The following is a 144,179-nucleotide window of genomic DNA, read 5'->3' as shown; positions in this document are numbered from 1 at the left end:
TCTGTTCACCATCAACATTGCGTGCAGCAGCAACCACAGCCTCCCAGACACTGTTCAGAGAGGTGTACTGTTTTCCCTCCTTGTAAATCTCACATTTGATGATGGACCACAGGTACTCAATGGGGTTCAGATCAGGTGAACAAGGAGGCCATGTCATTAGATTTTCTTCTTTTATACCCTTTCTTGCCAGCCACGCTGTGGAGTACTTGGACGCGTGTGATGGAGCATTGTCCTGCATGAAAATCATGTTTTTCTTGAAGGATGCAGACTTCTTCCTGTACCACTGCTTGAAGAAGGTGTCTTCCAGAAACTCGCAGTAGGACTGGGAGTTGAGCTTGACTCCATCCTCAACCCGAAAAGGCCCCACAAGCTCATCTTTGATGATACCAGCCCAAACCAGTACTCCACCTCCACCTTGCTGGCGTCTGAGTCGGACTGGAGCTCTCTGCCCTTTACCAATCCAGCCACAGGCCCATCCATCTGGCCCATCAAGACTCACTCTCATTTCATCAGTCCATAAAACCTTAGAAAAATCAGTCTTGAGATATTTCTTGGCCCAGTCTTGACGTTTCAGCTTGTGTGTCTTGTTCAGTGGTGGTCGTCTTTCAGCCTTTCTTACCTTGGCCATGTCTCTGAGTATTGCACACCTTGTGCTTTTGGGCACTCCAGTGATCTTGCAGCTCTGAAATATGGCCAAACTGGTGGCAAGTGGCATCTTGGCAGCTGCACGCTTGACTTTTCTCAGTTCATGGGCAGTTATTTTGCGCCTTGGTTTTTCCACACGCTTCTTGCGACCCTGTTGACTATTTTGAATGAAACGCTTGATTGTTCGATGATCACGCTTCAGAAGCTTTGCAATTTTAAGAGTGCTGCATCCCTCTGCAAGATATCTCACTATTTTTGACTTTTCTGAGCCTGTCAAGTCCTTCTTTTGACCCATTTTGCCAAAGGAAAGGAAGTTGCCTAATAATTATGCACACCTAATATAGGGTGTTGATGTCATTAGACCACACCCCTTCTCATTACAGAGATGCACATCACCTAATATGCTTAATTGGTAGTAGGCTTTCGAGCCTATACAGCTTGGAGTAAGACAACATGCATAAAGAGGATGATGTGGTCAAAATACTCATTTGTCTAATAATTCTGCACTCCCTGTATAAAGAGAGAAAAAACAACCAAACAACAAAAAACCTTTTTTGTTGTTTTCTCTCTTTTTTTCTGTACAATTAGTGAGGACTATCTTTTTTAAAAGTATCTAAATAAAGATGTAATTTTAGGGTCTATGCCCAGAATGTAATTAAGTACAGCAGCCGCACAATGTACGGCGCTGTGCTTGGTAAACTGTGAGGAGGCAGCGGCACTCCTCAAACAGCCGATCATCGGTGGGGATCCCCGGTGTCAGACCCCTGCCAGATACTGAGAAAAACCCCTTCAACTTTTAAAACAACTGGAAATATGTTTGTCAGTATTTCATCACATAAAGCAGATGTTACTTTATTACACATGTATGTGGTAGGACTGAGTGCAAAGCATTTTTTACAGGAGTCCTCTCCCAGAAAACATTCCACTTCATTTGTGGTCGGATCGGCTATCAGAAAGGTGAACCTAACCTATCTACAACAAGCAGTGGAGTTATGCCATTACTGCCGTGGTAGGGCAGCCTAAAGGGGGCCACCCTAATGTGAAGTGACTGTAAGAAGGTGTGGGTGGGTGGGTGGGTGAAATCAGCTGAATCATCGTCAGCCTGGGCCCACAGGTGCCTATAAATAGCCTAGTAATCAGCCAGCCTGGGCCCACAGGTGCGTATAATCAGCTTAGTAATCAGCCAGCCTGGGCCCACAGGTGCGTGTAATTAGCCTTGTAATCAGCCTCCCCTCCCACAAATGCAGCAATATATTTGCTTAATACTTGTGGTCGGATCGGCTATCAGAAAGGTGAACCTAACCTATCTACAACAAGCAGTGAAGTTATGCCATTACTGACGTGGTAGGGCAGCCTAAAGAGGCCAAAAAGAGCAGACCTTGTTTAGAGTAGATATATATACATACTGTTACGACACCCGATTTTGAACGGAAAAGACCCTTCACGATGGAGGTGCGGAATATACCGTATATATCACAGTGACTTCCATCTATCTTACCTCTTTGTCATGTGTACCGCCACATCGTTCTTGGAGATGGTTAATGCTGATGCAATTGAAAGAGTGTCTGGTAACCAGGAACGATTTACTCCTATGTTGACTAACATATGACCATATTACGAGAAGGTCTGAATCCTGAGAGCTGCAGACTGAAACAAACAATGGTGAATCTGTTGGAAGTGCCTAGATTAGGCATCCCAAACCGCGGCCCCCCAGCTGCCGCAAAACCACAACCCCCACAACGCCCTGCTGTAGGCTGTCCGGGCACCGCGGGAGCTGCAGCCCCGCAACAGCCGGAGGGCCGCAGCCCGAGACCCCCGGCCCAGATGAACCCCAACCATCCGCCAAGGGCCCTGATCGGGCACCAACTGTTCCTGGTGGCACAATACTTTACCTCTACTTATTCCCCAGGCCACACTTCCTATTAAGGGCCCAAAAGTCAGAACATGATGTCTGCCGTCTTACTGTAGTAGTAAATTAAGTGAAATGTGTAAACCCACCAGGCCCGGGGAACCATCCACAGGAATACATGGCTATTTCGATTAACGAGCTAATATGGCCTGTAATAAGGACAGAACGTACACAATACCTGCAGTTGTGACAGAAAATGCTTAAGGTCGTGATAAACTATGTATGCTGCGCCTGTAGTCGTGATAGGACTTGTCGTGTCAGAAGACATGACAGACTTCGTAAACTGCGCCTTATTACTGTACCTCCTACTGGAAGATGGACCGATACCCAGGACTTAGGCCGGACACCAACACCCTCAGCCCGAGTTTGTAGATGAAGTAAGCATGCCTGGGAGAAGATGATGTTCGCAAAGGCAGGCTTGGGATGACTGCTTATAAAGAAAACAATGAAAACCCAACAACCTAGAAAATAAAAGTCAGGGAAAACAATAACGTGAGTGAGACTCTAATGGCACAAGTCACACGTGCGAGCCACCACAAGAAAATTGTATTGCGAGCCACAGATGACCGAGCCATGCGAGCGGGTCTGAAGGCAGAAAAAGACATGGAACTTACTTGTTGTGGGACCACGCAGCCGGCCTCCACTGGCGTTGTTGTGTGTAAAATTTAAACGGAGAAGCCATACGTGAGAGACTCTAATGGCGGAGCCATGTGTAACACTAAAAGGGAGAAGCCATGCGTGAGAGACTAATGGCAGAGACATATGTGTAACACTAAAACGGAGAAGCCATGCGTGAGAGACTCTAATGGCGGAGCCATGCGTGAGAGACTCTAATGGCGGAGACATGTGTAACACTAAAAGGGAGAAGCCATGCATGAGAGACTCTAATGACGGATTCATATGTGTAACACTAAAAGGGGAGAAGCCGTGCGTAAGAGACTAATGGCGGAGTCATATGTGCAACACTAAAACGGAGAAGCCATGCATGAGAGACTAATGGCGGAGTCATACGTGTAAGACTAAATGGTGAAGCCATGCGTGAGAGACTCTAATGGCGGAGACATGTGTAACACTAAAAGGGAGAAGCCATGCGTGAGAGACTCTAATGACGGATTCATATGTGTAACACTAAAAGGGGAGAAGCCGTGCGTAAGAGACTAATGGCGGAGTCATATGTGCAACACTAAAACGGAGAAGCTATGCATGAGAGACTAATGGCGGAGTCATACGTGTAAGACTAAATGGTGAAGCCATGCGTGAGAGACTCTAATGGCGGAGTCATATGTAACACTAAAAGGGAGAAGCCATGCGTAAGAGACTCTAATGGCGGAGTCATATGTAACACTAAAAGGGAGAAGCCATGCGTGAGAGACTCTAATGGCTAAGCCATGCGTGAGAGACTCTAATGGCGGAGTCATATGTGACACTAAAAGGGAGAAGCCATGCGTAAGAGACTCTAATGGCAAAGCCATGCGTGAGAGACTCTAATGGCGGAGTCATATGTAACACTAAAAGGGAGAAGCCATACGTGAGAGACTCTAATGGCGGAGCCATGTGTGAGAGACTCTAATGGTGGAGTCATATGTGACACTAAAAGGGAGAAGCCATACGTGAGAGACTCTAATGGCGAAGCCATGCGTGAGAGACTCTAATGGCGGAGTCATATGTGACACTAAAAGGGAGAAGCCATGCGTGAGAGACTCTAATGGCGGAGCCATGCGTGAGAGACTGTAATGGCGGAGTCATATGTGTAACACTAAAACAGAGAAGCCGTGCGTAAGAGACTAATGGCGGAGTCATATGTGTAAACCTAAAAACGGAGAAGCCATGCGTGAGAGGCTCTAATGGCGGAGTCATATATGTAAACCTAAAAACGGAGAAGCCATGTGTGAGAGGCTCTAATGGCGGAGTCATGTGTGTAAAACTAAAACGGAGAAGCCATACGTGAGAGACTAATGCCGGAGTCATGTGTGTAAAACTAAAACGGAGAAGCCATACGTGAGAGACTAATGCCGGAGTCATGTGTGTAAAACTAAAACGGAGAAGCCATGCATGAGAGACTCTAATGGCGGATTTTTTTTATTTTTATTTTTTATTTATTTATAAACCACTTATGCAGCACCAGTATGACTTGGGGACTGGCATAACCATGACCCTCTCCGACAATAAACCTAGGACGCTAACCAGCCTACAACCATATTGTACCCCTAACGAACAACATGAAGAACGGTCATCGGGCCCCTGAAGCCATGAGGCCCCCTGAAGCCAAGAGATTGACCTGGATGACCTTACAGTGACGATAAGTAATTAAAACGTGAGCCAGACCTAATGGCAAATGCATAGACATTAGTGATCCGAACCACTTGCATGAATGAAACATTAACCAACCGCGAAATTGAAACAGATGGGAGAAAAACAAGAGCCAGAGGCATTGCAGTTCGCTAAGAAAAGACCCTTGTCGTGACGAATGAACAACTGTGAAAACATAGTAGGAACTTACTCCTATTGGCCCACTGTCCGCTAGGGAGCTATTTGGTTAACTGGGGCGGGAGATCAATCTGCGTGAATGCGGACCAGAAGTAAAAGGAGACCAGTCTGAGTGAATGCAAACCAGGATTAAAGAACACCACCCATTTTTATTTATTTTTTTCCCGCTCTCTCTTCCCCCCCCAAGTAAACAGAAAAAGGTAGGCCTAAGGAATGTAACAAACCACCGAGGAAAGAAACGTAAGCCTGAAAAGAAAGCAGCTATGTTTATCGGAAGAGCAGTATCAGAGCGGTGTGCTGATAGCCCTAGTGAGAATACTGAGTAACCATTATGTAGCAATGAAAAGAAATGCAGCTTTAAGTGGAAGCAGAGTATAACACATGATGTAAGAACAAGTGGGTAAATGCAGCTCTGGATGTGAGTGGTGCCTAAAACATGGTATGGGCACAGCTCTGAGTATGAGTATGAGGAGCACGGTATAAAGCAGCCGTATGAATGCAATCTGAAAGTGAGCAGAGTATTAATGTAATGCAACAGCGAACGCTGCTCTAGTAGTGAATAGCGTATAGGACAAAATGTAAATGCAGACACACGGATGTAGCTTTGAAGGTAACAATCCTAACCACGATCATTTGACCATGGAGCCCAACCCCCTTCGCCCCAGAGCGCTACAAGTCACGGACCGTGTAACCAAGTCCAATCCTACCGTGAATGCAAGCACTCGCCTGGCACCTTCTGCCATTGCCCAGGCGCAACCGAACCTCCACATGATGCAGCAGGAGTTTTTTTTTTTGGTTTTTTTTGGTTTTTTTTTTTAATCTACCATTGATCCACATTTACCATCACTTAAACCCAGCACGCGTAGCTTGAGCCAACTGCAGACACGAGCCCCGCATGTAAACCAGGTATCAGAAAACATACAACCATGCCCACTCTAAGCACATGCTACCCCAATAACTGTATGCAATGGCCCCACCAGGCCTCTGAATAGCCGGACAAACAATACTAACAACCATCGTTCGACCATTAGCGCCCAAACTTTTCTTCATCCCAGAGCGCTACATGTCGTGGACCGCAGCGTGGGTCCCGTACAACCAACTCCGATCCTACCATGAATACCAGCGCCCTCCTGAGACATTCTGCCATCGCCCAGCCGTAAGGAGCCTCCACACCATGCTGCTGGACCCTAGAGCTGACTCAGAGGTAGTGAAATCAGCTGAATCATAGTCAGCCTGGGCCCACAGGTGCCTATAAATAGCTTAGTAATCAGGCAGCCTGGGCCCACAGGTGTGTATAATCAGCTTAGTAATCAGCCAGCCTGGGCCCACAGGTGCGTATAATCAGCTTAGTAATCAGCCAGCCTGGGCCCACAGGTGCGTGTAATTAGCCTTGTAATCAGCCAGCCTGGGCCCACAGGTGCGTGTAATCAGCTTAGTAATCAGGCAGCCTGGGCCCACAGGTGTGTATAATCAGCTTAGTAATCAGCCAGCCTGGGCCCACAGGTGCGTGTAATCAGCCTCCCCTCCCACAAATGCAGCAATATATTTGCTTAATACTTGTGTGTTTACACAGACACTGTATAAAATGGTGATAACCTTTGAATAGATATTTTACTGTATGTTCCTTGCAGAACATTCTGCACTTGATGAGGTGGATGCTTATTTACTGCTGTTTTTTAAGGTAAACTATTTTTGAGTGGTACAAGAAATTGAAGATCCAGACGTAAAGTTCATATGTGTGCATTATACAGTTGTGTTCAAAATAATAGCAGTGAGTTTAAAAAAGTGAATGAATCGCAAAATCCTTCTAATAGCTTCTATTTCCATACACACAAATGCATTGGGAACACTACACATTCTATTCCATATCAAACCATGAAGAAAAATATATCAAATTTGTGTTGTTCCTCCAAAAAATTGAAGAAAAGTGAATATTAGACTGTTCAAAAAAATAGCAGTGTTTGTATTCTTCTTTACAAACTCAAACATTCACTATATAAACTGAAAAATGTTTGAAGATTTTGCTTTCCTTTGAATCACTTAACTAATATTTAGGCCTCATGCACACGACAGTATTTTTTCGCGGTCCGCAAAACGGGGTTCCGTTGTTCCGTGATCCGTTTCCGTTTTTGTTTCCGTGTGTCTTCCTTGATTTTTGGAGGATCACCAGACATGAAAAATGAAAAAAAAATCTAAGTCAAGTTTGCCTTGCAAATGATAGGAAAAAAACGGACGCGGATGACAATCTTGTGTGCCTCCGTGTTTTTTCACGGACCCATTGACTTGAATGGGTCCGCGAACCGTTGTCCGTGAAAAAAATAGGACAGGTCATATTTTTTTGACGGACTGGAAACACGGATCACGGACGACAAACGGTGCATTATCCGAGTTTTCAACGGACCCATTGAAAGTCAATAGGTCCGTAGAAAATCACGGAAAACGGAACAACGGACACGGAACACAACAACGGTCGTGTGCATGAGGCCTTAGTTGTATAACCGCTGTTTCTGAGAACTGCTGTACATCTGTGTTGCATGGAGTCAACCAACTTCTGGCCCCTGTGAACAGGTATTCCAGCCCAGGATGATTGGACGACATTCCACAGTTCTTCTCTATTTCTTGGTTTTGCCTCAGAAACTGCATTTTTGATGTCACCCCACAAGTTTTGGATTAGGATCCGGTGATTGGGCCGGCCACTCCATAACGTCAATCTTGTTGGTCTGGAATCAAGATGTTGCACGTTTACTGGTGTGTTTGGGGTCGTTGTCTTGTTGGAACACCCATTTCAAGGGCATTTCCTCTTCAGCATAAGGCAGCATGACACCCAGAAGCTGAATGAGATATTATCATAAGCTGTAACTCATCGCTGGTACAATGCAGAGATTAAAGGGGTTATCCCATCTTAGACAATGGGGGCATATCGCTGGGATATGCCCCATTGTCTGATAGGTGCGGGTCCTACCTCTGGGACCCGCACCTACAAGCAGAACGGAGCGGAGAAACTTGAGGAGGGCGCACTGCGCAGCCGCCCTCCATTCATTTCTTTGGAGCCGCCGAAAATAGCCGAGCGCTGGCTCAGCTATTTCCGTCGGCCCCATAGAAATGAATGGGAGCTGTGGCTGCGCATGCGCACTTCAATGGGAGAGGCGGGGAGCTGCACCTCCATTCTTGTAGGTGCGGGTCCCAGCGGTGGGACCCGCACCTATCAGACAATGGGGGCATATCCTAGCGATATGCCCCCATTGTCTAAGATGGGATAACCCCTTTAATACCGGTCATTATCGGGTACAGCCTAATGTGGGCGTCACAGGGAGTCCAAGCACACTATACCTGATGTAATGAGGGTCAGGCATTCTGGGAGACATAACCAGGTCATATTTGGTGTCTACATGGATGGTATGGTGGGACTGAGCTTATGAAAACATATTTGTGCCCGCAGTCCTTTTTATACGGGCAGGAGATGTATTGGTTCATATTTTCATATCGGCCAGCTGGATGAGGAGGTGGAGTGACCATAAATAATAAGGGGCCTTCTCAGAAGGCTGACCCAGAATGGAAAGAGGTCCCTTCACAGCCCTTGGCTGAGGGGGGATAAAAACATAGGATTGGGGGACAGTTATGTGACACAATTTGGGGATTGTGTTCCACGTTCTCCTGTTCCCGGAAGCAGAACTGACTCATCACACAATTCGCTAAGTATTGAGACCCTTTCTGTTTTTATCCTTTTTTTTTATTTTTGTAACTTAAGTACTGTACATTTTCAGTACATTAAGCTCCTCTTTAATGGTTTTTCCCTGTTCCCTGAACGAGCCCATTAACCTCCATTTTTAAGTGTGTGAGTGTGGTTTGTATTACCGTGTATTTGGCAGCAATACCAGGTACGATCCAAGGATGGGTGTAGGGATGTTTGAGGGAGAAAGATTTCTCATTCTCTGACCTTTACTTACCTCTGTTGGGTTTTAAATTTGGTACCTTTTGCATGGAAGTCAGAATCACTGCCTGTGTAGAGTATACTAGGTAAGCGAAATGGGCGTACTTTGTCTACACGCTTCTATGAGCACTCCCGTTTTCTTCTCCACTCGAAAAACATACCCGGGGGAATTTATCAAACCCTACACTACATAAGAGAGATGAGAGAATGGATTTGTAAGACCAAGCAGGTCTCATCAAGCATTATTCTGTCCCTGATGGGGTGTCCCTGAAGCTGAGGACGATCCCCTTCGTACTTTATTGACAGAGCTGGACAGCTCCCCCTTGCACAGCTGGTCCGAGTAGCGGCCCAGGCACAGAGGTTCTGCCGCAGTGACTGTTTATATGCTGCTATTCAGAAGTTTAGAGGTGCGCATGCATTCGCTGCTCCAGAAGCAGAGCCTCTGCGCTTGTGCCGCTAATCACAGCAACAATGCAGACGAGATGTCTTGCCCGGTCAATCAAGCGGCAGAGGCGGCATCCACAGGTTTGAGGACACTATCGTGGGTGCAGAACTCTACTTGAAGAGACAAATTCTTACAAATGGCTCATCTCTGCTACAGAATCTTCGCTTGAAAAAGTCACAAATTGGGCTTTGTGACTTTTAAGGCTTAATTTCTCAAAAAGTTTGCATTTTTACACCACTTACTCCAATTTTGAAAATGTGACAAAAGTCACAATAAATATCTCTATTTTATTCCAGTCAAGACAGAAGTGCTAAGGCTGTATTACACAGCTATTACATGCAGCGATCGCCTCTTCCTCCAGACGAATGGAGAAAAAAGTGGCCGAAGGAGGAAAAAGGCGCTCATAGGGTGATTAGGTTCAGAACAAGCCTCCAAATACAGGAAGAGTGGTACTGCTCACCTGTTATTGTTGCACCTAATGTTCGGTGCAACTGTACTGGAGGCGAGTAGGAGTGGTTTAAGTGGTGCTGCCAATTCACGGCGGTGTTCACCTTTGGCGGGGGCCAGGCCGCCGTCTGGGTCAGTGTATGAGGTATGTATCCACTGGACTCTGGGGTCGAGTGGAGGGTGGACCATAGGCGCAAAACACAACCAGAGTTTGTTTCAAACCAATAGGTTTTTTTAATATTGTTATTGTGACAACGCGTTTCGGGGTTCTGTGGACCCCTTTTTCAAGTCGGTGAAAATGCTGCTGATGGAAAGTGCGCTGCTCCCAGCTTCTGGCACTTGTGGCGCCTATGGTTTTCCCTCCACTCGACCCCAGAGTCCAGTGGATACATACCTCATCCTCCAGACAAATGTCAGGAGAGAAGCGTCCCCTCCTGGAAATCGCCTGCTTGCTAGCGAAGGAGACCACTGCTATTACATGCAGCGATCACTTCCACAGCATGGGGAGGGCGATCACTATGCCATCGCTCGTCCCCATGTTTTATAAAGGTTTGCCAGCAGCAGAACATTGTTCGCCTGCAAATGATAATTTTTTACGTGTCAAAAGATTTGGAATGATCAAGTGTTTGCTCGTTCATCGGGCAATCTGCAGCAGTATTATACTTACTGACAGATGATCATGTGAACACTCGTTAGGGATTATCTGCCAAAAAATCAGGCAATAAAATAATCCATGTGTGAATGACCCTTAAAGTCTTTTTACACGGGGCAATTACAGCCCGTTACATACAGGAATGGGAGATAAGTGATCACAGTCGTCCCCCATTCAGTTTGCATATTATTGGCAGCACATCCCGTTTACACAGGGCAATGTACTGCTAACAAATGAGGATTTTTTTGGTGCCACATCAAAGAGGAAATCAGACGCTAAGGGAGCGTCTTTAGGTTGGTCGCAGGATAGATGGCATTCTTACAAGGGCTAATTATTGGGAACGGGTGTTCGCATAAACGGTCATTCCTAATAACTGTCCTGATCCTCTTAAAATATTTGGTCTCTTTGGTTATAATGAAATCTGTAGTCGATTATAATGCAAATTCAAAGACTAGAAAAATATTAGAAATGAGGTGAAATGAATAGTGATAAGATTTAATACAAGGGAAAAGGTTTTGATTTTGACTATAACGGCAGCTGAAATTTTGAAAAAGTATACTTACGCCTGCAATTTACTTTGTGAATTATGTCAGACTTGCACTTGAACAAGACAATCTTGTCTTAAAAATAGTTTAGCGCTCTCTTTTTGACAGTTTCCACTGAAGCTGACTGTGCCAATGTGGGTCCTAGGGAGGCTGCCCATTACCACAGCTTGTCCCCTTCAGGCATTCTCCGAACCGGTTGAAACAGCCTCTTTTTTTGACCCCATTACCCCTGAGGGTCATCACAACTGTAGACTGCTACCTTTCTCAAGGAATTCTTCATGACCAACCAATGGCTGTGGACATGCAACCATGCACATCACTTACTTGTGTTTTCATTCAGGTAGTGGTCTCTGACCACATTATGTCCAGTTCACATTCAAGTCTGCCTCTTGAAGTAACAGCTTACTTAAAGGCTGACAGCCTGTCTGTGAGACCTAGTCTAAGGGCTGGATCTCACAGGCTTCCGTAGCAGGCAAGCCCCGATGCCTATGGAAGGCATCTGGCTTGCTTTTTCTGCAGTGGCGGGGACCCGATGGAGATGCGGAGGGCACCCAAACCCTCTGCATGCCGCGACATACAATGGGTTAATACGTTGTCATCGGTGTATTCACCAATGCCGGCGTATGTAGAGGGCCCGGCTGTCAGTGACTGCCGGGTCCATGCCACTGACTGTGCAGGAGCAGCTCCTGCACCCACCTGATCAGCCCACCATACATGTACGGCGCTGGTCCTTAAGTGACGTCCACCAGTGCCGTACATGTACGGCGGGGGTCCTTAACCACTTCCCATCTGGGCCCTTTGCCCCCTTCCTGACCAGGCCAAATTTTGCAAAACGGACATATCTCACTTTATGTGGTAATAACTTTGGAACGCCTTTATTTATCCAAGTCATTCAGAGATTGTTTTCTCGTGACACATTGTACTTCATGATAGTCATAAATTTGAGTCAAAATATTTCACCTTTATTTATGAAAAAATCCCAAATTTACCCAAAAATTTAAAAAAATCGCAATTTTCTAAATTTCAATTTCTCTGCTTTTAAAACAGAAAGTGATACCTCATAAAATATTTATTATTTAACATTCCCCATATGTCTACTTTATGTTAGCATCATTTTGGAAATGTCATTTTATTTTTTTAGGACGTTAGAAGGCTTAGAAGTTTAGAAGCAATTCTTCAAATTTTTAAGAAAATTGCCAAAACCCACTTTATAAGGACCAGTTCAGGTCTGAAGTCACTTTGTGGGCCCTACATAGTGGATACCCCCATAAATGACCCCATTGTAGAAACTACACCCCTCAAGGTATTCAAAACCGATTTTACAAACTTTGTTAACCCTTTAGGCGTTCCACAAGAATTAAAGGAAAATGGAGATCAAATTTTTACATTTCACTTTTTTGGCAGATTTTCCATTTTAATCAATTTTTTTCTCTAACACATCGATGGTTAACAGCCAAACAAAACTCAATATTTATTACCCAGATTCTGCGGTTTACAGAAACACCCCACATGTGGTCGTAAACTGCTGTATGGGCACACGGCAGGGCGCAGAAGGAAAGGAACTCCACATGGTTTTTAGATGCCATGTCCCATTTGAAGCCCCCTGATGCACCCTTACAGTAGAAACTCCCAAGAAGTGACCCCATTTTGGAAACTAGGGGATAAGGTGCCAGTTTTATTAGTACTATTTTTGGGTACATATGATTTTTTGATCATTCAATATAACACTTTATGGGGCAAGGTGACCAAAAAATTGGTTGTTTTAGCACAGTTTCTATTTATTTATTTTTACAGCGTTCACCTTAGGGGTTCAGTCAAGTGACATTTTTATAGAGCAGATTGTTACGGACGTGGCGATACCTAATATGTATACTTTTTCTCATTTATTAAAGTTTTACACAATAATAGCATTTTTGAAACCAAAAAATTATGTTTTAATGTGTCCATGTTCTGAGAGCTATAGTTTTTTTATTTTTTGAGAGATTTTCTTATGTAGGGGCTCATTTTTTGCGGGATGAGGCGACGGTTTTATTGGTACCATTTTGTGGGACATACGCGTTTTTGATCACTTGGTGTTGCACCTTTTGTGATGCAAGGTGACAAAAATTGCTTGTTTTGACACAGTTTTTTTTTTTTTTTTTTTACGGTGTTCACCCGAGGGGTTAGCTCATGTGATATTTTTATAGAGCTGGTTTTTACGGACGCGGCAATACCTAATATGTATACTTTTTTTTATTTGTTTCACTTTAACACAATAATAGCATTTTTGAAACCAAAAAAATGATGTTTTAGTGTCTCCATGTTCTAAGAGCTATAGTTTTTTTATTTTTTGAGAGATTTTCTTATGTAGGGGCTCATTTTTTGCGGGATGAGGTGACGGTTTTATTGGTACCATTTTGTGGGACATACGCGTTTTTGATCACTTGGTGTTGCACCTTTTGTGATGCAAGGTGACAAAAATTGCTTGTTTTGACACAGTTTTTTTTATTTATTTTTTACGGTGTTCATCCGAGGGGTTAGGTCATGTGATATTTTTATAGAGCTGGTTTTTACGGACGCGGCAATACTAAATATGTCTATTTTACTTTATTTTTTCTATTTTTAATTTTTTTTTTTTATTCCTAACTTGGGAACTTTTTTTTTTTTTACATGTGAAACTTTATTTTATTTGATTTTTTCAACCCTTTATTTTTTTTATTTTTTTTTACACTTTTCGTCCCCCATAAGGTCATACAAGACCTCTGGGGGACATTTGCTTCACTTTTTCTTTTTTTTTTCACAGTTGATTTCTCCTGTAACTGGGGCTGACATAGTAGCCCCAGTTACAGGACAAATGCACCCCTATAGAGGCTGTACAGCAGCAATCCAGCGCTGTACAGCCTCACAGCAGGGCTGATCGAGGTCTCTGAGAGACCTCACACAGCCCCTGCACTCTCCGGTCCCGGCGGTCACATGACCGCCGGGCCGGAACAGGAAGCGCACAGCGCTTCCTGCTCTGCAGACACAGCGCTCGGTGAGCGCTGTGTCTGCAGCGATCGTGAAGGCAGGGACACCTGGGCACTGTCCCTGCCTTGTCTTAGGGTTGCCCTGCTGTCACTGACAGCAGGCAACCCGATCAGCAGCTGCACGATTAGCGTGCAGCTGCTATTTCTGACAGGACGTTTTAAAACGTGCTGTCAGAAATAGACGTCCACCCATAGGACGTTTATATCCTATGGGCGGACGTGAGGCGGTTAAGGGGTTAATATGGTTTTCAATACGAGGGGAAAAAATAACAGAAAGAAAAACAATATCTCTTCTGGGATTTGAACCTTAGACCTCTACATACAGGGCAGACCACTATACTACTAAGGCTGATTTAACACTAGCGGTGTCACGGCGCAGTGTGGTAAATAAACTCCGCACTGAAGGGAAGGGAAAAGGTATTAGCCCTGGAACCTAAGGAAAGAGAAATGGTCACACAGACATTGATGGTAGGAATGTTCATACGCAGGAACCTAAGCCCAATCTCATCCTAATAGGGCCCTGCAGATAGTTTCAGGACACGGATGGCCTTTTCCTTCCCAGATGAATGAATAGTAGACCCCTCAGGTCTAATATCAACAGGTAGGGGAAAGCAACAAAGAAGAAAAACTTAACTTCCAGAAGTATGCGGATGAGTAGGAACTCAGAGAGAACCAACACCAGGACTTCCACAAACAAGGAGCTATCAACTGCATACCATGATGGGTGAGGCCAGACTAAATAGAGGAGAAGTAATGACCACTTAAGCTACACCAGAGACAGGAGGATTGGTCATCCCCAGCAACAACACAGAAAAGTGAAACCAAAGAGGCTGTCAATCACGTGCAGCCAGTCTCCTCGATCTTCTAGTCCCTGTCATAGGCGGGACAGTGACAGTACCCCCTCTTCTACGGGTGGCCTCCGGACACCCAGGGCTGTCTTTATCCGGATGAGCCCTGTGAAAAGCTTTCACAAGACAATTAGCATTAGCTTCGACTGCTGGAACCCACATTCTCTCCTCTGGTCCGTAACCCTTCCAGTGGACGAGATACTGGAGGGATCTACGGAGAATTCGGGAGTCCACTATCCTGGCTACTTGAAATTCTATATTACCGTCCACCATGACATGCGGGAGGCAAGGAGGACGGTTCAACAAATCTCTTCAACAACAACCTATGGAACACATTATGAATCTTCAAAGCCTGAGGAGTTCAAGCCTAAAGGCAACCGAGTTAACAACGGCAATGATTTTATATGGACCAATAAACCTTGGACCAACTTCCAAGAGGGTACTTTCAACTTAATGTTTCTTGTGGACAGCCACACAGAATCACCCATTCTCAGGTCCGGACCATTCATACGTCTCTTGTCAGCCATACGTTTATACTTATTGCCCATTTTTTTTAGATTGTTTTGAATCTTCCGCCAAATAGATGACAAAGAAGAGGAAAATCGTTCCTCTTCCGGTATACCAGAAGTTTCCATACCAGAAAATGTGCAAAATTGCAGGTGGAACCCATATGCCCCAAAAAACGGCGACTTTTCAGTGGACTCCTGTCTACGGTTATGGCAAATTCGGCTAAAGACAAAAATGAAGACCACTCCTCCTGGTTCTCCGAGACAAAACATCTCAAATAAGTCTCTAGATTCTGATTAATCCGTTCCGTCCATCCGTTCGATTGAGAATGAAAGGCCGAAGAGAAGGACAATTGTACCCCCAGACGAGGACAGAACGCCTTCCTGAATTTGGAAACAAACTGAGTCCCCCTATCAGACACCACATCAGAAGGAATACTATGTAATTTCACGATGTTATCGACTAACACTTGGCAATGCTATAAAGTGCACCATCTTACTAAAGCGATCAACAACCACCAGAATCACAGTTTTTCCCAAATAATTAGGCAAATCTGTGATAAAATCCATGGACAAATGAGTCCAAGGTCTGGACGGGATAGGCAACGGAAGTAAAGATCCGGAAGGCCGAATATGTGTCACCTTAGCACGTGGACAAGTACTACGAGCGGGCACATAGTCCTCAACACTCTTACGCAACTCGGGCCACCAGAATCAACGAGAGATGAGATTGATAGTGGATCTGCTCCAAGGGTGTCCTGTGAGAACCGTACAGTGATGTCCACAAAAAGTGCAACACCAAGCAATCAAAAAGGCGTATGCGCCCCAAAAACTATTGCTCTCAGAATATGGAGAATATAAAACATGATTTTTTTTGTTTCAAAAATGCTTTTATTGTGTTAAAATCAGATGACCTAACCCCTCAGGTGAACACCGTAAAAAATATAAAATAAAAACTGTGTCAAAAAAGCCATTTTATGTCACCTTACATTACAAAAAGTGTAATACTAAGCGATCAAAAAGTCAATTACCCAAAAAGACAATCGCCCAAAAAAAAAAAAGTATACATATTAGGTATCGCTGCATCCGTAACAACTTGTTGTATAAAAAATATCACATGACCTAACCCCTCAGATGACCACCATAAAAAATAAATAAACTGTCAAAAAAGGCATTTTTTGTCACCTTACATCACAAAATGCTTTTATTGTGTAAAACTTAAATAAATAAATAAATAAAAGTTGACATATTAGGTATTGCCATGTCTGTAACGACCTGCTGTATATAAATATCTCATGACCTAACCCCTCAGATGAACACCGTATAAAAAATAAATAAACTGTCAAAAAAGCCATTTTTTTGTCACCTTACATCACAAAAAGTGTAATACCAAGCAATCAAAAAGTCATTTGCACCCCAAAATAGTGCCAATCAAACTGTCATCTCATCCCGCAAAAAAGGAAACTCTACCTAAGACAATCATCCAAAAAAAATATATAATATGGCTCTCAGAGTATGGAGACACTAAAACATGTTTTTTTTTTGTTTCAAAAATGAATTTATTGTGTAAAATTTAACCACTACAGGACCGACGTACGCAGGATTGCATCTTTGCGGCGGCCCTGTTATTCTGGGTGGACGCACCGGCGCGTCCTCTCGCGAGACGCGAGATTTCCTGTGAACGCGTGCACACAGGCGCGCGCGTTCACAGGAACCGGAGGTCAACTAGCTGATCTACAGCCTGCCAGCGGCGATCGTTCGCTGGCAGGCTGTAGATGCAATTTTTTTAACCCCTAAAAGGTATATTAGACGCTGTTTTGATAACAGCGTCTAATATACCTGCTACCTGGTCCTCTGGTGGTCCCTTTTGCTTGGATCGACCACCAGAGGACACAGGCAGCTCTGTAATAAGTAGCACCAAACACCACTACACCCCCCCTGTCACTTATTAACCCCTTATTAACCCCTGATCACCCCATATTAGACTCCCTGATCACCCCCCTGTCATTGATCACCCCTCTGTGAGGCTCCATTCAGACTCCGTATGTGTTTTGCGGATCCGATCCATGGATCCGCGGATCCGCAAAACACATACGGACGTCTGAATGGAGCCTTACAGGGGGGTGATCAATGACATATAGCCCATATAGACTCCCTGATCACCCCCCTGTCATTGATCACCCCCCTGTAAGGCTCCATTCAGAGGTCCGTATGTGTTTTGCGGATCCGATCCGTGGATCCGCAAAACACATACGGACCTTTGAATGGAGCCTTACAGGGGGGTAATCACCCCATATAGACTCCCTGATCACCCCCCTGTCATTGATCACCCCCCTGTAAGGCTCCATTCAGACATTTTTTGGGCACAAGTTAGCGGAAATTGATATATATATTATTTTTTTCTTACAAAGTCTCATATTCCACTAACTTGTGACAAAAAATTAAATCTCACATGAACTCACCATACCCCTCACGGAATCCAAATGCATAAAATTTTTTAGACATTTATATTCCAGACTTCTTCTCACGCTTTAGGGCCCCTAAAATGCCAGGGCAGTATAAATACCCAGATGACCCCATTTTGGAAAGAAGACACCTCAAGGTATTTTGTGAGGGGCATGGCGAGTTCATGTAAAATTTAATTTTTTGTCACAAGTTAGCAGAAAGGGAGACTTTGTGAGAAAAAAAATATATATATCAATTTCCGCTAACTTGTGCCAAAAAAAAAAAACTTCTATGAACTCGCCATGCCCCTCACGGAATACCTTGGGGTGTCTTATTTCCAAAATGGGGTCACATGTGGGGTATTTATACTGCCCTGGCATTTTAAGGGCCCTAAAGCGCGAGAAGAAGTCTGGAATCCAAATGCCCTCCTAAAAGATACTCATTGGAATTTGGGCCCCTATGCGCACCTAGGCTGCAAAAAAGTGTCACACATGTGGTATCGCTGTACTCAGGAGAAGTTGGGCAATGTGTTTTGGGGTGTCTTTTTACATATACCCATGCTGGGTGAGAGAAATATCTCTCTATAATGACAACTTTGTATAAAAAAATGGGAAAAGTTGACTTTTAGAGAGATATTTCTCTCACCCAGCATGGGTATATGTAAAAATACACCCCAAAACACATTTCCCTACTTCTCCTGAGTACAGTGATACCACATGTGTGACACTTTTTTGCAGCCTAGTTGGGCAAAGGGGCCCAAATTCCAATGAGTACTTTTAGGATTTTACAGGGCATTTTTTACACATTTGGATTCCAGACTTCTTCTCACGCATTAGGGCCCATAAAATGCCAGGGCAGTATAACTACCCCACAAGTGACCCCATTTTGGAAAGAAGACACCCCAAGGTATTTCGTGATGGGCATAGTGAGTTCATGGAAGTTTTTATTTTTTGTCACAAGTTAGTGGAATATAAAAATATAAAATAAAAAAATCATCATTTTCTGCTAACTTGTGACAAAAAATTTAAGTTCTATGAACTCACTATGCCCATCAGTGAATACCTTAGGGTGTCTACTTTACGAAATGGGGTCATTTGTGGGGTGTTTGTACTGTCTGGCCATTGTAGAACCTCAGGAAACATGACAGGTGCTCAGAAAGTCAGAGTTGCTTCAAAATGCGGAAATTCACATTTTTGTACCATAGTTTGTAAACGCTATAACTTTTACCCAAACCATTTTTTTTTTTTACCCAAACATTTTTTTTTTATCAAAGACATGTAGAACAATAAATTTTGAGAAAAATTTATATAGAAATTTATTTATTTTTGAAAAATTTTACAACTGAAAGTGAAAAATGTCATTTTTTTGCAAAAATTTCGTTAAACTTCGATTAATAACAAAACAAGTAAAAATGTCAGCAGCAATGAAATGCCACCTAATGAAAGCTCTATTAGTGAGAAGAAAAGGAGGTAAAATTCATTTGGGTGGTAAGTTGCATGACCGAGCAATAAACCGTGAAAGTAGTGTAGTGCAGAATTGTAAAAAGTGGTCTGGTCATTAAGGGTGTTTAAGCTAGGGGGGCTGAGGTGGTTAAATAAATTTAAAAAAGTATACATATTAGGTATTGCCACATCGGTAACGACCTGCTATGTAAAAATATCACATTATCTAACCCCTCAAGTGAACACCGTAATTTTTTTAAATAAAAATGGTTTAAAAAAGCCATTTTTTTGTCACCCTACATCACAAAAAGTTTGATACCAAGCGATCAAAAAGTCATATGCACCCTACAATAGTACCCATCAAACCGTCATCTCATACAGAAAAATTAGCCTCTACATAAGACAGTCGCCCAAAAAATAAAAATAAACTATGGCTTTCAGAATATGGAGACACTAAAGAATCATTTTTTTCAAAAATGCTTTATTATGTAAAATAATATTTGGTATTGTCGCATCCGTAACAACTTGCTCTATAAAAGTAGCACATGATCTAACCTGTCAGATGAACACTGTAAAAAACAAAAAATAAAAACGGTTATTTTTTGTTTCTTTACCTCACAAAATTTTTTATATAAAGCAACCAAAAATCATATGTACGCTAAAATAGTACCAACAAAACTGCCACCTTATCCCGTAATTTCCAAAATGGGGTCCCTTTTTTGGAGTTTCTACTCTAGGGGTGCATCAGGGGGACTCCAAATGTGACATGGCAACTTAACATTATCCCAGTGAAATCTGCCCTTCAAAAACCACATGGGCTCCTTTCCTTCTGCGCCCTGCTGTGTGCATGTACAGCAGTTTACGATCACAAATGGGGTGTTTCTGTAAACTACAGAATCAGGGTAATAAATGTTGAGTTTTGTTTGGCTGTTAACCCTTGCTTTGTTAGCGGGAAAAAAATTGATTAAAATGGAAATCTGCCAAAAAAGTGAAATTCTGAAATTTCATCTACATTTTCTTTTAATTCTTGTGGAACACCTAAAGGGTTAACAAAGTTTGTAAAATCTGTTTTTAATCCCTTGAGACTCAAGTTTTATATGGGGAATACCCTTTCCCCAGATAAGGTCCCGATAGATAGCGTTAACCTTATGGAAGAATCGAAGAGGGATCCACCCTGGAGCATTGAGAAGCACATATAACAGCTGGGGCATGAGAATCATTTTGATAAGATTTGTTGGCCCAATCAATGTGAGAGGAAGCTTAGACAATATCTATATCTTACGTTGGAAGGAACCCAACAGCGACTGCAGGTTTAACCTGTCATAGTCCTGAGAATTGGGGGACACTACTATTCCTAAATACTTGAATTCTTTGACTATCTGCAGTCCCATAGCCTGAGTACTAGACACATCCGTCCCCTGCCTAATGGGGAGTAGCATCGATTTGGTCCAGTTAATACGCAAACCGGAGAGCATACCAAATAAGTCAATAGCCATAGCTTGTGATAACGAATGAGGCCAATCTTTTAAGCAGAGGAGTAAATCATAAGCATATAATGCTACTTTTTCCTGTATTATTCCATATTGGAAACCTTTCACTGCCTTTGCCCCCAAAGAGCTGTTGCCAGGGGTTCCATCGCCACGGCAAATAGTAGCGGCAAAAGCGGACACTTCTGCCTAGTTCCCCTAAACAAAGGAAAAGTATCTGAGAGCATCCCATTTGCCCAAATTCTAGGGTTGGGGATGCATACAGCAATTTCACCCATGACACAAAACCCTTCCCGAACCCCATTCTGTATAGTACTGCCCAAAGGTAGCGCCATTCCACGCTGTCAAATGCTTTGGCCGCATCAAGAGATGCGACCGCCGCATTCGAGGCGTGGACCTGGCTAGCTTGAATATTCAAGAACAGCCGCCTCACATTCACCCCAGTAGACATGTTGAGCATAAAGTCTGCTTGGTCTGGATGAACGAACGAGGCTATCACAATAGAAAGGCGGTTAGCAAGCAGTTTGGCTAGCAGTTTACTGTCCACCGTGAGCAGGGATATAGGTCTATAGGATTTTGCCAGTAGCGGATCTTTTCCCGGTTTCGGTAACACCACTATTTTGGCTTCATTCCTAGAAGTCAGAAGTTGTCCCCTATTCCACGCCTCTTTGTATACGTCTAATAAATGTGGTAAGAGCTCCGACTTTAATGTCCTAAATACTTCTGCAGGGAGGCCATCCTGCTCCTGGAGCTTTACTGTTAGACATAGATTTCAGCGCTTCCTCTGATTCTTGTAGGGTAAAGGGGGCATCTAGCAATGCTCTCTGCTCCGCAGTTAGTGTCTACAGGGGTAAGGGATTCAAAAAGGAGTGTAATTCCCTATCGGTAGTGTGACAGACTGAACCGTCACTGGGGCTGCTGGAGAAGCCTGAGGGCCAGCCTCCTTCCTACTGACTATGGACCCAGAACTATAGAGACCCCCTCTGACCTTTTGGGGTTACAATGAACTATGAACCCTGATTTATGTGTGGAATTTATATGACACATATTTCCTATTGCCCATTAAAAAGGCATGGTGTGGATTCAGCAACACAAAAAGGGTTAACTCTGCACTGAGACTCCCACTGATTGTGTTAGTGATGGGATTAAGATAGCTGACTCTAGGAGCAGCCGATGATACACTCAGGAGATAATCCCATTACATGTGTCTCCTCTCTCCCTATTCATTCATTATGGAGGGGGTGAAGAGGGATGTTTGCATGTTGTTCATGGTTGATTGCGTTATGTTGTTAGATTTCTTGAACTGTACAGTCGTGGCCAAAAGTTTTGAGAATTACATAAATATTGGAAATTGGAAAAGTTGCTGCTTAAGTTTTTATAATAGCAATTTGCATATACTCCAGAATGTTATGAAGAGTGATCAGATGAATTGCATAGTCTTTCTTTGCCATGAAAATTAACTTAATCCCAAAAAAACCTTTCCACTGCATTTCATTGCTGTCATTAAAGGACCTGCTGAGATCATTTCAGTAATCGTCTTCTTAACTCAGGTGAGAATGTTGACGAGCACAAGGCTGGAGATCATTATGTCAGGCTGATTGGGTTAAAATGGCAGACTTGACATGTTAAAAGGAGGGTGATGCTTGAAATCATTGTTCTTCCATTGTTAACCATGGTGACCTGCAGAAAAAGTGTGCTGCCATCATTGCGTTGCATAAAAATGGCTTCACAGGCAAGGATATTGTGGCTACTAAGATTGCACCTCAATCAACAATTTATAGGATCATCAAGAACTTCAAGGAAAGAGGTTCAATTCTTGTTAAGAAGGCTTCAGGGCATCCAAGAAAGTCCAGCAAGCGCCAGGATCGTCTCCTAAAGAGGATTCAGCTGCGGGATCGGAGTGCCACCAGTGCAGAGCTTGCTCAGGAATGGCAGCAGGCAGGTGTGAGCGCATCTGCACGCACAGTGAGGCGAAGACTTTTGGAAGATGGCCTGGTGTCAAGAAGGGCAGCAAAGAAGCCACTTCTCTCCAAAAAAAACATCAGGGACAGATTGATCTTCTGCAGAAAGTATGGTGAATGGACTGCTGAGGACTGGGGCAAAGTCATATTCTCCGATGAAGCCTCTTTCCGATTGTTTGGGGCATCTGGAAAAAGGCTTGTCCGGAGAAGAAAAGGTGAGCGCTACCATCAGTCCTGTGCCATGCCAACAGTAAAGCATCCCGAGACCATTCATGTGTGGGGTTGCTTCTCATCCAAGGGAGTGGGCTCACTCACAATTTTGCCCAAAAACACAGCCATGAATAAAGAATGGTACCAAAACACCCTCCAACAGCAACTTCTTCCAACAATCCAACAACAGTTTGGTGAAGAACAATGCATTTTCCAGCATGATGGAGCACCGTGCCATAAGGCAAAAGTGATAACTAAGTGGCTCGGGGACCAAAACGTTGACATTTTGGGTCCATGGCCTGGAAACTCCCCAGATCTTAATCCCATTGAGAACTTGTGGTCAATCCTCAAGAGGCGGGTGGACAAACAAAAACCCACAAATTCTGACAAACTCCAAGAAGTGATTGGGTTGCTATCAGTCAGGAATTGGCCCAGAAGTTGATTGAGAGCATGCCCAGTCGAATTGCAGAGGTCCTGAAAAAGAAGGGCCAACACTGCAAATACTGACTCTTTGCATAAATGTCATGTATTTGTCGATAAAAGCTTTTGAAGCATATGAAGTGCGTGTAATTATATGTCACTACATCACAGAAACAACTGAAACAAAGATCTAAAAGCAGTTTAGCAGCAAACTTTGTGAAAACTAATATTTGTGTCATTCTCAAAACTTTTGGCCACGACTGTATATATACTGAGTTGATCTTCAATAAACAGAGTTCCTGTTTTACCCTCAACATAGAATGTCATCTCATGTGTGGGGGAACAGCTATATTTACTCTGGGGATTGCTATCGGTATTAAACTCCCCTGGGATTACAACACAGTTCTACCCACTGGAAGTTGGATCCTGGTCTTGGGCCCAGGGTGGGTGGAAGACGGCGAGACCTCAACCAAGCTGCAGCGGTTCGTGGGGTCGGCAGTGATTACGGTGTTAAGTGGAGTGCTTAGAGCCCTCAGGAAGCACTAGGAGCATCCATCAACGGAGGTACCCAGTCGGGGTGCCAGGAGATCCGTTACAGGTAGGGCTTATCCTAGCCTTATACAAAGAGGAATAAAAGGATTTCAAGATGTCTAAGACATATCTCGGTGCAGCGCATAGCTCCCACGACTCAGAGCGTAAGGCCGCTATATATGCTGTGTCATGCTGGGCCTTAGACATCGAAGCTAGTAGGCGTACCACTCTCTCCCCATCCTCATAATATTTCTGTTTCTGAAAGAAATGCTTATTGTTTGCATTATCCAAGAGCTGTTTATTGTAGCGCTGCTGTGCTTGCTGCCACTGCTGCGCATTATCTTCCAAAGGGTCATTTAAATATATACTTTGTCATAAATTCTTGAAATCATGAGCTGGTTTATAGGCCTGAAAACTCTCAGCTCCCTGGGACTGCAGTGCCAAATCTCTAGTTAGGGCCCTATTCTTATTTTTCGTCCTGTTGACCTCCGCAATCAAAATTCCCCTCAGGAGGGCCTTCATACTGTCCCATATCACTGATTTAAAGGCTGAGCCTTCATTAGATTCAAAGAACTCCTGCAGTTTATACTTTAAGCCCATTATGTCCTCTATTACCTGAAGCTAGAATGTATTAAATCTCCAAATTGTGATGCCTCTTTGCCTAGGAGGAAGGTAATTAGCTGATAACAATACCGGGGAATGGTCAGAAATATGTCTTGGCAAGTATTAAACATCATTCACCAGGTTCCCCATTGGAGTATTAAACATCATTCACCAGGTACCCCATTGGAGACATGTTGTCACGGGGTTCCGAAGGTCCCCTATTGCCCGCAGACCTGTTGCTTAGCTTTTGGAATGAGGTTCTGTGTTTGACCTCATTCCCAGGGCGGCTTTACTAGCTGGGTGGCTCCCTGCTCCTAGTCTGCCTTGAGCGCCGAGCTAAACACTCGGTGCTCGACTGGTTGGTCTGTCGGTCATGTGACGCTGGCCACGTCACATGACCCTCACTCCCCACTATAAATACAGGCAGCCTGCTGGCTACAGGTTGCCTGTTAATTTCTAGGTTCCTGGCTATTTGTTGGACTGCTGAATACTTACCTGATCCTGTTCCCTGACCATCCTTTTGCCTGCTCCTCCTGTACTGATCATCTGTCCTGGTATTGTGACCTCGGCTCCCACCTGACTACTCTCTTAGGACTCCTCTTGTACTTCTCTGCTCTCCTGGTATTTATGACCCCGGCTTCTCCTGACAATTCTCTGCTTGCTCTATTTGTACTTTGCAGCTTTCCTGGTATAGACTCGGTCCGTTCACGTCCTGTTGTTTGTCTGTCTGTCATCCCTGCACTTATTCCAAGTTAGGGATTGCCGTCCAGTTGTCCCCTGTCATTAGGACTCGCGAGGCAAGTAGGCAGGGCCAGGGGTAAGGGTGAAGCGCAGTGGTCACTTCCCTCCCCCCTGTGTGTGTGTGTGTACGTGACCGTTACAGATTAACAGGCCCAATAACCACTGTATTATGAATCCTCTGGTGACCCTGACTGACCATGTCTCTAATCTGACGCAGAGGGTGCAGGAGTTAGGGGAAAAACTCAGTTCTTTTGAGTTAGGGCAAGGTTCTTCCACTCCTCAGGTCTCCAGTCCGCATTTTGAGCCCCAGATTAAGCTCCCAGAACCCTTTTCTGGAGACCGGAAGAAGTTTCTCTCTTTTAAGGAGAGTTGCAAACTTTACTTCCATTTACGCCCCGTGTCCTCTGGCCCCGAGAGTCAACGCGTGGGCATTATCATTTCCCGATTACAGGGTGATCCCCAGGACTGGGCGTTCTCTTTACCTGCTGGCACCAGTTGTTTATATTCTGTGGAGGGGTTCTTTCAGGCCTTGGGTACCCTCTATGATGAACCAGACAGGGCTCTAGTAGCCGAGACGGCTCTAAAGGCACTGGTTCAGGGCAATTTACCAGCGGAGGATTATTGCACCCAATTCAGAAGGTGGTGTGTCCCCTCAGGATGGAATGAACCAGCCCTGAAGAGTCAGGTCAGGTCAGGTCTGTCTGATAAATTAAAGGATCTTCTGGTCAGTTATCAACTTCCAGAGACCTTAGAGGAGATGATGACCCTTGTTGTCCGACTTGACCGACGGGTTAGAGAGAGACGACAGGAACAACAGTTCTCTTCCCAGATGGTGGTCCAGCCAGAGGCCTATCCCAGAGACAATGCTGAGGTCTCCACCGAGGAACCCATGCAGTTGGCATGACCCGAGGGAATCTTCGCCGCAGACGTGGAGAATGCTTTTACTGTGGAGATCCTGACCATTGGATCAACCAGTGTCCTAAGAAGGTCCTCTCTGTCAAGTCTCCTAAGACAAGGCAACCTAAAGACCAGGTACACCCTGAATTTTCTAAATGTAAGCTTTCGGTACCCATTACGATTTCTCTGGGAGTAGATAAATGGCCGGGTAAGGCCTTTATTGATTCTGGCTCAGCGGCTAGCTTTATTGACTCTGAGTATGCCGTAAGATTGGGTATTCCTATGTTTGCCTTACCAACTCCTATCCATGTCATGGCTATTGATGCTACTCCTCTTATTGGTGGTACGGTGAGCTTATGTACCTCGGAGATTTCTCTAACCGTGGGTGTGTGCCACTCAGAGAGATGTTCGCTTCTAGTCCTGGAGAATCTACCTGCTGAGGTGGTACTAGGGTTGCCTTGGCTCCGACTACATAACCCCACTATAGATTGGTCCAATGGGGAGTTGGTGAGATGGGGGCCTAAGTGTGACTCGTGCTTGTCCGTGGTACAGGCTGGGGTCTCAGTAAAGTCTGATACTTTACCCTCTGTTGTTAGAGAATATTCTGATGTATTCTCATCCCCAACCCCGGAGGTTCTACCCCCCCATAGACCTTATGATTGTACCATAGAGCTAGTAGAGGGGGCCAAGTTTCCTAAAGGACGAATTTATAATCTTTCTATGCCCGAACGCAAGGCCATGGAAGATTATATTAAGGAGAGCCTTGGTAAAGGGCATATTAGACCTTCTGTCTCTCCTATGGGGGCGGGGGTTTTCTTCGTTAAGAAAAAAGATGGTGGTCTTAGGCCATGTATCGATTACCGGAGATTAAATAAAATCACTGTCCAGAATAGATACTCCCTCCCATTGATTCCAGATTTATTTAACCAGGTTCTGGGGGCAACCTGGTTTTCCAAAATTGACCTGAAAGGGGCATACAATCTAATCCGAATCAAGGAGGGAGACGAATGGAATACGGCGTTCAATACTCCGGTAGGACACTTTGAATATCAAGTAATGCGTTTTGGACTCAGCAATGCCCCAGCTGTGTTCCAAAACTTCATGAATGACATTCTTAGGGAGTACTTAGGTAAATTTGTTATTGTCTATCTTGACGACATTTTGATATTCTCTCCTGACTTCGAATCCCATGTGTCTCATGTTAAACAAGTATTAGAGGTGTTGAGGGAGAATCAGCTATCCGCTAAACAAGAGAAATGTGTCTTTGGTGTACAGGAGATTCTGTTTCTAGGGCATGTTCTGACTCCTCATGCCTTCAAGATGGATCCTGGTAAGGTACTAGCAATTAAGGAATGGGTAAGACCTTCATCCTTAAAGGCCTTACAACGGTTCTTAGGTTTCGCCAATTACTATCGTAAATTTATTATGAATTTTTCCGTAATTGCTAAACCGTTGACCAACCTTACTAAGAAAGGGGCGGATTTGGAGAATTGGTCTACTGAGGCCATTTCTTCATTTGAAAAATTAAAAAAGGCATTCAGTAGCGCTCCCATTCTGATCCAGCCTGATCAGGAGAAACCTTTTATTGTGGAGGTGGATGCGTCCGAGGACGGCGTAGGAGCAGTCCTTTCACAAGGTCCTGCTAGCCTCACTAATTTGAGACCATGTACCTTCTTCTCCAGGAAATTCTCTCCCACGGAGAGAAACTACGACATAGGGAATAGGGAGCTGCTGGCCATTAAATGGGCATTTGAGGAGTGGAGGCATTTCCTGGAGGGGGCAAGACATTGTGTAACTGTTGTCACTGACCATAAAAACCTTATGTTTCTCGAGTCTGCTAAGAGGTTGAATCCCCGTCAAGCCAGATGGGCTCTGTTTTTTACTCGTTTTGATTTTTCCATCACATTCAGGCCGGGAAGTAAAAATATGAAGGCGGACGCATTATCTCGGAGCTTCCAGGCTTTTCAACCTACTGAGGTACCACCTGAATCCATCCTACCAGCAAAAATCTTCTTAGCAGCTCTTACCCAGGATATCTCGGCTCGCATTAGGTCTGAACAACATCTGGCACCGGTATCCACCCCAACAGATAAGTTGTTTGTTCCCGTACAATTTCGTCTCCAGCTGTTGGGTGAGTGTCACGATTCTGCCTTTTGTGGACATCCGGGTGTTGAGGGCACTAAGGATCTGGTTTCTAGATCTTATTGGTGGCCCACTCTAACTAGGGATGTCAAGTCCTACGTGTCAGCCTGTGAGGTTTGTGCCAGGTCCAAGACACCTAGGACTCGCCCTGCTGGTAACCTACGACCCCTACCCATTCCCAGTAGACCCTGGTCCCATATCTCGATGGACTTTATAACTGACCTACCGCTGGCGGAGGGTAAGACTGTGGTTTGGGTAGTGGTCGATAGGTTTAGCAAGATGGTTCATTTCATTCCCCTGTCTAAACTTCCGAATGCTAAAACCCTAGCGTCTATTTTTGTGAGAGAGATTGTTCGTTTACATGGCATCCCGGAAAATATTGTTTCTGACAGGGGTGTGCAGTTTGTGTCCAAATTCTGGAGGGCCTTCTGTCAAAGATGTAAAATTTCATTGTCTTTTTCTTCCGCCTACCATCCTGAGAGTAATGGGCAGACTGAACGCCTTAATCAGTCTGTGGAACAATTCTTGAGGTTGTATGTTGCTGATGACCAGCAATTATGGGTCAAATTCCTTCCGTTGGCTGAATTTGCTTTGAATAACCGTGTCAATTCTTCTGCTGGGGTCTCCCCTTTCTTTTGTAACCATGGTTTTCATCCCCGTTTTCATTCTGGGTCGTCCGTCTTCTCCTCTAACCCTGAAGCGGATAAACTCTCCTCCGAACTGTGCACAGTTTGGGCCCGGGTTCAATCGAACCTAGAAAAGGCTCAATGTTCTCAAAAACTCAAGGCCGATAGGAGACGTTCAAGGGGGGTAAACTTTCAGGTTGGGGATAAAGTATGGTTGTCCTCCAAGAATCTATCTCTCAAGGTAACTTCTAAAAAATTTGCTCCTCGTTTTATTGGACCATATAAGATCACGGAAGTGATTAACCCGGTATCTTTTAGGTTGGAGCTGCCTGAGTCATTCCACATTCATAATGTGTTCCATAAATCTCTGCTTAAAAAATATTTTGAACCAGTAGTACCATCAAAAGCCTCGCCTCCGCCGGTTCTTGTTAATGATGCTGTCGAGTATGTGGTGTCTAAAATAGTGGATGTCAGGAAGGTGCGTAATTCCTTGCAGTACCTGATTCACTGGAAGGGGTATGGACCTGAAGAGAGATCTTGGGTACCTGCCAGGGAGGTTCATGCTCCTAGACTTGTTCGTAAATTTCATTTAGAACACCCTGAAAAGCCATCGCCTGAAGTCTTGGGTCCGGTGGCCCCTCGTAAAAGGGGGGGTACTGTCACGGGGTTCCGAAGGTGCACTCGGTCCCCCATTGCCCGCAGACCTGTTGCTTAGCTTTTGGAATGAGGTTCTGTGTTTGACCTCATTCCCAGGGCGGCTTTACTAGCTGGGTGGCTCCCTGCTCCTAGTCTGCCTTGAGCGCCGAGCTGATCACTCGGTGCTCGACTGGTTGGTCTGTCGGTCATGTGACGCTGGCCACATCACATGACCCTCACTCCCCACTATAAATACAGGTAGCCTGCTGGCTACAGGTTGCCTGTTAATTTCTAGGTTCCTGGCTATTTGTTGGACTGCTGAATACTTACCTGATCCTGTTTCCTGACCATCCTTTTGCCTGCTCCTCATGTACTGATCATCCGTCCTGGTATTGTGACCTCGGCTCCCACCTGACTACTCTCTTAGGACTCCTCTTGCACTTCTCTGCTCTCCTGGTATTTATGACCCCGGCTTCTCCTGACAATTCTCTGCTTGCTCCATTTGTACTTTGCAGCTTTCCTGGTATAGACTCGGTCCGTTCACGTCCTGTTGTTTGTCTGTCTGTCATCCCTGCACTTATTCCAAGTTAGGGATTGCCGTCCAGTTGTCCCCTGTCATTAGGACTCGCGAGGCAAGTAGGCAGGGCCAGGGGTAAGGGTGGAGCGCAGTGGTCACTTCCCTCCCCCCTGTGTGTGTGTGCGTACGCGACCGTTACACATGTATGTCCTAGAGCAACAGGAGAAATGCTTTGCATCCGGATTTCTTAATCTCCAAAAATCCATTAAAGATACTTCTGCCAGTAATCTCCCAAAAGCAGAAGGCTCACAGGATTGCAGTTGTGACATAGAGGGCCGCACAGCCAATTAGGCGATGTGAGGCGATCTCGTCAGGCGGCGCGGCCCTGGTGACAAGTGGGGGGCGGCAGGGCACAGGGAGATGAGCTTTTCCATTGAGGAAGCGCTCATCTCCATAGTCATTTGTATCGCCGTCCTCAGGACAGCGATAAAGATGGATGTGCTGTGGGGCAGGGGAGAAGCGTCTCCCTTTCCCGTTCCTATCAGAGGCTGATGCAGGCGGAGCAATGACGTTATCACGCCGCCGTACAGAGTGAGACACAGGCCTGCATCGCATTGCTGCCAGCCTGATGGAGGTAAGTATGTGAGTTTTTTTTTTTTATATGGTACAATACAGGATAGGAGCACTGTGGGGGCACTTGTTACTGGCACATGATTGGGGGGGGCACTTGTTACTGGCACATTATTGGGGCATCTATGGGGGGAACTTCTTACTGGCACATGATTGGGGGGCACTTGTTACTGGCAAATGATTTGGGGGCATCTATGGGGGCACTTGTTACTGGCACATTATTGAGGGGCATCTATAGGGGCACTTCTTACTGGCACATTATTGGGGGGCTCTATGGGGGCACTTCTTACTGGCACATTATTGGGGGGCACTATGGGGACATATACTGAGGCCACAAAGAAGGGGTATTTTATATTGGGGGCACTATGGGGGAAGGGGGAGAGGAACACTATGGGGGCATCTAGTGAGGCCACAAAGGGGGTGTGGCGAAACCAACCTCGCCGCTGGGTGGTGGAGAAGCCTGGTTGCCAGCCTCTTGCCCCAGGATTATGGGCCCTCTCATTAGCCCATGCTAAACTTAAACCCCATGGCGATTTGACTGTGTTTGTGGCACTGTTTGGATATTGAGCGCTCAGATCCAAGCCATCTGGGGATATGTTAAATGTCTATGTTTACTGTAATGGTTAGGACATTGTATATTTGAATAGTGATGTCTGTCCTATTGTCCCCACGTGTGTATTGGCGATTTCCCTTTGTCCTGAGAGATAATTGAATTACTCCTCGGTTGTCTCCAGGACAGAAGACATTGTTTAAAACTATGTATTCTCCTGCTTGTGATAATTACATCAACCCATTGTGTAAGGTAATTGTATCACAGGCAGAGGGGAGGATTTTGTATGGGAGTGTTTAAACTGTAAAGCTGTAAAGGATTGGCTACTAGGTCATGTCCTCAGTTCCCAAACAGGTCCACGGGGGTGGTAACCTTGTTGGAAAATGTGTATAAGTCAATGCTTGTGTGTTCAATAAAGAGTTCCTGTTTTACATTCAACATAGAGCCTCGTCTCATGTGTATGGGGATTGCTATACGCTGTATACTCCCCTGACTATAACTCCTAGCTCTTGTAAGAGCTGTTCCTGCTCTCTGGATTTAGGAGAGGTTCACCCACTGGAGCCTTGTCGTAGGTCCAGGGTGGGTAGGAGACGGTGAGACCTCAACCAAGCTTCGGCGGTTTGTGGGGTCTCCATCGCTTACGGTGTCAAGTGGTGTGCTTGGAGTCCTCGGGAAGCACTAGGAGCATTCAACGACGGAGGTACCCGGTCGGGGTGCCAGGAGATCCGTTACATTGGTGGCAGCAGTGGAATCGTTCTCACAGCCCAGAAGGACAGCTACAAAGTAATATAATTCCCTGGAATTACAATTTGAGGGCAACGCATGTCCCAGTACAGCGACCCTGACAGCAGCAGGATGGAGCCAGCAGTGGCATACGATGAGGAAGACCTGGATGGCCGGGATGCATTAAGGAAAGGCATCTGGTACCAGGCCCTGGATAATGTACAATACCAGCGAGGCGAGAGTCTCCCCAGTGAAGAGCAGTAATTGCAGAAGCAAGTGGCCCTGCGGATGCCCTTCCTGGGAGAGCAGCCCCTGGAGGAATGGGTGAAGGAACTAGAGCACCGGGTATGGCAGGAGCTATGGCTGGAGGATGCCTACCAGGCGCTCTGGTGGTATATGGCACAGTATATACCCTGGACATCTGAGCATGACAAGCCAGAGGGAGAGGAGTTTGATGGTCCTGGCTTGTTATGGGAGTCCTTTGCAGAGCCTGACTTCAGGAGCCCTGCACAGTCCAGACTTCAGGACATTTTCTATGAGAGGGAGGCTAGGCAGGATTGGGATGACCCCCATGAGGTAGAGAAAGACCTGGCTCACCTAGCAACCCTGGAGTGGGAACTGGAGCAGGACTACCGAGATCTCTTCCACTCCATTGGGAAGGCTCAGCAGGACAGCAAGATGACAGACCCAGATCCAGACCCATTCAGCTGGGCAGATATTGTGGAGATTTACTGGGAAGAACCCCGGGGGCCGGTGGAGGGGGGACCGAGATCTCTCCACCAGTCCTGCAGGGAATTGGGAGCCCAGTCTCCATTCCCCAGCGGCAGGCTGAGTTACAGGGGGCAGAGACAGTTGGTCCTGTCCCCCAGCGGCAGAGTGTCCTACAGGGAATAGAGAGCCCAGTCTCCTTTCCCCAGCAAGGAGTGTAGTAACCATTTATTGTGGGTGGGCTGTACTGCTGTTTCTATTTTGGTAAACATCCGAAGTCGATTCGCATAAATACTGTACGGAACAAGAGCTCCGTACAGTATTAGAATGTATTGGCTCAGATGAGCCAAAGTTATTACTTCGCGAAGTCTCGCGTGACTTCGCGTAATAACTTCATAGATAAATTTTTACAGTAAAAAAAAACATTTCCTGAACTTGGGTTTGGTTCCAAGTGGTACCTTGGAAACAAACCAGAGTTCGAGAAATGTTTTTTTACAGTAAAAATTCATTTATGAAGTAATTACGCGAAGTCACGCGAGACTTCACAAAGTAATAACTTCAGCTCATCTGAGCCAATACATTCTAATACTGTACTGAGTGCTCGCTCCGTACAGTATTGGACCGAAGTTTTATGCAAATCGACTATGGATGTTTCATCCGAAGTCGATTCACTCATCCCTAGTAGCCATCAATAGCTGCCATGTTCAGTCCTCCTCCTCTAGTTGCCTCTAATTAAGATATGGAGCAAGGGGCTTAGGAGGTGAGACCTATTGTCAGCTTGTTGCCTAGTCTTCCCCTAGATATGACTCCCATAGTTCTCCCAGTAGTATGTTCTCCAACTGGCCAAGGAAAATAGAAAAAAATACCTGAGTGTTATTCTAAGTTGCCATCTACGGTGCAGGCCAAAGGCCGTTTCCAGGCTGCGACCTAAGATGCCTTTGTCTCTGTCCAAAATGTACACTGCCTCATATAGTGGTCTGTGGACTATGAGCAGCAGAGCAGGGAGCCAAGGGGCTCCCATGCCCTGCCACAGTATTGAACTTCACCGTCCTGAGGACATAAGTACCTGATACTCCCACCCTTAAATACAGCTGAGACCATTAGATCATTATGTACCCAGCCAGAAGCAGTGAAGTGGGTTTGGGCGACCCCCAGGGCATCGGTACACTAGGAAATTTCACTGTGGGTCCTATAGCCAACCCACCCCTGCTCTTATGGCATGCAGGAAGAGGGTTGACTGCAGACGATGGTTTATGTTTCAGTCCCTAACTGGTTCTGGCAAGTGTAGATACATCCCATTGCTCCTCCAACTGTAGCACAAGCTTAATCACACACTGTTAAGGCCTATGACTACAATACACATATTAATTTCACGTAAGCAGGCTGATATGGTCCTCAGCCACCAATAACTTAGCTTTCTAGCCCACACACCACAGGAGAGGTCAGTAATTCATTGATTGCTTAAGAGTCCCAAGTAGATTACTGCCAGAGCACCACCTTCAAGGTTATCCTCCTCGGAAATGTGAATGAAGTTGAATTGCGACAGAGCTCAGAAGCTGTTGGCTCAGTGCCCTGCTATGTCGTCATCCTCCTCTCACCTCATCACTGTGGTGGTAGTGTGAGCACCTTACACTGCATAGCATATATTCCTGTATTCCTACACCCTGCGACCACTTTCAAATGTGATTTGGTAACACTCTGTGGCTCAACAGAACAAATCTGCTGCAGCACATTATGTGCACCGCTTAGTAAGTTCCTTTTTTTGGAAATTATTACTTGAGGACAATATCTACAGAGTCATGATTGGAAGAAATGTTCAAGGTGATCTGCGCCCATATGGAGAAGAAGAAAGACAATTTCTACAATTACAGAAGACTTCATAAGTGAATCTTTGGATATAATTGTTGTAAATTCTGCTTCTGATACACGCCCCTGTTAACTTCAGCACTTTTCCGTTATTGTCCTGTCAAAACTCAGTACCGTGTAGATCTCAAGATCCTTCTAAAGGCTCATGTGCAGCGTCCCACTACGTGTGTGGGCACTGCTTAAAAGCATTTTTTTAAAATATTATTACAAGCATTTGGTTGTTATGTGTAACTTCGCATTTGTGTGACTGCAAAATCCCTGTTAACAGGCCTATTAGGTGCAATTTATACATCCCACCACTAGATGGGGATAAAGTGCAGGTCCTATATATATTCAGGTCAGGCCTAGTGAGACAGATTAGTCAAGGCAGATCAGATTAACTAGGATGTAGTCAGCAGAGAGCAGATCTGAGGTAGTCAGATCAACTTAGTGGGAGGAAAGATAGAGTGAAGACTTCGCTACACAGATTAGTGAGTGGAGCCAACTTCGCTAGAAGGTGTTTACTCAGATGTTTAGGCGCAGAAGAGCGTTTTCCTTCTGTAGCTGGACTATAGACTTGCATCCCCGACCAGTAGGAGAAGAGTTTGCCTCCCTTGAAACAAGCATTCCTAGGAATTCATCGGTGATAAGAGCCATTATTTAGGGCCACAGACACCTTTGCATGGTGGAGGTTTATAGCTTCAGGCAGCCACACCAACCTTCTGAGGGACAGTTGAGTTTTCCTGTCTACACATACTTAGCTTGTAGGGGAAATCAAGGAATAGGATCCAAGGCATCTGTCACGGCCATGCCCATGACCGTGACTCCTTTACCACATGCGGTTGCCTGCGGTTTTGTATGGGCGTTCAACCACGGGTGAGGGCCGCTTGTCTGTGGCCTCACTTGTGGTTGCCGCGGGCAACCAGTGTTGCATTTTGCAGCAGAGCAGCCTGAGCATTCCTAGGCAGCTTGCTGCCCTGGCATGCGGTCACACCTAGCAACCTTTTTGTTAGGTGTGTGTGTTGCGTGCACCGTGTGGTATGTTATTGTGTGCACTTTCCCTTTATGTATGTGTGTTTTCCCTTCTGTGGCATTGGAAGGGTTATCTTCCTTCCCAGTGTGTGTGTGATGTCACTGGGTGTGTCCAACCTTTGGGTGTGGCCACTTTGGCCTATATATACCCTCTCTCTTGCAGGGCTCAGGAGGTTGCTTCAGTCTTGCTAGCTGAGGCAGCCTCCTGTGCTTTCCATTCCTCTGTGAGAGCCACCACTGTGGTCATAGGTTTAAGTTCAGGTTTTATGTCTTTTTAAGTTTATGCTTACCTGTATGTGTCATGTCTGGGTGATGGTCTGTTGGGATTTTCCTATGTTGGTTTGTGCAGCTAATGGTTCTGGATTCTCTGTGTCAGGGATCCAGTCAGCAAGGCTGTGGCAGGTTGGTTGAGCTACTGAGTTCACCTGCCATTTCCATTAGTCTGTTTATGTTTCCCCTTTTTCCTAACAGCTTGGCATACTGTCACGGCTGAGGATGGGGGAAATCCTCAGCCGTGTAGAGCCAGGTGATGTTATGGCCTACTCGGCCAGGAGAACAGGATAGGGAGCAGGTCACCTCCTAACAGCGTCCCTACCCTGACCCTAACTCCATGGGCCGACCTTAAAGGTAGGAGGACCCATGCGCAGGAACCTCGGATCCCTAACTCACCCTCCGTCCGGTCCCTGCGCTAGGAGTCAGGGTAAGACGACCTACTCCTCCTAGGCACGGAGGAGCAGGAGTCTCAACGGCCAAGCTGTTGGGAAAAAGGGGAAACATAAACAGACTAATGGAAATGGCAGGTGAACTCAGTAGCTCAACCAACCTGCCACAGCCTTGCTGACTGGATCCCTGACACAGAGAATCCAGAACCATTAGCTGCACAAACCAACATAGGAAAATCCCAACAGACCATCACCCAGACATGACACATACAGGTAAGCATAAACTTAAAAAGACATAAAACCTGAACTTAAACCTATGACTACAGTGGTGGCTCTCACAGAGGAATGGAAAGCACAGGAGGCTGCCTCAGCTAGCAAGACTGAAGCAACCTCCTGAGCCCTGCAAGAGAGAGGGTATATATAGGCCAAAGTGGCCACACCCAAAGGTTGGACACACCCAGTGACATCACACACTGGGAAGGAAGATAACCCTTCCAATGCCACAGAAGGGAAAACACACATACATAAAGGGAAAGTGCACACAATAACATACCACACGGTGCACACAACACACACACCTAACAAAAAGGTTGCTAGGTGTGACCGCATGCCAGGGCAGCAAGCTGCCTAGGAACGCTCAGGCTGCTCTGCTGCAAAATGCAACACTGGTTGCCCGCGGCAACCACAAGTGAGGCCACAGACAAGCGGCCCTCACCCGTGGTTGAACGCCCATACAAAACCGCAGGCAACCGCATGCGGTAAAGGAGTCATGGGCATGGCCGTGACAGCATCTAAAGGAACCAGGTACACCTAACCCACTGCTCCAAAACCAACCAAGCACCTGACAAGCCCTAAACAGTGGATTTGCAGTATCGTCTCTGTACCATCTAAAGACTGCATAAGTGTACCATAGCAACTGAAAATCCACTAAAGTAAAAGTTGTGAGTTGTATCTTACCACTGTCTACCCCATTATTACTACCTATGGTTGTACCACCATTAACTGTACTGGCGTCACAGCAAATTTCATCAAAGGACTCAGCCGCCACAAGCACCCTAAGCACCCTTAACATCAAGGGCACCTCAACCACCATCTTGACTGATGCTTCCTACCACAGAGCGTGCCCCGGAGGATTTCGTGCTGTCCACCTCAACACTGTGCTGCCAGCCCAGGGAGGCTATCTGCTAACCGTAAGTAAACTGATGAACTGTGTGTTATACCATTTGACCCCTCATCGGTCTACCGTGAACCTCACGTGTACCCCCTGCGACTGGCTGGCTGCACATGAACGTATTTTTTGTCTGTGTCTGTTCCTTTTTTTTTGCTGCCCGTATGCGGAACCATTCACTTCAATGGTGCCGAAAAGAAACGGGAATGACTCTGTGTGCGTTCAGTGTCCGTATGTCTGCATGTCCGTTCCACAAAAAAAATAAAACATGTTCTTTTATTGTCCACATTACGGAAAAGGATAGGACTGTTCTATTATAGGCCAGCCGTTCCGCAAAATGAGGAATGCACACGGCCGGTATCTGTGTCTTGCGGATGCGCAAAACAACAACAGTTATGTGCAAAAGGAGAGAAGAGCCCCAGACCCCTGAATGGGGTCCCCTGCCTATTGCCAGGTGTGATAGTGTTACAAAAACTTGTTATACACAGTTCCAAAGGTGTTCAGGCTGTGACGCAGCTCCAAGGCTCTCTGAGATGTCTATTATATCACTTCACACAGAAAACTCCTATCACCTCACTGTGACGGGTGCATCCCAAATCCAATACTCTCCTTCCATGTCCTTCAGCAGCGCAGACTCTCTCCAGCAGCAGGGATATAAACATCAGCCGAAACCTTTGAATCTGGACAAGTGCTGCAAAATATGTATGACCACCAAGAGCGGTGACCTTTACAATATGTCTGGCCAAATGCTATGGGGTCGGTAACAGTTGTGTTGTTGCATGACCTTCCCACGTACCTGTCATATCAACTAGTGGACTGGCGTAAAAGAATACTGCAATCTACACCAGCCAGATATCAGTATAAGTGCCCAGACTACGGGAGGCTGCACCACCAGTCTATGATACCTCTGCCCCGATCTATTGTACCATATCATCTATTGAAAAATGGGGCAAAAAAGCTTTGTGGAGTGAAACAGATTTTTCTTTATTTCTTTTCTTTTTACGGCATTCCCTGTGCGCAAAAAATTTAGATAACCCTATTCTGCTGATCGTCAAAATTATGATGATACAAAATGTATGCAGTTTTTATTATGCTGTACTATTTTAAAAAAAAAACTCTGAAAAAAACTAAATTTTCTTTACATCGTCGTATTTTGATACCCAAAACTTTTTTATATTTATCTTTACACTGAGCTCTCCCTAGTGGCCACTGCCAGAAAATGCAGTGAATCCAAGTCGGGAAAGAAGTAGTGCAGTGCTAGGCCCTATAGGAGTGGGTTCCAGGGGTGGGACCTGCAGCAATCTGACATTGACCAATCTCTGAGATGAGATAACCCTTTTAAATGGAATATGCTAGGACATGCCATTACCTTATGATTGGTGAGCGTCCAATCTGAGAATTAAAAGGCTGTAGCAGTGAAGGGGAACTGCAGACCAGCTCCATCAAAGTGAATGTGGCCAGCTGCGGGCCAGGAGCACAGCTGTTTAGGAAAAAAACTGTAAAGATTAGTCCCCCACTGATTATAAAGTGTGTCTTTTTCAGTGATAATTGGGCTTGATTTTTTATGTCATTTTAGGTGTTATTTTTTTGTTTTTCCTCATGATTAATTTATGTTACTGTACACAAGACCTTTGGGGCATTTTGCAGTACCACAGACCCGGAGTATCTTCAATTTGTGTTATTGTATTGTTATATTGTGTTATTTTCATGTTTTGGTCGTATGTTCCAGCAGAGAAGGCATGGTTGGCAATGGTTGTCAGGAACAGGACTAAACACCCTGTTCCTCCTCTTTTGATGGGAGTAGGCTGGTGCTGCTTCATACCATGAGGGGGAGGTCCAGTTCAACCAATGAAGGGAGAGGAAGCACATGTCAGAGCTCTTACTCCTAGAAACTCTATGCGATTCTTGTGCGAGACCAACACTACAGAGAGATCATCAGCATCAAGAACACTGCTTCCAGAAAGCATCAGTGTGAAAAGACAGCAGAGTAATCAGCGAAATCACTGCTGCAGGTGAGGGGATATGGCTCAGACAGCCATCACCCAAACCACCTCCAGACCCCAGGGAGCAATGGCCTGAGGGAGTACACCATGACACAACATTTCATCAGGGCCACTACCACTCCCATCCTCTGCACTGGCTTCTCAGGGTCTCGCTGCACATTTTACATTATATTTTGTATTATAGCTGATTTCTCATGTGACTGGATATATTAGCACTAGTTACATGGGCAATACAGTCTCTGAAGCCTCACTACAAAGCTGATCTGGGTCTGCTATGGCCCAGCAGCTCCTGCAGTTACCTGGCACCCCTCAATCACTTAATTAATGGCAGGAAAGGAAAAAGCATTATGGCGCATTGATAGGGAAGGCAGGGGCAGTAATAAGCCATGTCTGCCTTCTTTTTGGGGAGTCCGGATGTCACTGACAACTGGCTTCCCACTCCTACAGCTTCAAATGTTTCTTGTGGACCTGCCGGATGTCACCTAGGCTAATGTTAAGCCTCATGCACATCAGTGAGTTTCACGCACGCGTGCCAACCGTGTTTAATTTTGCGCGCAAGTAATGTTAAACTAAAGGAAGTTCTGTCAGCAAGCAACTGATGCAGTTTGCTTCAGTGTTTTCTGTGATTCTGTTAAGTTCTTCTGTTTCTTCTGGACAAATACTGTATCATCATGCATGTAGTCATGCGTTCTTCACGCACATGAAAAAAACTGAAGAATAACACCCAGCATCTCCTAGAAACCATCAGCGAAAAACCTGTCAGTGTGTTTTAATTCTTTTTTATCACTGACCCATTGACTTGAATGGGCAAGTTCTGGGTGAACAACGCAACAGTTACCATGCTGTGGCAGCTATGTGTGAAACTTGCTTGTGTGCAGGAGTCCTTAGGCTAATTATACATCAACGAGTTTTCCATCCAGGTGGGATCCATTTTAGAAATGGACAGCATACGGACTAAATCCTGACCCATTCATTTCAGTGGGTATATGTGTGTACATTTTCATGCATCATCCTTAGGGCTTGTTCACACGACCGTGTTGTTTTTTGCGGTCCGCAAATTGCGGATCCACAAAAAGCGGATGCCGCCCGTGTGCCTTCCGCAATTTGCGGAACTGAACAGGAGGCACATTATAGAAATACCTATTCTTGTCCGCAAAACGGACAAGAATAGGACAGGACTCATCATTTTTGCTGGCCACGGGACAGAGCAACGGATGCGGACAGCACACAGAGTGCTGTCCGCATCTTTTGCGGACCCATTGAAATGAATGGTTCCGTATACGGACCGTATGCGGAACGCAGAAAACGGCCCATATACGGAACGCAAAATACGTTCGTGTGAACAAGCCCTTATGTTCAGGAAAGAATGCAGCATGTTCTATATTGTGCAGTTTTCACGCAGCCCAGTCCCATAGAAGTGAATGTGACTTGTGTGAAAAGCATGCGGATGCAATGTGTTATTTTTCACTGATGGTTGATAGTAGATGCTGAGTGTTATTCTTCAGTATTTTTTCACACCCATGAAAAACGGATGCAATCTGGATGGAAAAAACTTAAACACTGAACTCAGTCGAAGACAAAACTGATTCAACCTGCATGCAGAACTATAATTTTTCACTGAACATGCAACGGGCGGCCGCACCCCAGGGCCCTCTACAACAGAGGTGTAGGAATGCTGAGTGGTATGTTGCGGCCTAAAATGTCTCTTTATGTGGGTCATGGTGCTCCTACCTGGATACGGCTGGACCCCAGGCTTTGGCTCTGAAGCAATTAATAGGGGGAATAGTTGAGGGATTTGAAGAAATAACTTGAGTCCAGACCTTGAGATGACATTCAATAGCAGCTTTAACTTGAATAAACGTTTCTCCAAACAGTTTCAGGCTTTGTGTTGGTTCCAGCAGGCTTTAGCATTAAACTGGCAGGCAAACTCAACTCTACTATAGCTCTGTTTCTCTCTGACACTGCTGTACTGACAGGCTGGCTGTATAACTCATCTCCTTCTGTATGCCACACTTCCTCTCTGTAGTCTGATTCTAGGTTATGCCAGGGAATTTTCCTCCTGGCTCCTGAGGCTTTAAGCTTTGGCCTCCATGGCCAGCTGAGCTTAAGGTGCTCTGGCTACCGTGGGCACGTCTAGCAGAGACGTGCCGCTGCACACCATTACCCTTGCAGGGGGTGAACTGCATCTCGAACCAACTGCCTCCCCCCTTCCTGCAGGAAGTAGGGCTGGCCCAGCTCTCTCCAGAGGGGGGTTAGGATGGAATCAAAGGTTCCACTCTATCTAAGATAGCTCTGCCATGTTTGCTGACACCTGCTGGTGAACCAGGTGCATTACATATGAACAGTTACATAACATTAGAAATGCACAGTGTGGAGGACCTGGAATAAATACATAAGATGACATTCAGGTTAGCCCTTTAGAGATAGTAGCAGGGTGCAGGAGTGGTAACACCTCTCTGGGGTGCTACAAACAGACCCTGACATATTCTGTATTGCTCATGTGAAAACTGAATTAATGAGCTTTTGACACAGGGCTTGCTGGATCTAATCAAATGGTCAGTGATACATACTGAAACACACTAAAGGACTGTCCACTTTTCACAGAGGATTGCTGGGAGATGCTCAGTGTTATTCTTCAGGATTTTTTCATGCCTGTGAAAAACACATGAAATCAGATGACATCCATGAAGAAAAAAAGGAAGAACTTAAAGAGGTTATCCCATGACTAATGTAAAAAATGAAAATCAGACATCACATAGTACATGACAACCTCTTTCTAACAAAGCTGGAACCAGCCCTGTACCTCAATGGATCCAGAGATCTCCACATCCACTACTCTAATTGCTCTGCTAGACTTATTTAAGCTGACAGCTTGGGGCAGGGAGGGTGGGCTGTCCTTTCTGCTACAGCTCTCTCCCTGTCACAGCTCAGGTGGGTGTGTCTTTTCTCAGGGAGCATGTCCTTTCTGCTGCAGTTCTTTCCCTGTCACAGTTCAGGGGGCATGTCCTTTCTCAGGGTGTGTGTGTTCTTTCTCAGGGGGCATTGGGCCTCTACTTTCTGCTTCAGCTCTCTCTCTTTCACAGCTCAGGAGGTGTGTCCTTTCTGTTGCAGCTCTCGCCCTGTCACAGCTCAGGGGGTGTGTCATTTCTCAGGGGTGTGTCCTTTCTGTTGCAGCTCTCGCCCTGTCACAGCTCAGAAGGTGTGTCCTTTCTCAGGGGTGTGTCCTTTCTGTTGCAGCTCTCGCCCTGTCACAGCTCAGAAGGTGTGTCCTTTCTCAGGGGTGTGTCCTTTCTGTTGCAGCTCTCGCCCTGTCACAGCTCAGAAGGTGTGTCCTTTCTCAGGGGTGTGTCCTTTCTGTTACAGCTCTCGCCCTGTCACAGCTCAGAAGGTGTGTCCTTTCTGTTGCAGCTCTCGCCCTGTCACAGCTCAGAAGGTGTGTCATTTCTCAGGGGAGTGTCCTTTCTCTAGGGCCTGTCCTTTCTGCTGCAGCTCTCTCCCTGTCACTGCTCACAGGGGGTGTCCTTTCACAGGGGACATGTGCTTTCTGATTCAGATCTCTCCCTGTAATTGTCACAGCTTTTAACAGTAGATACGGGTGGCGGCAGTTGAAGGATGAAACTGAGCGTGTGCGACCACTTTAGCTTATATTACTGAGGTGGACAGAGAAATAAAAAAAACAGCAGGTGGTGCTATACTGATAGTTTTTATCGAATAACTCAGTGAGTATGCAATTTTTTTTATTAGATATAGCTACAAAAGTGTTCAGACCCAGGTGCGGGTTTTAAAGATGCTGAATATTTTTCGTGGGACAACTTCTTTAAAATAATTGCAGAAAACAGTGAAGCAAACGGAGGGGAAAAAGTCAGTTTTTCCGTGACAGAACTTTCCCGAGTTTACTACTGCAGGTGCACGAGCCCTTACTCTCACCTGTCCTGTCTCTCTGCTCTAATCCTCTCTCCTGCCACCAGACGCCCGGCTCCCCGCCAGTCCGGCAGTAGTTAAATCTCCCTCGCCCTGCAGGTAAAGAGTTACTCAGTGTAGGTCTAGGAAGTATGCAAGAATTTATTTCCATGTCTTGTCACGTGATCCCTTAATTCTCAGTGTCACCAGCTCCCGTCCCTCATTAGGAGAGGTCATGCAAACTGCAGGCTGCTCCAGCAAGTCAGACTCATTTCACATTCAAATCCAGATGACAGGCTGAAAACTATGGAGCCTACACAGAAGAGGACCTCACCACCCCATGCACCAGGAGAGGACAAGTAAGAACCCCCTCTACTTTCTGTAGTACCTGGGCTATGAGTGCTGACACACCTGTTACTGCATGCAAGACCTTACTGGAAGATGTAGCAGAGCTGAACTGGTCATTTAGCTAGTCTGTAACTCGTGTGTACATTTAAGTAGCTGAGTTAGACGGAAAACAGAGGTAGGTACTGGATTTTGCGACAAGTTTTTTAGCAGTGTTTCTTGCACCTGCGGTGGTTGCAGATTTTCCGGTAATAGAGCCGGCTCCAGATTTTAGCTGAAGGTCTATGGAAAATATAAAATTCAGGATTGATAAGTGTTTTTTTTGTCTACTGGTGTTTTTCTCTAACTGGTGATGTTTTTTGACTCGTAGCACGTTGAAGTTTTCAGGCATTTTTTGCAATAATTCCTGCTCGAAAAATGCCACCCACACATCGGTTTTGTAAAAAAAAAACTGCGCTAGAAAAAAATCTAAACACATATGATATTGACAACAAAAAACAAAACGCAAGGGGTGTCTACGGTGTTTTTTAGTGGTGGAAAAACGTCCGATTAAATTCATGTACAGGAGTATTCCGGTTGAAGTGAGTTGTCCCGTGGATAGGAGATAACTACTAGATCGAGCGGAAGAACCTCCACTGATCTGAGGACTGCGACCTCATAACCCAATGGGCACCCCTGAAATGCATGGCGGTGTACAGGGTACCCCTTCTCGTGATCGGTAGGTAGGGGATAACATGCTACAACCGGAATACCCTCTTAAGATAAACCTATTGCATTACCTGCAGTCCTATGTAAAAGCACAGCTCAACCCTGCTGCACTTGAAGAACTCAACACTACAACATCTAGGACCTCTGATAAAATATACCATTTTATAACTTTTTATGCTATTGCATAGTTATTGTAAATAATAGAAAGGTATAAAATAGTGTCCGTTTTGCGGACCACAAGCCGCGCATCCGCAAAAACCCCGCATCACGACGCAGACCCATTGACTTCAATTGGTCCGCAATCCAAAGAGATCGCGGACCAGCACTGACCCGGAAGGTCAAAAAAGACACCGCTGTGTGAATGGACCTTCAGCAGAAATATTATGCGAGGAGTAGAAACTAATAAGAAATGGCGAGATATTTGGCGTCTGCGGTGGACCTGTATCACCCCAGAGACGATATATACAGTCATATTAAATGCAGCCACCAGTTGGGGTTCGCTCTGCCGGACACTCTGCTTTACTGTGACAAATCTGTTCTAAATATTCTGGGTGATACGGTTGTAAATGTCCGTTTTATATTTACCTGCCTGTTACAGCCAGAAACGGGAACATAAATCATTGTACAATGTGACTGAAGGCAAACAACAGCAGGTTTTGTAGATAAAAGCCAGTAAAAGTTGGCATGGTAACAATATGGACATTGTGAGTAGAGAGACGTAGTAGAGCTGAGTTTGCCATTTGTCAGATTTGTGAATTGATGTTTACCTAGTACTGCACATTAAGACTCAATACAGTGCCACAACTGTTCTATGACAAATTCTACTCTGCTACATTTGCGGAGAGGAATTTATACGTCTCTTTCACACGGGCGTCACGGATTTTGTCCGGGTGCATTGCGGCAAACCCGCGCGAGTAGGCACGCAATTTCAGTCAGTTTTGTCTGTGATTGCATTCCGTTGTTCAGTTTTTTCCGCGTGAGTGCAATGCGTTTTGCACGCGTGTGATAAAAACCTGAATGTGGTATTCAGACCCGAACCCGGACTTCTTCACTGAAGTTCGGGTTTGTGTTCGCTTTATTATTTTCCCTTATAACATGGTTTATAAGGGAAAATAATAGCGTTCTTAATACAGAATGCTAACTAAAATGTCCATTGAGGGGTTAAAAAAAAAAAAAACTCACCTAATCCACTTGACCTGCAAAAGGACCTTCGATGACGTCACGTGGTGAGCGCAGTGATGTCAGAGCAGGTCCTGCTGAACGAAGATAGAAGGACCTGTATTCAGAACGCTATTATTTTCCCTTATAACCATGTTAGAAGGGAAAATAATACAGTGAATTGACTTTAATGGGATCCGGGGTTGCTCATCCCTATCATCTCTTAGCAACCTTGCGTGAAAATCGCACCGCATCCGCACTTGCTTGCGATTTTCACGCAGCCCCATTCACTTCTATGGGGCCTGCGTTGCGTGAAAAACGATGAATATAGAATATGCTGCGATTTTCACGCAATGCACAAGTGATGCGTGAAAAACAACGCTCATGTAAACAGCCCCATTGGGTGCATTGCGTTCACGTCAATACTGCGGAATACTCGCCCGTGTGAAAGGGGCCTTAGAAATTAACTTTTTCCCCCTTAGGCCAGGATTCAACTGAGGGTTTTTTGATGCAGTTTGTGAAGCCAAAGCCAGGAAAGGATCATAAATGGAGGACACACCTACAGGAAAGTCTGCGCCTTCTCCTCTTTGTAAATCCATTTCTGGCTTTGGCTTAAAAACTGCAGGAAAAAGTCCTGAACATGGACGCAGCGGTAGAAGTGAGGTGCTGGGTTTTCTTTCACTGAGTTTTGTCAGAATGAGGCTGAATTAAACCTGCATTACACTATCAGCCGATAATCGCAAATACTGCCGCCAATTACCCGATGGACGAGCAAACACGCGTTTATCAGTCAATTCAGATTTTTAAGCATGTTTAAAAATCAGTCTTTACGGCGGCAGATCGTGCTGTCTAATAGCAATCTGCTGCCGGCAAACCACTAGACAGTATGGGGACTAGAGGTGACATAGCGAACGCGCCTCCCCAGGCTGCGGAAGAAATAGCTGCATGTAATAGCAGCAGTCTCCTCCGCTAGCTAGCACGCTATTGCCTCCTTCTTGACAATCTTGCTGACCTGCCTGTCCAATCCAGGCTTTATTGTGGGTTTAACAGAGCAGGGACCTTTCTAAGGCTACTTTCACACTCGCGTTTTGGGCGGATCCGTCCTGGATCTGAAAAAACGGATGTTACAATAATACAACCGCCTGCATCCGTCATGAACGGATCCGTTTGTATTATCTGTAACATTGCCATGACGGATCCGTCATGAGCACCATTGAAAGTCAATGGAGGACAGATCCGTTTTCTATTGTGCCAGATTGTGTCAGAGAAAACGGATCCGTCCCCATTGACTTACATTGTGTGCCAGGACGGATTTGTTTGGCTCAGTTTCGTCAAGCGGACAGCAAAACGCTGCAGGCAGTGTTTTGGTGTCCGCCTCCAGAGCGGAATGGTGACTGATCGGAGGCAAACTGATGCATTCTGAGCGGATCCTTATCCATTCAGAATGCATTAGGGCAAAACTGATCTGTTTAGGACCGCTTGGGAGATCCCTGAACAAATCTCACAAACGGAAAGCCAAAACGAGAGTGTGAAAGTAGCCTTAGGCCTCTTGCACACGAATGTATGCATTTTGCAGTCCGCAAACAAACTTATCCGCAAAAACGGAACGGAACAGCTGGCCACTAATAGAACAGTACTATCCTTGTCAGTTATGCGGACAGTAATAGGAAAAGTTCTATCTTTTAGCGGAACGGAAATACGGACATAAAAAAACCGAATGCACACAGAGTATTTTTTTTTTTTTTTTTTGCGGACCCATTGAAATGAATGGTTCCGCATGCGGTCCGCAAAAAAACAAAAACTGAATGGACACGGAAAGAAAATACATTTGTGTGCAAGAGGCCGAACTGCTGTGGTCTGGTTTGGAGCTTAAGGGTGGCAGATTTGCTGCAACAGTATTGGGCAGCCGATACGCAGCACTGACTTTCACTGTCTAGTCTGTCCCTTAATTAAAGGGATTCTGCATATGTGTACATAGAGGGGTGGGCTACTTTCTGTGTATGTAAGATGACTAGAGTGCATTCGGAAAGTCTTCAGACCCTTTCACTTTCTTTACTTTGTATTATTCTGCACTCAATACCCCATAGTGACAAAGTGAAAACAGAATTTCGAAATGTTTGCAAAAAACTACATAAGTATTCAGACCCTTTGCTATGACACTTGAAGATTACCTCTGGAGGCCTGCCATTTCTCTTGATCATCTTTAAGATGTTTCTACACCTTGACTTGAGTCCACTTGTGGTAAATTCAGTTGATTGGAGACAATTTGAAAAGACACACTCCGTCTATATAACATCTCACAGCTGGCAATGCATATCAGAACAAAAAACAAACTGAGGACAGAACTGCCTATAGAGATCAGAGACTGGATTGTGCGAAGGCACAGATTTGGAGAAGGGTACAAAAAATTCTCCAGCTGCAGTGCCTCCTTTCTATGGACTAGTGCCCAGAACTGAACTGCATATTCCAGATGAGGCCACACCAACGCTTTGTAAAGTGGTAATATTACATCCCTGCCCCACGCGTCCATTTAATGCATGACAATATCCTGGTGGCCTTAGAAGCAGCTGATTGACATTGTATGCTGTTATTTAATCTACCATCCACAAGGACACCCAAATCCTTCTCTATAAGTGACTCTCCCAGTGCTACATCACCTAGGACATATGATGCACGTAGATTATTACCACCAAGATGCAGAACTTTACATTTGTCCACATTGAACCTCATTTGCCAAGTTGGATGCCCAATCACTGTGTTCAAGTCAACTTGTAGTTTGTGGACATCTTCCATAGACTGTACAGTTTTACATAGCTTAGTGTCATCTGCAAAAATAGATATGGTGCTATTAATCCTGTCCTCAATATCATTAATAAATAAATTAAATAATAAAGGGGCCAGCAATGAACCTTGGGGTACACCACTTATAACTCAAAAGCCTTTGCAAAATCCAGAAACACTACATCCCCAGCCGCCCCTCTGTCCAGGCTACTACTCTCCTCCGCATAGAAACAAATCAGGTTAGTCTGACAACTTCTGTCCTTGGTAAACCCATGTTGGTTATCACTTATAATATTATTTACAGTCACATACTCCTGAATATAGTCCCTTAAGAGTCCTTCAAACATTTTTCACACTAACTAACTGGTCTATAACCGACTGGTCTATAATTACCCGTGAAGGACCTTGATCCTTTTTTGAATATGGGCACCACATTTACCTTGCGCCAATCACTTGGCACTGTACCAGTCCCTAGAGAATCTTTAAAAATTATAAACAGGGGCACAGCAATGACTGAACTGAGCTCTTTAAGCACTCTTGGGTGTAATCCATCTGGACCCGGAGCCTTGTTCATATTTACCTTATTTAACTTATCTTGGACCATATCTACAGTTAGCCAAGTGAGTATATTACTGGATGTACTAACAGCCCCAGCACCACAGATATCAGCTCCTTTCTCTTCTTTTGTATATACAGAGCTAAAAAAAAACAAAAAAACATTTAGTAAGGGTCCATTCACACGTCCGTTTTTTCTTTCCTGATCTGTTCCGTTTTTTCAGGAACAGATCTGGACCAGATCTGGACCCATTCATTTTTAATGGGTCCTGAAAAAAATCAGACATTGAGCTGTCCGTTTTTTTCCAGGACCCATTGAAAATGAATGGGTCCAGATCTGGTCCAGATCTGTTCCTGAAAAAACGGAACAGATCAGGAAAGAAAAAAAGGACGTGTGAATGGACCCTAACTCTGCCTTTTCCTTATCTTCAGTGACTATCCCCCTTTTCCGATATTTAGGGGACCTACCTGCTTGGACCTAGGTTTTTTAGCCATTATATATTTAAATAATTTTTTAGGATTTGTTTTGCTCTCTTTTGCTACCTGCTGTTCGTTTTGTATTTTTGCTAATTTTATCCCTTTTTTACAGATTTTAAGCCCTTTGTAATCTTCAAACACACCAGCTGACCCCTCATATTTGTATTTTTTTAAATGCCCTTTTTTTTGTCTTTTATTGCCCTTTTTACAGTAGCTGTAAGCCATGGGGGGTTTATTTTAGCCATTTATGCTTGTTACCTAAAGGAATACATTTTTTAGTGCAATTACTCAATGTGGATTTGAAGCTCTCCCATTTATACTCAGTATTATTATGTGACAGTAGCTGCTCCCAGTCTATGCCCTAAAATGCTGCCCTCAACCCAGGGACATTAGCCTTTTTGAAATTTAGTGTCTTTGCTCTGCCTGACAGAGTTTGCTTCTTATAGTTTAGGGGAAATATACCGTATTGTTCGCTTTATAAGACACACCCGATGATAAGATGCACCCCAGATTAGAAAATAATAAAAAATATTTTTCATCAGACCTCATATCAGCCCACTCAGACCCCATCAGACCTCATATCAGCCCACTCAGAGCCCTATCAGACCTCAGATCAGCCCATCAGTACCCCCATTCAGACCTCAGATCAGCCAATCAGTACCCCCATTCAGACCTCAGATCAGCCAATCAGTACCCCCATTCAGACCTCAGATCAGCCAATCAGTACCCCCATTCAGATCTCAGATCAGCCCATCAGTACACCCATCCAGACGTCAGATCAGCCCATCAGTACCCCCAGACCTCAGAATAGCCCATCAGTACCACCATCAGACTAAAATAAAAAAGCCTGAAGTTGTTCATTGAAGTCTGGCACGACATCAGATTTAACTAATTTTGCCTCGCTCCAGCAAATACATTTTAATGCTTTACAGAGACAGGTCTCCGTACAACATTAAAACAAAGTTTAGGAACAAATCGACTTCTGATCTTGGATCCGAAGCTCGATTCGCTCACCCCCGATTGAGGGTGCAATCGACCTTGTCCCAGAATGTATTCCTAGAGTTCTCTGTGAATGACTGCTTTAAACATGGAAAGGTGAAGTAAAACCTAATATTTCATAAAAAAAAAAGATGCAACAGAACTGCACTGCGAGAACAAAGCCCGCCTCTCCTGATAGCCTATGTATGTATACTCATTATGCTAGCAGCCATTTCATAATTTGCATTTTTTTTACTTTAGACTTTATATGTGCGGCTTTCTTTAAGATTGTGAATTAGATATTTAGTAATACGTATTATAATATAGATTTTGAAAAGGTAATTTGGTCCTTGTCACAAAGTCCAACCTGAAAGTTCTCACCTGTCACAAGCTCGGCTCCATGGATTCTGCTAGATTTGTTGTCTAGGAGGTATGGAAATAGGTGCTGACAGCAGAGCGGAGAATGTGGAGCTGCAGGTGGCAAAACGCGGGTGTCCTCCTCTTAGAACTTCAAAAATCCATCTCATAATCCTGGTTATTTGTACATTTCAAAGTCTGCAGCTTCTACAGTTGCCTATAATATCATTTACACATGGGTGGTAGATTTTTCTGAAGGCATATACATAACCAATTGGCTGACAACAGGGAACTATAGCTTGTGTTCATCTGTATTGTTTTTACCTAAATAGGTAGAAGTCTGAACTGAGGATTTTTCATTATACTGTACTATTAATATATCTTTACATCAGTCTGAGCACTGCGTTTCTGAAAAAGGCCTCCAAATCCTTTACATACAAATGGGCTTAAATTATAAACTTTCAGATCACCATAAGGCCTCATGCACACGACCGTTGTTGTGTCCGTTGTTTGTGATTTTCTGCGGACCCATTGACTTTCAATGGGTCCGTTTAAAACTCGGCTAATGCACCATTTGTCATCCGCGTCCTTGATCCGTGGTTCCAGTCCGTCAAAAAAATATAACCTGTCCTATTTTTTTCACGGAAAACGGTTCGCGGACCCATTCAAGTCAATGGGACCGTGAAAAAACGCGGAGGCACACAAGATTGTCGTCCGCGTCCGTTTTTTTCCTATCATTTGCATGGCAAACTTGATTTAGACTTTTTTTTACTTTCCTTCATGTCTGGTGATACTCCAAAAATAGAGGAAGACACACGGAAACAAAAACGGAAACAGATCACAGAACAACGGAACCCTATTTTGCGGAACGGAACACAACAACGGTCGTGTGCATGAGGCCTTAGGGGGAGCTTTTGTGATTGCTGTATATGGTGTACTCCATAATAAAGCAATGTGCTCCCCCTAGTGGTGGCAGTCACAGCTCTGAGGGCTATAAATAATATATATGAAAGGTTTTTTTTGAGACTTTTCCACTGGATAGGTCATCAGTATCTGATTGGTGGAGCTGTTTGGGAAGGCATAGGCACTCGCACTCCTTCTCACAGCTTAGCCTAGGCCAGGTGGCGTCACGTTCATCGGTCATGTGGCCCTGGCGCAGCTCGGCCCCATTAAAGTGAATGGGGTCGAGCTGCGATACCAAGCACAGCCACTATCAAATGGACGGCGCTGTGCTTGGCGAGAAGAAAAAAGGCCATGGAGCTACTGCGAGCACCAATTCCTTCTCCTTCTCAGACCCCAACCGATCAGATACTGATGACCTATTCAGAAGATAGGTCATCAGTAGAAAATATCTTAGAATACCCCTTTAAGACATTATAATCAAGACAGAATGTTGGACCCCAAAATGATTGAGGTCATGGAGATTTGTTTCTATATATGTTTCTGATTACTGTAATGACTGCCACACTTTCTCCTAATGATGGTCATTTGTTTTCAGCCCTGGTTTCCCATTACTTACCTTATATCTGATCTAGACATGAAATGTTAGGACAATTCCACATGATGGTATTCAGTCTGGGAAACATGCTCCTTGTGAGAGCAGTATTTCCCGGGCAGAACACTGCTCCTGTGACACGAGGGCATGGCATAATATTGTTTTATAATGCTGTCAATACCAGTCCAGATCTACTGAATTACCCTCAAGGCATTATGTGAGTACAGTTCAGTCAGGGCCGGTTTTAGACAAAGTGTGTCCCTGGGCAAAATGCTAAGTGGGGAAATGAAATATGTAGCCTGCCGGCGCAGATTGCAGATAAGCATGGTTTTTCCACGCGTTTTTCCACTCGTGCGGAGAAACTGCAGCGTAATACAATACCAGCAAGGTGTAAAAGATTAGACAAATCTCATGTACATTTTGCTTCTTTGTTCCTTGTGCAAAGTGACTTGCCATGTGGATTTAGAAATCCGCAGAATGTCATGTATATACAGAAATGATCAAATAATACTATACTAGGACCAAATGTTACCACTATAAATTGATAAGATAAATTAATTAGTTGTGTAGTTGATAATATTGAAAAAGAAGGTTTATCTAGTCCAACGTCCACACTAAAAATGAACAAAACAAACTGTACAAAGGCCAGTATTACCAATAATACCACTATATGGGGCATCATAACCACTACTGAATAGTATAAGCAAGGGGGTGCAGATGATCAACACTCTTTAATGTTCTGGCACCTCTGGGCGCAAACACAACCACAATAGGATGGAATAGATTTTTATTTATTGGTAACAAAATAAAAAATAAGAAAAATTCGATTCCATCCTATTGTGGTCGTGTTTGCGCCCCGAGGGGCCAGAACATTGCACAGTGTCGACCGTCTGCACCCCCTTGCTTATACTATTCACTTTCCTTGGAGGGTTGGCTATCCCTTGTGTTGAGGACCTAACGACACTGGCAGCACCGACCAATTGCACCTACAGTACATACCTTTCACTACCATTCTGCCTATGATTGCACAACACCTAAAGAGGAGCATAATCATCTAGTTTGTATCCTAATTTATCATACATTTCACCCTATAAGTGCCTTTCCCCTTTTTATTTCGCCACAGTTTGCATTACCACTACTGAGTAACTGAATAATATTACCGTAGTCTTACTGAATAAAAAATCACTACACAAAGACCAATGTTACCACCATACAGTGACTATAAAGTGTAGATACCAGTTCTACAGAGGAGCTCAGAAGAACAACATGTTATCTGGGGATTCAATATTGATGGTCTATCTTTAGGATAAGTCAAAAATATCAGATCGGCTGGCGTCCATCTTCCAGGACCCCTGCCGATCAACTGTTGGGGCGGCCAGTGATGTCACTGTATATCAGTCACAAGGCCTAGTTGCAGTTCAGTCCCATTCAAGTGAAAGGAGATGAGCTGCAATACCAAGCATCGCTGCTGTCTAATGTCTGGCGCGGTACTTGGTCAGCTATAAAGAGACCGCAGTGCTCACCGGAACTCTGGTGAGCGCCGTGGCCTCTTCAAACACCTGATCAGCGGGGGTGTCGGTAGTCGGATCCCCGCTGATCTGATATTGATGACCTATGCTGACCATCCATATCAAATTTCCGGGTAAACCTTTTAAGTGAAAAAACAAGAAGCAGGTTGGAAAGACAAACATATATAGTGTAACTCTCCTTTAAAAACACTTTCTACGTTTCATAGTGAGATGCCAATTTTGGAAATCAGGGTATTGAGACCCCTCTTAAACAAGGAGGCAGAAATGCTCAGCCTTGTACTGTCCCTCCTCACTAACGAAAGACTGGATCACAGACTTTCTATAAGACCTCATGCACATGACAGTATCTATGGTCTGCATGCATTCCACATTTTTTGCGGTTCGGATGCGGACCCATTTATTTCAAAGGGGCCACAAAAGATGCGGACAGCACATTGTGTACGGTCAGCATCCGTACATCCGTTCTGTGGCCTCACATAAAAATAGAGCATGTTCTTTTCTCTAGACTGGAAAAAGAAAGATGGCATGCTCATGGCCAAGATCTGTATTTTGCAGACGGCTAAGCAGATTGGTTGTGTGCATGAGGCCTTACCGAGTCTTCAGCTAGCGAGGAGGGACAACATCTGACCGAGCACTTAAATAAGTGAACAAAGAGGCAGAAGTGTGTGTATATATATACATTTTGACACATATTTTCATAGCAGACACAGTACAGAGGCAATGACAACATCTTTAACTTAAACAGTGCAGTGTTTTATTCACACATGAGGCAGTATCAAGGAAAAACAGTCACCTTGAGTCTGGTGTTTGTTCACACCAGGCTGCAGCACATAAGTCCTTGAGTGAAGCAGAAGTCCACGTGCTTTTTCCCAAACAATATAGCAGGCCTTAGTCCCGGCCCAAACTCTCAGGCCCCAGCACAGAGACTGGCAAAGCTCCAGTATCAGATGGAGGATAATCCACACAGCTGAGACTGCTGGCTGGGTTTTTATCCCAAACCAAAACCCTGGCCTGGAATGTGGGGAACAGCCACCCACCCTGCACTTTGGCTGCTCCCAGTAAGAGTCGGCCCGGATCGGCTATACAGCAACACTAAATAATCAATAGTGTCAGTCAGCACTAGCTGCCGCTGACACTTAAAATTACCAATGACGGCCCCTTACGCTCTCCTACAATACACACACTCATACATAAGGATATACATACAGTGTGTGTGTGTATATACACTGCTCAAAAAAAATAAAGGGAACACAAAAACAACACATCCTAGATCTGAATTAATTAAATATTCTTCTGAAATACTTTGTTCTTTACATAGTTGAATGTGCTGACAACAAAATCACACAAAAATAAAAAAAATGGAAATCAAATTTTTCAACCCATGGAGGTCTGGATTTGGAGTCACACTCAAAATTAAAGTGGAAAAACACACTACAGGCTGATCCAACTTTGATGTAATGTCCTTAAAACAAGTCAAAATGAGGCTCAGTAGTGTGTGTGGCCTCCATGTGCCTGTATGACCTCCCTACAATGCCTGTGCATGCTCCTGATGAGGTGGCGGACGGTCTCCTGAGGGATCTCCTCCCAGAACTGGACTAAAGCATCTGCCAACTCCTGGACAGTCTGTGGTCCAACGTGACGTTGGTGGATAGAGCGAGACATGATGTCCCAAATGTGCTCAATTGGATTCAGGTCTGGGGAACGGGCGGGCCAGTCCATAGCATCAATGCCTTTGTCTTGCAGGAACTGCTGACACACTCCAGCCACATGAGGTCTAGCATTGTCTTGCATTAGGAGGAACCCAGGGCCAACCACACCAGCATATGGTCTCACAAGGGGTCTGAGGATCTCATCTCGGTACCTAATGGCAGTCAGGCTACCTCTGGCGAGCACATGGAGGGCTGTGCGGCCCTCCAAAGAAATGCCACCCCACACCATTACTGACCCAATGCCAAACCGGTCATGCTGGAGGATGTTGCAGGCAGCAGAACATTCTCCACGGCGTCTCAAGACTCTGTCACGTCTGTCACATGTGCTCAGTGTGAACCTGCTTTCATCTGTGAAGAGCACAGGGCGCCAGTGGCGAATTTGCCAATCTTGGTGTTCTCTGGCAAATGCCAAACGTCCTGCACGGTGTTGGGCTGTAAGCACAACCCCCACCTGTGGACGTCGGGCCCTCATATCACCCTCAAAGAGTCTGTTTCTGACCGTTTGAGCAGACACATGCACATTTGTGGCCTGCTGGAGGTCATTTTGCAGGGCTCTGGCAGTGCTCCTCCTGTTCCTCCTTGCACAAAGGCGGAGGTAGCAGTCCTGCTGCTGGGTTGTTGCCCTCCTACAGCCTCCTCCACATCTCCTGATGTACTGGCCTGTCTCCTGGTAGCGCCTCCATGCTCTGGACACTACGCTGACAGACACAGCAAACCTTCTTGCCACAGCTCGCATTGATGTGCCATCCTGGATAAGCTGCACTACCTGAGCCACTTGTGTGGGTTGTAGACTCCGTCTCATGCTACCACTAGAGTGAAAGCACCGCCAGCATTCAAAAGTGACCAAAACATCAGCCAGGAAGCATAGGAACTGAGAAGTGGTCTGTGGTCACCACCTGCAGAACCACTCCTTTAATGGGGGTGTCTTGCTAATTGCCTATAATTTCCACCTGTTGTCTATCCCATTTGCACAACAGCATGTGAAATTGATTATCACTCAGTGTTGCTTCCTAAGTGGACAGTTTGATTTCACAGAAGTGTGATTGACTTGGAGTTACATTGTGTTGTTTAAGTGTTCCCTTTATTTTTTTGAGCAGTGTATATATATATATATATATATATATATAGACACACACATACCTACATAAAAGCACACAAAATACACATTTACAACATACACTTACTTTTTATGCAGCATAGCTGGGTGAACTGGAGGGAGAGTTAGCTGGCAGGATCCAGAGTGAATGAAAACATCCTCCCCCACCCCTCTCTGTCCCGACGCTGCTCTTCATGACTAAGGCTACATTCACACTAGTGTTTTTACTGGATCCGGCAAGGGTTCAGCAAAAACGCTTCGTTACTGATAATACAACCATCTTGTATTATCTATAACACAGCCAAGACGGATCCGTCATGAACTCCAGTTTTCTATTGTGGCAGAGAAAACGGATCCATCCCCATTGACTTGCATTGGGGCTCATGCCGTCTTGTTCCGCATCCCAGGACAGAAAGCAAACTACAACATGTTGCGGTTTGCTCTCCGGAATGGTAACGCAACTAAATGGAACAGAATGCATTTTGGAGCTCTCCGTTCTGTTCAGTTACGTTTTGTCCCCATTGACAATGAATGGGGACAAAACTGAAGCTTTTTTTTCGGGTATTGAGCCCCTATGATGGATCTCAATACCGGAAAACTAAAACACTATTGTAAAAGTAGCCTAATAAGGGGCTGAGGTATCTGTATGTGTGCCGGGGAGGTGTATGACGGGAGCACAGGCTGTAAAGAAGCTGTTAGCAGACGGAAGGAGTCAGCTGCTGTCCGGCTAGTGCAGACTGATTCCAGTTCACCTCTGCTCCCAACTCCAGAGCCTCATAGCATTGTTTTCTGTAAAGATAGGAGGAAGACCACCTGAAGGGGGGCCCTTTGGTGATGGGGGCCCAGGGAAAATGCCCAGTTTTCCCCCTCTAACGCCAGCCCTGAGTTCAATAAAGCCGAGGTCAGGCAGGAACCCCCAGCATTATAAATCATTAATGTTGTGAGTTTGTGTCACAGGAGTGGTGATCAGCTTGGGAAATTCTGCTCTCACACGGAGCATGTTTCCCGAACTGAATGTGCTCATGTGAAATTGCTCTTAGGGTTTCATGGAAAAATATACTTTTTCTCCTGAGCTGTGGGAGAACTACAATTCTCAGCTTAGTATTATTATAAGCAACCTAAAAAACTAAATGATACATGTTAATAACACTATCTTATCAGTTCAAAACACTGAAGAGCTCAATCTGCAGAGAAGATCTGACAATTAACAGGGAGTATACATACTATGGATATATTTCGTTTGGATGCGAGCCTCAAGTCCAGTGACTTCTTTCTATATGTGGCAGTCAATATATGTTTTATACTGCTAACACCTTCACTGATTAGAACAGGGATGCACCACCACTCCATTCACACTGTGGACTTAAATGGTCACTAACGTTTCATAAATCAATAGTAGAAGCAACCACTAGAAACTTTGTAATATATCTTATCAGTAAAAAATGTCTAGATCTCAAATTATTAGCTATTAATTCCACCCCCTACCCCCCAATGCCCATCATAATTACACATGTCAATACAAGTCTATGGAGAAAGGAGGGGAAGGAGTGAGCAGTTGATTAATGAGACACACACAGACAAGCAGACTGGCGCAGCTATATTGGCTAAGATATAAACTTCCTAAGTGCTTTATTCACAACCATACAGATCAGTACTTCTCTGTAATGTCCTTCATGATCCTGGGGCTGCTTCTGAGTGAGGAAGAGAAGTTTAGGAAGCAGATTCTCCTTTACTTTCTGTGTGCAGTGGATGTCAGCTTGTCTCCACCTAACATATCTGCAGATGCAGATGAGACATTCAGCATGCACAGGAGGAAACTGCTAAAAAATGCCACATACAAGTGATATAGTGGTCAGAAAATGTGTTATTCCTCATGTGAACACATAGTACTACTGATTAATGCAAAGTTTGTTGATAGGTTATATACCCTTAAAGGGCCCTTGTTAGCAAGATCAGTGGGGGTCCCAGCGGTTAGACCCTAGAACTGATACATTTCCACCTATCCTTTGGTCTGACACCACACACCCCCACCAATCAACGGTTCAAGTCTAGCTTCAACTCTGGAAGCTTGTGCCAGAACTACAGAGCACCATCAACATTGTACTAGAGGGAGGCCATTACTACAGCACTGCTCCCATTGGTAGAGCTACACCCCGACAGCTGATGGTGGGTGTGCAGGGTGTCAGACCCCCACCAATCAGCTAGTGGTTGTCTATGCAGAGGATTAGCCATCACTTAGAAAAGGCGGAAAATCTCTTTAAAAGGGTTCTCTGAACTTTTAGTATTGATGACCAATCCTCAGGATAGGTCATCAATATCAGATTGGGGGGGGGGGGGGTGCATACCCGGCACCCCTGCCGATCATCTGCTAGAGGAGATGGCGCATGCAGTGTGCACGTGCCGTCTCCCGTCTGTCTTCCTGCTCGCTGCTGCTTTGCCATAGACATAGCAGCAGTGAGCAGGAAGAGAGACAGGAGATGGCATGTGCACACTGTGTGCGCCTTCCCTTCACACATCTGATCGGGCCAGGTATCGGACCCCCATTGATCTGATATTAATGACCTATCCTGAGGATAGGTCATCAATATTAAAAGCCCGGAGAACCCCCTTGATACATTTAACAAATTATATCTCTGTGGAGACTACACACATTTTCACAAATAAAGTCACAACGTTATCACACATCATCATTTGAGACTTCTTTTACATATTTAACATCAAAAACTGGTGTAACCTGGTGATGTCTAAAATTCTAAAACAGGTATACCAGCATTTTCTCAGCCAGTTATCACCTCCTTAGGCCTCATGCGCACATGGTGTTTCTGTCCATGCCTCCGCCCCGCGAAAAAATAGAACATGTTCTATTTTTTTGCGGTGCGGACGGATCACGGACCCATTCAAAATGAATGACCATGTGCATGAGGCCTTACAAAATTTGCTTGAAGAAGTCTGACCTCTTGTAAAGTTAATTGACCTGGGAGTTATAATGATTATTTCTGTACATTTAATGTATCTTCGTGGACTTGTTATGGCACCGCTATGATAATCAGAATGACCAAATAAAATTCAGGAAATACTATTGTCTGTCGGGGCAGTGCTATATTTAATGTGGGTTGATAAACCACACATCTCAGGGTTCATTCATATCTCCGTTCTGTACTGTTCCTCCAGTCGTCTCTTCCAGCAAAGGAACAGACAACCTGAGTTACTGTATTCAGCATAGCCGGGCACCTCCGGATTCCCACTAAAAAGGGATCCAGCTCGTTTCTGGAATAAATGTCAGCCTTCTTCCAGAGAAATAGGGCTGCAGGCATCAGTTCTCGAGGTCCACACAATAATCTTATTTCTTAGCAATGCATAAGTCACACCCTATTGACATAAACCTTGTACTGGCCGTCATAGGACGCATTTAATAAGACCAGTATTTCATATGATATTGATAATTTTGTTGCATCTTGGGAGGCCCATGCTATAGACATGAAATTTGTATCAGGTGGCGTAGATGTCTGGCGTGTCACCAGGTTTTTGCCGCATAGAGTGGTAAATTTGTTGTGCTGTGTAGGCCCCATCCCCTCTTGCATCTTTCCTGAAAAGTGTCTAGTGTGGTGTAAATGGTCAAAACATTTCCATAATTGGGGTTTAGCGCATGTTGGCCACAACATTTCTGGTACTGAAGATTGATAACTTTCCCCCTTAGAACATGGGAGTAGACTTGGCAAGGGCAGAATCAACTCTCAAAGGAGCTATACACGTTAGGTAAAGGTAGCAAATATGCTATGGGGCCCTGGAAAAGAAAACGCACAGCCCAGGTTGGTCTCATCATTTTTCCTCTCTTGGGAACTGTGTTGTTCGAAAACAATGGGACGTGGAAGGTTTGGGGTGAAGACCACAAACAATAGAAACTTCTGATTAAAAACAGCACCATAATGTAGAGGCCATTTTAACCTTTGCTAATGGGTCCTCTCATTGCTATGTATACCACTACACACCACCTATCTACCCAAATGTCCAATAAACATGCACCTTAAACTTGACCTAGTATGCAAGCCTTTCAGTAGGGAGAGAGGGATAACCCAATGCCAGATAACTCTGGTGCTGGATAATCTCCCATGGGTACAAAATCCAACATGCCGATCTTTTTTTACCCCAGTAGGTAACTCTGTCAGACTGCCCTTATTGGGTTCTGCTGACTTTCATCTAATGTGAACACTGTAGCTACAGATCCTTAAAGGGCTTTACTGAGAGTAGAACATTGATGACCTATACATTGGATAGGTCATTATTATCTGATCAATGGGGTTCCAACAGCAGACACTACCAACTGATCAGCTGTTTGTGGAGGCACAGCATAGAAAGCACAGCTCCGTACATTGTATGCGCTTAGTATTGCAGCCCACGTCAATTCACTTGAATGGGACTGACCCGCACCAAGGCCATGTGACTGATGAACATGATGTCACTCTCCTAGGAAGAGGCCGTGGCCCTCACCGGAGGGATGTGGCCTCTTCAAACAGTTGATCAGCAGGAGTGACAGGACTCGGACCACCACCAATCAGCTATTAATGAACTGTCCTGAGAATAATGTAGGTCAGTGATGGTTAACCCTCCATCACTCCGGCTGTGGTGAAACTACAACCCCCAGCATGCTCAATTCATTTCTTTGGATTTCTGAGAACAGCCAAGCAAGTATACATCTTGGTAGTCCTAGTTTTACTACAGATGGAGGTTAGCCATCACAGCTGTAGGTCATTAATATTCTACTCCTGGAAAACCCCTTTAAGGGACTGTAGGCATAATATATACATTAAATGAAAGTCAGCAGAACCCAATAAGAGCAGGCTGATAGTTCTAGATCCTGGGGGGGGGGGGGGGGGGGGGGCGATTGGCATGTTGGATTTTTGGAGATTATCCAACACCAGAGTCGTCTGGCAGAGGGTTACTCCCATCTCCCCACTGAAAAGCATGCATGCTGGGCCAAGCTGAAGGTGCATTTCCTAAGAATAGCTCATCGATATTAAACTCTCGGAAAACCCCTTTAACTCTAACCCCACAGCTTTCCCTATTAACACTAAGGATCTGTTCACACTGGTATCACGGCTTCTATGATGGATAGGATGGGTTCATTATTATCCATCAAGATCCCTTATGATCCGTCAATATTCCATATACAGTGGTTATTTCCACATGCTAATATTTTAGGTGGGAGCCTGCTGCCGCCTTGTGATCTACGATCCTCATGCTCGCTGTCTTTTATTGTAAATTTTTTAAATGATTTTAATTGACCGCTAAGCAAGTTCTAATAAAAGGTGTTTTTATGTGGCTTTTAACAAGGATGAATAGCTAATAATTAAAGCTATGTGTCTTGTGATGACATCATAGTGCACAGCATTTTACAGCCTATTATTGTATAACATAACACATCAAATCTTCTGATTATGTCATAATTAACAGGAGAAAATCATGATGAAATCATATGGATGTGATCTCAGACCATGGATTTCCTGGGTGAAAAGGCTCTATATGGGGCTACTGCAAAGAGATTTCTGTTGCTGAAAATCTATGTCCTTTAGTTGCTCACTGCGTTCCTTAGGCCATGTTCACATCACCATTTAGTTTTCCGTTAATCTGATCCATCAGAAGAACAGAAAACAAGCAAAAAAAATTAATTTGGTATTTTAAACTTCCGTTATGCTCAGTTATACAAATTTTACATCTCTTTTTAGCCATTTCCGTCTGAGGGTTTGCATCACTTTTTATGCTTCCGTTTGACATATACGTTAGGAAAAAAGGATACAAAAACTGGTAAAAAAAAGTTTTATTTTTTTTTGTTTGTTTTTTACAATAGAACTGTATGGTGAACGGATGCCACTGTATGGTATCAGTCTCAGGCATCTATTTAACGTATATGTTTTTTTCATATACGTTAAATGGATGGGAAAAACGGGATGTGAACCCAGCCTTAGACAGAAAAAAAGGCCTCCACAAAATATTTTTTTTCCGTCTAAAATAATGACTCTCAGACTGAAATGGCTAAAACGGATGTAAAATGTGCTTAACTGAGCATAAGGCTATATTTACACGACCGTATGTGTTTTGCCATCTGCAAAAATAAAAAAACGGATGACATCCGTATGCCATCTGTTTTTTTTTTTTTGCAGATCCATTGTAACAATGCCTAAAACAGACAAGAATAGGACATGTTGTATTTTACTTGCGGGGCTACGGAACGGACATACTGATGTGGACAGTATGAATGAATGGGTCCGCATCCTATCCGCAAAAGAAAACGGAACGGACACGGAAACAAACAAAGTTCATGTGCATGTAGCCTAATGGATGCTTAAAATACCTTTTTTTGTGTTTGTATTCTGTACTTCTGACGAATCAGATGAACGGAAAACGAAACGTTGATGTGAACCCAGCCTTACTGTATAGTGTTTTTTGCTGCTTGGTTTGTACATTGTAGCAATTGGTAGCAGATTTTATCCATACATATATTTCTTGTCACACATATGTCCCAGGCTCAGCCTCCTTTTTTCTTTTACTCTGAGGCACTAGTTAACAAGCGCCAAATGGCAACTATTTGCCCAGGATGGGCTAAAATAACAGAAATAATCCATATTGTGACCTAATGTCATATAAGGAACTTACATACGTCTATTCTGTAATTTTCAGTCGCCCTCATTGCTGTTGTTTGTACATTTCTGTTGATGTATCTTTAAGTAATGACTGGACTTTCCCTTTAAATGACTAGTAAGTCACATGTAACAAAGTAACGTCATTTAGAATGAGCTGCAATCATGTTTTCCTTTTGAAGAAACATCTTAGTTATCATGTTTCAAGGTATTTCTGTTTCTGTATACCCAGCCTTCATATAATCTAGTAATCCGTTTCCTTCTGGATGCTGTAAGAGTGACACAATCATTTTTACCAGGAAACTAATGCTTAAACAGGCAGTGTACTTTCAATTAACTTTGCATAAATCAATAGTACGAGCAAATACCTGTATATAAAAAAAACTGTAATATATCTTATCAGAGAAAAATTCCTCTTTCTCTGTTCCTACCCCTGCCTCCTGAACTGAACTCCCAAATTCACCGCTATTATCCATCTGGAGAGAGGAGATTGACTGAGGGATCAGGTTACATGCTGCCAGTAGAAGTCTATGGAGAGGAGAAGAGGGAGTTTCTGGAGAAAGACAGAGGCACAGACACAGAGATGCTGTTCCTTGCTCTAGTAAGTTTTCTATCTTACTCCAGTGCTGGATTCACAGCTACACTTGTTGTAATGTTGTGCTAAAGTCATTCACAGCTACCAGTAGAGTAATACTTACAGCTATGGCTGGGTTTTAGAATCAATATTTTATTGGCCAGCCCGGTCGATGTAATAATCATTGTAAGATACACTTTGCTTCTATTGTAACTCGTAGTAGCTGGAAAAACAGGCTTGTAATATGGACAGTAAACTGCTGGAGAAAGAGAACGCCTCAGGGAGTTGTTCCACTATGATGACAAATAACATGAGGTATTAAATCCTTAAAGAATGTGGGGGAACCAGGTTGGATGCATGTAATACATCACCTCCGAGACAGATGCATCACAGGGAACTGGTCACCAATTCACTGCCTGCATTTCTCCAATCACTTACTAGTTCCAGTTATAAATCCAATTATCACAGCTGTGCAAAGGTGAAACTCTGAGCATTCATTACAATGTAGCCTAATCCTGAGGATGGTTATTAGGGCTGACATGACACTGCACAAAGTCACCGCATTAAATCGCTTGCAATCTCATTTTATATGCATTGTCCCCTTCCTCCTATAAAGGGTTGTCAACCATTCAGAAATTCCTGGACGGTCCATGAAAGTAGGGGGCTTTTTCCAGTGCCCGTGACAAAAATAGCTGTGTCCGTGATTTTTTATTTATTACATTTTTTGCGGCTGGTGGAGCTTAAAAAAATCGTTGTGATTGCAATTATCATAATTTGACAGCTTTCCAGTAAATGCTGGTAATGGGTTAGTACACTGACCTATAGATATGTCTTACTGGAATTAAACGCATCTGTTTTGATTTTGCACATCAGGATGCATCCGTTCTGTTAGGATGTGGTTGTGTGAAATCAAAACGGAAAAAAATAAACGGATCCGGCACTAAATACTTTGAGAGTCAGTGGGTGATGGATCCAGTTTTTTGGCTTCTCGTTTTCAGTGCCAGATCCGTATTTTTCAGTTTTTTTATGACCGGACACTAAACTGGATGGACAAATGTCTTTCTTTGGCCTTATATACTATGTTACTATGTATAGCGCCACCTGCTGTTTGCCCTCTTTTTAAATTCTCTGTCCAAGTCACTGAGGTTAACATAAATGGTCAATTCCATCCTTCAACTGCCACCAGCTGCAGCAGAAAGGACAAGTTGCCTGAGAGCAAACTCCACACCCTCTGAATGTAGCAGAGCAATTGCAGCAATGCTTGAGCAGATCTCTGGATCCATGTGAGGTAGAGGGCTGGTTCTAGCTTTGTAAGGAAGAGGTTATCATTTTTTACATTAGTCATGGGATAAACCCTTTAAAGGGTTGTCAATGACTTTAAAAGAATGATCTATCCTCTATACTGCTGATCCGTGGGGGGACCTTACACACCATTAATCATATATTGATGGTCTATCTTAATGTGAGCCATACATTTAGATTGTCGTCCAGCATACCAGGTTCTTCTTTCCTCAAGATATGCCTGAGGTAATGGACTCTCATCCATATTGTGGGCCAATAATGCCGACACTAACGTGCAAGGCCAGCTTAAGGGTAAGCCCAGGGACCCTGGAAAAAAAACTTAAACGTGCCCCCATGTTACAGGTGGGTACAAATAAAAAGAATGCAACATAATTAGGCAGGGACAACAGAAGAAGGCAGGGCCAGCAATACCATAGTGCAGAGCAATGTACCGCCCCAGCTGGACCGAATACCACAGTGCAGCACAAATCACTGCCACCTCTGCCACAGTATTCAACCGTATAGCTGTCCTGAGGACGTTGATACAATTGAATTCAGGAAGGCTGCTGGCCAGGTGAGTAGGAGAGAATCAGATTATGTACCCAGTTTGCGGCTGTGAGGAGGGCTTGGGTGGCCCTGCTAGGTACTGGCCCACCAGGAAACTTCCCTGTAGGGTCTATGGCCAATCCACCCCTGGATAATCCATTAATTAAGCACACAGGCAACCAAACATGTCCTGATATCACAATGGCATGTAACAAAATTACCTGTTACGTGTGCATGTGGCTATGTTCACATCAATGCTTATATTTTTGTAGTTCTGATTCATTTATAAGAGTAGGACAAGGAAATATCAAAAGCCCCCAATCCACCAAATGACAGACACGTGAATGGTGACAATGGACCCCCATTGCCTAGAATGAAGTTCATCGGGTTTCAGTCAAGGAGCCCGGCATTTTGCCCAGCATGCTGCTCTATTATAGCTGGTTTTTTCACCTAGTCTGTGACAGAACCTCCAACACACATGTGAGCCTCGCTTGTGACTGTTTTTAAGACCATGATCCATTTTTAACACTATAATTAAGAAATCTTGAGTATAAGACAATGTAGCTTTGAGGAAACTGTTTACTCATTTTCTCATGACAACTAGTGATGGACGAACATTGGCCGGAACGATTCGCGAACGCGCGTTCGCGATCAAATATTTGTGAACCGCTCGTTCGTGGCGGACCCCATTGACTTTAACGGCAGGTGAACCTGAAAAACTTTCAGGTCATATTTGCAGCCACCAAATACTAGAAGTGCAAAAATGGTCCCACAACATGGACAGTAACATACCAGAGGGGGATCAATGGCAAAAATTCCCACCAAAAATATGTATTTTAATCAGGGGCCATTTTTATGCATCTTAAAGGGAAACTCTCAAAAATGTGCCCTGCTGGAGCCTAGAAAAAATGTATTTTAGGTATATTAGGCATTCAACTGACAGAAAAGAACAAGTGATTATGTGGCTGGAGGTACATTAGGCGGTTTGGGGTTTCGCTCTGGTAGATAGGGTAAGCGGGCGCAGTACAGAGGCAAAATACAAGTTCTTAAGTCAAAACATCAGTGTTTATTCACACTTGAGGCAATTGCACAAAACAGCACGTAACTTTGCAGTCTTGGTGTTAATTCACACACAATGGAAAGTTCATATAACACAAGTCACCTTGCTGGCAGTTCTGCCTCCAGTAGTCCTCAGCAGGCTTTAGGGGGCCTGTTTCCCCAGCATGCGGCTCTCAGCCCTCCAGCACGGCACCAAGCCTCAGATCCCAAAACAGAGACATCTCTGCTGAGCCCAGCTGCCAATTTAAGGACAGCCAGGTGCTTAAAAAAACTTGGACCGGCACTTAAACTCCGGTCCGGTATTTTACCTCACCTGGCTGGAAATCAGCCCACCCGCACATGCTGGGAGGAAAATACCTGCCTTGCCAGACACAACCCCTCACTGTGTCATAGCGGTCACTGGATAACAATTTTACTGTAGGCCAGACAGAAAAGAACAAGTGATTATGTGGATGGAGGTATATTAGACGGTCACTGGATAACTACAGTATTTTACTGTAGGCCAGTACAGGCCCCAAAAATTTGGCATTCACCTGACAGAAAAAGAACAAGTGATTATGTGGCAAGAGGTACATTAGGCTGTCACTAGATAACAATTTTACTGTAGGCCACTGGAGTAGAGTCCCCAAAAATTAGGCATTCACCTGACAGAAAAGGCCTTTTATGCAGCTGTATATACAGTTGCAAGAGAAAGTATGTGAACCCTTTGGAATGATATGGATTTCTGTACAAATTGGTCATAAAATGTGATCCGATCTTCATCTAAGTCACAACAATAGACAATCGCAGTCTGCTTAAACTAATAACACACAAAGAATTAAATGTTACCATGTTTTTATTGAACACACAATGTAAACATTCACAGGGCAGGTGGAAAAAGTATGTGAACCCCTAGACTAATGACATCTCCAAGATCTAATTGGAGTGAGGTGTCAGCCAACTGGAGTCCAATCAATGAGATGAAATTGGAGGTGTTGGTTACAGCTGCCCTGCCCTATAAAAAAACACACACCAGTTCTGGGTTTGCTTTTCACAAGAAGCATTGCCTGATGTGAATGATGCCTCGCACAAAAGAGCTCTCAGAACACCTACGATTAAGAATTGTTGACTTGCATGAAGCTGGAAAGGGTTATAAAAGTATCTCCAAAAACCTTGCTGTTCATCAGTCCACGGTAAGACAAATTATCTATAAATGGAGAAAGTTCAGCACTGCTGCTACTCTCCCTAGGATTGGCCGTCCTGTAAAGATGACTGCAAGAGCACAGTGCAGACTGCTCAATGAGGTGAAGAAGAATCCTAGAGTGTCAGCTAAAGACTTACAAAAGTCTCTGGCATATGCTAACATACATGTTAGCGAATCTACGATACGTAAAACACTAAACAAGAATGGATTTCATGGGAGGAAACCACAGAGGAAGCCACTGCTGTCCAAAAAAAACATTGCTGCACGTTTACAGTTTGCACAAGAGCACCTGGATGTTCCACAGCAGTACTGGCAAAATATTCTGTGGACAGATTAAACCAAAGTTGAGTTGTTTGGAAGAAACACACAGCACTATGTGTGGAGAAAAAGAGGCACAGCACACCGACATCAAAACCTCATCCCAACTGTGAAGTATGGTGGTGGGGGCATCATGGTTTGGGGCTGCTTTGCTGTGTCAGGCCCTGGACGAATTGCTATCATCAAAGGAAAAATTAATTCCCAAGTTTATCAAGACATTTTGCAGGAGAAACTGTCCACCAGCTGAAGCTCAACAGAAGATAGGTGTTGCAATAGGACAACGACCCAACGCATAGAAGTAAATCAACAACAGAATGGCTTAAACAGAAGAAAATACGCCTTCTGGAGTGGCCCAGTTAGAGTCCTGACCTCAACCCGATTAAGATGCTGTGGCATGAACTCAAGAAATCACACCAGACATCCCAAGAATATTGCTGAACTGAAACAGTTCTGTAAAGAGAAATGGTGAAGAATTACTCCTGACCGTTGTGCACGTCTGATCTGCAACTACAGGAAACGTTTGGTTGAAGTTATTGCTGCCAAAGGAGGTTCAACCAGTTATTAAATCCAAGGGTTCACATACTTTTTCCACCTGCACTGTGAATGTTTACATGGTGTGTTCAATAAAAACATGGTGACATTTAATTCTTTGTGTGTTATTAGTTTGATCTGATAAAGATCAGATCACATTTTATGACCAATTTGTGCAGAAATCCATATAATTCCAAAGGGTTCACATACTTTTTCTTGCAACTGTACATAAGACAAGGACCATTCTTTGTTCTGCGTGGTGGCGGATATGTGTGGGCTGGCATGAGGAAATTCAATTACATGTGGTCGTCCTCTGAGATCCATGCCTCATTCATTTTTAGAAATGTGAGGTAGTCCACACTGTCGTGAGCTAGGTGAGTGGGCTTATATGTCATGATCCCCCCTGCTGCTCTGAACGTGCTTTCGGACAGGACACTCGACGAGGGGCAAGCCAAGAGTTCCATGGCAAATTGTGCCAGCTCTGGCCACAGGTCAAGCCTGCACACCCAGTAGTCTAGGGGTTCCTCGCTTCTCAGAGCGTCCACATCAGCCTTTAACCCGATGTAGTCGGACACCTGTCGGTCTAGGCGTTCCGTGAGGCTGGATCCAGAGGGCGGCTGTCGATTGGTTGGCTGCAAGAATGATCTCATATCCGAAGTGACCAACACATCTTCAAACCGCCCTCTTCTTTCAGGCACAGTAGGATTGGTACCCGCACCTGTTTCGCTGTGGGTGGAACTTCCTCTGCCAGCGCCCGTAACAGCAGAATGCAGCATCTCTCGCAGCAAGACCTGGAAATGCTGCATTCTGATAGCCCTCTGTGATGCTGGTAACATGTCCGCCATTTTGTGTTTGTACCGGGGGTCTATGTACGTTGCCACCCAGTACTGGTACTTGCCCTTTATGCTTTTTATATGGGGGTCCCTCTTCAAACACTGGAGCATGAATGCCCCCATTTGTACTAAAATGATATTATTGTGTAAAACTTACATAAATGAAAAAAAAAGTATACATATTAGGTATCGACCGGCTCTATAAAAATATCACATGACCTAACCCCTCAGATGAACACCATAAAAAATTAAAATTGTGCTAAATAAACCATTTTTTCTCACCTTACATCACAAAAAGTGTAATAGCAAGCGATCAAAAAGTCATATGCACCCCAAAATAGTGCTAATAAAACCGTCATCTCATCCCGCAAAAATCATACCCTACCCAAAGTATTCGCCCAAAAACTGAAAAAATTATGGCTCTCAGACTATGGAAATACTAAAACATGATTTTTTTTTGCTTCAAAAATGAAATCATTGTGTAAGGCCTCATGCACACGACCGTTGTGTGCATCCGTGGCCGTTGTGCCGTTTTCCGTTTTTTTTCGAGGACCCATTGACTTTCAATGGGTCCGTGGAAAAATCGGAAAATGCACCGTTTTGCAGCCGAGACCGTGATCCGTGTATCCTGTCCGTCAAAAAAATATGACCTGTCCTATTTTTTTGACGGACAACGGTTCACGGACCCATTCAAGTCAATGGGTCCGTGAAAGAACACGGATGCACACAAGATTGGCATCCGTGTCCGTGATCCGTGGCCGTAGGTTACTTTCATACAGACGGATCCAAAGATCCGTCTGCATAAAAGCTTTTTCAGATCTAAGTTTTTACTTCGTGAAAACTCAGATCCGACAGTATATTCTAACACAGAAGCGTTCCCATGGTGATGGGGACGCTTCTAGTTAGAATACACTACAAACTGTGTACAAGACTGCCCCCTGCTGCCTGGCAGCACCCGATCTCTTACAGGGGGCCGTGATCAGCACAATTAACCCCTTCAGGTGCGGCACCTGAAGGGGTTAATTGTACTATCATATCCCCCTGTAAGAGATCAGGGCTGCCAGGCAGCAGGGGGCAGACCCCCCCCCCCCCTCCCCAGTTTGAATATCATTGGTGGCCAGTGCGGCCCCCCCCTCTATTGTAATAATAGGTTGGTGGCCAGTGCCCCCCCCCCCCCTCCCTCTATTGTAATAATTCGTTGGTGGCACAGTGTGCACCCCCCCTCCCTCCCTTTATTGTAATAATTCGTTGGTGGCACAGTGTGCGCCCCCCATCGGCCCCCCTCCCTCATTAACAACATTGGTGGCCAGTGCGGCCCCCCCCCCTCCCTCTATTGTAATAATTCGTTGGTGGCACAGTGTGCACCCCCCCTCCCTCCCTTTATTGTAATAATTCGTTGGTGGCACGGTGTGCGGCCTCCCATTCCCCCCCCCCACCCATCATTGGTGGCAGCGGAGTTCCGATCGGAGTCCCAGTTTAATCGCTGGGGCTCCGATCGGTAACCATGGCAACCAGGACGCTACTACAGTCCTGGTTGCCATGGTTACTTAGCAATAGTACAATAGTAGAAGATTCATACTTACCTGCTGCTGGCTGCTGCGATGTTCGTGTCCGGCCGGGAGCTCCACCTACTGGTAAGTGACAGGTCTGTGCGGCGCATTGCTAAATGAACTGTCACTTACCAGTAGGAGGAGCTCCCGGCCGGACACAGACATCGCAGCTCCCAGGTAAGTATGAATCTTTTACTATTGTACTATTGCTAGTAACCCGCTGCCACCAATGATCGGGGGGGGGGGAGATGGGAGGCCGCACACTGGCCACCAATGTTGTTAATGCTATAGAGGGAGGGGGGGCCGATGTGGGGCGCACACTGTGCCACCAACGATTTATTACAATAGAGGGAGGAGGGGGGGGGGCCGCACTGGCCACCAATGATATTCAAACTGGGGAGGGGGGGGTCTGCCCCCTGCTGCCTGGCAGCCCTGATCTCTTACAGGGGGATATGATAGTACAATTAACCCCTTCAGGTGCGGCACCTGAGGGGTTAATTGTGCTGATCACGGCCCCCTGTAAGAGATCGGATGCTGCTAGGCAGCAGGGGGCACTCATGTACACAGTTTGAAGTATATTCTAACTAGAAGCGTCCCCATCACCATGGGAACGCCTCTGTGTTAGAATATACTGTCGGAAATGAGGTTTCACGATCTAACTCATATCCGACAGTATATTCTAACATAGAGGCGTTCCCATGGTGATGGGGACGCTTCAAGTTAAAATATACCATCGGATTGGAGAAAACTCTGATCCGATGGTATAAAAGGGACTCCAGACTTTACATTGAAAGTCAATGGGGACGGATCCGTTTGAAATGGCACCATATTGTGTCAACGTCAAACGGATCCGTCCCCATTGACTTGCATTGTAATTCAGGACGGATCCGTTTGGCTCCGCACGGCCAGGCGGACACCAAAACGACTTTTTTTTTCATGTCCGTGGATCCTCCAAAAATCAAGGAAGACCCACGGACGAAAAAACGGTCACGGATCACGGACCTACGGACCCCGTTTTTGCGGACCGTGAAAAAAAAACGTCCGTGTGCATGAGGCCTAAAACTTACATAAATAAAAAAAAAGTATACATATTAGGTATCGCAGCAATCGTAATAACTTGCTCTATTAAAAATAGAGGTGAATACCGTAAAAAAAAAAAAAAAAAAAACGGTGTAAAAAAAGCCATTTTTTCTCACCTTACATCACAAAAAGTGTAATAGCAAGCGATCAAAAAGTCACACTCACCCCAAAATAGTGCCAATAAAACAGTCATCTCATCCCGCAAAAATCATACCCTACCCAAGGTAATTGCCCAAAAACTAAAAAAATTATGGCTCTCAGACTATGGAAACACTAAAACATGATTTTTTTTGTTTTAAAAAAGAAATCATTGTGTAAAACTTACATAAATAAAAAAAAAGTATACATATTACGTATCGCCGCATCCGTGACAACCTGCTCTATAAAAATATCACATGATCTAACCTGTCAGATGAATGTTGTAAATAACAAAAAATAAAAACGGTGCCAAAACAGCTATTTCTTGTTACCTTGCCTCACAAAAAGTGTAATATAGAGCAACCAAAAATCATATGTACCCTAAACTAGTACGAACAAAACTGCCACCCTATCCCGTAGTTTCTAAAATGGGGTCACTTTTTTGGTTTGGCTGTTAACCCTTGATTTGTAACTGGAAAAAAATTATTAAAATGGAAAATCTGCCCAAAAATTGAAATTTTGAAATTGTATCTCTATTTTCCATTAATTCTTGTGGAACACCTAAAGGGTTAACGACGTTTGTAAAATCAGTTTTGAATACCTTAAGGGGTGTAGTTTCTTAGATGGGGTCACTTTTATGGAGTTTCTACTCTAGGGGTTCATCAGGGGGCTTCAAATGGGACATGGTGTAAAAAAAAACAGTCCAGCAAAACCTGCCTTCCAAAAACCGTATGGCATTCCTTTCCTTCTGCGCCCTGCCGTGTGCCCGTACAGCGGTTTTTATGACCACATATGGGGTGTTTCTGTAAACTACAGAATCAGGGCCATAAATATTGAGTTTGCTTTGGCTGTTAACCCTTGCTTTGTAACTGGAAAAAAAATATTAAAATGGAAAATCTGCCCAAAAAGTGAAATTTTGAAATTGTATCTCTATTTTCCATTCATTCTTGTGGAACACCTAAAGGGTTAACAAAGTTTGTAAAATCTATTTTGAATACCTTGAGGGGTGTAGTTTATAGAATGAGGTCATTTTTGGGTGGTTTCTATTATGTAAGCCTCGCAAAGTGACTTCAGACCTGAACTGGTCCCTAAAAATTGGGTTTTTGGGTTTTCAAGATTTGCTTCTAAACTTCTAAGCCTTGTAGCATCCCCAAAAAAAAATATCATTCCCAAAATGATCCAAACATGAAGTAGACATATGGGGAATGTAAAGTAATAACTATTTTTGGAGGTATTACTATGTATTATAAAAGTAGAGAAATTGAAACTTGGAAATTTGCAATTTTTTACACATTTTTGGTAAATTTGGTATTTTTTTATAAATAAAAATGAATTTTTTGGACTTCATTTTACCAGTGTCATGAAGTACAATATGTGATGAAAAAACTATCTCAGAATGGCCTGGATAAGTCAAAGCGTTTTAAAGTTATAAGCACTTAAAGTGACACTGGTCAGATTTGCAAAAAATGGCCAAGTCCTTAAGGTGAAATAGGGCTGAGTCCTTAAGGGGTTAATATTGATTGGACCCTGGGCAAAAATTTACTTGGGTCCCCTGGATCCCGCCTTCCCACACCCTAGCATGCAATCACAGCCTCCACCACAACAAACACACACAAAAAATCCACACACCTGGTAGAGTACAGTGATATAAATACTTCCAGTTCTGAAGACTCCAGCGGCTCAGGATCAGTGCTCTGGGCAGCTGGGCTCAGGCTGGAAGTGGGCACCGCTCTGCAGGAAGGAGACCGGGGCTCGGTTCACCCTAGCGTTACAGTGCACCCCAGAGTATGCAGTATAGCACCCTATAGTATACAGCAACCCACAGTATGCAGTGTAGCACCCTATAGTATACAGCACCCCACACTATGCATTATAGCACCCCACACTATACAGTATACAGTAGAGCAGTATAGCACCTCACAATATACAGCACCTCACAGTATACAGCACCCCAAACTATACACTATACAGCACCCCACACTATACAGCCCCCCACACTATACAGTACAGCAGTATAGCACTCCACAATATACAGCACCCACAGTATACAGTACCTCACGGTATACAGCACCCCAAAATATACTGAATACCGCACCTCACAGTATACAGCACCCCAAACTATACACTATACAGCACCCCACACTATACAGCCCCCACACTATACAGTACAGCAGTATAGCACTCCACAATATACAGCACCCACAGTATACAGCACCTCATGGTATACAGCACCCCAAACTATACAGAATACCGCACCTCACAGTATACAGCACCCCAAACTATACACTATACAGCACCCCACACTATACAGTCCCCCACACTATACAGTACAGCAGTATAGCACTCCACAATATACAGCACCTCACGGTATACAGCACCCCAAACTAGGCAGAATACCACACCTCACAGTATACAGCACCCCAAAATATACAGCCCCCCACAGAATAAAGCACGCCACAATATACAGCACCCCCATAGTATACAGTAGAGCAGTATAGCACCCCACTATACAGTAGCTTACAGTATATTAGCATTACAGCCCCTGTCAACTTTTCCTGAAGTAATCTTCTCAACCAAAAAACTCCACAATTATGGGAAACTTCTCCTGCAGTAACACTCCCGGTAGACAGGACCTGTGATGACCTCATAGCTATGTGACCAGTAATATTGCTAGGTTACTGGTCACATGGTGATTATGTCATCTAAGGTCCTAGAAAATCACAGCTCTCACAGTACGCTGCCTGGCGTGCCGGCAGGCAGGCATGGCAGCACCCCCCTGTGTAGCTGATAGCCTGATACTCGGGGAAGTGGCCGGCAGGGCTCAAGAGGCAGCTGCCTTGGGCCCCCCAGGAGCAACTGGGCCCGGGGCAGCTGCCCCTTTTGCCCCTTGTTAAAGACGGCCCTGATCTGGATACTCGTGATATTTTTGTGATTTCTGTATATATCAGTTTACGTAGTGTATAATCTAGCCAATTGTGGTTGTCTTATTGCCCTCTACCTACTGGTTTACTGTGTCATGTCCCCTCGGGTGTAGTCCACTTTTTTATCCGATGTATTACATCATATATATATATATATATTTTTTTTAATGAGAATTATTGAATAAAGTATATTTACATTTTGCTACTTAGCCCGTTTAGTCTCAGTTTATCTTTTGTTTGTGTATGTCGATGTACACTGAGTGGGTATCTTACTGGAGGGTGTTCTTTTCACATAGGATCACTATATCTTAATGCAAATCTATGTTTATTTTGTGACCGATTAGTTTAATTATTTTGAGGAAGCTGGTATATAGAACCCCTTAATCAATATTTGGTGGAAGCAGGTATATCGCACCCCTCAATTAGTATTTTGTGGAAGCAGGCATATCAAACCTCTTAATCAGAATTTTGTGGAAGCAGGTATATTGCACCCCTCAATCAGTTTTTTGGGGGCAGCAGGTATATCACACCAGTTGCAATTAGTTATTCCAATAGCGTTTGTCCCTCTGTATAGCTGCAGTATCGCAGCAGAACCGCACATAACTGCAGCACAATACAAATGCACTATAATATACTTTCTATGTTAGAAAGTATATCATAAGTATATCACACCCCTCAGTATATCACACCTATCGCTAGCACACCTATACCAGTCCTTAAAAGGACTTTTGTGGCCCTACATCGCCATATGTTCGTATGTTCGGCGAATCACGAACGCGCAAAGTTCGCCGCAAAACGACTGCCGGGCAAGCCACAAGGCCATCTCTAATGACAACCCTTCCGAGCATGTTTTATCATTTACATAAGCCCGCTGGTAATGTGATCATGTGAAAATTTCAGTGGAAGAAGTTACACTCTAAGCCCAGGAATTAGATGTAAAGCTCTGTACAGAGGCCTGTGTGAGAGGTTATTCACTGCTGCACAACACGTCCATAAATCTTCGAGGCATTAGGTGTGAGAAATAAATATTACAAAGAGCGTTTGCTTGCTTAGCAAAGGGTATAGGGCTCCATAGCATGGTCTGTCCGCATGGTACGTACACCCTTGGGTCTCCTTTTTAGAACAGGTTACATGGGCAGATAAAAAGCCTAGGGAAAAATAGCTGCCTAACCTTCTGTGTAGGTTAAAGTAGGTCGGGTTAGGAGTGGTATGTTAATTACACTTCGTATATAAAGTATAAACAGGTATGTTTGCTTTGATGTACCTTTACAGCCGACACATAGTCAAACTTCTCTCTACTATTCAACCAGTTGTTGGATTATTATATCTACAGTAGTTCTTTATGCTGGATGAAATAATATATACATGGTACAGTACAGTATTGTTGTTCTCCTATACAATTAGAAGAAAACCTAGGTGCACTATCTTAGAAAGCTGCCTCTGTGCCTAGAAGTCATCTCAGCCTCCTGATGTGTCTAGAATAATAAATTGGGTAGTTTGTTAAATAATAGTACTTTGTTTTTAAATGAACATAGGCTGGTTATCTATATGTAGTACTATTGGTCTACTATGCCATGTGCCACTTGTGCAGAAAGTAGGGGACTAGGGGCCCACCTTGATCAGGAGACCACCAGTGGATTCACCTGTTTCCCTGTGCGCCAGTCAGAGCCTGAACCCCTTGCATCTGTGTAATGGGTGAGTATGTGCATAACCTAAAGATACTAACAGATGACGACTTACTGCATTCAAGGAACTGCATGTTCACATTCCCTAAGTAGGATTTACAGGATCCGCAACTGAAATCCAAGGATGCAATTTCTACCCTGGATGTGTCAGCAGATCTGTACAAGGGTCTTAAATACCCGGCTCATAGGCTCTGGGTGCGAAATATTTGTGGATTTGATGAGGACCTAGACAGCTAAATCCTCATGAAATCCATATGATGAATGAATGACTTCTCTTTACTTAAAGGGAACCTGTCATCAACTTTATGCTGACCTTGAGGGCAGCATCAATTTGTAACAGAAATGCCAATTTCAGCAGTGTGTCATTCATGAGCTAAAAGTAAGTGGTTGCCAAGAACCAGCATTATAACCATTGCAGCCCGGGACTGGAAAAAGAGTCAAATCTACCTGAGAAGAGTCCTGGTCATTCAGAATCTCCTGCTCTCTCACCCAGCTGCTGATGATTGGAAGTTTTCTCCTAGAGATAAATGGAGAAAACTAGGTATAAGACTGTCAGTCATCAGCAGGTGGGCAGGGAGAGCAAGAATTCATGAACAACCATGACTCTTCTCAGGTGGCCATGACTCTTTTCCAGGCCCAGTCTGCAATGATTGTGAATCTGGTTCTCGGCAACCACGTACTTTTAACTTATAAATGACAGACTGCTAAAATCATCTCACCTGTCTCTACTTTACTCTGCCATTAGTATGGGCAGCATAAAGTTGATGACAGGTTCCCTATAAGATAAACCCATAAAATGAACTCCATTGCTATCATTGTTTTGCAACACTTTTATTAAAATCATCATGCAAAAGCAGATATAATTCAGCAGATCGAATTCTGGCCCAAATAAGTCACAAAATAGGGTTTTGCGACTTGTTCGGAAAACTTGCAAAAACATTTTTGCGACTTTTTGTGTTTTTACACCACTCACTCCAGTTTTGAAAAGTGTATGGGTAAGTGGACGTGGTTATATATGTTAAGGAGTTTCACATAGGGTTTATCACTGTGACTTTTTTTTTAAAGTCACAAAAATTGTCACCAATATGCTAAAGTACAAAGGTGGCATAAAAAAACTGAAGTAGAATTTCTAGGCAAATTGCTGTGTTATAAGATGCCCAAAATTTTATGAACAACATGTGGCATTTGATTAATTTGCCACAAAGTAATTTAATGCAGACTATGGCAAAATGGACTTCAAATACTAAAATCAAACAAGCATAGCAGCATTGTTCAAACTGTCTATATACAAATTAATACCTCATCTAATATACAATCAGAGGATCTTAGCAGATATATTTTTTGATCAAAAAGTATCTGGGCCCATCCACCAACAGCAAGGTGACCTCAATGTATTGGTCATTGGTCATGCTCTTCAAACTAATGTCGGAAATTGTCTTGTTGGAACAAACTAATGTCGGAAATTGTCTTGTTGGAAGATCCCATCCCCCCCAGAGAAGACATCACAATGTATGAGTTTATGCGATCTGAAAGGATGTATTCATACCCATATTGGTTGAGAGTGACTTCCAGATGGATGAGTCGGCCACGAAAACATTCCCCAGACCATAAAACCACCAGCTTGTTTTTTTCCTGCAATGGTTGCAGGGTGGTTGTTCTCTGATGTTTCCCACCTGACACACCAACATCCATTCGTTCAATGAAGCAGAAAACGTGACTCATCAGAGAAGGTAACCCTTTGCCAATCAGCGGAGGTCCAATTCCGATACTTCTGAGAAAAACTGATGTCTTTTCTGCTAATGCAACATCGTTAGCAGAGGTGCAGTGACCATCTGTCTGCTTCGGAGCCCCATATGCAGTAGGTTTTGCTGAACTGTTTTAGACACACATCTGGTAGCCCTTCTGGTTCATTTTGGCAGTGAGCTGCTCCACTGTAGTGTGTTGATCTGCCCTTGAGCACCTTCATAGCCAGTGATCACCTCTCAGTTCAGTGGCACGTGGTGCTCTGCAGTTTCCACATTGCTTATTCACAATGGTGCCATTTGTCAACTAACAATGCATTTTCACCACAGCAATACGTGAGCAGTTAAACTGGATTGTTTCAGAAATACTGTCACTTTTGGCCCAAAAGCCAATTATCAGCTCTTTTTACAATTCTGATAAATCACTCCTTTTACCCATGCCAGCAACAAGGAATATGGGTGCAGACAGCCTATCACACATCTTATATACCCATCAAGCCAGCTCATGACACATGACTTCCTTCAAGAGCTATATGCTGCTGACATCGAAAGTAGGAAGAGGTCATAATAATGAGATTCAAATTTAGATACGATCTAGATAGATGTGAGACATATATATATACAGACAGATGGGTAAATAGATAGACAGATAGTCATTATAGGCTATCCATCTTCTATGTTCAGAAAATGCTATTTTCCACTAGTAGATGTACTCATAACCTCCTGTCTATTCATTTCTATAATGAAATGTATGAAGCCGGACTATTATGTCATTAGTGCATGTCCTAACATGAATTTGTATTTTCTGCTGTATAAGGGGGATTCCTGGAACTTTCATTAATGGTCAGTGTAATATAAATTCATGGTTTTCCCTTATTTATCTATAATCTTGGTGGCAGCCACATCTAATGATTATGAGCAAAGGATCAGTTACACTACATAAATCACATCTGCTAGGACTTGCCCTTCATCAGATGGAAATTAAGAGTTTACACAAAACATGACAGAAGTAGATAGGAGTAATAATCTCATAGCAAATACCTGCAGACTGTCTTAATATCCATGGTGGAATGAGGTACCTATTTATTAAAGCAGAAGGATGGAACACGTGCTGCAGGTTTGGGCCTCTGATCCATTGGGCCTCTTCTATTAAAATGATGGCATAGATTTCATTCACACTTGCTTGTATGTAACAGAAGATCCACAACCTGTAAATGAATGTGCCTTTCAGTGACCAGTCCAACTCTTATTGGGACATACTGACCAGCCTACCTCCTACTGGGTCATATTGAGGTAATGGAGAAGAACCTCTTAAATTGGCTAAAGTCCATCACCACAAAAAGAGAACCACCAAGGCCTATTGAAAATAAAACAGGTCCATTTATTTGCAGGTCCAAAACAAACAAAACAAAAAAATATATATTAAAAATAAATGCATCCCACAAGGATTGTGAAAAATAATGGATTTCCATTGAGTTTGCAGAGGGATATTCTCAATATGGATGAATTGTGGCTTATCAGCAGCCTCCATGCTCCGTAGTCAGTAGTAGTCAAACTGGTTTATGCTGTTTACTTAGTGAATTCAATGGCAGAGAGATATGAAGGCTTTGGAGATAAAATGGAAAAATGCATAGGACTGAGTATTGTATGTTATATATGGTGTACTTCATTTATTTTATAGTTGACTTACCTTTATCATAGCCTTCCATTTAAACCAAGCCCTTTGTCTTTAGATCCATGTTGTAGAATCTACCAGAAGTAGAGCTTGCAACTATTTGGCAGCCAAACATAAGTCATTCATATAATGCTCCTCCTGGAGCAGTCTCTGTGAGGTTGACTGCTGACCCACAAGGGTGAAAGACATCAGTACAGAGCACCAAGGGAACAGGCAAAACTCATAGTAACAGGCCAGGGTCAGGGAAGGTAAGGTACATGCGAATCAGTGAAAAAGACCAAAGGTCAGGATCGGCAGTGGAAGGTCAATATGGTAATCAGGCATGGTTCAGGTCAGGCAGCAGAGGATCAGATTCAGTAAACAGGTAGAGTTCGATACACGGACAGACAGACGGAACAGCACAACTTAAGCAGGGACTAGCAAGCGTTAGGTGCCTTAAGTGTCTCCACAGGCAAGCAGCCATTGGCTGGTGAAGATTAGGGTGCACATGAGCTGGCCCTTTAAGAGCCAGGAAGCATGCGCACCCTACAGGCAGAATGGAAAGGCCTAGCTGGCAAGCAAAGTCCGTGGCCTGCAGCAGAAAGCAGAATATGGGGTGCCAGTATCTGAGCCCACTGCTGGGCAGAGGGGGCCAAGTGGGTCCGGACCGCCAGGATAGAAACAGCTGCAGGGAAGCAGGTTGGCAGCAGGCATGGGCTGTCAGCATAACATTACCATAGGGGCAGTCTATGTGTCAGCTATGGGGCATCTGGAGAGAGGGCCCAGTCTAGGTTGGCTACATCACTTATATATAGATGGGAAGAACCAGTGCAGGAATCCCCAATCCACATGTCCTACAAACCATAATGTATGGAGTTAACTCAAGGACATGGGGCAAGAAATCTCCAAGGCCTCCTGCCCAAGGCATTTATGGGTAAGATTCTGCTAACCAGCACCAGAAGGAGTCCACATTTTAATCTCATGTCTGCAGGTATGTACAGTGCTAGTCTCCAGGTTTTATGTTGGGTTTAGATCGATGTCACATTGTTGTATATAGGGTTGATGCTGTATATTCAGAATTGATTTGTTCTAGGTGGATATAAAACGACTGCCCAGTTTTCTGAGATTCTTAAATAGTGAACATATCTGATTATCCAGTCTTATCCATCATTATACATCTCTCATTGCTGCAGAGCTTCTAGTGTAGATCTGCTAATCAATAAAAGTTGGGTGACAATAGCTATGGGTGCTGTAAGAGCAGAATAAGAGAGTTATTGATTTTTTAAATTTTAGATGAAAATGTTTTATTTTAAGAGAAATTGAGGAAACCGAGGCATTGGGATGTGACTTCACTTCTATGGAGCATTAATAGGCAGATGCATCACATGGGTTACTCCTATATTTAGCCTTCCATCCAGGTGCTTTCTGCATTTTCTTGCGGCTGCCCTTTTATGCAGACTGCTGCTCTTGAGTTTACTGTGGCCTTTTCCTTGTGTGTTACATAGTTGATACGGTTGAAAAAAGACATAAGTCCATCCAGTGGCGTAGCGTGGGTTGCCAGCACCCGGGGCAAGCTAAGTATTGCTCCCCCCCCCCCACCTGTGCCCACGCCCTTTTTTACAAATGATGCAGTAGATGTCACCTGCAGTCCTACGTAACACCATAGATAACAAAGCAATAACTGTACAGTACAGTAGATGGGTGCGAGGCCCCAGAAAATACAGAACACACACAGTGTGACCTGAAGTCTGGGGCCAGGCTTTGGCAGTGTGTGCCATATTCTATATCCACCCCTCCCCAAGACAGATATTTGGATTGACATAACATACATTGCTATGAAATATACAGGAGAATACAGCAGCACATACCTCTTACATCCGGTGACATCTCCTGTGATGTAGACTTTCCTCAGCGTCTTCATTCGGAGATAGGACCGTCATGACTTCTCATCTCTGAAGAGTTTCACAGATTTTTTTTTAGATTCCTTACTTTACTATCATCCTCAGATAATAGACCTCCCCTCCCCCGTAGTGCCCATAAGTATAATATATAATGGCCCCTCTGTATAATTATTATTATTAATATTATAATGGCCCCTGTAGTATTATTGTAATAATTATGGTCCCCTCTGTATTATAGTAATAATTATGGCCCCCTTCAGCTCCTCCAGCATACAGCCCCATGTAAGAAAAATCACTCTCCTGCCTTCAGCCCCTCCAGCATATAGTCCCATGTAAGATAAAACCCCAGCTGCCTTCAGCCCCTCCAGCATACAGTCCCACGTAAGACACATCACTTTCCTGCCTTCAGCTCCTCCAGCATACAGTCCCATGTAAGATACATCACTCTCCTGCCTTCAGCCCCTCCAGCTTATAGTCCCATGTAAGATACATCACTTTCCTGCATTCAGCCCCTCCAGCATATAGTCCCATGTAAGATACAACCCCCCGCTGCCTTCAGCTCCTCCAGCATACAGTCCCATGTAAGATACATCACTCTCCTGCCTTCAGCCCCTCCAGCATATAGTCCCATGTAAGATACAACCCCTCGCTGCCTTCAGCCCCTCCAGCATACAGTCCCATGTAAAATACATCACTCCCCACCTTCAGCCCCTCCAACATACAGTCCCATGTAAAATACAAAACTCCCCCTGCCTTCAGCCCATCCAGTATACAGTCCCATGTAAATAATATCACCCTCCCTCTCTTCGCCGCCTGCCTTCAGCCCCTCCAGCATACAGTCCCATGTAAGATACATCACTCCCCCTGCCTTCAGCCCTTCTTGCAAACAGTCCCATGTAAAATACATCACTCCCCCTGCCTTCAGCCCCCCAGCATACAGTCCCATGTAAGATACAACCTTCCCCCTGCCTTCAGCCCCTCCAGCATACAGTCCTGTGCAAGATAAATCACTCCCCTGCCTTCAGCCCCTCCAGCATACAGTCCCATGTAAATAATATCACCCTCCCTCTCTTTGGCGCCTGCCTTCAGCCCCCATGTGATGTCGGGAGTGATGTATTTTAAATCGGACTGTGTGCTGGAGGGGCTGAAGGCAGGGGAGTGATTTATCTTACACGCGACTGTATGCTGTAATGGCCCCCACGCCCCCCCCCCCCCCCCCCCCACACACACACACACACGCTACGCCACTGAGTCCATCAAGTTCAACCAAAGGATTGGTGGGGACGCGAATCCCAGTAGGAAGTGACACTCAGATTTCTACACGTTTTCATTAGCATTAATGTTGTTTACTTTTAAGAATTCATCTAAACCCTGTTTAAAACTGTCCACTGTTCCTGCTGTGACCACGTCCTGAGGAAGTCTATTCCACAGATTCACAGTTCTTACAGTAAAGAAGCTTTGACGCTTCTGGAGACTGAACTTTTTCTTCTTCAGTCGGAGGCAGTGCCCCCTATGTCTTTTGAGCACATTTTACATGGAACAGCTTTTCGCTGTATTTTTTATATGGCCCATTTATATACTTGTACAGGTTAATCATGTCCCCCCTTAGACGTCTCTTCTCAAGACTAAATAAATTCAATTCTTTTAATCTTTCTTCATAACTAAGATCCTCCATGCCCCTTATCAGTTTAGTCGCTCTCCTCTGTACTTTTACAGCTGCAGTGCATCCTTTCTATGGACTGGTGCCCAGAACTGAGCTGCGTATTCCAGATGAGGCCGCACCAGCGCTTTGTAAAGTAGTAATATTACATCCCTGCCCCACGAGTCCATGCCTCGTTTAATGCATGACAATAACCTGGTGACCTTAGAAGCAGCTGATTGACATTGTATGCTGTTATTTAATCTACCATCCACAAGGACACCCAAATCCTTCTCTATAAGTGACTCTCCCAGTGCTACATCACCTAGGACATATGATGCACAGAGATTAATACTACCAAGATGCAGAACTTTACATTTGTCCACATTGAACCTCATTTGCCAAGTTGATGCCCAATCACTCAGAGTGTTCAAGTCAACTTGTAGTTTGTGGACATCTTCCATAGACTGTACAGTACTACACAGCTTAGTGTCATCTGCAAAAATAGAAATGGTGCTATTAATCCTGTCCTCAATATCATTAATAATTAAATTAAATTAAATAATAAAGGGCCCAGCACTGAACCTTGGGGTACACCACTTATAACCCGGGACCATTCTGAATAGGAATCATTGACCACAACTCTCTGGACACGGTCCTTCAGCCAGTTTTCAATCCAATTACAGACTATACTTTCAATACTATAGACCTTACTTTACCTATTAAATGTCTATGAGGGACAGTATCAAAAGCAAAATCCAGAAACACTACATTCACAGCCGCCCCTCTGTCCAGGTTACTACTCACCTCCTCATAAAAACAAATCAGGGTAGTCTGCCAACTTCTGTCCTTGGTAAACCCATGCTGGTTATCACTTATGATATTATTTACAGTCACATACTCCTGTATATAGTCCCTTAAGAGTCCTTCAAACATTTTTCCCACAACAGAAGTTAAACTAACTGGTCTATAATTACCCGTGAAGGACCTAGATCCTTTTTTATATATGGGCACCAAGTTTGCCTTGCACCAATCACTTGGCACTGTACCAGTCCCTAGAGAATCTTTAAAAATTATATATGTGTATCCTGGTAAAAGCTTTGACCTTTTAGTATTACATTTGAGTGTAAATGTAACATGTGGGCCATAAGGTGGATGACATTATTTAGCAGTTACTAGAAACCAGCCTTGTATTTAGAATCAATAAGTCCATGTTCTATCGCTGCTCCGGTAGTCGCTGTCACTTTCTGTGAAAATTGTACTATGTATTTCACGTGGATTAGATAAGCCGAGCAAGATTTTACACTCCATGGGTTGATGACTACCTAATTCTTCTCTCCTGTTAAAGGGGTTGTCTCCCTTCAGCAAGTGGCATTTATCATGTAGAGAAAGTTAATACAAGGCCATTACTAATGTATTGTGATTGTGCATTTTGCCTCCTTTGCTGGCTGGATTCCTTTTTCCATCACATTATACACTGCCCTATCCTAGACCATTAGGGCAACTGGTATTAACCCTATTATTGCCCTAGAACACTAGGGAGTTGGGTATTAAACTTTGTACTAGTCACTAAAAGAGCAAATGTTATCCCATCCTGCACCCTTAGAGCAACTACACTACATTAGACCATCAGAGAAGCTGATATTAGCCCCTTCTCTACTCTGAACCATAAGGGTAGCAGACTAGAACCCTAAACTAGACCACCAGAGAAGTATATAATTTGTCTTTAAATTAGTCTTGTAATTTCTTTATATTATCAAATAAGTTAATGTTTATCATATATAGTAGCACATTATAATTATGATATAAATCACTGGGTTCCGACACATGGGGCCCTCTAACCAGCATCAGACTAGTCCACCAGAGTACCCGAGGATTGTCCAGTGGGCCCAGGCTACCATAGTGGACCCCAAAGATTCAGAAAAAAAAAATTGGAGCTGCCTTTGGGGGCAAAAAATTGCCACTAGGAATGATTTATTCAAATCAAAACCTATTAGACTTTATTGATGATATGGGAGTTGGGCCTTGAGAATTATTTTCTCTGGTGGGCCCAACGAACCTCAGTCCAACCCTGCCCTCCACTAATCTCAAATTCCATTTTAGTACAGAGGTTGCTATGGATTTTCCCTTCTATTTAACTTAGTAGAAGTTATGGAAACCTATTTCTTCATTAACAAACTTCATTAACCTACTTCTTCATTAACAATAGGAGATTGAGACGTCATTATTGGTGGAGGTCCCAGCTGCTAGACCTCCTCAATTCTAAGAAATATGCTTTATACTGTATATAGCAATAAAATATCCTTTATACTGTACAGCATATACCCATAATGGATCAGGAAACTTATCATTAGTCAATGCCCTCCATTAGCAAACATAAAATCATTTCTTATAAGGAACAGCAAAGTCAAGATGATTTATGTTACACCACTGAGGAGACCGTTAAAAGCTATTGTTTATTGGATAGTTTCATTTAGTTGAACATAGGAGTACTATATATATAGGAAATGAGATAAATGGGAATTGCCAAATATACTGTTATTATCTATATCCCCATTTAGCTGTGGGAGCTATGCCATAATGAGGTGTAGTGACACAGGAGAATTTCCTTCCTCACTCACTATGAATTTGTCAGCTGACTGCATTGTATGATCTATTAAGATAATAAATACTAGGTAGATCAGTCTGATATATGATAAAGACATTCCAAAAAAGTGCTGCCTCTAAGATTTTCGCTTATGGAAAGAATATGGATTCTGCATCAATAGTAAGGTCAGAGATATTCACAAGACTTAAAGTGAATGTCCATCGTTTAACGCAAAGTCCAACATCCTACAGTATACTGAATAATTGCTCAATATATTTTTACATCATTCTGAGGCAGTGGCGTAGCGTGGGAGGGGGGCGTTGCCCCGGGCACCAAATTGTAGGGGGCGCCAAGCAGCAAGCAGTATAATGAGTGTGATGGAAGCCTATGGCTCCCATCCCCTCCGTTCTGCCTCATAAGCTTCAGTGTTATTTAAAAAAAAGGGCGTGTCCACAGGTTGAGGGGGGCGCAATACATGGCTTGCCCCGGGTGCTTGCAACCCACACTACGCCACTGTTCTGAGGTCCATTTGTCTAATACAGATATCCAACCTAATCTCCTGCATAGACATTGAGTTAAGCTGTCTGCAGCCACCACTAGGGGGAGTTTACTGCATACTGCTTTATTATTCAGTTGAATGTATAAACAGTATGCAAATAGCGCCCTCTAGTGGTGGCTGCAGACAGAGAGAATGTTATAATGTAACTCTATATGCAAAAGATTTGGAGCTCTGTATCAGAAAAGTGGAACTCCTATTGCCATTACAAGTATAGCAGCTGGTTGAACATGTGTTCAGTTGACAACTATCTAGGTGTATAGCTGCTTTTACAGAATACCTTCCTGGTTCTCACCTCATCTTACTTATCAGTAAGTTAAACAAATGTTTACCTAGTAAATTATTATTTTTCTGGCCATGGCTGGTTCCCATACTTTGTATATATCAATCTAAACATCATTGAGCACAATATACTACTTGAAGAAGTGCTTACGCATGTTATGATTGCTCACAAGCTCAAACAGTCTATAGATGAATTGGGCTTAAAGGTATTCTCCAAGAGTATAAAATGTCCCCTCATGTGCCGGGCACCCCACATGGAATATACTTACCCTGATCCCCGCTCCCAGGAGACCGGGGTAAGTATACTCCATGTGGGGTGCCCAGCACATGAGGGGACATTTTATACTCTTGGAGAACCCCTTTAAAGGGGTTTTATGAGACTTTAATACTGATGACCTGTCCTCAGGATAGGGGCCCCTGGGACCTGGGACCCCTGCTGATCAGCTGTTTGAGAAGGCAGCAGCACTCGCAGTAGCACATGACCTAGGAGCAGCTCAACCCCATTGAAGTGAATGGTGCTGAACTGCGATACCAAGCACAGCCACTATACTATGTATAGTACACATGCACTTCAGTCTCGCAGAGACCATATGTTCTCCAGGCTGGCTGTAGTGAAAGTCTTTACCACGACTCAAACCCCGCAATTGTGTGTTGCTCCTGACCGGGCTGTGCTCTAAATAGGTCATCAGTATCTGATGGGTGGGGGTCCAACACCTGGGACTCCCGTCAATCAGCTGTTTGAGAAGGCACCAGTGCTCGCCGTAGTGCTGTGTCCTTCTCTCAACTTACCAAGCACAGGGCCGTACATTTGATAGCAACTGTGCTTGGTATCACAGCTCAACCCCATTCACTTCAATGGGGCTGAGATGCACCTAGGTCATGTGACTGATAAATGTGACGTCACATGGCCTAAGAAAAGCGGAGAGAAGGCTGCGGCACTACTGGGAGCACCAGTGCCTTCTCAAACAGCTGATCGGCGGGGGTCCCGGGTGTCAGACCCCCACTGATCAGATACTCTATCTAGAGGATAAGTCATCAGTTGAAAAATCTTGGAAAACCCCTTTAACCCCTTAGGGACACATGGTGTACCGGTGCGGCATGTTTCCCGAGTCCTTAAGGACCCATGACGTACCGGTACGTCATGGGTTTAAACCGCGATTGCGGGGCGGCGGGGGTTAATCGGAACAGGATGCCCGCTGAAATCATTCAGCGGGCATCCTGTCACAACGCACGGGGGGGGGTCATGTGACCCCCCCGTATCAGCGATCGCTGCAAACCGCAGGTCAATTAAGACCTGCGGTTTGCGGCTTTACCTGCGGTTGCGGCGGTTGTGCGGCGGTGCCATCGGGTCCCCATGCGGCTGTGGGGGGGACCCGATGGCATGGAAGGCAGCGTGATGTCTAAGGAAGGCATCGCGCTGCCTTCCGGTGAAGAGCCTGTGAGATCCAGCCCCCTGGATCTCACAGGCCCCAGAAGCTGTATGAGTAATACACACTGTATTACTCATACAGCCAATGCATTCTAATACAGAAGTATTGGATCGCATTGTAAAGGAATATACCCCCCAAAGTTCAAGTCCCAAAGTGGGACAAAAAATAGAGTGAAAAAAAAGTTGAAAAAATTAAGTTTTCCCCCCAAAAAATTAAAAGATTCAAGTAAAAATAAACAAAAACGTCATTTTCCCCAAATAAAGTTAATTTTTAAAAATAAAAAATAGGTATCGCCGCGTCCGTATCGACTGGCTCTATAAACATATCACATGACCTAACCCCTCAGATGAACACCGTAAAAAATAAAAACGGTGCTAAATAAACCATTTTTTTGTCACCTTACATCACAAAAAGTACAACAGCAAGCGATCAAAAAGGCGTTTGTCCACCAAAATAGTACCAATCTAACCGTCACCATATCCCGCAAAAAATGAGCCCATAACTGAGACAATCGCCCAAAAAGTATAAAAACTATGGCTCAGAATATGAAGACACTAAGACATCATTTTTTTTGTTTGAAAAAAGCTGTTATTGTGTAAAACTTACAAAAAAAAAGTATACAAATTTGGTATCGCCGCGTTCGTATCGACCGGCTCTATAAAAATATCACATGACCTAACCTCTCAGATGAACACCGTAAAAAATAAAAAATAAAAACTGTGCTAAATAAACCATTTTTTTGTCACCTTACATCACAAAAAGTGTAATAGCAAGCGATCAAAAAGTCATATGCACCCCAAAATAGTGCCAATCAAACCGTAATCTCATCCCGCAAAAAATGAGACCCTACCTAAGATAATAACCCAAAAAATGAAAAAACTATGGCTCTCAGAATATGGAGACACTAAAACATGATTTATTTTTATTTTTTTAATTATATTATTGTGTAAAACTTACATAAATAAAAAAAAGTATACATATTAGATATCGCCGCATCCATATCGACCGGCTCTATAAAAATATCACATGAACTAACCCCTCAGATGAACACCGTAAAAAATGTAAAATAAAAACTGTGCTAAAAAAACCATTTTTTGTCACCTTACATCACAAAAAGTGTAATAGCAAGCGATCAAAAAGTCACACCCAAAATAGTGCCAATAAAACCGTCATCTCATCCCGCAAAAATCATACTCTACCCAAGGTAATCGCCCAAAAACTGAAAAAATTATGGCTCTCAGACTACGGAAACACTAAAACATGATTTTTTTTGCTTCAAAAATGAAATCATTGTGTAAAACTTACATAAATAAAAAAAAAGTATATATATTAGGTATCGCCGCATCCGTGACAACCTGGTCTATAAAAATATCACATGATCTAACCTGTCAGATGAATGTTTTAAATAACAAAAAATAAAAACGGTGCCAAAACAGCTATTTCTTGTTATCTTGCCTCACAAAAAGTGTAATATAGAGCAACCAAAAATCATATGTACCCTAAACTAGTACCAACAATACTGCACCCTATCCCGTAGTTTCTAAAATGGGGCCACTTTTTTGGAGTTTCTACTCTAGGGGTGCATCAGGGGAGCTTCAAATGGGACATGGTGTAAAAAAAAACAGTCCAGCAAAATCTGCCTTCCAAAAACCGTATGGCATTCCTTTCCTTTTGCTCCCTGCCGTGTGCCCGTACAGCTGTTTACGAACACATATGGGGTGTTTCTGTAAACTACAGATTCAGGGCCATAAATATTCAGTTTTGTTTGGCTGTTAACCCTTGCTTTGTTACTGGGAAAAATTGATTAAAATGGAAAATTTGCCAAAAAATTGAAATTCAGAAATTTCATCTCCATTTGCCAATAACTCTTGTGGAACACCTAAAGGGTTAACGACGTTTGTAAAATCTGTTTTGAATACCTTGAGAGGTGTAGTTTCTTAGATGGGGTCACTTTTATGGAGTTTCTACTCTAGGGTTGCATCAGGGGGGCTTCAAATGGGACATGGTGTCAAAAAAAAACAGTCCAGCAAAACGGCCTTCCAAAAACCGTAAGGCATTCCTTTCCTTTTGCGCCCTGCCGTGTGCCCGTACAGCGGTTTACAACCACATATGGGGTGTTTCTGTAAACTACAGAATCAGGGCCATAAATATTGAGTTTTGTTTGGCTGTTAACCCTTGCTTTGTAAAAGTAAAAAAAATATTAAAATGGAAAATCTGCCAAAAATGTGAAATTTTGAAATTGTATTTCTATTTTTCATTAATTCTTGTGGAACACCTAAAGGGTTAATGATGTTTGTAAAATCAGTTTTGAATACCTTGAGGGGTGTAGTTTCTTAGATGGGGTCACTTTTATGGAGTTTCTACTCTAGGGGTGCATCAGGGGGCTTCAAATGGGACATGGGTGTCAAAAAAACCAGTCCAGAAAAACCTGCCTTCCAAAAACCGTATGGCATTCCTTTCCTTCTGCGCCCTGCCGTGTGCCCGTACAGCGGTTTATGACCACATATGGGGCGTTTCTGTAAACTACAGAATCAGGGCCATAAATATTGAGTTTGGTTTGGCTGTTAACCCTTGCTTTGTAACTGGAAAAAAATAATTAAAATGGAAAATCGGCCAAAAAAGTGAAATTTTGAAATTGTATCTCTATTTTCCATTCATTCTTGTGGAACACCTAAAGGGTTAACAAAGTTTGTAAAATCAGTTTTGAATACCTTGAGGGGTGTAGCTTATAGAATGGGGTCATTTTTGGGTGGTTTCTATTATGTAAGCCTCGCAAAGTGACTTCAGACCTGAACTGGTCCCTAAAAATTGGGTTTTTGAAAATTTCTGAAAAATTTCAAGATTTGCTTCTAAACTTCTAAGCCTTGTAACATCCTCAAAAAATAAAATATCATTCCCAAAATGATCCAAACATGAAGTAGACATATGGGGAATGTAAAGTAATAACTATTTTTGGAGGTATTACTATGTATTATAGAAGTAGAGAAATTAAAACTTGGAAATTTGCAATTTTTTTAAAATTTTGGTAAATTTGGTATTTTTTCATAAATAAAAATGATTTTTTTTCACATCATTTTACCAGTGTCATGAAGTACAATATGTGACGAAAAAAACATTCTCAGAATAGCCTGGATAAGTCAAAGCGTTTTAAAGTTATCAGCACTTAATGTGACACTGGTCAGATTTGCAAAAAATGGCCTGGTCCTTAAGGTGAAATAGGGCTGAGTCCTTAAGGGGTTAAGTGCAGTCACAGCTGAATTTTAGAGTACAGAATTAGGTGCCTATACCCATCAGACAAAAAGTAAATTAAGATTTTAGGGCACCAGAATTTCCCCAATAATATATGTCTGTGCAAAGAAAACTTAGGCATGTTGAATTTCTATGAGAGAAGCGTTGTTTAAGGGCACATTCACATGACCGTGCCGTGTTTTGCAGTCCGTGATTGCGGATCCCCAAAGCACAGATGCCGCCCATGTGCATTCTTTAATTTACAGAACGGAACGGTCGGCCGTTTTATAGAAATTCCTATTCTTGTGGACAAGAATAGGACATGCTCTATATTTTTTGCAGGGCCACGGAATGGAACAACAGATGCGGACACACCCGTTCTGATGCAGACCCAGAAATATGGTCGTGTGAATGCACCCTTACATGCAGATGTTTTGCTGGTAACGAGTGCCAGTAGACGATGACAGCATGCCGATGGGCGCTCGTTACCCACATCTACAGTACATGCAGCATTATCTTTACAATGGGGAAGAACAGTCCGTCGTACCATTGTTTGCCCCTGTACAGTCTTCATTTCTCTGCAGCATTATCCTGTTTATAAGGAACCATGTGCAAATGATGATTTTGGTGCTGCATAGAAGATGTGATCACCCGACAAGTGAATGTTTGCTCATTTGTCAGTGATCATCTGCATGTTAGCACGGGGCTACGATCGGGAACGAACATTGGCCACATAAAAGACCCCCAAGACCTCTGGCAGCGGCTTGTTCTCACCTTCCCCCAATTAAGAGAAACATACAAGCTGGGCCAAGACAAGTAATATTGTCTGCAATGTGAAGTAAGAGCTGCCAATGTATTCTGTTTTATCCCATGCCATTGTTCTCTGTATGATAATGTTACACGCATTAATCAAGGTGAAATCAAAGTAAATTGGATGATTTATCTATAGAAACAAGTAGTTTCTATGTGTACTTCCAACATGGCCATTAATAGTCTCTAATAGGTTCATAGTCCAGTGATGTGTAATAGTCCAGTAATGTGCTGATTCATTTCATAATTTATCTTTACAGCAGTTATAGCCTTGTCTTTCTGATACAGAGCTCCAAAGCCCCCGTATAGATCTATGGCTAAAGAATAGAATTCTAGCATCCTGCAGCCACCACTAGGGGGAGTGAAGGAGCTTATAAGGGTATTCAAGTTGTGCAACAATTAGATTGGTGGGGATCCTACTGCGTTGACCCCCACCAGTCACAAGAACAGAGACCCAATACCCCTTGTGACTCCCCAAAATGAATGGAGCAGCAGCTTGGGCATGTGCACTGCCACTCCAATCATCCTGGATCCCGTACAGATGAACGGAGAGGCTGCTTGGGTATGTGCACTGCAACTCCCATCATCTCTATAAGCGTTCCAGAACTAGCCGAGCGATGTACTCAGCTATTTCCAAAAATCCCCTACAGATGAATGAAGCAGTAGGACACCTGCCCCACTTGTCACTCTGTTCATTTCAAGGGATCCTGATGGGTACGCGGTCCATGTTCTCATGATCAGTGGTAGGACCCCGTTTGATCTAATAGTTAACTTGTGACAACCAGAATAAACTCTATTCATATTGATGAGGTGGCATTCCATATGTTCTTGAGATCTTTCTAGTGGTGACTGCTGGCAGCAAGAATTTTATGTGTTAAAGGGGTATTCCAGCACAATACAAGCTGATTGGGAACAAAACGGACTTCTGGTGCCAATACCGTATATTACAAAGTCAACAGAGACTGTTGGGCTTAAAGTGGGTTATCGCCATGATGTCAAAAATTATCACATAGTACATGACAACCTCTTTCTAACAAAGCTAGAACCAGCCCTGTACCTCACATGGATCCAGAGATATCTTCATTCATTGCTCCGATTTCTCTGCTAGATTATCTTCAGGCTGGCAACTCAGGAGGCGTGTCCTTTCTCAGGTGGTGTGTCCTTTCTGCTGCAGCTCTTTCTCTCTCTATCACAGCTTAGGGGACTGCCCTTTCTGCTACAGCTCAGAGGATGTGTCCTTTCTACTGCAGCTCTCTCCCTGTAACTGTCACAGCTTCTAACAAATATCTGGCTGGTGACAGTTAAAGGATGGAACTGAGCATGTGTGACCACCTCAGCAGGTGGATGTGCACATTACTATATTGGGGAATTATAATGAAATAAAGAGCATATCTTACCACTGGAGCATTGTTGTAACAGAAAGTAAATTACAAAAGTAACTAATTTTCATGCAAAATTATTAATAAAAATAAATAAATAATGGTCACACAGCCCCTTTAAAAACCGCTTGGTGTTGAAGGACATTCACGTTAAAAGGCTTTTGCAAGACCCAACACCATTCTGAAAGGAAACTTAAATCTAACAAATTGGTAAAAACAACAAACTTTATAATTGACTTGCATTGGCATAAATTAATTTGATTGATTTGATTCAACTTTATTGCCATTACACATGTATAAATACAGGGTAACAAAATGCAGTTTGCATCTAATCAGAAGTGCAAAGAGCAGCAAGAGCAATAAAAACATGTTATATATAGATAAGGGTAGTGTAGAAAGTAGGAATAGTTATGTACAGATTATGTACAAATAAGTAAAGTATACAGGTGTTTATATTGCTATATAAAGAGCAAGTATACAGATGTACTATGGACAAATATACAGATGTACTGATGTATACATATATACAGATGAACTATTCTGTATTGCTATACAGATGGCAAATATACAGATGTACTATGACCAAGTATCCAGATGTGGCTACGTATATACAGATGTATAGTAAACAGATCTGCAGAATGCTATGAATATAGCTTCAGAAGTGGAAGAGTACCGCTATGAACAGATTGTAATAGTGAACAATGTAGTGTAAGTACGTACTATAACAGAGACTTATGCTATGACAGTGTTCCAACTATAGCAGTAACCAGTGGCGTCTCTAGCTTTCAAATTTTGGGGGGGCACACTGGGGGCCAGGACAAAAGTAGGGGGGGCAGCTATAACAACGATACATTTACACAAGTACGCTTAGAAATGCTGCGATACTTTACCCAATACCTAAAACCGCAACAGGGAAGAAAAGTCCAGCTGTCTGTGGATGACACTTTTATAAAGAGGGGGATCTGTGGATGACACTTCTATGGGGGGGATCTGTGGATGCCACATACCGTATATAGCATCTTAAGCTATATGTGTCATCCACAGATCCACCCCATGACAGTGTCATCCCCATTTCCCCCTCCATAACAGTGTCATCCACAGATCTCCCTCCCTATAACAGTGTCATCCACAGATCTCCCTCCCTATAACAGTGTCATCCAAAGATCTCCCTCCCCGCCTCTCACAGGAGTGTACATATATAAAATAAACATATTTCACATGAACACTTACAGTTACTTGGCTTGGCCCTTGGGGATCTCGGACGCCACTTCAACACTTGGCCGGGGGCTCGGCAGAGCTGATGTTGTGTTTTATCCTAATGAGAAAGATTTCATAATAAGGATTTGGAGAAGGGGCAGAAGGATAGCAGAGCAGGGAGAGGCTGGTGCTGCTACTAGGGGGTCCTACCATGGGGGAGTAATAAAACCCACCATAATGCCCCCCAGTAGAAATAATTCTCCAAGTAATGTGCAAAACATACCCCCTTATGCCCCCAGTTGAGCTAATGTCTCCCATAATGTGCCAGTATAAAATACCCCTATATAGTGCCCCAGTAAATGCCTCCATAGTGCACCTCTCCCCCTTCCTGCTAGTGCCCCCCATAATGTACCAGTATAAAATGCCCCATATATCGTGCCCCAGTAGATGCCCTCAGTGTCCCCCATAATTTGCAAGTATAAAATACCCCTTCTTAGTGCCCCCCGTAGATGACTCCATAGTACTCCTCTCTCCCCTTCTCCATAGTACCCACCATAATGTGTCCCAGTATAAAATGCTACTGTACAGAGCCCCCCATATAAAACACCCCTTCTTTGTGGCCTCAGTAGATGCCCCTATAGTGCCCACCAATAATGTGCCAGTAATAAGTGCCCTCAATAACATGCCACTGCTAGTAACAAGAGCCCCCCAATGTGCCAGTAATAAGCCCCCATCACGTGCCAGTAACAAGAGCCCCCATCACGTGCCAGTAATAAGCCCCCCATCACGTGCCAGTAATAAGCCCCCATCACGTGCCAGTAATAAGCCCCCCATCACGTGCCAGTAATAAGCCCCCATCACGTGCCAGTAATAAGCCCCCCATCACGTGCCAGTAATAAGCCCCCATCACGTGCCAGTATTAAGCCCCCCCATGTTCCAGTATTAAGTCCCCCCCATCATCATGTGCCAGTATTAAGTCCCCCCATCATCATGTGCCAGTATTAAGTCCCCCCATCATCATGTGCCAGTATTAAGTCCCCCCCATCATCATGTGCCAGTATTAAGTCCCCCCCATCATCATGTGCCAGTATTAAGTCCCCCCATCATGTGCCAGTATTAAGTCCCCCATCATCATGTGCCAGTATTAAGTCCCCCCCATCATGTGCCAGTATTAAGTCCCCATCATCATGTGCCAGTATTAAGTCCCCCCCATCATGTGCCAGTATTAAGTCCCCCCATCATCATGTGCCAGTATTAAGTCCCCCCATCATCATGTGCCAGTATTAAGTCCCCCCCATCATCATGTGCCAGTATTAAGTCCCCCCCCATCATCATGTGCCAGTATTAAGTCCCCCCATCATCATGTGCCAGTATTGTAATAAGCCCCCCAATGTTCCAGTAACACTATTGTAAAAAAACAAACAAAAAAAAACTCATACTTACCTCAGTGTCAGCGATGCGATGCAGCCTCTTCCTGTGTCCCGCGCTGTAATGTAAGGCTCAGGCGGCGCGATGACGTCATCCCGCCGCCTGCGCCGGCCTCTGATAGGCTGCCGGCCTAGTGCCTGCAGCCTATCAGAGGAAGGGGAAGGGACACGCCTCTCCCTCCCCTGCACCTCCGCTGGCACAGGCAGATTACAATGGAGATGAGCGCAATAGAAGCGCTCATCTCCCTGTGCCCCGCGGCGGCTCACTTGAGGGGGGGGGGGCATTTTAGTTGGGGGGGGGCACATGGGGGGGCACAGAATTATGTAGGGGGGGCCGTGGCCCCCTCTGGCCCCCCCCTGGCAACGCCACTGGCAGTAACCAATGTGAACATACCGTGAATGTTGAAAATGAATAACAGTCATGATCATGGTCACTGGGAGTCATGGAGGGGAGGAGGAGTGTAGCGGGTTAAGTGAGTATGGATGAAAGGGTTCAGCGGAGGACTGAGTTCAGTAGGGTGACAGCTGTGGGGAAGAAGCTGTTCCTAAACCTGATGGTTTTAGTCTAAAGGGTCCTGTAGCGCCTTCTGGAAGGAAGCAACTGTAAGAGTTTATTGGCAGGATAAGAGGAGTCCCTAAGAATGATGCGTGCCGGACGTAGACATCTCTTCTTGTGAACATCCTTAATAGCAGGAAGTAGAGTCCCTGTGATGCGTTGGGCGGTTTTCACCACCCGCTGCAGTGCCTTGCGGTCAGCAACAGAGCAATTCCCATACCAGACTGTAACACAGTTGGTCAGGATGCTCTCTATCGCACAGCAATAGAAGTTATCCAGTATGCCAGCAGACAGGTAGTTTTTATTCAGTGTCCTCAAAAAAAAGAGGCGCTGATGTGCCTTCTTGACCAGGCTGGAGATGTTGGTTGACCAGGACAGATTCTCAGAGATGTAGGTCCCCAGGAACTTAAATCTGGAAACCGGTTCAACAGCCATGCCATATATGTGGATGGGGTCGTGGGTGTCTCTCTTCTCCTTCCTGAAGTCCACAATGAGCTGTTTTGTTTTTCTGGTATTCAGGAGCAGGAAATTGTCAACGCACCACACAGCTAGGTGTTTTACCTCTTCCCTATAGTCAGACTCATCGTCAGTAATGAGACCAATCACCGTGGTGTCTTCTCAAACTTGATGATGGAATTAGATCCATATCTAGGACTGCAGTCATATGTGAAAAGAGAGTAGAGGAACTGCCTCAGCACACAGCCCTGTGGAGTGCCAGTGTTGAGTGTGATGCTGGTGGAACAGTTATTTCCTGACCTAACATGCTGGGTTCTGTTGGTCAGAAAGTCCATGATCCAGTTACAGATAGGATTGCTGATTCCAAGATCTACAAGTTTAGTGATCAACTTGGAGGGAATGACTGTATTGAATGCTGAGCTGAAATCAACAAACAGCATTCTTGCATAAGTATTCTTGTTGTCCAGGTGTGAGAGTACACAGTGAAGCGCTGTAGATACAGCATCCTCTGTACTCCTATGACTTCGATAGGCAAATTGGTGGGGATCCAGTGTGGGGGGCAAGCCAGGACCAGTCGGTCAAAGCACTTCATAACTATAGGCGTGAGTGCAATAGTCATTTAGGCACATTGGTGATGAGTGTTTCAGCAGTGGCACAATAGAGGTGGTCTTGAAGCACGCTGGTACTATTGCCTGGGCAAGCGACAGGTTGAAGATGTCAGTAAAGAGCCCTGCAAGCTGCTCAGCACATGCTCGAAACATATATCCAGGAATGCCGTCAGAGTCAGCAGCCTTGCAAGCATTGATACTGCTCAGTGCGTTATGGACATCCATAATGGTGAGAGTGAAGGTATGGCAGTCATCAGAGGGTAGGGTTTTGGCAAACTTTTCCTTATTGTCCTTACCAAAACAAGCATAGAAGTCATTTAGCTCATTGAGGGAGGACACAGTCATGGCTGTCTGTATGGAATTGCTAAGCTTATAACCAGAGATGGCCTGAATGCCCAGCCACATGAGTCGTGGGTCAGAGTTGACAAAGTGTTCCTCACCCTTCAGCTTGTATCTGTGCTTTACCTTCTTGATGCCCCTCTTCAGGTCTGCCATGGACATACTATAGGCCAGGGCGTCACCTGATCTAAAGGCAATGTTACGTGCCTTTAGTAGAAGCCGCACTTCCTTGTTTATCCATGGTTTCTGATTTGGGTACATTGTGATCTGTTTTTCGGTGGTAACGTTGTCAATTGTGGTGTTGATGTATTCCAGTACTGAGTACGTGTAAGAGTCGATGTTAGTGTGAGAACCACAGGTGGCTTGAGAGGCAAACATGCTCCAGTCCGTGTCTTTAAACCTGATGGTTTCACGCGGTTGATAAGTGGCAAGTACTTGGGGGTGAGAAACAAAGAAAGGTGATCAGACTGTCCCAAGTGGGGAGGGACATTGCCTTGTAGGCTCCAACAGTGTTTGTATAGGCATGGTCCAAGGTCTTATCCCCTCTAGTATGGCAGGAGACATGTTGATGAAATTTAGGTACCACAGACCTTAAGTTGGAGTGGTTAATGTCACCCGCTACAATAAATGCAGCCTCAGGGTGTGCAGATTGTTGTTTGCTGATGACCGCATGAAGTTCGTTCATAGCAAACTTGGCATTAGCATCCAGTGGGATATATGCAGCTGTTATTATAGTGGAGGTGAACTCCCTCGGCAGATAGAACGGTCTACACTTAACCATGAGATACTCTAGGTCAGCTGAGCAGTGTTTCCAAACAATGACAGAGTTCGTACACCAAGCCTTGTTAACATAAATGCACAGTCCTCCGCCTCTTGTTTACCGGAATCATCTGCTATTCTGTCCGCCTGGAGAGTATGGCGTCCGACCAGCTCGACAGCACTGTCAGATATTCCGCTGTGTAGCCATGTTTCCGTGAGTATCATGACATTACAGTCCATAAGTATCCTGTTGTCAGTGATCCATAGTCGTAACTCATCCATTTTGTTCACCAGGGACCGCACATTAGCAAGGAAGATGCTGGGTGAAGAAAGCCAATACGGTGTTAGCCTTAGCTTAACTGTTAGCCGCCGCGCTTCCCCCGCCTTTGTTTGGGGTCCCTGCGCCGTCTTCAACCACTTCCAGTCGGCCGAGTAGCCTGCGAAGCGTCGGGTGTTCTTCTTATTTCAGGGATGATTCGAAGGTTGCTGATAAAACAGTCGGAGTTGTGTAATCCTATATCCAAAAGCTCTTGTCGGGTGTAAGATGTAAAAGCTAAGCTGCTCTGAACGAACAGACCCGAAATGAGCAGGAATAACACTGCTAACTTGCAAAATCTGGTGCACGAGCAGCCATCTTGCTAGATATCTTGCTAGTGTGAGAGGAGCACATGGAGACTGCTCCTTCTTCCTCCCTCTCTAGGATGTACTGATGTTCCTCTCTAAATGTACCGATACCTAATTTCTAAACTAGTCATGTGATACCATGGTCCATTCACTTCTGCTGACATCCCGTACACACAGACTATGGAGGAGATTTATCAAAACTGGTGTAAAGTAGAACTGGCTTAGTTGCCTATAGCAACTAATCAGATTCCACCTTTCATTTTTTCACAGCTCCTTTGGAAAATGAAAGGTGGAATCTGATTGGTTGCTAGGGGCAACTAAGCCAGTTCTACTTTACACCAGTTTTCATACATCCCCCCCTCCCCCCATGAGTTCTTGCGGCTCAGTATACGGGTCCGTCATAGACATCATCATCTACTGTGGACTTGGAGATCTACATCTTCAAATCAATACTCCCCGACTGACCGGCTAAACATAAGATTCGACTTCTGGTGCAGCCCCAGGGGATGCTATAGACTGAGCATGAGTTTACCCAGCCAATCAGGGACTACTGATGATGATGCAGGTAGCCCAGCCCACAGTAGATGATAATGTCAGTGATGGACCAGAACACCAAGCCTTAAAAGGCTCATGGACTTTGTGCACAGTATGTCAGTGGAAGTGAATGAAATATGGCCTACAGCATCAAGTCACTGGTGCAGAATCAGTACAGTTTTGCACATTTTCTTTGACACCAAAGAAGGATCCAAATGACATTGGAGAAACCATGAAAATCCTCAATAGCAGATTAATCAATCCATTCTTTACTTTTACCAGATGGTGGGCACCACATTTACCTGGTAGCATGAACACCATTTTATTATACATACCCTCAATTCTTAGTTATAGGGCTGTTTAGTAGCACAGGTAGCGCCCTCTACTTCCACACACAGTTCGTGCAGCTAATAATTACCCTATATCCATCGTTAATTATCATATATTGTATCTCTGACCTTATGGGACTGAGCAAATAACCAGTCAGTGAGGCATTCGCTTCTTAATAAAGCTGCGGTATGAATATTAGAATAGTTAGCGCACTTCTGACATTCATCTTATACAGTTTACGTTTCCCATCAACATTTTTTAATGAAGCTCATATTAATGTATGAGAAGATTGCCCCAATGAAATAACTAAATAACCCAATGCTAATTTCAAGGTCTAGAGATAAATGAATTGGAAGTGTGCAAGCACCTTAGAGAAAGGCAATTTACGGCCGCGCCTGGCTGTTTGATGTGCTCAGTCAGATAGAAGGTAAATGTCCCTGGATGTCTTTTTGAAGTCACTAGACATTTACAGCATCAGAAACGTGTTCACGGGGAAATATCTGATGAAAGGTAATCTAAATCAGTGCAGCGGACAATATGGAAATTGTCGGAATCCCATAATCACTCTTTAGTAGATTAAAGGATTTCTAAAGGTTTTGTCTGCTCCCAGCAGTACACAGAACAGCCCAATATTATTACAGTGAATTGTGTTAATATCATGGTGTAGGAGGGATTGGACTAGAAGGACATTGAGAGGTTCGCAATTATCGGAAATCTGTATTACCCAAAGCGGAGCAGAATATGCAGAATTCATCAATAGAGGATCTAGAGGATTTGTGGTCAATCCCCCATCACGAGGTCTGGATTAGCTTTAAACCAGCATGTAAATATGAATGTCACTGCTGGTATATTACTGGGGTTTCCAGAGCAGGAATTGTAGAATTTGATTGTTTTTGCCATTGTGGAAAAATAAAATTGCGAAGACATCAGATTTTCTGCTTATATCCATGTCCATATAACTAATGTCTATGGACAGTGCTAGCAGTCTACCTGCTTAGGCTGTGTTCACACTGTTCTTTATAGGATCAGAACATCACATGATGGGCGCTGATAGACCCCATTCTCTTTATGAAGTCAGTTGGGTTTCCATCATGTGGCATCATGCTGCAATTTGCCAGACAAGGTGGCACTACATGTTGCATTATTTTGTACAGCATTTTTGACAGAATCTGCAGCTAATGATGCTTTCGACCCAGATGTGAATGCAGTCTTACAAAAGTGTCAGAGCACTGCCCTCCATAAACAACAATGCCATCAGAGTTCCCCTAATAAGCAGTACCAGCATAGTGCTCTCAATAAACAATGCCAACACAGTGCTCCACATAAACAGTGCCAGTACAGCGCTCCCTCATAACCAGTGCCAGGACAGTGCTCCACATAAACAGTGCCAGTACAGCACTTCACATAAACAGTGCCAGTACAGCACTCCCTCATAAACAGTGCCAGGACAGTGCTCCACATAAACAGTGCCAGAACAGTGCTCCACATAAACAGTGCCAGTACGGCACTCCCTCCTAAACAGTGCCAGTACAGCGCTCCCTCCTAAACAGTGCCAGCACAGTGCTCCACATCAACAGTGACAGTACAGCACTCCCTCATAAATAGTGCTAATACAGTGCTCCATTATAAACAATACCACACAGCGCTCCCTCATAAACAGTGCCAGGACAGCGCTCCCTCATAAACAGTGCCAGAACAGTGCTCCACATAAACAGTGCCAGTACAGCGCTCCCTCATAAACAGTGCCAGGACAGTGCTCCACATAAACAGTGCCAGTACAGCGCTCCCTCATAAACAGTGCCAGGACAGTGCTCCACATAAACAGTGCCAGTACAGCACTCCCTCCTAAACAGTGCCAGGACAGTGCTCCACATAAACAGTGCCAGTACAGCGCTTCACATAAACAGTGCCAGTACAGCGCTCCCTCCTAAACAGTGCCAGCACAGTGCTCCACATCAACAGTGACAGTACAGCACTCCCTCATAAATAGTGCTAATACAGTGCTCCATTATAAACAATACCACAGCGCTCCCTCATAAACAGTGCCAGAACAGCGCTCCCTCATAAACAGTGTCACACAGTGCTTTCTCATAAATAGTATCAATACAGTGCTCCCTCATAAATAGTACCACGCAGCTCTCGCTCATAAATAGTGTCAATACAGCGCTCCCTCATAAACAGTATCACACAGCGCTCCCTCATAAACAGTGTCACACAGTGCTTTCTCATAAACAGTGCCAGAACAGCGCTCCCTCATAAACAGTGTCACACAGTGCTTTCTCATAAATAGTATCAATACAGTGCTCCCTCATAAATAGTACCACACAGCTCTCCCTCATAAATAGTGCCAGTGCAGTGCTCCCTCATAAACAGTGTCACACAGCGCTCCCTCTTAATGGTACCACACAGTGCTTCTCATAAATAGTGCCAATATAGTGCTCTCTCCCAATTCCCCCAATCACATTCACGCTCAGATTGGCCAAGTTTGAGGGAGCGTGCAATTGGAATGCTGACTGCAGGAATGTCTACCAAAGCTGTTGCCTGTGCAATGGCTGTTCATTTCTCTACCATAAGCCGTCTCTAAAGGCGTTTCAGAGAATTTGGCAGTACATCCAACCGGCCTCACAACCGCAGACCACGTGTAACCACACCAGCCCAGGACCTCCACATCCAGCATGTTCACCTCCATGATTGTCTGAGACCAGCCACTCTGACAGCAACAATCGGTTTGCCTAACCAAAGAATTCCTGCACAAACTGTCAGAAACCGTCTCAGGGAAGCTCATCTGCATGCTCATCCTCATCGGGGTCTGGACCTGACTGCAGTTCGTCGTCGTAACCAACTTGAGTGGGCAAATGCTCACATTCGATGGCGTCTGGCACGTTGGAGAGGCGTTCTGTTCACGGATAAGTCACAGTTTTCACTGTTCAGGGCAGATGGCAGACAGCGTGTGTGTGGCGTAGTGTGGGTAAGCGGTTTGCTGACGTCAACGTTGTGGATAGAGTGGCCCGAAAGTGTTGCGTTTATATTTTTGTTCAGTGTAGTTTGCATATAACATGCCGGCAGAAGGAGAAGCTAAATCCTACATTCCTGCAGTAGCTAAATGGATGCAAGTTACTAATCTCAGAATGTAGGACTCTGCCGCCGCCCTTTGTAGGGAAAGTGACGCAAATATGTACTATACAGCCATTGATTTCTATAAGGAGTAAGAGGCACATATCAGATACCGCCTCCTACATCAAAGTACCTAGCCATATAAATCGGACAATAACATGAGAATACACGTAGACACCACCTAGAGTGATAAGCACGGTAATAGGACTACATAGGAGTAACTCTTATACACAGCAGGATAGTACTAAAGATTATATTTGATCAGTTCTGTCTTGGGTGAAAAAGAGAAAAACGAATACAAAAATATACACAAATATAGAACAATTCAATCCTCTTCCTGCTGCCTGCGCAGTACATTGTGGGTTAAAAATGAGAAGGAAGCAACATGGACTCTAAAGAACATGGTTTTCCTTCGCTACCTAACTGTAATTCTTCTCACTGATAATACATTTAATGGATAGAGGGATTTCTGTCTACTCTATGATGTCCATATGCTAGAAACATTTCAGAATTTTCATTCGTGAGTGTCAATAATATTAGTGACTTTTATTTATAGCCTTACATACTTAGAAGCTTTATATACTGTATATGCTTTACATGCATTCTGCTATTGAACCTATAGTATAAAACTTATCAGAATGTTATATGGCTGCTTCCATATCTTCTATGGACTAAAGTTGGACTGACCAGCTCTCCTCAACACTTTCCCTGATATGGGATCCCATTATTATCAGTAGGGCTGCCAGCGATCAACCCACCTTTGATCAAATATCTAAACATCTATGCTATATTCTATAGGTACGCCATAATCGCTAAAGGTCAGAAAAGGCCTCCAAGGTTTCAGTCATAGTGTGGGTGAATATAATTTTTGTAATAAATATCAAAACTTTCTGATGTTTCCGACCCCCATGGACTTAAAGAGGACCTGTAATCACTGTTTCGAACAAACATGCTTTATATGGTAAGATTCCTACTGGTCTCCTGATATTTGCCTTTTTTTTAACTCCTTGCCCCCATTGTCTATTTATGTCCCCCAATTTGTTCTGGGGTGCTGTATGTTAATGCAGAGCCTAGGTCCAAAGGGGTGTAGACCCACTCACTGCTTGGTAAGTGCTGACCTCTGCATAATTCTGACTCTGTCCAATCACAGAGGAAAGAGCACTATAACTGGATAGGGTCAGACCAATGCAGAGAGTGCCACCCACTGAGCAGAAAGCAAGTCTATGCCACTTTGGACCTAGGCTCTGCATTTACATACAGTGCACCAGAATTAATTGGTGGGCATAAATAGACAATGGAGGCACAGATTTTTTTTTAAAATGGGGACCAGTAGACCAGTAGGAATATTGCCCTATAAACCACGTTCATTTGAAAAAGTCATTACAGGTCTCTTTTAAGATTGTCAGTAGATCCCATACAAATGGGGGGGGGTCCTCCAACAAAAATTTGACATTTATTGGTTACTTAAGAAAAGCTTTAAGGAACTAGAACAGAAATAGGGGGCAAGAAGGGGGGGGGAGTTAGGTGATCAAGCCTGACACCCTGAATTTTGACCTGAACCAAGTGTGGCCAGCCATTCTGGCCACCTATGAATGTCGGAAAAATTGGAAAAGGGGAAAACTATATTGATACGATGCGTATGCCATCCTCGTGTGGGCCCCCAAGAATATAAAGGCAAGTGCAACCTGTAAGGATGAGCCCCTTGCACGCAACTCCACTTCATATATAATAGCACCCTTAAAGGGATATCACTGAAACCAACTACCTAAAACATAACTTTTAATATTAATATAGTAAAAAATCTGGGCCCCTCACTTGGGGACTGGTATACATACAGACAGACAGTAAGAAGCTATTGAGGACCAGGTAGGGAGGGTAGGTGTTACCAGTGGTGGACAGGGGGTGAAACCATATGGGTCCCTAGTATGTCCCTAGGGTGTCCCTAAACTGTTCTCTGCCCAGAGATGCACCCAGATGGTAGGAGCACTCTGTCCCCGTACCTAACCTACCTGTCCTTAAAGCGCCCTTACAACAAACATGGACCCATATGGATGCCTGGGTCATTCAATATAATGCAATAACTATATGTTTTTTGTCTTAGTTTGCAGTCCTAGTCTCGACGCGTTTCCCCTTATTAGCAAGGTTCGTCAGGAGACAAAAAGTGGACAATCAAGTAGGTCGCTGCCAATACACAGCGATTACACAACAACAATCAAAAAATCTAAGTCAAACCAAAATACTGGAGCACCCCCAAGACGGTGCTCAACTGTCAGAAACAGATTGAAATTAAGATGGGGTGGGGGCACTAAGATGGGGCCCATCTTAGTGCCCCCTGGAGCACCCCAAGCCGCAGACCATTGTCCAGAAAGGATGTACATTATTAGATGAGTATAGAACTGGTTTCTTTTACCTGCATTATCTTTGTAAATTTCAATCTGTTTCTGACAGTTGAGCACCGTCTTGGGGGTGCTCCAGTATTTTGGTTTGACTTTGATTTTGATTTTTTGATTGTTGTTGTGTAATCGCTGTGTATTGGCAGCGACCTACTTGATTGTCCACTTTTTGTCTCCTGACGAACCTTGCTAATAAGGGGAAACGCGTCGAGACTAGGACTGCAAACTAAGACAACCAACATATAATTATTGCATTATATTGAATGACCCAGGCATCCATATGGGTCCATGTTTGTTGTAAGGGCGCTTTAAGGACAGGTAGGTTAGGTACGGGGACAGAGTGCTCCTACCATCTGGGTGCATCTCTGGGCAGAGAACAGTTTAGGGACACCCTAGGGACATACTAGGGACCCATATGGTTTTGCCCCCTGTCCACCACTGGTAACACCTACCCTCCCTACCTGGTCCTCAATAGCTTCTTACTGTCTGTCTGTCTGTCTGTATGTATACCAGTCCCCAAGTGAGGGGCCCAGATTTTTTACTATATTAATATTAAAAGTTATGTTTTAGGTAGTTGGTTTCAGTGATAGCCTTTTTCTTACAACTACCAATTAAGTATTTTGTCGGTTGATAAAAATTGTCACCCTTAAAGGGATTCTGTTACCTCGTTTTAGCCTTTAGAGATGCAGACATGCACGGATAGATTGCCGCTAGCATGTCCGCAATATACCTGTCCCATATCTTTGTGTGTTTTTATTGTGTTTAAAAAATGATTTTATAGATATGTAAATCAGCCTGGTAAGGAGCCCAAGGGGCTGTACTAACCTTCTTGGAGCCCAGACACGCCCCCTGCGAAGGAGCCCAGCACCGCCTGCGTCCTCCGAATCTCCTCCTTGCTCACAGTTAGATCGCCGTAATCTCGCGATGCGTGAGCTCGCGCATGCGCAGTGTCGGCATAGTGTTCCTTCCCTGTGCTGGCATCAGCCTCAGGGAAGGAACTGCATTGGATACCATGGAATTTTAGTTCTGTCTGCAGGGGCATGAAGTACTTGCTTATTGGTCACCCTCACAATATTAGACAATTATAGAGCATTTCAGACCCTGTCTTCTTGAGAAGATTCTCCGAATCAAAATGTACAAACCTTGCCTTCACCATTTCTAAGTTGATGTTGTGCGGGCTGAACTGAGGGCAGGAGAGGTCTTGACATAAAAAGTGTATGATTTTTGGTCTTCTCTGTGTCTTTCCCTCCTTTCTTTTACAGTGAATTATAAATTTTAAAGAATATGGTAGATCACCTGATATATCAAATGCAAAAAAATCAAGGCCCTTTAGAATCCACTCTGGTAGTTACGCCCAGTCCTATGGGAACTATTAATTATTAGCTAAACTACTATGTTATGATAAAAGGTATTTAAAGCAAAATGTATTTACTTAGTCCTGGAGAACCTCTTTAGTATACTCATAATGTCCGATGTACACTAGTTACAGTAATGCAAATAGTTATGCTATGGCGGTATGAAAATAGAAAGAGTCGTGTGGACTGTAGAAAGAAATCTCAGAACATATGCTTACGGTATGCACAGTGAAGCTCCTGGCACATACATTGAACAGATCTACAGGCCGCCATTATACCGATGTCGGCTTTGTTTTTTTTTGGCTTCTGTTGGGCTCCTAACCGCAGGGAGTTTCAAGCTTACAGAATGGAAAAGTATAAGACGGTGATATTACATACAGAGCCATCCAGTAAAAATGTATACAATGCGATATACATTCTTATCTGGGGCGTAGGTAAAGGCTCATAGGCCCTGGTGCAAGAGTTCAGCTTGGGCCCCCTTCACTCAGGGCTCTGTGGCCAGGGGCAGTGAAGCACATAGCCTTCGTGATGCCTGAGGCAAAAATTGAAACGGCGCCCCACCTCATGCCAAATTCTTGACCTAACCCCTTCCCTTGAGCGAGAGGTGTAACTTGATCTGCCTTCACTTTCCATAATACCTGTTTGTTCTTATGCGACACAAGGGTCTTTGGGCCTCCTCAGGCTCCTGGGCCCGATAGCGACTGCTACCTCTGCCCCCCTATAGCTACACCCCTGATTCTTATTAATATGGTTGGCTATGGGTGATGGATACCACTTGGTGACTTCCATTAAAGGCATGCACCCAAGGTTTCTGAACTCATATAATGTGAAAAGAGGCTAAGTATTTCATCAGGAAATCACATGTGACCGTTACGTCGTTGTTGGAGACCAGTACCAGTATGTTGTGTTATCTTAGCTTTAAAGAATAGTGAGACAACTTTGGAAACAGTTTTTGAGATCATTGTCCCTCTACATGAGGTGTGTAATTGACTCTGGTGGAGACTTTGGGATGACAAAGGTTTCAGCTATTTCATATTTACTTGGGGCCTTCTTTCCTTTATTTGCTCTGTGAAAACATTGTGATACACAAGAATGTCCATGTCTTTTGTCCTTGACAAGCACTAAACCTCTTTTTATAAGAGTGAGAAGCTTCAGAAACTACTCCCCACAATCTATGTAAATGTCAGATTAATAAAGGAGGGCACAAGTATGTGAATAAACCAGTACTATTGATAGCAATGGTAGCAGTACACACATTACTGTCTAATGGGTACCCATATCTGAACCACACAATCTATACATAACTATCTAATACAAAAGCATACTGCCAGTATAGATTAAAAGAGTTAAAGGGGTTTTCCAAGACTTTAATACTGATGACCTATCCTCTAGATAGGTCATCAGAATCTGAGTGGTGGAGATTCGACACCTGGGACCCCCGCTGATCAGCAGTTTAAGAAGGCAGCGGCGCTTGCAGTAGCGCCACAGCCTTCTCCAGCTTTTCCTAGGCCATGTGACATCATGTCCATCGGTCACATGGCCTAGGAGCAGCTCAGCCCCATAGAAGTGAATGGAGCTGAGCTGCAATATGTTATGTTATGTTATGTTACTAAGTCCTTGTATAGCGCTCTAGAGGAACTCAATACGATCGAAGCGCTTGTGGACGGCTATATTGGTGCGCCCCTACGTCGTCTTACACAAATAGCCAGGTCTTAACCAGCTTCCTGAATTCCAGGTAATCTGGTGTTGTTCTGATATGTTCTGGGAGGGAGTTCCAGATCTTGGGGGCTAATACTGAGAAACGTCTGTCCCCCCTTGTCTTGAGGCGGGTTCTTGGCACCGACAAAAGGGAGGCTGAGGTGGATCTCAGTTCTCTAGGAGGATGGTAACGTGTTATCTTTTTTTGCAGATAGATGGGGCCTGTTTTGTAGAGAGCTTTGTGTGTTAAGCAGCACAGCTTAAACTGCACTCTCTCTTTCACTGGGAGCCAGTGGAGTTCCCTGCGTGCTTTTATAACAGAGTCTGTCCAGTCTAGTTTCTTGATGAGCCGGATGGCTCTGTTTTGACAGAGTTGCAAAGCTCTCAGATCTTTCTCTGGTAGCCCCGCATACATTGCATTGCCATAGTCCAGGTGAGAGTTGACTAGCGCTCCCACCACGACCTGTCTGCATGAGTTGGGGAGAAACGGTAGGGCTTTTTTTAGAAGGAATAGGGCGAAGTTTGCTTTCCGTAATACTTCTTTAATCTGGGGACGGAGGCTCATTTCTTGATCCAAAATTATCCCCAGACTCTTTCCTTGTGTGGCGATGGCAAAGTTTTCCCCAAAGATAAACGGGGCGGCCACCTCAGGTGTTTTATGTAGTGCAATAAGCTCAGTCTTGGTCGGGTTGAGTTTGAGGTGGTTATGTGCTAGCCAGTTCCTGGCCTTATTTAGTCCTTCTTGCGTGAGTTTATAGTCATCAGCGGATTTCGATACTCTCAAAAGGATCTGTGTATCGTCCGCATAAGACTCATAGCTGATGTTATACTCCTTCAGAATGGCGAGCAGAGGTCGGACATAAATGTTAAAAAGTAATGGCGAGAGGGGAGATCCCTGAGGGACTCCCCACTCCACCTTCTCGACTGGGGAAAAGAATAAGCCCAGTTTGACTCTCTGAGTTCTGTTTTTCAGGAAAGAGTCAAACCAGGCAAGTCCGTGGTTATCTACTCCAATGTCAGCTTTTAATCTATTTAGGAGGATGGAATGGCTGATAGTGTCGAAGGCTGCCGACATGTCTATGAGAACCAGCCAGGTCCCCCCTCCCTCGTCAGCGACCCCTAGGGCTTCATCCCAAAGGCTGACCAGGGCTGATTCCGTGCTGTGTGTTGGCCTGAAGCCCGACTGATGTTCATCTAGAAGTCAATGGTTTTCTACGTACAGCTGGAGTTGGCTTGCCACTGCTATCTCCATGATTTTAGCTATTAGGTGGATGTTGGTAATCGGTCTGAAGTTGGCCATCATATTTATGTCTGCTCCTGGTTTCTTGAGGAGGGGAGTTATGATTCCTAACTTGAGAGTCTCGGGGACGTTACCACTGAGAAAGGAGTCATTTATAATTGTTAGAATTAACGGGGCAATGGTGGTCAAGCATTCAATAAGAGATTTAGTTTGGATATTGGAGAGGGGATAAGTTGCTTTGGACATGTTTTTCATGCTTTTAGTTAGGTCTTCAAGTTTTAATGGGCATAGAGTGAAGGTGTGGGTAGGGTTTGTCACGTTGTTCTCTATGGGGGGGACAGTTGCCTGTTGAGCTAGCAGGATGTCATTTTGGATGTCATCAACTTTTTGTTTAAAAAATTTCGAGATGTCGTTGCAGAGGTCTTGGGATTCGGGGATAGTGGTTTTGAGGCCATCAGGGTTAGCTAGATCGAAAATGATCTGAAAGATTTTTTTAGGCTTTTGAGCAGCGTTTTCTATCTCGCTTTGTGGTAAATCGTCAGTTGGGTCTTATATTTTAGCTGTGATTCTTCTATCGGATTTTTCCTCCATGCCCTCTCTAGTCTGTTGCATTCTATTTTCACTATTTTTAGTTCTCTCGTATACCACGGTGCTTTTTTCCCTGATTTCTTTACCAGTCTCAAGGGGGCATGTTGGTCCGCCGTTTTTTTTGACGATGTCGTCAAATTGTAATGTGAGTTTCTCACAGGGCAGTTTGAGGTCGATTTTGCTGATGTGTTCTTCTAGGGTAGGTAGAATTTTGTCATATGTCAGGTTGTTGTTATTTCTTCGCCAATTTTTTTCTCCTGTGATTAGCTGCTTCGTATTAATTGGGATGTGGAGTTCGAAGGCTATGAGTCTATGGTCAGTCCAGAGCAATTCTTCGGCATCTTCTACCGTTAATTTTAGATTTTTTTCAAAAATCGGATCGAGCAGGTGCCCCGCTTTATGTGTGGGTTTGTCAACCCTTAAAGTGAGCTGGGCTAAGTCGAGCTGTGTGGTGACTTTTTGGGCTGAGGTATCTTGTTTATCGTTGAACCAAAGGTTAAGGTCCCCTAGAATAAGAAGTCTATGATGTTTTATTGTGAGATCCGTGGCCCATTCTATGAAATTGTCTGTGAAATGAGTGCGGGGTCCTGGGGGTCTGTAACATAACGCTGTTATTATTGTATATTTATTTTCTAACGTCAGACGTGCTATGAGTGTTTCCCATGATGGGTTTTCCGTGGGAAGGTTAATTTCTGTTATTTTTATTGTGTTTTTATGTACAATCGCTATCCCTCCCCCCTGTTTGTTAGGCCTATTCTTTATGATGATGTTGTAGTCTGGTGGGAGAATTTCCCCGATGTCTACCCTGGACTTTTCTGTAAACCATGATTCCGTAATGAACAGACATTCATAGTTTCTATCTATGCATAGATTGCGAATTCCATATTTATTCTTAACTGCCGATCTGGCGTTTATTAAGGCACATCTTAGGTCAGTGTGGAGGGATTTTCTTTTCGGGGGCCGTTTATTTTGTTCTGGATATTTTAGGTCTGTGCTATCTATGGTTTGTGGCGAATGGTTAAGAATAGGTGTTTTTAAATCTTAAGTTTAAAAGCTTTGGTTAAAATAGCACCAGGGATATCTGTGCCCCTGTTTTGTAGTGCCAGCAGTTGTTGTGAATCGTACTTGATTCGCAGATGTGAGGTATGCGACCCAGGGTGACCGCTCTGGTTTCTCTGGACCCTTCTGGCCCGGGCGGGCTCAGACGGGCGTGTCCCCTGGACCACCGGACCCGTCCGCCGGACCCGTCCGTGGTACGTGAACATTTTTTATGTGTGATGCGGCGTAAAGACGCTGAGCGCCGTCCCTCTGTCGGCTCCGGCCCTCCCCTTGGCGTGCCGCAGCGCTGGAGCCGGGCTTGGGGGTGTTCTTAGGCAGATTCCACAAAGTGCAGGTGCGTTCAGAAAAAATTGTAAATTGTAAATTGTGCCAAAAGTGCAAGTGCTTGGTGTGGTGGCCCCCTAGAGGGGTCGCCACTTTTGTAAGTGCGAGTAAGCCTTTTCAGAGTGTGTAGGTAGCGTGAGGGTCCCGAGTCGAATCTGCCGACCGCGGCCTCTCGCACTGTTGTCGTTTTTATGTGTGGGGCGACGTAAGAACGCCGATTACCGTCCCTCTGTCGGCTCTGCCTCTCCCCTTGGAGTTCCACAGCGCTGGAGCCGGGCGTGGGGGTGTTCTTGGGCGGATTCCGCAAAGTGCAGGTGTATTCAGAGAAAATTACAAATCGTGTCAAAAGTGCAAGCGCTTGGTGTCAGATCCATGCAATCTATATACGCATAGAGGCTCCCGCTGTAAGGGGGTATTGTCTGAGCAAATATAATCAATACATCTACTACCTATACAAAAAGTGTGAAAAAAACACACAAATTCCCAATGTGCTGATAATAAAGAACAATCCCGATATCCAAGTGCCAGTATTATAAAAAGGTGAAAAACGGAATCCAGAAGAAAGACAGTCACTTGTGGTTAATCCAGCCACTATACTATTTACGGCTATGGGCTTGGTGAGATGAGAGAAGGCCACGACGCTCCCAGGAGTACCTGTGTCTTCTCAAACAGCTGATCGGCGGGTGCCCCAGTTGTCAGACCCCCACTGGTCAGATACTGATGACCTATCCAGCGGATAGGTCATCAGGATATAAGTCTTGGAAAGCGTAATGTAATTTTTTGTGATAGGTAGCATAAGGCAATGATATGAGCTTCAGTTCAATATACAGTACGAGTAGCGATCTAGATGTAAAGCTGTTAATTCACAGTAGATCACAGCACTCGGCAGATAACTGGCAAATGAATGGGTGCTCGTCACGTATTATCCATGACTCCACCTCAGGAATTCTTCAAATGGTTAATCAGAGTTTCAGACAGCACACCACAAGAGATTTTCGATGCAATTAGTGTTTTATTCAGCCGGACTTTACATCATTTTAGAAAGCAACGTTTCGGGCTTACATATTATGCCCTTCATCAGGCTATATCTGATAAGCGTGTGTATTGAGCCGGCATGATGTAAAGCTGCTTCTGCCAGATTTCATGGCATGAGTTCATGCAACTGCTATTACTTGTGAGGGGAATAAACCTCTGCAAGACATCTCTGGTGGTAGCTTATCTCCCTTGGGAAAAACAGGACAGGGCATGTCAAAAAATAGCATTCACGACTCAACATCTGCCTTGGGGGTTGATTGGCGCACCCCCAATACACTTTAGATGGTCCTTGGGTTCAGCCAACAATCATCGAATGAGTATGACAACATTTACTCATGCACAACCTTCTTCTTCAGAAATCAATAGCAATTTCACATTATACTGTAAAGTATTTCCTTATTTCCTCAGTGTCCCAACTGTCCTACACTCATAAACTCATCCCATAAAACAAAGCCTTCATATGTCAACAACTTTTTTTTTTTTAATCTATGGCTTTTGAAATGCAAAGATAAAAATATAAATAGCAGTGTTTTTAAGTACCAAAGTATGTCACGTTCTTAAAAGGGTTGTCCGGTTTCGGATACTGATGAGTCCAGTTTCGGATACTGATGACCTATCCTCAAGATAGGTCATCAGTATCAGATCGTCGGGGATCCGACTCCAGGCCAAATTTTTTTATAGAATCTAATCACAAAAATGCTTTTTAGCATTTCAGTAAAAATATAAAAATAAAAAGTACATAGCATTTAATCCCTTAAAGGGGTTGTCCAGTTTCTGACTCACAGCACCCCAGCCAGAATATTACTTCCAAACTAGGGGGAAATTGATCATAGACTGGTGTAATATGCCAGTCTGCACTATGCCCTGCACTGGAGAATGAGTCTAATTTATAACGAGACGCACACCTTGTCATAAATTAGGTGCATCCTCAGGCAGTCCATGAGCCTAAACTAAAATCTACACTAGCGACTTCATACATTCAGTAACACCTTCTCGGACGGATATGGACGTTCTCTTTGCTCATCTTTTTCATTCGGTCAAGACCGCCATGTCGACTTCTTTCAGCCATGTTTCATCTCTGCAAAGTTTTCCACATAAATATTTCGGATTACACACTTTTCCGTCATCCTCCCCACCCTCTCAACACAAGCTCCCCATCCTGCTACCCCAACTATTTCATCCTGCCTCCCCTAATACTGGGACCACTGTGTTCCCCAATGCCCCAAATACTATAACACCTTGTCATAAACGGCACAGAGCCCGTCATTGTAAAAAAAAAAAGTGCCCCAGTAGTAATAATGCCCTCTATAGTGCCATCAGTCCATCAGTAACAAAAATGCCAAGAATTATAATGCTTCTAGTAATAAAAAAAATTCCCATAGTTCCCCTGGTATTAATAATGTCTCCTATAGTACCTTGCAATATAAAAAAAATGCCCCCAGTAATGAACCGTATAGTGTCCCCAGTATTAAAAATTCCCCCCATAGCGCCCCCAGTAATGGCCCAGTATTAACATTCCCCAATAATGTCCCTATAGTACCCCAGTCCTGTCCCCGTAGAGTGCTCCCTGTGACTAGTACCCCAGTAATTCCCCACTATAGTGCCCCCAGTGAGTAATGCCCCCTATAGTACTCCCAGTGACTAGTACCCAAGTAATACCCACTATAATACTCTCAATGTATAATACTCCTTTAGTTCCAAATAGTGCCCTCTATAGTGTCCCCAGTGACTAGTACCACAGTAGAACCCCCCCATAGACTAATGTCCCCTATAGTGTCAGAACAATGTCCCCTATAGTGGGCCAGTAATGCCGCCTATAGCAAGTAAAAAAATAATAATAATACTCACCTGTACTGTTACACTCCGCTTCCCCTGGTGCAGACTGCCAGCCTCTTCTGGCCTGCGGCTTGAGATACCTGCCACTTGAAGCAGACAGTTGTGATGATGTCATTGCCTTGTGACCGTCTGCACTATTTTACCACCACATAGTGATCAGGCGACTAGGTCTGAAGCCCATGAAGGTGAACTGCGGGACAAGGAACCAGCTGGGTACCTGGCACTGCCACTGGGCATCGGTCAACCAGGAATTAGCCCAGAAGGGTCTATGGTCAGTCAACTCCTAAACCAGGTTTATCAGTCAGGTACATGGGAAAGCTGGTTGTCACCCAAATGCCTTGAAAAAAAGTATATTCACTGTGAAAGAACACAGATCATAAATTCCTATCAGAAATTATGGATTTACCTAAATTTTGTACTGGGATTTTTACTGTAAGCTATGGCAGCATCAAATATGTATGTCCTAAGGACCTGTATTAAAATTGACAAGCACTGAAAAACAAAGAAGGGTGTGGTGGTTCGTGTAAAACTCACTAGCTGAGGCTGTTCAGCCAACATGCAAATTGTTTCCATGAAAAGGTACAGAGCCGGTCATTCTGGTTGTGAGAAGCGCCTCCTCCAGATAAGACGTCCATGTCCTGCACTTTGCATTTGCGTTGTAATGTGTGCTCAGGGCGGCATCCAGCTACAGCCGTGTGCTTTGTACATGGACTGGGGATAATGCACAGATTGACAATATGACTTCTCAGGGGCAGCCATGGAGACATGGACTGTCATAATAGTCTGCGGTTGGCTCTATCTGCCCGAATGTTAAGCCGTATGCACAACTGTGTGTGTCATTCACAACATGATGATAAAAATGTCTTTCATTTACCTAGAAAACTCCAGCGGGTTTTCTTCTTTGGTTATTCTTTCGAAACATATTTCTGATCTACAAACTTATTCTCTCAAAAATATCAGCAATTTTTATTTATTAGACAGTTTTCATTGTCTGGTTGGTCGCTGTTAAATGGTTGTATATGCGCACGTGAGGGGTAAAAAATGAATCAGGGACTAGAAATGAGTGAATCGAATATAAAATGTGAAAATCTAGCACAAATTTTGCAAAAAGATATGATTCTAACGAACCCAAATTTTGGTGATTTGATGCAGGAGAAGAGAGACGGAGTACATGAGGGAGAATGAGATAGACAGAGACTTTTCTAGGCAATTGGGTCACTTGATTTGGGTTGAATATTTTAATTCCCAAATCGAAACAGGTGACTGATTCAGACCAGAATCGAATTTCAGGGATTATCTATATTAGGTATCAGGGGCGTAGCTAAAGGTTCATGGGCCCTGGTGCAAGAGTTCAGCTTGGGACCCCCTTCCCACTTTGTTGCCAGGGAAGCACATAGCCTTCATGCTGCCTAACGGTACCCACCACCTCCATGCCAAATTCTTTACCTAACCCCTTACCTCCAGTCAGAGGTGTAACTTGACCAGCATACACTTTCTATAATACCAGTGTCTTCTTATGTGGCTGGTCTTTGAGCCCCCTCAGGCTCCTGGGCTACTTCTGTACCCCCTATAGCTGCGCCCCTTTTAGGTATGAATATTGTACAACCCTTCTTCTCTGAGATCAGGAGTAGTGCTACTAGGTCTGGTTCAGAGGCAGAAAAAGCCGCAACGTGACTCCCTCTCAACTGCTGGGATGTGGCAGCAATCTGCCGGAGACATAAGTATGTGTAGTGTGTGTGACTATGTGTGGGTGTAATGTGTCTGCATGCGTATAAAGTATATGTATACATGTGTATGTAATGTGTATTATGTATGTACTGTATGCTGTATACATATGTGTGTAATGTGTATGCATGTGTCTCTAATGTGAATGTAATATGTGTCATTTGTATATATGTGTGTGTATGTGTATTTAATCTGTATATATTTAATGTGCTGTACGTGTATATCATGCTATGAATCTGCACTATGTGAGTAGTATAGCAGTTTGTGATATAACTACCACTATGTATTGTATACAACTTACCTGGGTGAAGAAACTTCTATCTACAGCTCTTGTCAAGGGTACCAAGGGAGCTTGCCCCACCTTTGAATACAGGTATACTACTCATGTTCTCAAAGCTTAGGGCATCATAGATTATCTATTTTTTGCACTCATCTGAACACATATACAGTACAGACCAAAAGTTTGGACACACCTTCTCATTCAAAGAGTTTTCTTTATTTTCATGACTATGAAGGCATCAAAACTATGAATTAACACATGTGGAATTATATACATAACAAACAAGTGTGAAACAACTGAAAATATGGCATATTCTAGGTTCTTCAAAGTAGCCACCTTTTGCTTTGATTACTGCTTTGCACACTCTTAGCATTCTCTTGATGAGCTTCAAGAGGTAGTCCCCTGAAATGGTCTTCCAACAGTCTTGAAGGAGTTCCCAGAGATGCTTAGCACTTGTTGGCCCTTTTGCCTTTACTCTGCGGTCCAGCTCACCCCAAACCATCTCGATTGGGTTCAGGTCCGGTGACTGTGGAGGCCAGGTCATCTGGCGCAGCACCCCATCACTCTCCTTCATGGTCAAATAGCCCTTACTTTCAAAGTTTTCCCAATTTTTCGGCTGACTGACTGACCTTCATTTCTTAAAGTAATGATGGCCACTCGTTTTTCTTTACTTTTTTCTTGCCATAATACAAATTCTAACAGTCTATTCAGTAGGACTATCAGCTGTGTATCCACCTGACTTCTCCTCAATGCAACTGATGGTCCCAACCCCATTTATAAGGCAAGAAATCCCACTTATTAAACCTGACAGGGCACACCTGTGAAGTGAAAAACATTTCAGGGGACTACCTCTTGAATCTCATCAAGAGAATGCCAAGAGTGTGCAAAGCAGTAATCAAAGCAAAAGGTGGCTACTTTGAAGAACCTAGAACATGACATATTTTCAGTTGTTTCACACTTGTTTGTTATGTATATAATTCCACATGTGTTAATTCATAGTTTTGATGCCTTCATAGTTATGAAAATAAAGAAAACTCTTTGAATGAGGTGTGTCCAAACTTTTGGTCTGTACTGTGTATATATATATATATATATATATATATATATATACATACTTGAAAGTTTGTGAACCCTTTGGAATTTTCTATATGCATAAAGTTGACCTAAAACTACGTCAGATTTTCACATGAATACTAAAAGTAGATAAAGATAATCAAATAAGTCAAACATGTTAGACTTGGTAATCTATTTATTTATTAAGGGAAATGATTCAATATGACATGTCTGCGAGTGGCAAAAGTATGTGAACCATTAAGATTAGATGGTAATTTGAAGGTGAAATTGGAGTCAGGTCTTTCCAATCAATGGGATCACAATCAGGTGTGAGTTGGCTACCAGTTGTATTTAGAGAACAGGGATCTATCAATGTCTGATCTTCACAAACTATTGCCTGAACAACTGTATTATGGGTGCGGCTGCATCCGACATGAGATGAATAAAGATTCTCCCGTCTGAGGGTTGTGCAGCTGTTGTATAGTTTGTGCCTACAGGGTATAATGGCAAAGCACCAATGTCACTAATGTATGTAGCTGAGTAGAGGAGAACTGAGAAGAACGTTGGAGCACTAGCATACAGTACAGGTCATCCTGATTTATGGTGAAACATAGTACTTATTAATTGATTAAATGATGCCTTGTTTTGTTTTTTTTGGGTAGTTGCACATTGTTTTGTCACCACTTATCGGTGGTGCATACAGTATATGTGTGGGATTAATTTATATACTTAGGGGAATACTTGTTATTGTGTTTTTATACCATTCACTCATTGTAAATAATATAACAATTTCCTATGGTTATGGTGATGCTCAATACGTACAGTATATGTGTTCGGGCACATTTATAAATCAAATTGAGCCAGAATTATGTTGTACATGCCGTGCTCCACATTTATTAAGTGTTTAAGACACTTTTTGTGTCTCACTAGACACAGGTCCAGATTTACTAAAGTGTCTGCACCTAGGATCTGTCCAAAAAGAGGTGCAGATTGGAGCAATTTGACTTAACTAGGTTTTCTACAGGTTTTTCCAACTCGCTTGAAAAGGGATGGGAATTATCCTGAATGCAGCATGGATTCGCGGGAAAGAGGGCAGGCTTAAGATGCAACTTTTTGTGCCAATTCTGGCATAAAATTCGGTCTCAAAGTAAGCTAGTCAATAGATGGAGTCAGAGAAAAGTGTCCATCCCTACACCACATTCATTATCCAGCCTGAGCCCCTGTGATAAATCTGGTGCAGGTCTACACAGCCGGTCTAGGTTTAGTAATTCTGCCCCAGTGTTATAAAGTATCTAGAAATGAGCACATGATGTAAAGTATTCGTAAAACATGCTACATTGTTATTGCCGAGTGCCAGTTTTTTGGTACAAAATAATGAACCAAATAAGCTAAATTTGAACTGGCATTAGAAAGAGTAAAACATCTAACATTGTGCAATTTCTGACTATCCTGAATTTCATGGAGGCAATTTATCATAGACCAGCGTATTACACCAGTCCGTTATTTTACTAACTTATACAGCGATACTATATTCTGCAGCGCTTTACAGACATTATTTAGTATCAAGCTGTCCCCAATGGGGCTCACAATCTAAAGAACTGGAATACCTGTAGGAAACCCATGTAAACACAAGCAGATGTTGCCCTTGGTTGGATTCGAACCTAGGACCCCAGCACTGCAATGCACAAGTGCTGACCACTGAGCCACCATGCAGACATATTCCCTGTGCTGTCGAAGGACCTAATTTATGGTAAGGTGGAGGCCTTGTCAAAAGTTAGGTGCATCCTCTGTTAGTCCATGCGCCTAGAAAGATTTCAATCTTCTTTTACACAAGAAAACTAGCGTAAAAAAAGATAAACGCGCTGGGCCGCTGGCTTCCACCCCACCCCACACCCCCTTCTTGGAAAGTGGCAAGGGCAATGGTGTTTAAAAAGTTGCAAACACAGGGTTTGAAATTTTTTTTATGCCAGAAAACCAGCGGGGGAATAATAAATTACCCCCATGTGTCTAAATATTTGGCAGTATTAATCTGCCTCATTGTGCTTGCATTGCGGTTGTGATTTTATATTATTTATTATTATTTATATCATATAAAAAAAAAATTTTTATTTGTCAGACCACCATAATCCTATATTGATGAACTATCCTGAGGATAGGTCTTCAATATCTGTAGCCTGGACAACCCCTTTAAGGAAAGTTTCACACTTAGGCTGGGTTCACACCTGAGCGTATTCGATAAGCGCTTTTTACAGGCGTTTTTATCGGGCGTTTTTGAGGCGTATTTTGGGGCGTTTTTGCCTGTTGAGCATTTTACAGCACGTAGGAACGCGCTGTAAAACGCTCAAGTGTGAACCTAGCCTTAGCAATTTTCAGAAAAATTGTCCATGGTGTTTCTGTTTTGTGTGTATAGTGAAATATAAATGAACTACAAACAATGACTCAGATTTACTATTATGTCTGCACCTAGAATCTGTCTAAAGTGGTGTAAATAGGAGCAATTTGGCGCAACTGGAGTTTCTACACTTTTTCCAGCTTGCTAGAAAAGGCGTCGGGGCTTAATGTGAATGAGTGGAGCTTCAATGGAAGGGAAGGGGGTGTAAGATGTGATGTTTTTGCACCACAATTAAGTCTCCAAGTAAACCAACCCCAATATTTGGTATAGAACTAGACAAAAAGGTGTCTATCCCTGAACCAGATTTATTATTCAGCCTAAACCCCTGTAATACTGTATCTGTGGAACTTCCATAGACAGCCTAAGCTTACACCATCTACAGACTTAATCTGCCAAAGAGTTTATGATGTTTTGGCCTTATTTTTCTTTTATTTTTTTGTGGGTCTGCGCCTTTTTTTTTTTCAAAATGCACAATGCTCTGGGTGTAGCCTTTTTCTGGCATTTTTTTTCCCAATGGCTTCTCTATAGGACTTAAGACACTCCAAAAACAGAATGTTTTAAATATTACAAAATGGCATTAAAAATAGTTTTAAAAACCCTATGACAATCTATTAAAATTCTGAAAAGTGTAAAGGAGTAAAATAAATTTACTATATTTACTGTATTTAAGTGCATTTTATAATTATTATTATTATTTTATGTACTAAGAAAAAACTGTTTCTTTTCCAGGCATGCCGCGCCCACCTCTGACCTTTAATGGAATATCTTGCAGGTACGCTTTACTTTCCTACATCCTGAATATGTATAAATACATAGCAAATCTTTTCTATGCTCTAAAACTCATAGTAAGAGATTATGAATAATTTTTTATAAGTTTTTATGCGTTTTTTATGTTGTAGGATGTGCCTATAGTACATATGAAATAAACACTGTACCTTTCTGGTGGATACACAGTGTAAGCACAAACACTTTACAAAGTGGACGGTATGCTGACAGCAATGCCTCATGTAAAACAATCTACTGTACTTATATAGACGTGGGAGAATTTGTTAAGCAAAAAACAGTAATACTACCTGTCTGCTAGCCTTTCCTTATACTGTACCTTAGGCTATGTTCACACATGTTCTGTGCTGAAATCCCACCTGCATGCATTCAGAATCACATTGTAATACCTGTAGGTAAGGACAGACAAGGACAGTGAGCCCTGATCTAGTACACAGCCTGCTTTCCCTACCTTCTTTCAGTATAAGCCCTACTTGGCAGAACCGCAACTAGACGACGGTCCCTACTCGAATTAATTGCAGAGACGGACAAACATGATCAGACAACAAACACAAAAGCAAAGTCTCACAGCAATGGGTCAGATCTAGACGGACTACGCAGTACCAAATGAGAGACTGGCCAGAAGACAAGCCGAGACCAGAACAAGACAGTACCAAACACCAGTACACAGTACCAAACACATGAGACAGAGAGTGGTCAGAAGACAAGCTAGAGTAAGAAGCACAGAGGAACCTAGCTAGTGAACCAAACCAGACTATCACTGGCAATGGTGTATGGCCAGTAAGGGATTTAAATAGAGTGCCAAGTCCCTCTATCATGAACCTGATAGGTCCATGACTCGGCACTCCATTACTCAGAGCACTAGTACACAGTAATAGAGCAGCTGAGCAATCAGTCCACTGCTAATTTCCTCCAGGAGACGCCCACTGCAGGGAGAAACAGGACATTGTATCTTGTTACTAAGGATGTGATCCCATCACCCGGGGGGCATGGCTCAGCAGCGCGTCTCTCCCGACGCGGCCAAGCCAAGGCTGAGGATCGTACCGCTGGAGCCCGGACAGGTAAGTTTATTACACACATGCATGTGAATGGAGTTTCCCGTTCAAATACATAGGATCCTTCCCATACTGATTTCCAGCATTTTTTTCCCTGTAGAAATAACACACATATCATTTATTTTTGGTGGAATTCTCTGTACATATCATCCTCAGATTTCTGCTATGGACAATACACATCAGAAAATATTTCCATTATATGAAAATATCCTGACCCAGAAATGAGCCTTATGCAAGTGAATTGCAAAGCTTCAGGAAATTAGACTATGGTCACACTGGTGTCATGATGTTTGTTTTACCAGGATCCATGATGGATACGACAAATCTGTTATGATCCATTATGATCTGTTTGATGGATACATGTAAGTTCACATATTGACCTATACAGGAGTATTTCTCTGCATGCTCCATATGTGATGTTACATGGACAGTGGTGCTTAAAAGATTGAGAACCCTTCTATATTTCTGCCTAAAGATCCGTTTACACAGGATGATATACAAGCAGATTGTCGACAAGGAAACGTTCCTTCCTGACAATCTGCTGATCGCTAGCAAAGATGACTTCTGTATTTACATGCAGCGATCTCCTCCAGACAGAGTATGGGGAGGGGTGATCGCTATTGCCATCGATCTTCCCCATACTGTCTTGTTGATTTCCGATGGCAGATTGTTTTTACACAGCACAATCTGCCACCGGGAAACAAGGATTTTTTGTGCTGTACAAACGATCCAATTACCCGATGAATGAGCGAAACAGTCGTTAGTGATGACATGTTCAATTCTCGGCACGTGTAAAGGGCCCTTAAATTTGACAGAAAACTGCATCAGATTTTCACACAGGTCCTAAAAGTAGATAAAGATAAGATGTATTAAGTAAATTGATCCAATATCACATGTCTATGAGGGGAAAAAGTGTGTGAACCTTAGCTTTCAGTATCTGGTGTGACCCCCTTGTGCATGTTCTATTTTGGTGTCATCCATGCACAAAACATTGTTCAATAGCGTTCTCGTTTGTTGAGGTGATCTTCAGAAAACTGCATATGGGCAGCAATTTTATTTTTGGAGAGCAATGACTTTCTCCTTGCAATCCTGCCATGCACACCATTGTTGTTCAGTGTCCTCCTTACGGTAGACTCAAGAACATTAACAAATGTAAGAAAACCATTAGTTGCTTACATGTTACCTTGGGTTCCTTAGTGACCTCGTGGACTATTACATGCATTGCTCTTGGCGTGGTTGACCACTCCTGGAGAGGGTAAGCGCTGTATTACATTAAAAGATCAGGCAGTCGATTATCGGGAGGGTAGCGTTCCTTCCCGGATATCGCTTGCTTGTCAGCAGAGAAGACTGCTTCTATTACATGCAGCGGTCTCCTCCAGAGTATAAGGAGGAACAATCATAATGTCATCGCTCGTCTCCATACTGACTAAATGTTTGCCAGCAGCAGATAGTGATTAGACAGCACAATCTGCCGCCAGCAAGCAATGATTTTTAAGCATTCTTAAAAATCTGGGTTGCCCGATGAACGTGTGTTTGCTCATTCATCGGGTAATCTGCGGCAGTACTACACTGTCAGATCATCTCTAACAAGCGTTACTACGAACACTCGTTAGCGATGATCTGCCAGTATAATACAGCCCTAATAGTGATCTTTCATTTTCTCCATTTGTACACAATATCTCTGAATGTGGATTGGTGGAGTCCAAACACTGATGAGCATCAGTAACTCTTCCTCTGAGGTCCTCTGAAATCTCCTTTGTTAGTGTCATGATACACTTCCACAAACTTTTGTTGGGAAGATCAGACTTTGATAGATCCCTGTTCTTTAAATAAAACGGGTCACCCACTCACACCAGATTGTCATCCCATTGATTGAAAACACTCAAATTTCACCTTCAAGTTATGTGCTAATCCTAAAGGTTTGCATACTTTTGCCACTCACAGAAATGTGATACTGGATCATTTTCCTCAATAAATAAATTACCAAGTCTAATATTTTCAACTCATTTGTTGATTTGGTTATCTTTATCTACTTTTAGGACTTTTGTCAAAAATCTGATGCAGTTTTAGATCACATTTATGCAGAAATATAGAACATTCTGAAGCATTCACAAACTTTTAAACACCACTGTATAATTGTCAAAAGCTTTCATTAAAGAGAATACTGGCAATTTTTGTCTCTTTGATTGGATTCTGGATAGGAAATGCGTCTGTTGCATCTGTGTATAATTTTCCATCCGCTGGTGCTGTCCACATTACTTCTGCTTCTATTTAACTCCTTAAGGACACAGCCTTATTTCACCTTAAGGACCAGGCCATTTTTTGCAAATCTGACCAGTGTCACTTTAAGTGGTGATAACTTTAAAACGCTTGGTCTTATCCAGGCCATTCAGTTTTTGTCACAAATTTTACTTCATGACACTGGTAAAATGAAGTAAAAATACCAAATTTACCAAAAATTTGTAAAAAATTGCAAATTTCCAAGTTTCAATTTCTCTACTTCTATAATACATAGTAATACCTCCAAAAATAGTTATTACTTTACATTCCCCATATGTCTACTTCATGTTTGGATCATTTTGGGAATGATATTTTATTTTTTGGGGATGTTACAAGGCTTAGAAGTTTAGAAGCAAATCTTGAAATTTTTCTGAAATTTTCAAAAACCCAATTTTTAGGGACCAGTTCAGGTCTGAAGTCACTTTGCGAGGCTTACATAATAGAAACCACCCAAAAATGTCCCCATTCTAGAAAATAGAGATACAATTTCAATATTTCACTTTTTTGGCAGATTTTCAATTTTAATAATTTTTTTCCAGTTACAAAGCAAGGGTTAACAGCCAAACCAAACTCAATATTTATGGCTCTGATTCTGTAGTATACAGAAACACCCCATATGTAGTCGTAAACCGCTGTACGGGCACACGGCAGGGCGCAGAAGGAAAGGAATGCCATATGGTTTTTGGAAGGCAGGTTTTGCTGGACTGTTTTTTTTTTACACCATGTCCCATTTGAAGCCCCCCTGATGCACCCCTAGATTAAAACTCCATAAAAGTGACCCCATCTAAGAAACTACACCCCTCAAGGTATTCAAAACTGATTTTACAAACTTTGTTAACCCTTTATGTGTTTCACAAGAATTAATGGAAAACAGAGATACAATTTCACTTTTTTGGCAGATTTTCCATTTTAATATTTTTTTTCTTTTACAAAGCAAGGGTTAACAGCCAAACAAAACTCAATATTTATGTCCCTGATTCTGTAGTTTACAGAAACACCCCATATGTGGTCGTAAACTACTGTACGGGCACACGGCAGGGCGCAGAAGGAAAGGAATGCCATACGGTTTTTGGAAGGCAGATTTTGCTGGACTGTTTTTTTTTACACCATGTCCCATTTGAAGCCCCCCTGATGCACCCCTAGAGTAGAAACTCCAAAAAAAGTGACCCCATTTTAGAAACTACGGGATAGGGTGGAAGTTTTGTTGGTACTAGTTTAGGGTACATATGATTTTTGGTTGCTCTATATTACACTTTTTGTGAGGCAAGGTAACAAGAAATAGCTGTTTTGGCACCGTTTTTATTTTTTGTTATTTACAACATTCATCTGACAAGTTAGATCATGCGGTATTTTTATAGACCAGGTTGTCATGGACGCGGCGATACCTAATATGTATACTTTTTTTATTTATGTAAGTTTTACACAATGATTTCATTTTTGAAGCAAAAAAAAATCATGTTTTAGTGTTTCCATAGTCTGAGAGCCATAATTTTTTCAGTTTTTGGGCGATTACCTTGGGTAGGGTATGATTTTTGCGGGATGAGATGACTGTTTTATTGGCACTATTTTGGGGTGCGTGTGACTTTTTGATCGCTTGCTATTACACTTTTTGTGATGTAAGGTGACAAAAAATGGTTTATTTATCACAGTTTCTATTTTAAATTTTTTAATGTGTTCATCTGAGGGGTTAGGTCACGTGATATGTTTATAGAGCCGGTCGATACGGACGCGCCGATACCTAATATGTATACTTTTTTTTTTTTTTTCCTATTTTTTACCCATTTTTTTTTTTTTACTTTATTTGGGGAAAATTACGTTTTTGTTTATTTTTACTTGAAACTTTTAATTATTTTGAGGGAAAACTTTATTTTTTAAACTTTGTTTTTCATTTTATTTTTTGTCCCACTTTGGGACTTGAACCTTTGGAGGTCTAATCCTTTACAATGCATTCCAATACTTCTGTATTGGAATGCATTGGCTGTATGAGTAATACTGTGTGTATTACTCATACAGCTTCAGGTCTGTGAGATCCAGGGGGCTGGATCTCACGGGCTCATCACCGGAAGGCAGCGCGATGCCTTCCTTAGGCATCGCGCTGCCTTCCATGCCATCGGGTCCCCCCTACAGCCCCATGGGGACCCGATGGCACCGCCGCCCGCCGCCACCGCAATAGGTAAAAGCCGGGACCCCCCCCCCCCGCGAATTTAGCCGAGGTGCCTGCTCGCGGCGGTGATCAGAAATACACAGGGCGTACAGGTACAGGTACTCCCTTAACTACCAGGACATAAGGGCGTACCTGTACTCCCTGTGTACTGAAGAGGTTAATGGATCTGACATGATCCATTAAGGTCAATTTTTACCTCCATTATCTTATCAAGGAGAAGATGATTTTTGTAGTTTTTGCCAGTCCATTTGGGATTCAAGTAGTTCTGATGGCAAAAATAATGCAGTCTGCAGCACTATTCTTGCAGTTAAAAATATTGTACCCCAATAGTAAGGCTGCTTTCACATCAGAACTTGTTATTTCCACTTTTTTGCCATGTTTTAGGAGCAGAAGAACGAAAATAACGGAAGTGTTGGATGTGCACATAACTGACAGGAACGCAGCCTAACAGATCCCATTGACTATAATAAAATCCATTAGACTTCTGTTCAAGGGAACATTTTTTTCAGCTGAGAAAAAGCTGACTTATCTCTCCGCTATTTATGACAAATTCTGTGACGGAGGCCCTGAACGGAGCGTCCAACACAGATGTGAATGTAGCCTAACTTGACAGAATCCATTATAATCGAGCGGTCCGCCAGGATTTGCTAGTATCCATTTGCAAAAATGAGACAGGATACAGGATTCTGTTATGTGAAAGTTACTTAATTGGGATGACTGACTAAGAAACCCAATAAAACATTGTATACTCACCAATTAATCTCCCGAAGTCTCCCACCCTTCTGCTCCAGTTCAAACCTCTAGGTTTGTGTTTACAAGCTGCAGCGGTGACATTGCTGTATGCGGCACATGACCACTGCAACCAATTACTGGCATCAGTGGTACATGGCACAAGACCACTAAGGCCAGTGATTGGCTGCAGCAGTCACAAGCTTTATACAGAAACATCATTGCTGCAGCCTGTAAACACAAACTAGTGGTGAGTAGTGTTGGGTGAGCATGCTCGGCCAAACACTTTTTTACTCGAGCATCGCGATGTTCAGCCGCAATGCTCGAGTCTCCTCCCCGTACGTTTAAACATGAGTGGAGGTACTGGCACTCACTGCAATGCCGTAGCCATGTTGGCTACTGGCATTACAGTGATTGGCTGCTCGGAACGCTATATAGCACACGATAACACGTGGTTCGGCTCAGTCTTAGTCAGGTAGAGCTGCAGCAGAAGAGACAAATAGTGTAGGGACAGGAATTGGTTTGTTTGTTAGGCAGGTTTTACTGGTGAAACGTGTTAGAGACCCAAAAGTCATTTTAAGGACTATTGTTTTATCTGGCTGCCATATATATTATTGGCGCAACCTGGACTAAATTACATGCAATTGTTTGGCCGCTGCTGACAGTGACACAACCTCTGCTACATTTGTTGTGTTACATTTGCGCTGTGAAATTCAGCGCAATTGTTTGGCCGCTGGTGACAGCGACATTACCTGCGCTACATCTCAAGTATAACGTTAGCGCATCCGAAATATCAGTGACATTCAGTCAAATTTTTTCGCTGCTGGTGACAGCGACATTACCTGTGCTTCATCTCCTGTATGACGTTTGCCCATCCTAAATATCAGTAACATTCAGTCTAATTTATTTGCGCATACACTAACAAAACCTGCGCTACTGTACGTGTGACATACTTGCAAGCATATATACCATTTAATATGCTGCAGGGAGGGACGGGGAATTGGGCGTGCTTCTGATGGTGCACTCAGAGGCCATGGCCCTGTGTGTGGTTAAACTGTGCCTGCTGCCAGAGCACAAGAAACACTCATCCACGATACCTAGCTTCATGTCCCAGTTTGCAGGCCGGCGCAGGACATCACTCTCGACGTCACACCAGTGCGACCAGGTGGTCGGTTGGATTGCAGCAGATAATGCTTCCAGTCGGTTAAGCACCACCCTGTTGTCACGGCTGAGGATGGGGAAAACCCTCAGCCGTGCGATGCCAGAAGATGGAAAGGTCGCTACTTGGCCAGAACCACAGAATTAGGGAGCAGGTCACCTCCTAGAGCTTCCCTAATCTGACCCTGACTCCTAGCTGCATGAGCCGCCCTTGAAGGTAGGAGGACTCATGCTCAGGAACCTCAGATCCCTACTGACCCTCCGTCGATCCCTGGACTAGGAGCTGGGTAGACAGCCCGTTCCTCCTGGACGCGGAGAAACAGGAGTCTAAAGTGGCCAAGCTACAAGAGGAACAGAAACAACTTTTGGAAATGGCAGGTAAATGCAACAAACACCACACTCACCTGCCACAGACAACAAAGCCTGGAACCCATGTGCAAGTGCTGCTGTCCAGAACACAAACGAAGACAGCACACACCACACATCACACAGGAACCCAGGACCATAAGCTGCAATAACAATGAGACCACACACACACCTTCATAACACCATGTAACGTAATTTTATGACCACAAGGATGGCCCCCACTGACAGATGGTATTAGCCAGGAGGATGACTTCAGCTAACCATGGCTGAAGTACCCCTCAGAGTCTGGCATCCAGCAGGAGCTATATAGCCCCAAGTGGCCACACCCACACACACACACAGTGTTCACAAACTAAGAAGGGAGTTAACCTTTCCTACAACCAGGCTAGGGAAAAAGCCACTTAAAGGGGAAGTGTCCAAATAAACATCACACTGCAGCTGTTACCGCAGGCAACGACATGCGTGGCAACCATGTCCTGGGAGTCAGCCAGAAGGCCGAGACACTGCCACCACATGTACACAATACCAAACGTTGCCACGGGCAGCCACAGTGAAGGGAAGTGTCACAGTGCACACCTACATAAACCTCGTGCACATCAGACATACAAAGTGCATACATACACACACACCCAACCAGGTGCAACCGCATGCACTTGACAGCAAGCTGCCTAGCAACAGCTCAGGCTGCTATACTGCCAAGTACCAAATCATGTTGCCAGCGGCAACCACACGTGAGGCAACATACTAGCAGCCCTCACCATGTGGTTGACAATAAAACCAAACCGCAGGCAACTGCATGCGGATCCTGAGTCACGACCATGACCATGGTCGTGACACCTGTCTTCTACAAAGTCCTTTCTAAGTAGCCAAGAGTCTGGTCAACAGAATCCTCACCTTGATCCTCCTTCCTCCCACCATGGAGAGTCTTGGCAAACAAGTGATCCCACACTCGGATATTTCGAGGAGCTCTTTTCATCGCCATTCCTTGATTTGGCCCTCTCGCCAAGCCCGCTTGAAGAGGGACATGAGGAGATCTTATGCACTGATTCCCAAACTCTTGAGCATCCACAGTCAGAAAAAGATGACGGTGGGGAACAGCAATTCGTGTTTCACGAGGTGGATGATGAGAGACAGTTGCCAATAAGTCAACCGCAATTAGTGTCTCAAGAGGTTCATGATGAGGATGAGACACAGTTGCAATAAGTGAGGTTCTTCAACAAGTCAACAAGTCAGGAGGATGACCAGAGTGAGGAAGTGAAAGAGGAGGTGGTGGACGATGAAATCACTGACCCAACCTGGGAAGGTGGCAAGCCGAGCGAGGACAGCAGTACAGATGGGGAGGGATCCGCAGCACCACAACAGGCTGGAAGAGGCAGTGGGGTGGCAAAAGGGAGAAGGTGGGCCACATCAAACAGGCCTGCAACTGTTCCCCGGAGCACCCCCTTGCGGCAATCTCCCTTGCCAAGTGGTAGGTGTTCCGCAGTTTGGGGCTTTTTTGAGGAAAGTGCGGACGATAAAAAAATTGTCATTTGCAACCTGTGCCATACCAAAATGAGTAGGGGCGTGAACACTAGCAATCTCACCACCACCAGCATGATCCGCCACATGGCATCAAAGCACCGTAATAGTTGGGCAGAACGCCCGAGTCCACAATCAGTGTCTGCGAGTCACACCACTGCCTTCTCTTCCCCTGTGTTACGTGCTGGCCAATCCCCTGTCCAAGACGCACGCCCAGATGCCTCCGGCCCTGCACCTGGACCTTCGCAAGCACCATCATCTACCACATCCACTTCTGTGTCCCAGTGCAGTGTACAGATGTCCATACCTTTGAACGAAAGCGCAAATGCCCAGCCACCCACCCACAGGCCATAGCACTAAATGCGCACCTTTCCAAATTGCTGGCCCTGGAAATATTGCCATTTAGGCTTGTGGCGGTGGCCGTCCATCGTTACTCAGTCCCCAGCCACCACAATTTTTCCCCGTGTGTCGTCCCCGCCTTACACCAGCATGTGTCCCGTAACATCACCCGTGCCCTGACTAACACAGTTACAGGGAAGGTCCACTTGATGACTGACACATGGACAAGTGCTTGTGGCCAGGGACGCTACATTTCCCTGACGGCACACTTGGTGAACGTTGTGGAGGCCGGGAGTGAGTCGTACCCTGGGATGGCACAAGTGCTACCGACGCCAAGAATTGCAGGCCCTACTTCCATCAGGATTTCCGCCACCACCTACATTAGTGGTTGCAACCCCCCCCCCCCCCCCCCCCCCGCCCTTCTCCTCCTCCAACTCTGAATTCTCATCTTGCAGCACCAGTCAGCCATCAGTCCGTAGCTGGAAGCAGTGTAGTACTGCAGTGGGGAAGCGGCAACTTATTTGCTTAGGTGACAAACAGCACATTGCCACAGAGCTGTGGGAGGGTATAAGGGACCAGACTGAGCTGTGGCACTTGCCACTCAACCTACAACCAGGCATGGTTGTGTCTGATAATGGCTGTAACTTGGTGGCGGCTTTGGAGCTCGGCAAGCTCACACACATACCATGCCTAGCCCATGTGTACAACTCAGTGGTTCAGTGGTTTCTCAAAACATACCCCAATTTTCCTGAGCTCCTGGTGATGGTGCGCCGCGTGTGTGCCCATTTCCAAAAGTCATCTACAGCTGCCGCCGGTCTGGCAACGCTGCAGCAGAGCTTGCAATTGCCAGCTCACCGACTGTTGTGCAACGTGAGAACGCACTGAAACTCCACGTTCAACATGTTGGCCAGGCTTTGTAAGCAGCAGAGAGCAGTAGTGGAATACCAGCTGCAACATGGTCGTCCTCTACCCAGTCAGCTTCCGCTCTTGGCACTTGGAAGAGGTGGAAATAGGGGAAGACAGTACACAGGGTGAAAGCCAGACCACCCTCCATTCGTCTTCTCAGCGTGAATTGGATGATGATGAGGAGGAAGAGCAGGAGACGGTTGCTTCCGCTACAGAGGGTAGTAGCAATAGCAGGTTTATTCCATCTGTTCAGCGTGGATGGGCCAAAGAGGAGGAAGAGGATGTGGAGATTGAGAGTCATCCTCCTGAAGAGGACAGCAAAGTCTTGTCTGTTGGGACTCTGCACAGATGGCTGACTTTATGTTATGCTGTCTTTCCCGTGACCCTTGTGTTATACGCATTTTGGCCAACACCAATTACTGGTTGTTCCCCCTTCTCGACCCCCGCTACAAAGAGAACTTCTCATCTTTCATTCCTGTCGTGGAGAGGACTAGCAAAATGGTGCAATACCAGAAGGTCCTTGTGGAAAAATTGCTCCAAAAATTTCCAGCTGACAACGCTGGTGGCAGAGTACGTAGTTCCTTGGGCAACTGAGGAAGGGCGACGAGGGGAACACACAGCAGTTCCAACATAGTCAATGCAACACTCTCCAAGGCCTGGGACAGTTTCATAACACCCCGCCAGCAACCTCAATCTGATGCGCGGCCTAGTGTCACAGGGAGAGAAAAGTTTTGGAAGATAGTGAATGAGTACGTACTGTATCAGCGTCCTCAATGATCCCTCTGTGCCTTACAACTATTGGGTGTCCAACCTGGACACGTGGCATGAACTGGCACTCTACGCCTTGGAGGTGCTGGCCTTCCCTACCGCCAGCGTTTTGTCAGAGCGAGTATTTAGTGCTGCTGGGGGCATAATAACTGATAAGCGCATCCGACTATCAACTGAAAATGCTGACAGGTTGACTCTTGGCTCAAAATGAACATGGCCTGGATTGCCCCTGACTTCTCTACTCCACCAGAGGAAAGCGGCTGAACATAAAGGCACTTTAAATGTGGCTTTTATGGTGTATTGAATACAATGTATTCCCATGAACCCCTTCCACCAGAAAAAAGGGTATATGGTTCAATCTTCCTTTTCTCGTCCTCCTCCTCCATCATATCAACAGGCTTTTGAGGGTCAGCTCAGCAGCAGACCCTCACCCGTAATGTTTTAGAGGGTCACCAGCAGGCCCTCGCCCATAATGTTTTAGATGGTCAGCTCAGCAGTAGACCCTTACCCCTAATTTTCTAGATGGTTAGATCAGCAGCAGGCCCTCGCCCCCAATGTTTTAGATGGTCAGTTCAGCAGCAGACCCTCACCCCTAATGTTTTAGAAGGTCAGATCAGCAGCAGACCCTCATCCCTAATGTTTTAGACAGTCAGATCAGCAGCAAACCCTCACCCCTAATTTTTTAGATGGTCAGCTCAGCAGCAGACCCTCACCTCTAATTTTTTAGATGGTCAGATCAGCAGCAGGCCCTCACCCCTAATGTTTTAGAAGGTCAGATCAGCAGCAGACCCTCACCCTTAATTTTTTAGATGGTCAGCTCAGCTCAGCAGCAGACCCTCACCCCTAATTGCTTAGATGGTCAGATCAGCAGTAGGCCTTCACCCCTAATGTTTTAGATGGTCAGCTCAGCAGCAGACCCTCACCCCTAATGTTTTAGAAGAGGTAGGAGGGCACAAGGGTCTGTCATTGACGAAAGGTACTTGTCGCCAAGGTTCCTGGCCTCGGTGAGATAAGAACTGGTAATTTTGTGTGTCAGCGGCAGCTAGTGCTCGCTGACACTGTTTTACTTAGTGTGGCTGTAAAGCCAATCCGGGCCGGTTCTTATTGGGAGCAGCCAAAGAGCAGGGTGGGTGGCTGTTCCCCATTTCCAGGCCAGGTTTTGGCCTGGGGTTTAAAAACCCAGCCAGCAGCTCGGCTGGGTGTGGTATGTTCCTCCAAGTGAGAGTGGAGCTGGGAAAGCTCTGTGTTTTTGGGAGCTGCATGAGAGCCGCCTGCTGGGAGTCAGGCCCCCTAAAGCCTGCCAGGTGATTTATGTTATTTTGGGAGCTCTTGCTGTGTGAACTAACACCAGGACTCTGTAAAGCATTGTTTTATTCTTTTCTGCCTTTTTTGTGTGTGAATAAACACTGGACTTATGTTTTTTCAACCATGTTCTTGCCTCTGTATTGCGTCCACTTACCGTGCCTACCAGAGCAAATCCCGACAAAGGTCAGATCAGCAGCAGACCCTCATCCCTAATGTTTTAGATGGTCAGATCAGCAGCAGACCCTCACCCCTAATATTTTAGATGGTCAGCTCAGCAGTAGGCCCTTGCCCCTAATGTTTTAGATGGTCAGATCAGCAGCAGGCCCTCGCCCTAATGTTTTTGAGGGTCACCAGCAGGCCATCAATCAGTTTTTCAAGGGTGTGTATGATGCGCTCCTTTATGAGTAATAAAGGGTGTATTGTAGTGCCGGTTCCTTGTAATTTTTGGCAGCTTTTTCACTTAGTGCATAGGCTTTATGAGTGTAAGAGTCCCAGTACCTGAACAATTGTACCACAATGTGAATTAGGCCCTCCTTTATGTGATATACAGGTTGTATCGGAGTGCCTCTTCCTTGTAAATTTTTGGCAGCACTTGCACTTTATATACAAGTAAATAAACAGGAAAGAATGTTTGCTAACAATTTTTCCTCTAAAATCGATTTTAACTTCGGTTTGGTGCATATTATTGTCAGTCTGTAAAAGTGGTGTACTACTCGGACAACATCGTTCCCAGCAGCGACCTGGGAGTCCAAGATGCATCCAGACATCCTCCCCATGCTGTTTCCGAACCATTTCAGTGGTGTTTCCATCAATTTCTGTACTTTTCCTATAAACCAAACACCCTCCCCTCTTCAGAGCAGGGGGTGCCTAGTTTAATGCTCGGGTTCTCCCATTGACTTCCATTGTCGAGCACCCGAGCATCCCAAAATGTTCTACTCGAGCACACGAGCACTTCGGTGCTCGATCAACACTAGTGGTGAGCACCGGAGCGCCAGCACTAGTGAGCATATATTGTTTTATGATTTTATCACATTTGGGGGCACTAAAGGGGTTCTATTAAATCAGAAAACCCCTTGGCTATCACAGTAATGCGGTTGTTTAGTACACATTAAATGGTGTAAATAGCGGAATATGGAACTGCTCCCAGCTGATATGTGTTGGGTGAAATAACTAGACCATTTGCTGATTTACTGAGATTTACCGACCAAAATAATCTAACTTTGGACTTTTGTTGCCCATATTATTGTGTTTTATTATCTTACATACAGGTGTTAAGAGACCTTAACCAAATGGGGTGCAACTGCTGTAGAATGCTGAACAGGTATACTGCTTTTTTTTTTTTTTTTATATATATAATGTATTTCTATATTGTACCAGAGTGCATGTGGGATGAGTAATAGTGAGTGTAAGAGTGCCTATCCCTCATGTACTATTCCAAGAGGGCAAAAAAAGGCTCAAGGTATTACAACAGAGGTATGTTGTACAAGATGCACAAGAGTGACAGTATACCTGCATGCAGGTGGGTGACCAATCACCCAAGACCACTAGCAATAATTTTTCTGATGGATTTATTTGTTCCTACTATACATATCAGAAACGTGGTTGTTCAGTTTTCAGTAATTAAAAATCAATTTTGTTGCAGGATACAGATAGTGCTTATGCCTGGTACCCAAGGGGGATGGCCAAAGATGCCTGTATCAGAGGCAGCCAATGGTCTGCTAAAAGGCAGAGTGGGGTAAAGCCTTCTTTTGTCACATTACCTTAGCTATTGGGTGGAGGGAACCTGTGCAGGACTACTAGCTACCTGGGAAGTGAATTTCTAATAAACAAAGGCTTGAGGAATTGGCCAAGGTAAAAAAAAAAAAGGATGTGAAGAGGGAAACAAAGTACAGAACCTTATGTGCTGATCGAAAAAACAAGCACCATGAGGCAACTCATCCTACTGATCTCTGAAGTGTGTCCTCTCCTGGAAGACACAGTAGTGTAAAACATCTTTACAGCATGTATATATTTTTGTGTCTGTCATTTTGACAATTACTAGGAATGTTAGTTCAGCATTTATAGATCAAGTCATGTTTCACTTCCCCCTCATTCTGTACTATACACAAAAGGTTTGGGGTTTTAACTAGGATATGCCTTTATTTATGAACAAATTAAGTTTACGCTATGTTGATGTGTTTACTTACAATAGAGTTCAGAAAATAGATCTATCACTCAGCAGATAGGTACAAAGCCCTCAATGCCTACCCCCAGAGGAAATCTATGCTTCAACACCAATGTTGCCTGTAAGCTTATATAGCTAGTAAGTGGGGCAGTTAAAAACCTGGACACTGTTCCCTCTAAGTCAGATGATTGAAATCAGTAAAAAATATTGCCAAATAGTGCGCAACCAAACACAGAGTGACCAGGTAGATACTATGTGTCCAGATAAATATAATAGTTTTATAATGTATATTCCAACATCTCTGGTGGTCTACGGTATTGATGGACCTATGTCAACATCTCTAGTGGTCTAGTGAATATTGGTGGTCCAATGCAAAACATTTCTGGAGGTCTAAGGTAATAAAGGGATTTATGCCAACATTCCTGGTGTTTTAGGTCAATGAGGTTCATGGTAACATCCCTGGCAGTCTAGGCCAGAGAACAGATCAATGTCTAGATCTCTGGAGGTCCAGCACAGTAAAGACAACAGTGTCTATCACTGGATCTATGAAGCAATCTTTGCCTTCTTGTCCACTACACAGAACGCACTGGTGGTCTGGAGAGCCTTTTCCCTCACCAGTCGTGTCATCTGTTACTAAGACTAGTAATAAGAATAGTATTTGCACTGTTGATTTGAGCCATTGAGTAAAGATAATAATGTAGGTAACTATAGCAGATTTTATATTGTTTTTACAATTTTATATCTGCATGTATATTATAAAGTACAAATAACCTTCTGTTGTATTTTAGTTACATGTTCAAACCACAAGAACAGCCGACAAATGGATATGTGAATGAAGCACACAGCTACGATCATGACCGTTCCATGTCACCAACTATAAAGATCAGTGAACTTATGAGTGAGGGATACAACATAATAGAACGAGACAGATTCACTGGCTCACATGATTTGTACAATGGGCCTGAAAAGATCAATGCTAGAACTGATGAAGCAGATTCCACAGAACCATACAGTTTCTCATCATATGCCATTTTAAATGGGAACTTTATAGGTGATGACAAAGAACAAGATGCCCATTCCTCCCAATCTCATGACAACCTGCAGTCAACACCTACTTCCAGCCAAGATAGGCTAGACACATCAAATGACCACAGAACCAATTCTGACGAGCCAGAATGCATTCAGCATGAGCTATCTGGATCAATGCAGGAAAATATTTCTCTTACAGAAAGTGCAATACTTGAGGTCCAAAGTTGTAACTTACACTTAGAATCCTCCAATGACATTGGAAATATCACACAGTTCATTAGTCTTCCAAAAGAGGCACATCATGTACATGACTCTAACAAAGATCCTTCATACACAGCTGCCCATGGATCCAGATCCCCATCAGATGACCATGTATTTATAGATAGGTCAAGGCCTCCTTCATTGGTTCACCTCATTATCGAAAGAAGTGCAGCACGGGGTTCAAAGAAAGGTATACTAGTTACAAATGGACCATACCTGGAAGAGGATATGGATCCAGATGTGGCTGAAGCACTAGCAGCACTGGCCGCTGCAATAGCCGGTGAAGAATATGAGGACTGTTAGGGATCTGTCAGCAGTGGCATGTGGATGCACTTTAAAGAAAGAATCAAACTTTCTAGAGAAAGACAAGCTTAGATTTTCACATCTTTGGAATTCAGGAAGTTCTGGCTGAAAATTGTTAAAGTCTATCAGAAAAAAGAAGGAAAATATATTGAATATACAATAAATTATCAAGGGCATAGGATGACGTACTGTTAATGGGATGTTTAATTATTAAGACCATTTTTATCATTTTAGTTCATGACATTCTGAATACCATTGGTTGGTAGTAGGTCTCTGTTTCATGTAATTTAATTTCTTTTAACATCTTTTAATATTTATTGGAATAATTGTAATGTATAATCTATTTAACATTTTAACATTGGCCCTCATGTGTCAAAAATCACTTGTTAAATACAGTGCATTGTTCAGACGAAGATAAACTTTAGTTGCTACTATTTAACTGAGGCACCCGTGATGCATAACGACGTTGGGATATGTTTCTCTGTCACTGGGTATTTTTTTTTTAGCAATAAATGCATTCCATTTGCAGCATGTTCAACCCTTCAGTAATTCAGTTTTCCATAGTGGTAGCGTCATCCATTCTCTAATGTCAAAGCTTATAGACAAGGACACAGAGCACTTGTGTGTGGGTTTCTCCGGCAGTCCCATGGAGATAAATAGAGCAGCAGTGTGCTTGTTTGACCCACCACTCCATTCACTTTAGGTGTATGGAGGCCATATTTTCATGATCAGTGGAGACTGGAGATCCCAGCAGTTAGATCCCCACCAATTTATTACTTACAGTATCCCATTCCCTGTGGATAGGGAATAACTTCATCTAACTGGAATACTCCTTTAAATTTCCTTCTTCCTTTGTTTCTTTCTTTTCATCATGGGTGAGACGAGGCATAGACATTGTAGGCCGCTGCCTAAGACACCGTTAAGAGGGTGAGTGCAATGTATGGATTTTAAAAACAAATCTTCACCTTGCCTTTAAAGGGAACCTGTCACCATGTTCTGACATATAAAACCAAATGTACCTTAATGCTCGTTTACCCTGATAGTTCCCAGCGATCGATCCATAATCTTCTCAGGACTAACCTGTCCTATTTTACGCTTTCCCGCCTTTTATGCTAATTAACAGAAAAGAGTCATATCTTACATGCTTGAGTCAAGCTCCTCAACTCCGCCTAAGAAACGCCCCTACAGATAAAATCTCGCATGAGCTTCCTTGCTTCGAGTCAAGGTAAGCACGCCCCTTAACCGTCCCCTCGTTTGTTAGATTGACAGCCTGCAGTGTGGCCGGGATCGCATAAGTCTAGCGCGTGCGCTCCTTGGTAAGGTGCGATCCTGTCTCCGGCTGCCGCTTGCATGCGTGAGACTTGTGCCATCCCGGCCGCGCTGCAGGCTGTCAATCTAGCAAAAGAGGGGATGGTTAGGGGGCATGCTTACCTAGACTCGAAGCAAGGAAGCCTCATTTGCATACGACCTGCGGGGGAATAAAAGTTGTTTTACAGCGATCATGCGCCTCAGACATCTTACACAAGAACATCATTAGAAGCCGGATGTTAACAGCTTTAAGGTACTGCTGGCGGTTTATGATGTATTTTGGTGCTGACAGGTTCCCTTTAAATTTCTTTGTACAACTAATTTGACTCTTTGTACAAGAAGATGATAATGTTGTATGTTCAGAAAATTCTGAGAGTGAAACTTAATTTTGGGTGCACTGTAAAACCCTTTCTTTGAACACTAAGAGAGCTTGTGGGAAAATAGCATGGCTTTGTGTACAACCTCACTGTTAGCTCTACATTAGATAGATGCCAGGTGAAGTAACCTGAAACTCCTAGGTTCCAGTGCCAAATCTGTAACAGGATCAACCACCCCCTCTGTGCCATTTATAATACTTGTGTCTTTTTATGTGTCAGAGGGGCTTTTGGGTCCCCTCTGCCCCCAGGGCTTGGTGAGACTGCTACCTCTGCACTCACTATAGCTATGTTCCCAGGTGGTGATCTCCAGGTCACAAGCATCTCCTGCCTTATGGTTCTTCAGGGTGTGCATGTACCTAAAACAGGGGGAGTTATAAACCACTATTAATTAAGGGAATGTAGAAGACCAGTGGTGCCAGGAATTGGTCACTACCAGGATTGTCTAAAGATGGAATTTAATAGCAGTCCAGACACTGTGACTTGTTATTTAGCATATATGACAACAGCTTGGGAAATTTAATAGTGTTACCTTCACATAATAGTAAATTAACTTTTCTAATATGTGCTTACCTTACCTCTTGCCTATTTCTGTAAATGAGAAATATAATCTTAGGCTTAATTTAAGAAACTTCTGAATCACATAATAAAATCAGCTTGAACCAACCAATTTACTAGGTCATTAAACAATCAGCTCAGTATTTAGTATAGAATAGTACACAAGGATAGGCCTGAAGCATGGCACCAACCATCACTACACTTACTTGCTAAGGCCGTGTTCGGCCAGAACAGACTGCTGGAGGTCACAGAGCATATGTGAACATGGCCTAATAGAAAAAAATACATTAAATGGATTGTCTGGCCTTGGCACTTCCAACACCTTAGTCCGGTCCTATGCCTTTTAACATAAAAAAAGAAGGACTCACCTGTCTGTGGTCCCGCTGTTGCTCCATTCCCAGCTGCTTATATCACGGCACTGATGTACCGTTCATGTCTCTGTGACCGATGAGGCCGGTGATTGGCCGCAGTGGTCATTGGGCCCAGCGCTTCCTGGTCCCACAGTGACGGGACTGTGGACAGGCGAGTCTTCCTTTTTTTATGATCAGGGGCACAGATCAGGACCAAAGGGGTTGTCGACTCCAAGGCTAGCAAATCCATTTAAAGTTCACAGTGCCATTCCCCTAGTTTAGTTTCAATTTGATACTTTCCTAAACTGGACACCTTTTAAGTCATATACTCTGTATACTAATACCAGTATGAAAGTCGAGCATCACTGTCAGAAATATAGCAACTAACCAGGCTCAATTTACCTTTTTTGTAAAGAAGTAGGGGTTACTCTTGGTAAAGACAGATTCCACAAACTAAATTAATTTTATTGAATATTCCTTGTAGTCAAACACTTTTTTGGGGAAAAGATCAAGCTAGCGATATTTTATTAGGAGGTCTTCTCAATATTATAATAGATACAAAAATTGGAACAGATCAGGAGGATCAAATAAATGTCCTCCTTGGAATTATGAAACCAAATTGATATGAAAATGATTTAAATACAACTTCAACATCATAGTAACAATCTAGAAGAATTATCAAAGCTATAATTTCCACTGTTTATGACCAGGGTCACACTGACTCACAAGAGAACCATAGATTCCTCCAATAGGAGTAGATTGTGACACAATATTTGGCTATGAAGATCCAGCAGAAGACAATTTGGAGCTGAGTTTGGGGCAACTAGGGTCTATTTCTTATAAGTTGCTTAAAAAATGCTGGTGGGCCGATATAAGCCCAGTCTGGCATGGCTCCTGGCATTCTGTAAGTAGTGATTGGCGAGTTATATGAACAAGTTGTTTAAACATAAAACTGGCATGCCCATATTGGATATCAAGGTTTCATGAGTGAATTACACCCATTGGCATGGGTTTTCATTAACTGAATGGACCTGAATTGTCCACCAGAATGGCTAAGATCCTTATCTGAAGTCCACACAAACAAAGGCCTTTGGAACTTGTTTCTCAAGAAATAAAAAATAACAAAGACTCATACGCTATATAAATAGTCTATATAATGCATTCACCCCTCCCTCAACCTCATTTTCATGTTTTATTGGGCATTAAAGTGAAGGCAAATCTCTAATTGTTCCACGCCTAATTAAGTCCACAGTGATTCAATGCTGGTGATTTATGGTTGTTAAACATTACATGAAAAAAGTCCATGGTGGTGAATAATTTTATTAGGCACTTTATATGTACATCACCTGGATGCACCGTTTATTGTACTGTACCACATTTCAACCATTTCACAATAACTGTTCTATTATGATATATATGACATCCCATATGTATAGCGTCATTAGACATTGCCTATAATGGGAAATTATAACTAGAAAGAGTGTGTAGCGGGCTCATGAAGTTCCAGTCAGCTGAGGCTTATGACAGTATCTTTGAGGTCCTCTTTACTGATGGTGACCAAGGCAGTGCCCCTAATACATGGACTATGTGAGCATTCATGGGTAGGATCAGTTGGATCTGCAAGCTTCAAGTTAGTCCGTCTATTCATCTATATTGAACTATATTTTTCGGCCATACTATAAGAGGGCAGCGTCAACTAACCTAGTTTGTCAGATACCAGATACCTACCTCGTTGTCAAATACAATAACACACATGAATTGTATTCATAATTAAAAGGGTTATACAGGTTTTTAAAATTGTTGGCCTGTCCTTAAGTGAATGGGACAAGGTTGCAATACCGAGCATAGCTGCTACTAAAAGTATGGCATAGTGTATTACAGAGCAAAGAAAACAACAAAACGGCCACAGCACTTGTTCGAGCGCCGTGGCTCCTTTAAGCAACTGATCGTCTAAGGACAGGCCATTAATTCTAAAAACCTGGACATAACCTCTTATAAATCTGTTCTCTTCTGTTGAAGCCCTCAGGCAGTGTCCTTCACACTAGCTGTGAACATTCACACACAATGACCTCTTCAATTCGATGCATGCCTTCAAACCTAGGAAGTACACTAATTATATGCCTAATATTCCTGTAATGCTTATTGTATTTTAGACTAAATTATAACCTCATGTATGTACATACTGTATTTAATAAAACCTTTATTATTTGTTTCTATTCAGCTGTTTCTCACTTGTTTAATGGAATATTTAGCGTTATTTGATAAATTAGACATTAGTGGGGTCTATAACATTTGGCTCCACATCTCTTGTAACTATTGATACTAATTTGCAGGCCATGCTAGATTTCAGACCACCTCTGTAATGTTATCAAGCCTCGCACTGATGAGTATGTACAAGCCTTAAAGGGAATGTGTCATCAGAAAATGACCTATTATTTAAATCACATTTTTATGTTTAAATATATAAATAAATATATCAGGGGTCAGTACAGAGATCTCTCCCATCATCTATTTATCCCCAGAACTGTGACTGTGACGAGGGGACACCCTCTGCGTCTGGAGGAAAGAAGGTTTGTACACAAACATAGAAGAGGATTCTTTACGGTAAGAGCAGTGAGACTATGGAACTCTCTGCCTGAGGAGGTGGTGATGGTGAGTACAATAAAGGAATTCAAGAGAGGCCTAGATGTGTTTCTGGAGTGTAATAATATTACAGGCTATAGCTACTAGAGAGGGGTCGTTGGTCCAGGGAGTTATTCTGATTGCCTGATTGGAGTCAGGAAGGAATTATTTATTCCCCTAAAGTGGGGAAAATTGGCTTCTACCTCGCAGTTTTTTTTTTTTGCCTTCCTCTGGATCAACTTGCAGGATGACAGGCCGAACTGGATGGACAAATGTCTTTTTTCGGCCTTATGTACTATGTTACTATGTAAGATATTTTTAAAGAAGTTTTGATGATGTTATTTTTAATTTTCCATGTCAATATCTGTAGTTAAACAAAAACCATAAAATCCTGCAGTTTTCACACTGGCCACTAAAGCCTGTATTACACCATCCGATTGTGGAGCTAATCATCGCTAACAAGCGTTCATACGAGCAATGATCTAGCAGTGTAATAATGGCGCCGATTACCTGATGAACGAGCATCGGGCAATCCAAATCTTTTGACAGGTTTAAAAATTATTGTTTTCCGGCAGCAGATTGTGGTGTCTAATCACGATCTGCTGCCGGTAAACAACTGGACAGCATGGGGATGAGCGATGGTATAATGATCGCTTGTCCCCATGCTGTGGAGGAGATCGCTGCATGTAATAGCAGCGGTTTCCTCCAGTAGTGAGCAGGCGATTGCCGGGAGAATCAGGCTGTCTAATACAGCCTTAATCCTAATAATTGGTGCCACGTCTTGGTCTGTACAGATCACTTTACTGCAGTTACTGCTTATCTATACACAGAGGTGATATCATTACAGATAGGATTAGAATGATAGATAAGACAGGATCCACCATTCAC

The 144,179-nt window shown here is 43.8% G+C and overlaps 1 protein-coding gene across 2 annotated transcripts; it reads left to right on the top strand.

Moving 5' to 3' along the window:
• Positions 1-43,510: 43,510 nt before the first annotated feature.
• Positions 43,511-138,260, top strand: LOC120990283. Of its 2 annotated transcripts, none has more exons than XM_040419001.1 (4): positions 43,511-43,658; positions 121,681-121,723; positions 135,591-135,643; positions 137,275-138,260. In XM_040419001.1, the coding sequence occupies exons 3-4, from the start codon at positions 135,612-135,614 to the stop codon at positions 138,077-138,079; spliced, it is 837 nt and encodes a 278-aa protein (XP_040274935.1). In that variant the 5' UTR covers positions 43,511-43,658; positions 121,681-121,723; positions 135,591-135,611; the 3' UTR covers positions 138,080-138,260. The 2 variants fall into 2 exon arrangements, with proteins under 2 accessions (XP_040274935.1, XP_040274936.1); XM_040419002.1 differs by having other exon boundaries at positions 43,511-43,822.
• Positions 138,261-144,179: the final 5,919 nt, after the last annotated feature.

Source organism: Bufo bufo, chromosome 2 (assembly GCF_905171765.1).
Source record: "Bufo bufo chromosome 2, aBufBuf1.1, whole genome shotgun sequence".
Lineage (NCBI taxonomy): Eukaryota > Metazoa > Chordata > Amphibia > Anura > Bufonidae > Bufo > Bufo bufo.
Note: the sequence above shows the minus strand (reverse complement) of the source record. Positions and strands in the feature narration are given on the sequence as shown.

Coding starts and splice junctions, on each gene's coding strand:
- LOC120990283 (XM_040419001.1), top strand. CDS start 135,612: ATGGGGTGCAACTGCTGTAGAATGCTGAACAG. Junction 135,644..137,274: donor TGCTGTAGAATGCTGAACAG/GTATACTGCTTT, acceptor GTTGTATTTTAG/TTACATGTTCAAACCACAAG.